This window comes from Bemisia tabaci, chromosome 1, assembly GCF_918797505.1.
Source record: "Bemisia tabaci chromosome 1, PGI_BMITA_v3".
Classification (NCBI taxonomy): Eukaryota; Metazoa; Arthropoda; class Insecta; order Hemiptera; family Aleyrodidae; genus Bemisia; species Bemisia tabaci.
The window spans coordinates 74,218,180-74,362,358 of NC_092793.1; the positions used below are offsets into that span (position 1 = coordinate 74,218,180).

Consider the following 144,179-nt stretch of genomic DNA (forward strand, 5'->3'; position numbering starts at 1 on the left):
GTGTTTCTGGCACCAAAATATACATTTAACACCCCTCTGCAATGGTACCGATCGCTCAATTTTGACGGGCTCAGTATTATTTTAACCCAAACTCTCTATGCACTGAACTGGTCATTCCGACAACAAAGCCAGAAAAATAAACTAAATGCCTCACGCTACTGTTACACCCAAACACAAAACGCAAAACGCACAAGCCAGCGATCTGCCCCTTCAGTGCCAGGCTCCACCGTTCCCACCCCCATCGCGATGCTGCCACACGTGTTGGAAACCAGCAAACATTATGTGTTAAAAACTCGACTTTATTTGTGAAAAATGGCAGCTTTGGCGATGCTTTCAGTAATAGCATGGCGCAACCCTCCCCCGCCGTCCAGCTACTGCTCAACCAGGAAGTGAGGGTACTCTTCCGGCTTTGATGCAATATTCGTGAAATCCCTTGTTGATAGGATGGAAGGGATTTATCAACCATTCTTCCCGAACTCATTTTTTAATCTAGATTTTAAAAATATAAGGGTGAATTTTAAAGCAATTTTTTTTTTTTTTTTTTTTTTTTGGTATGGCTTTTTTCATAGTATTGAGGATTAAGTTTTGGAACTTTTATGAGATTCTAATGATTAATCTAAGGCCAAACTTTCGAGAGCAGACCCAACTGGGCCGTTTCATGGATTTTTATTTAAGTGCTTGTTGAAGATTTTCAAGTAAAACGTTGGAAGAGTCGTGTTGATTAATTAAACTTGTGTTTTTAAGAGAGATTACTCACAATCAAGATCGAGATGAGCCATAAAAAGCACAACTTCTATGTACATAATTCATTTTAGCGCACGTTTAACTGCCGAGGATATGAATTGCAAGAGACCTAGAATCTCTTTATCAAAGACGATAGTTTTGTTGTGAGGTTTTGGACCTACTCAAATGTTGCCGAACAAATTTCTGCAAGGAAAGAGAACTTGATTAAGTATCACAGGCCAAATCTGCAAATATATTCATTTTTAAGAAGCACGGTCTCATCTTGGCAGCTTTCTAGAGAGATCAGACGCATGGTGGGGGGAGGGAGGGGGGCTCTTCCTCTGCACCATAAATTTAGACCGAGTCTAACTGCAGAAACGCACCAAGTCACATCAAGTTTAGCCATCAATTTGTCATCACCCAAGGCTAAAATTTCGGTTCCGAGAAACACACAGAGCTCAACATCACAGGGGCAGCTTTTCAGGGATTTCGTTCGGAGGAGCAACGGGAGGGTCAGAGAGTCGTAAGCTCTTATTCTAACTTTTACGGAGGAGGTATTAATCAAGACAACACGGAGCAACTGTCCACGTCATGAGACATTCATCAGGATGATTTCGACTGGACCACACGAGGCAATACAATAAGACACGGGATTAATGCGAAAGCCGGGAGGAGTGGCGTGGGGGGAGGGGGGAGGGGGCTAGAAACGCGGAGGACTCGAAAACGCATGGCTCAGGAACTCTCCTATAATCGCAGAATCGGCTTAAGTGTCCGAAGAAAATTAGTCGCAACTGACTCGAAAGTGGAGGGTCAACCAAAGATTAGGTGGGTAACCGTTGACCGCGGTTGGGTCTACTCCGCCGTGCTAAGAAAAAACGCCGCATGAACATTCGAGGGTTGCCAAATTTCCCTTGTTGAAACATGTATTTTTGACAACATTCATGTATATTTTTCCTTGAAATCCTCAGATATTTTAAATTAAATTGCATAAAAAATTGTCTGAAAAGTTTAAAAAATAATATCCGCAATTTTCCCAGGAAATTCGGTTTTTATCGCAGGAAACTTGGCAACGTCTGAAGGCCCATACGGCGATCTTCCTTAACACGGCAGCACTGTTTGCTGCACCGGGCCGGGTTGCTTTTTCAGCGCTTTGTTTAACGACTTGGAAAACGACTCATTACAGTTAAACTTTGGCAGAAGGTGGAGAGGGTACATTTTCTCTCAAAACTAAAAATTTGTTTCCTGAATCGTAGTTTTCCTGACGAAAGAGCATAACTACATTTCAATGTTGTCAATTGCCTCAGGGACGCGGCCCATGGCGGCAAATCTAGGGGGCGGCAAATTTTGCAATTTTTTTAAATGTAGGTATTAAAAAAAAATCGGATTTAGAAAAGAAAAATTACAAACGAGAAAAGGCTACAAAATCTCTCATTTCCTGAGAGGATACTAATTTCTAATTTTGTCGTCTTTCAGTGATACAAGAGACAGCACCTTCAATTAGTCGAGCTAAGAGAGAAACCAAACACACAATTTGGCCTGGAACGGCGCGACTCAGGGGGAAATGATGACGAGGACTTGAGATGAAGAGGAGAAGCCCTCGGCACGGCAATCGGCATGTAACACATATTAGCGCCTACAAGACTGCACGAATACTTCACGCATTGCATCAAACACAGTGCGTTCATTGTGGTCAGCGTGAAACGGATAGCGCCTACAAGAATGCGTGAATACTTCACGCATTGCGCCAAAAACAGTGCGGTCGGCGCGGCGGCGGCGGAAGTTAAAATCATTAAACCAAACTTTGTGTTTGTTCTTTCATAATTTTTTCGTTCATTTCTTATGAATGGAAGGCCTTGTCCATTAGAGATAGGTTGACGAAACTTGACTTTCGCGCAAAGTTCCGTGACCTTTTGCTAGTAGTGTTGACAGGGCTTTCCCAAAAAATATGTTCAACACGAGTAAACGCGTCTTAGGCATACCTCCTCCGCTGGCACGTTCACTTGATGGTTTTTATTGATGTTTCAAAACGAATGAGAAGGAGGCGGCAAAATTCAGACGGCCCATGGGCGGCAAGAAGGTAAATCCTGCCCTGTCAGGGATATTGCTTTTTTACCAGGATAATCTTCAAAATTTCTAGCTGTAAATCTTAATGATTTCTCTTCTGATCTTGTACAAAAATTAGGAAAATTTTTAATGGAAAGTGCGCAAGTTACACTTGTAAAGGATTGAATTGTTTAATTCAATTTTGCAACCTTGGGATGGAATTACGTTCCTTCGTCAGGGAAGCGACGAAATATGCTAAATATCCTTGTTTTCAATTACTTTATGAAATACTTCCTATCCTAAAATTTTACACTTCATGAATCAAACATGGTGCTTAATGAGTATTTCAATCAAGAATTAGAATTCCTCGCTGTCATTTTCTTGGTCTTAATGACTGTAATTATCAGTGATCGTTAAGTACTTAGCAACAACCGTCAGTGGTCTCTGCTTCTTGATCAACACATGGTGACGTTGACAGCCAGTAACCTCACCCGTGCCTTCATCAATCATTGTTTACTAAAAGATTAATTAATAATATCGACATAACTAATTAAAAATTTCGCTAGGACGTTGCCTCTTCAACTCTAGTGAGCAAAAAACATGTTCACGTCAAATGACCCAGTTTTGAGTGCAGTTTGAGTCTTCGCTCCTTGCCACGCTTGTTTGGTGAGTTGTTCCTGCTTTCTTTTTTGAGTAATTGTAAAATCTAAGAGTGATACCACTATTTACCCACCTTGGAGCTCGGATTGCCTACACTGGAAACTGAAGGCAAACCGACAGTGAGGTAATGTCACCGCTTCACGCCATGTTTTGTGAATTATTCCTTCTATTCTCTTCGAGTAACGAATGGAGAGCAAATAAATTAACAGGGTTGCCATGTTGTTTAGGAACTCCAAAACTGAAAACACAGTAACCATGCTAATGCATTTTCTTCTTATCTTTGCACGAAGAGTTTGGCTAGATATAGTGGTGGAATCTCAGTATTTCCGTCCATTCCGGCTTCAATTTTGAGAACTCTTTTTAAGCTTTGGAGTTCGCTTCAGAGAAAATTAGTGGCACCACCGTGTTTCTCGCAAAATTTTAGGCAAGGAAAAGTACTTACATTGCATATCCCTGACTCACGAAAGAACTTCGCTCCCTGATCTGCATTCCCTTCGTCATTTCAAAAATTCCTGCACCCTCTGTCAAGGGAAAACCTCTCCGACCCCCTCTTGTTTTTCCAAATTTTCTCCCGAAATTTTAAAACACAGGCTGCTACAGGCAACGGGGCCCGACGCGGTCAGGAAAATACTTTTTAACCCATGACTTGCAAGTTCGTAGGGAAGAGCGTCTACGCGTATTAGTAAAGTTTCGGTGCTAATAGAGCGTCCACTTCACGCGTGCAACTCTTCGAGGCCGACATCGATACACCCATCAAATTCGTGACGTCACACTTATACGGTCCATTACAGAAAAAAGCTCGTGAGGTCTTTGATTTATGGTGAAGCTGTGCTTGCATAATTCGTCAAACGCTCGGGATGTTTCTCTTTGTCTACACAGCCATCATCGATTGCAAGAGCCGACAGTCGCAGTCGGAGCAAACCTGCTCCTTTACGTAACAGCTACCGGTTGATGTTTTCAGGGCTGTCGGCCCGATCCTCAAAGCTATTTGTGAAAGTCCGCATCTTCAATCGATGCAATCTGCATGCTTTTCATACTTTGCGGCGATTTGTTGACCGAGTTAAAGAGGGTATAGATACGGGACATGATGTCAGATCAGCGACTCCGATGAAGAGTAAACATTTCAAACATCATGGGGTCTATCAGATATTACTAGGATTGTGAGGTTTGTACTTCTTAATTGTGAAAGAACTTGACTGTTTCTGCTCGTAAACTGCAATTTTTGTTGAAGTTTATTTTTACATTTTTGAATTTAAATCGTCCTTCTAATTGGCGCGCTTGAAGAATCCAGTGTGGATACCGATAGAGAGATTTACAAATTTGCTAAAATTCTTATGTAGTTAATTTATGTAATGAATGATTGATGCTTACTCGTTCAATTAGGAATTTGAGTGTCACGCCAGTGTTATTCGGGGGCACTGTTTCGGCTTTTCCAATCTTGTTGATCTCTTATTCCCGTCGTAAATCAGCGAAATATTTCCAAAAAAAAAAACCTGACTTAATTCAAGCTGTTTTCTTTCTCAGAGTATTCTTAATTTTTTTTTTTGAAATGAAGGGGGGGGGGGGTTTGGGCCAGCGTTTCCTCATTCAAAAGTGGGAGTCTAGAGCTGCGTTACGGGTGCGTTACAAGGTGGAGGGCGGGGGAGTGAAAAATCAGAAAACGTGCGTTACGTAATACTTGAACGGTGCCGTGGTGCATAGATACATTTTTCCTGATGGCATCCAATTAATCACTCGCAGAATAACCCGGATTCCCGAGGTGTCGAAAAGACACTTAAATTCCACCGATGCGATGGCCGCTCGTAAAAATAATCGCCCCGAATCAACAGTGTCAACACTCCAGACGCCGAATCAGCGAAAAACCTCGCCTCCTTTCGTCGTTTTAATAGGCCGGCGAGTTCCGAACGGCAACGGTCAACACTCGTGCGGTGCGATCGCGCAACCGGACGATCCCACATTCAAATTACCCGCGCCAATCGATGCTATCTCGCTCTTGCGCAATCGTAACGATGGTCACCAGATCGTGGCGGCGCTTATCGCTTTCGGGTTCGAGATTGGTGGATTTCGGCGGGAAATCGGCATCGTCGCCTGAGATTCCGGCGCGGAGACATTAACGAGCTTGACGTAATTTGGGATATGTTGCATTGTCCGACGTTCGGTGAGTCGTGGGTGACAGTGGCCGATCAAATCGATCCGGGTCTCGTAGCTGTGTCCGTTTGATCCGTCTTAATTTGGGGGATTAGTGAACCGAGGCTTTGTAGTTCAAGGCCTTCATCGAGCCTTCGGTAACTGTTATGGAGTTACCAAATGGACAACTTCGTGCACACTCATTCATTTTTATCAAAACCAGCGTTGAAGCGAGTAGAACCGGGAGGGCATGAAATCACATTTTCCGACTTCCAGATGCACTGGAAAAAAAAAAAAAAAACATATTGGATCTAGAGTCCAGACCCTTGAAAACATTGACAAGAAAAATGACTCTTGATTCAATCAGATTTTTGCTTGGATCAAAAGGAAATCCGCTCAAATTAAGAGGCTTGGTTCTTGATTTAAGTGTAAATCTGATTGAATCAAGAGTATTTTTTCTTGTCGATGTTTTTAAGAGTCTGGACCCTAGGTCCAATGTGTTTTTTTTCCAGTGTGAGAATTAGGAAATAAGTACGTGAGGATATCGATTAAAAAGAAGGACCACGAGGATCTTTCGCGATCACAACCGCAACAACCACAAGCTGATATAGTGGCAATCACTATTTCAGTTTTGTCTCATCCTCTCATCATAACTAATTAGAATTGTAAATTAATTTTAGGAATATATCTGTGAAAGAAAAATGTATCGAACTTTTCTTCACCATTATAGATCTCAACCGGTATTTACGCTCTCTTAATCTCGACTTTTCAATGGTGCGCTTTCAGAAAATGTTGTGAAGAGACACAATTGTTGCGGAAGAGGGCAGAGACTAGAATCGCATTATATGTCTATCAGTGAATCTGCTTTTCTCAACTTTAATCAACTTAGAAAGTACTATCTAGTGGTACTACTATCTCGCAGTATTGATGAAAATTGCGCGGTACCCTTCCACTTTTGATCGGACATGCCTCCACCATTCGTTCGGATGGGAAGTTTCAAAAGAGGCAAATGTTCACATAAAGTTGCTGAGACCGTGCAACTTTACCATTTTCTCACTCCTAGAAGAGTGGAGTTTACTCAGAAACCGAATGGAAAAAAGTCGGAACATTAACTCCGATTTCGTTGATTTACGATTTTGACGATTTCGGAGTCCGATTTTGCAGCGCAACTTAGATGATTTTTTCAGAACTACCGCGCTGAGGATTCACTTAAAGTCGAATCCATCCGTTGGATACTCAAGCTCTTTTTCTGGAAGCCCACGCTGGAAAAAGAACACATTGGATCTACGTAGAGTCCAGACTCTTAAAAACATCGACAAGAAAAAGTACTCTTGATTCAATCAGAATCTAGCTTAAATCAAGAACCAAGCCTCTTAATTTAAGCGGATTTCGTTTTGATTCAAGCAAAAATCCGATGGAATCAAGAGTATTTTTTCTTGTCAATGTTTTCAAGAGTCTGGACTCTAGATCCAATGTGGTTTTTTTTTTTTCAGTGCAAGTCGCTATGTAATGTACCGTTTCCTCAGTTTCATCTAAATATGATCCGCTCTATAACGGAGTTTTCACGACGGAATGAGGGGGATGTTGAGCCTGCTCTAATTACCACCCCTCCGCCCTCCGCGCATTGAAGCTCGGGGTATTTTATAATGAATGGCTTCCTCCGGCAGGTCGCGAGTCCTGACAATAGCGGGTCGTGCCTCCGGAGCGTATAGGAGGTGTTGCGGCTATGAGTCCGGAATGCACGCGCCGTTTGTGGTGGCCGCGGCCGGCAGGAGGCAGGACACCGCGCGGGTTCGTTAACACGACGCTTTTCCGAGCACTCCAGAGCAGCTCCGGAACTGGACGCGACCGGTGAAATACTAGAAATTCATCCGGCGCAAACCGACTAGGTGTGCGGCTCGACTCTGGAAAATGATGGATCAGGGTGTCTACCAGTCCGGAATTTCCGGAAATAGTACTGATTTTTTAGTCCGGAAGTACTGAAAAAGTGTGGAAATTCCGCAAAAAGTTCCGGAATTTTTAGTCATTTTTGTCGCAATTTCAAATTTTTGAAATTGTTCTAACTTCGTCAAATGGAGGTACTGAAAAAGTACGGAATTTTTCTGTCGGAGGAAGTAGTAAATTTCTTGAGAATGTACTGAAAAAGTACTGTAAAAAGTACTTATTCTTGACCAGCCTGTTTTAATAGACACCCTGTGGATGCAAGGTCATGAGATTCACGAAGGATGACCAGAACTCAAATTGCTTGACTCTAGAAAAAATGCGAGAAGAAAGGTACAAAAAAAACAGTAACTAAAATTTCTGCTCCGGCAAGTGTCGCAAAACAGTAGCGTGTTCTGAGAAATTAGTTTAAATATTTAAAGTTATGTCTCTCTCTCTCTCTCTCTTAGAGTGGTGTAAAGGGTTAGTTGTGCTGGCCGCAGAATCGTGTTTTGATGCTTGATGCTCGTAGATCAGCTATAAACAATAAAATCTATCGAAACAGCAACTTTCTACGTTTAATGTTAGCCGAAATATCGTCCTTTGAAAAGTCGAGTTTTTGACGTCGTTCACCGAGGTAATGATGTCCTTGGTTTCTTCCAACTTGCTTTCATCCGATTTTCATGTTGAACAACCAGTGCAAATGTTCGTCACACCGACTGATGAAACCAGGGGTGTCACTACCGCGATGGATGACGTCAATAACTCGACTTTCTGTGACCAGTGCGACTGACCCAATAGACAATCCTGTTTTGTCTTTCTATTTACCTCACTGGGGGGAAAAAAAACACATTGGATCTAGAGTCCAGACTCTTGAAAACACTGACAAGAAAAAATACTCTTGTTTCAATCAGATTTAAGTTTAAATCAAAAGGAAATCCGCTCAAATTAAGAGGATTGGCTCTTGCTTTAAGCTTAAATCTGATTGACGAATCAAGAGTATTTTTTCTTGTCGATGTTTTTAAGAGTCTGGACTCTAGATCCAAAGTGTTTTTTTTCCAGTCCTCAGGATCGTTTTTAGAGTTTTACACGGTGGCCTTCGAATCTCCCGCTTTCGGTTGCGATGCAATCTGGCAGCCGGGATGAAGAGGGCAAAAAATAGGTCGAAGCATGATTATCGAAGAATGGAGGATCGGTGATCAGGTGTTTTGTGTGTCAGCTCGAGGATCTTGACACGATCTGAGACGGAGAGCACACTTGGAGCATCACGGTGACGCTCGCGTCGCGTCGGCGTCGGGACGCCCGAGATGCGACGCGACGCGACGCGATGCCTGCCCCGAATCCACACCGTAAAGAAAAATGTAATAGACGACGCTTGCACTTTGCACACGGCAGTGGTGCCAAGCCAGGATACAGCAACCAGACCCGTCGCGGAGGGCGCTGTAAGAACACATCTGCCGTGATGGCGAAGAGAGCAATAAGTGCACGCTGGGATGAGCCTCGAAACACATAAAAGCATGTGCTAACCATGGCTCATACAGAAATGTACTTACTGCTCTCTTATTTGCTATCACGGCAGACATTCTCAAGGGGCGCGAACCGTGAGGTCACCAATCCTCGCATTTATTTTATTTATTTGGACGTATTTCTGCCAAACGGAACCATGTCTATTATAACGTGAGCCCTGTTATGCATATTTTCCTTTGGGTCTGTTTTAATGCACATAGTTCCGTTTGGCAGAAGTACGTACATTTAATACCTTGGAGATTCCCAGCTTCATTCTTTCCATCCCTATTCTTTCAGTGCTCCTCAATTTTTGCGCAGTGCTGATGGACGTTTGAATTAGAATGCATGCATAGCGAGAGTATGGACAGCTCGCTTCATGGAGCAGGGCTCATGGCACTTTTTGGAACCTGATTTATTTTCGGGGCTTCACACCGATTCTTGCTCTCGCTATACATAGAGTACCTATATTGAGAGAGTATGGCCACTGGGGTTACCATCTCTGATTGGCTCAGCCATCTTAGGCTGAATGGAGCCTTAGGACCCAAAAAATGGCGGACGCCATAAATTAATGTAATGCAAAATGACTCAAAATGTAGTTTTCTTTGCTTATCGTAACGAGAAATTTACTCAAATGCACTATTGCGACATCTTTACATATTTTTAAGGCTAATCGTGTGCAATTTTTGAGAAAAATTATCTTAGATGTAGTAAGGTTGGCAGCAAGTGCGGTTGGTGATAACCGTCAAAAAGTTGGCAATGACCCCCCTCCCATCCACAAAAACCAAAACAAAGCACCGCCATTTTTGGGTCCTAAGCCTCTCCATGGGGCCCAGTGGCCATACTCTCTCAATATAGGTACTCTAGCTATACAAGTATCCTAGTTTTAGACCTATGATAATAGATTTTAAAAAATTGTGAGTTTAAATTGTATTCGGCAACCCTGGGTTTTAAAGAGCTGCATCAAAGCCAAAGCATTGAAGCCCAACGCCACTCATTATTGTGGCCGGGATGGGACGGACGATGGCGGATGGCCGCTTTGATCGATTTCCATGGAGCTCCGTGATGAGCGGCCATCGGGAGTGGGCCATCCATGGTGACCAATGATCTGATCCGACAAAGCTCACGCGCCGAGCTATGTGCATCGTTGCCTGCCCCTCTCCAATTCATCCATGCAGCGAAAATGAATCTGTTGGGCACAGGTGAAATAAAAGCTATATGAAGCATAGTATATAGAAGCTGGTATTTTTCAGTAAATTCAGTTTTAGTAACTTTGCAATGCTGAATTAGGAACGGGTGTTGTCAAACCAGCTAAACACAAATGGTGTTTTACCATTAGGATTCATGGAGTTCAGTCACTTCCATGCAATGCTGAATCAGGAAGTTGACATCTCGCACATTTTTTTAGCACCTGGAAAATGCTGATTTGACAACGGCCGTTCCTACTTTGGTATTTCTTTTTTTTCCGTGTGGGGAGAAAATTGTGGACTGAATACAGGGTCTTTCGTGGGTTGCCGTTAGTTAGTCTATTCCCTTCCTCCTTTGTCCATTGCAACCACCCGCTCCACAAATAGGATCCCTCCACATCCCTTTTGTCATCTTTGTCTATGATTTGATATCAATTACAATCACGGCAATGTTAGCGCCTGCAAGACTACGTGAATACTTCACGCATTGCGCGTACTCCACGGTGCGCTGCGCACTGTTAGTGCCTACAAGACTGCATGGATACTTCACGCATTGCGCGTATGCCACTGCGCTACCGTTAAAACGAAGAATGCAGTAAGTGCAAATAGCTTTGTCTATCAATTTTTACAATCAGCCCGCTGACTCCCTCGTCAAAGTTTCAAAAACTTGGTCTTATATTACTCGTGAGAGTGTGCAGAACGAGAATTGTCAGTAATCCGAAAATCGAAAGTTTTCGTTTTTTTTTTCCTTACCCCTTTGATAAGAAAACATGTTACGTAGTGCTTCAATTAATTGAGTGGCTTGGAGGACACGGCGCACAAGTGCATTTTATTATTTCGAAAAAAACGAGTTAAAAGTTCTTGATTTTTCTGGGGCCTATATAGTGCTCCAAATACCTTCAAACTTTACGAGTATTTGTCTCACACCTTCATCGACGTCTCCTGAAATTTTAAGCTAAATTAAGCCAATTGAGGCCGTTGGGCTTAAAGTGACGGTAGGTCGCACTTATCCCGAGTTCCCTCTGAACGAAAAAGCACTTACCCTATTGGCTGCTTTTTCCGCGTCAAATGACTTCCTGACAAAATTGCTCGGCATTCTGATAGACCTTACCTTCAACTATCAAAAAACACGCACAACTCAATTTCGATCAAAGACATGCTTCTGAGCACACGATTTATTTTTATTTCATCCTTCCTTTTTCGACACGGAAAAAAAACGATGGTTCGGATTTCTGCTTCCCTTCGACTTTCCTCCCCGAGGGCCAGTCGTTTCCGTGTATCTCACCTTTTGATATACAAGCGCAACGAGCTTTGGCACAGCTGAAGCGGCTGGGCTCTAAACTCTAAAGGCCTAGATACACACGGCGATTAATTGCCGCCAGTGAAAGACGAAAGCCAATGGAGAGCCTGATTTCGATCCATTGACGTCGATATATCGAAATCAAGGCTCTCCATTGGCTTTCGTCTTTCACGTTCGGCGATTAATCGCCGTATGTATCTAAGCCTTAGTCTCGAATTTCTGGAGCTGCATTTATGCGCCTTGTCTCCCAAGCCCCTCAATCCTTGCTTTTTGTAGAGGTCTTTAAATATGCGCATGGAGTTGCGGCGTTTTCCCCAATGGACGGCAGCATGGCTAGTTTTATAATTCGGCAACATGGTGTTGAAAGTATTTGCAAAGGCTCCCGCGGTTGGGTGCTCATCCCTGAGCGTTGTCAACTCAATTGCGGGGACGCGTGCACCGACGCGCATACAAAGCGACCGCGGACGGAATTTCGTCTCAATCCCGATCGCTGCGCCACTCGCCATTATCTCGCCCGGCATTGTAAAACACGCTTATTTACTTATAATCCAGAGACTTGAACGCCGGGTCAAGAAGCTAGGCGCGTAACCGCTCTCGCCGCACAGTGCACCGAGCATTGCCCACAGGTCGGCAATGATATGGAATCTTTAAAAGCTGGAGTACCTATATAGTAAGAGTACGGAGCATAGAGCTTATAGCGCCCAAAGCAACCAAGCTATGAATTCAAAATACCCGGAGTGATTTATTATTACAATATTACGACCGTTGTTTGTAAAGCACGTATCCATGGCTAACGAACAATACCGCGTAACTGCAAACTGACAATTTTGCAGGACGAAGAGAAAATTTCGCCATTTTTGTAATTTTGAGGTTAGACGTGCAATTTTTTTATACATTACAGTGTCATTACGACGCTCCCCTGCAGAATCGGAAAAAACAAATAAATTTGCTTGCGTATTATGTATTATAGAATGTACCGAAGTTGCTGACTCATTTTCGTCAAAATTTCAGTTAGGCGATTATTGATCCTTACTCCGCGGCCCATGATATTTGACTTAGTTATTCCATGAATTTTTGCAGAAGGACGCTCGATTGGCAGTGACATTTACAGTGTTAGACGATTGGCTGCCCTTTTGAGCTCTGAGAGCTCCATAATTCGACGTACTCGTACTCTCCCTATGTAGGTACTCTTTTAAAAGCTAATTTGTAATTACAAAACGTAGAAGTTCGAAAGAGGCTTCATCGGTTTCCTCGTCAAATTTCCATCAAAAAGCACCCCCGACATTTACATTATGACGAAATTAACATCAAAATCAGTAGTTTTGGTCAAAAACTTCACGCTGTAACAAAAATTCTAGGCGTTTTACAGGTCCGTTGGTACCTTTACCATCTCACTTTTTTTTACCATTATTGGTATTTTTACCGAGACAGACTCTGAAGCTTACCTAAAAACCAATATTTTTTCTGTTTTTTCAGGTAAGAATACCACTTTTTTTGGTAATCAATTCCGGTAACTTTGCCATTTTATCTCGGTAATTCTACCACAGTCGATAAAAAATATTGGCGTTTTTACCAAGGTCTAGTAAAATTACGACAAAAGTTCAAATAGTTTTACCGAGATTCTCGGTAAAATTACCAATTCCATAAATGGTAATTTACCAAGAAAAAACGGGGGATCAATTAGAAACCTGAATTCCTAGTAATTGTACCCTTTTCTTAGTAGTAAATACACCGAGATTTTTTTTTCAGTGCATGTCCGACCTCCCTCAATGGCTCGTTGTACTGTGCGCCGCCGTGAGAGGGTAGGCAGGAGGGGGAGGGGCGAAGCTCCCGGGAGCAGTTTAAGACGACGCGACGCGCCGACTCAGAACACGAGGTCGATCGGAGTACAAATTATTGTACCAATTAAACAACTTATTCGCTATCCCTGCCCTCTTGATTCTCCCACGGCTTCCGCGCTTCTCGCCCTTTGCTGCCATTTAACGTCGAGGCGAGGTCTCGTTGGGAACATTTTTAAAAAGGTTCAGTGTACATGCAAAGTATCCGGCATTAAGTGCTCACAGAGCTGAGAGGCTCGGAAAAATAATCTAGCTGATCGACGACTTAAAGTCTCAATAACGTGAGGGTTTCCAGCGACCATCACTGGGAAAAGAAACGTTTGGATCTAGAGTCCAGACTCTTAAAAACATTGACCAAAAAAAAAATACTCTTGATTCAATCGGAATTTTGCTTAAATCAAAAGGAAAATCCGCCTAAATCAAGAGGCTCGGCTCTTCCATTCAAGACAAAATCGGATTGAATCAAGAGTATTTCTTTTGTCAATGTTTTAAGCGTCTGGACTCTCGATCCAAACAATTTTTTTCCAGTTTTATCCTGGAGCGTGCATGGAGTCCATGGTGGAAGTAGAAAGAAATTGACGATGAGGTCATTTGGGACCATCCCTGTGCCCTTCCAGGGTAGTCGAAGGGTTTGGAGAATCTCTCTTCATCGAGTCTTTATGTAAGGGTATTTTATAAATCATGACAACTTCGAAGGTCCCTTTTCCCACCTGCAGTAAAAGATCAGCAGTTACTTGAAATGGATACAGGGTGCCACTGTTGTGTGGAATAACAAGATTCATTAAGGAATCAATTGAAAATTTTAAATCGATTGGAATTCGTAGCTTACTTTCGTTAGGATTCCTAGAGCTTTCAGTTGGGCAACACAGCTGTGTTGGTGTGTGTGTCCGTGTGAATAATCAGGAGATTAACAGAGCCATAGGAGCGTCTGGTATTACGATGACGCAATCCAACCGTTTAACCTTTATTCGCTATCACTTCTCGTGTATCGTCGTCTGTATAAGAGCTCCACTTGAAGCGCCCCTCTGCCAAATCGTTTGAGGATTCCACCGGGATGACCCAAAACCGCGTACGATGGTGGGGTTTTTCATTGCGGTTGGGTGGTTCTCGTTTAGCCGAGGTAAAATTTTGCCCGATTTGGCGAGGCTGGTCGCGGTGGTTGCGCTAGGATGACTCGACGCTGCACCGGCGCCGTTGTTTTGTTTTCTGTTGCAAGTCGGGATCCACCAGCATCCCTGCCAACCGGACCGTGTACACCGGATGAGATCTCCAGTTCCGGTTTGGGTCGAACTTTGAGATTCAAGTTTTGAGCTATGTTGCTCTCCGGGCAAGTTGAATCACTGATGCAAATGAAGCTCATCAACACCACCGTGGTATGGACAGGAGCAGTAAGTCCAGAAATTATCTTCTGAGAAAATTGGACTTCTCATTTTTGTAGCCTTTTTTTCGTCATACACACCGAAAGAAAAGTTGAAGATGATTTAACATTCTGGATGTGAAAAAAGTATGCAAAAACTTATAAAATGCTGAATTTCCCGCCACACCAGTTATTTTTACATCTTGACATTGCTAAAATAAATGCCGTAACGGTTAATTCAGCATTTTATAAGTTCTCGCACATTTTTTTTACATCCAGGATGTTAAACCAAATTTACTCTTTTTTCGGTGCATAATCGCACCAGACTAATTTTTTGGTCATGATGTTGAAGACGATGCCATTCTCGAGATTTGAGTTGCCTGCACGAAAATTTAAAAAAATAAATGCTATTGTGCATTTCCGTTACACGGATCAATATTACGAAACGCTTAATTTGGTATATCATCCATAGCCTTAAAAAAGCACACAATGAGTAATTTTTGTTTTTATTCAAACTTTCCTTCCTGCACTCTATGAATTCAATGCACAATGGTCTTTCCTGGTCAAAAGCGGTTTGTCGAACCACAAACCACGCAAGCTTGCAGATCTTTACTCCGTCTATTCAAGAAGCTTTGGCATATCAAAACACTTAAAATCCTCTTAAAGCATTTTAGACCGAAACGAATCGAACACAAAAGCTCATAGTACCAAAATCTGAGATGAATCACCCCGTGCCTCCCCCGTACAAAGCGTATCAACTTTTCTCTCCGTCTCAGATCCGCCATTTATGGAAGAACGTCGTGTGAGCATTCACATGTTGCCAAATTTTTCCGGATAAAATATTTAATTTTGAGAAAAGTCATACATATGTTTCCTTAAAATTTTTAGAGACGCTAACTTCTCCTGAGGATGATCGACGATTTTATGCTGATTTCATCGATTTGACGAGTCCTTCATTTTAAGTGATTTTTAGATTTTGGATTTTTAATACTTATATATAGTTTCTTCTGCTCGTTATACTTGATGGCCTGACAAACAAGGCTATGCCCTAGTCGTTAGAAAAGAAGAAGCTAACTTCAATTGCGGATAACATTCTTTGAAATTTTTTAAGGGATAAACCAACAGGTCTCTCGGAAAAATCGTACTTCATCGGTGTAAATTTCGCAACGTTCGGATATTGACGTGACGTTTTTCGTTGGCACGGAAGAGATTCGTTCTTCCGATCCCTTCGGTCATGATACTTGGCGTGGTTTGCGGTTTTCTTGCCCCCAGCTCGAAGTTCGCATCCTTACCACTAGAGCACGCGCATTTCCTCCTGGGCTCCGGACACGCTCGTGCGACGCCGGCTCGCATTTCTTCGCTCCTCTGACGTAGGGGGTATCTCGATTTTCACATGATCCACAAAAAGCATGGGCTCATATTTAGAACAAGGCTCACGAGGAAATTGATATAAGCCCTTTCGCGACGATTTCGCCGTACTTAATCGCCGAGAGAGTGCGTTACCTGTTGCCGGATACGGGAACTCGTGGCTGGGGACGGGCGGGGAGGGGCTAGGGGTGGGTGCAGCGGATAACGGGCCACGCGGCGCGACGGGCATGCGCGTGGATGTTCGACGACGCATCGATGGCGACGCCGGAGTTGGGAGTTGCAGGTTGTCATTTGGTCGCCCATTGTCATGCAAGCCCGAGTGGTTAATTTCGGGTTAGACCGCGGATCGGATGTGTGCGAGCGCGCTGTTGTCAAATGGATCACACAGGAAAAAAATTTCCGTCTTAAGAACCGAACGTCCTATGCTCCATATCATCCAAACTATTCTGTTTGTCAAATCAAACTTTCGGTTTGTCGAATCGAACTTTTGGTTCGTATGCCCTAATTTCGGTGGTAAAGTGAACTGACGAACGAAGTTAGGTCATACCGACCGAAAGTTGATTCACATTTTTATAATCTGTTGCAAGAGTCTATTTCTAAAGATGAGGTGTAAAGTTCACCTCGAGGTTCGTTAATGGTGCTTTTATCATGATATTTTAATGTTCGCCTTAAACCTTTCCATGTAATTTCAAAGTAAACAATAGGGAGTCTTCTAAGGAGAGAAGTTGTTCATGGAACGACTGTTAATACAGCACAAGGAACTTCCTTTTTTTATCTCATCCGGCATTGTGAAACTCGCGTATTTACCTTTAGTCCAGAGACTTGAACGCCAGGTCAAGAAGGTAGACGCTGTAAACGCTCCAGCCACACATACATTGCTGCGAGCCTGTCGGAGAGGTCGGGTATGATAAAGAATCCTACTATTAATACTGCTACTACTACTACTACTACTACCACTACTACTACTACTATTACTACTACTACTACTACTACTACTACTACTACTACTACTACTACTACTACTACTACTAATACTACTACTTCTAACATCCGCTTGAATAGCGTTTCCGTGCGCTCTGCGACACCTAACCGCTTTATTCCATCAATCCACGATTTAGTAAGGCGATCTCCACGTTTTCTGCCAGAGGGTGGACCCATCCAGAACCGTCTTAGGCAACCTATCATCTGGCATCCTTCGCACATGCCCATACCAGACAAATTATCTCGTGAAAATGTCATGCCTTATGTTGTTTTCGACGCCCACAATATCACGTATCCTCTCATTCCGGACGTGATCCTTTCCTGACCCTCCGGCCGATCTACGCCAGATTTTGGTTGCCTTAAGAAATGAAAAATGTCCTGGGACGTTTTCTCTCAAGGTAACCTTAAAATTTAACTCATTCGTTGAAACAATACTTAGAAAAGAGGTCTAGTAGGCCTTAGATCTAATAAGGCCCAAACCGGTATAAATCTCTCAGCGTGACTCTAACTTAATATTCCAATGCAAACTGCCTGAGCTGAACACTCTCTCCCCTCAGTTTCGTACTGGTACGCATTAGAGTTCGACAATTAAATTTTGACTCTAATTTTAATTTTTGGAATTTCTTGGATTTGCTTCCCCGCGAAATGGTGTGGACCCAGCACCATTTCTCCACCTTGTTACATACAGTTCGGGCCACTTCTAAGTGTTTTTTTTTTTTTTTTTTTTTTTTTTTTTTTTTTTTTTTTTTTCACTTAGAGAAGAGGCTTCATTGGATTCCTGGTGAAATTTCAAATAAAGCGGAAGAAATGGCAGGGCAGCGCATGGGACATGGATCATGCCCCGCGCTCGACTCAATCATAGAGCGTGGACTCTCACTCGCTCTCCCTCCTATCTGGCCGGCCGCGACCTCCTCCCACTCGTTGCCCAACTTTTAATTTATATATACCCGGCTATTGTATCCCATTGACATTGTCATCGCGGCCAATTACGGACGCGGCTGTGCGTAGACGCGCAGACGCCGCCGCACCGTCCGCTCCGTCACGCAGCGCCCCGACTCGTCAACCTCTCCCACCTTCGTCACGCTTACACCAACGAAATCACAAAAGTTATATTTTACCGATTCACGGATTTCCGGAAACCACCGACAACGCGCAGTGGATCACTCTGCAAAAAGTCAATAGGGAGGGTAATGCACGAAAAAAATAGGGTAGTCGACACAAACCAGCGGCTAGCTAAAAATGCGCCAGCTACCGTGCGGTAGTTACGATAACTACCGCGGTGGAGGCCACATCTAACCAGGTAGTAATCTGCGGTCCGTAACTACCGCAGGGTAGCTGGCGCATTTTTAACTAGCCGCTGGTTGTGTCGACTACCCTATTCTTTTCCGTGGTGAAAAATATTCGAAAATCGAGTTTTCCTACTAAATTCCAACAATCTAATGTAATTCAACCCTACCTATCGCAACTTGAAACTTGGCAATTTCTTATCAGCTGTTCTTCCAAGTTCTATATAATTTTATCCAACCCCAAAAAAGATCAAAGAAAATAGTAGTGAAAACTACCAATAAAGCTATTTCAGTTTCAGTATGTGTTTCAGTTGAATCATTGTATGATATAAGCATTGTTGAGAGTACTTAACAAAATTGTGACCCCGACGTGATATTCCATTCGGCCATGGTCGTTAAGTACGTTTATAGTACTCAGTATCACTATAAGTTTCAACTGCGTAATCCACCCGGGAGTTCATGTTGCAAATACCCCTAAACAAACCCTCTTTGATTGTTGGTTCTTCCAAAAATGACAAAAAATAGTTTAGGAGAAAAGAGATTAGAGGATGCACGATTGTGCCCGCAATAGTGATAAATAAAATTCAAAAGAAAAAAAATGAGCGAAAAATCGGAACCAAGAAGATTTCTAAGGAGTCAAGACCTCTTTAATCTAAGTTTCTTACCATCAAGAAGTCATCTTATTTTAATGTTCCGCGCTATATTAATTGACCTTTGAACATTCCTCTTTAGAAAACTTGTACTCTTGCTTCCCTACTTTATTTTACTTAGAAAAGTCCTGGACAAACCACTTCAATAAATTGAACTGGCATAATTTTATTTCCAATGGTAATTACAACCAGACAGGCTGTAAATGAATCCTTAGAGATATAATGGCAATCCAACATTCAAATTATATTTTCCTCTTCCACTCTTTCTTTTCATTTTCTAGTGAAATGGGAGTAAGCAATAGTCAAAAATTTCTGTGAATCTTATATGTAGTATGATAAAATATTACATCATTTGGAGAGCAGGTTGCAGAAGATTCCTATGGTCTGAGAGGAGGTCTATGCGTGATAGCATCATTCCAAAATTGACTTTCAGAGGCCTCACCCCAAAATCATTTAAGTCAATATCATAAAGATACCAACCCAATTATATGATTATTTTTTCACAGCTTCATCGTGCCTATCTAAACACACCATTACTTATTTGTATTTTATTTGTAAAAGTGCAATTGTAAACACGCACTGAGCCTAGTGCTCTGACCAAAACTCCGAAGACGTTCTGCTCATAGTTGCCAAGTTTACCGCGAAAGGACGTAAGGAAAAAACACTTGTATTAATAGACTTCATTTGTTTCTTAGTTTGCTAATCCTATCAAAAAGTTTAAGTCTAAATGTATGCTCTCTTCCACTTTAGAGTATATCAGAGGGAGGGGGGGGGGGATAAATAAGACATTGATATTAGAGGTAGCAAAACGCTTGTTGAAAGAGCTCGAATCAAAACTTTCAGTAAAAATTGCTCCTTAAACGTAAAATGCGTGCTGCAATGGTTTCGACCTTCCAGTACCTCCAATTAAAAGAGTCTTTGAAATGATGAACTACAGTCACGGTCCGAGTGACTTTCAGGTGATACTTATTTTATTATAGGTACATTTCAGCAGTTTACAGCTGCAATTGGAGATAATTTTCTCTCCCACTCATTATTTACTGTCTCAAACGGAGCTGCTCCGGTTGAGCACCGAAATATCGCATAGTCACTCTCTTTAGTCATAGTTCTTCCGATAATTCCTATGATGAAATATTTAATTGCAGAATCAAATTGTTACATCCTACTCTGCCAATTTATCCTTCATTCCAACAGGAATGGGTAGAGCTCTTCTGATGATGATCATTCATATGCGTTTTCTATTTTCAAAAATAAATATGTAAATCAAAAATTTGAATATTCTGATATGCATAAAAACCTGACTTACCCGTAGAATCGGATTGTGTTTTATGACTTTAGTTGGATTGTATGATACATGTTAATTTTTTTAAAAAAAAAAAAAAAAAAAAAAAAAAAAAAAAAAAAAAAACAAGAAGTAATACGTACATAGATTGTAAATTTCCACATTGCAAACCGTGGACCTATTCGGCACCGCTGCCCGCTAGCCAAGGCGGGAAAAAACAAAAACAACATTAGTTGGGGTGTTAAAAGATTGTGTCAATAAAACACATTTGTATCAACAGCTGTTGCAGCCCACGAACCACACCTCATGAACAGGACAAGCCGAAAAAATGTTTTGGAGGTTCGCCGGGTCGAGGCATCGAGACCGCGATTACTCTCACATCGATTAACCGGAAAACTATCGAAATTCGACTCATTGCGATTTGTTCAAGTCGGCACGGACCACCTCGAAATACCATATCGAAGTGCGATAGAATCGTAACGGTATGAAATTGGCCGGGCCGCTTCGTGTCAGATCGGTGAATTTCAGCCGTGGGTTGACTCCCAAATTCATGACGCCTAATGGGCCGCTATTGTTCTTCGAAGTTTAGACGGCTGTAGCTGCGGGACGGCCGTTGCCCGTTGCGCCTTGCGCATGCGGTTAGTGCGATGCATTCTCCAGCGATGCACAATGCCGTGCTTAGAAGGAACACCGTATGAACCTTCAGGGGTTGCCATACTCCTTTTACAGAATGCGAATTTAATGGATAAGCTTTGAAAAATTGTCTTCCAATTTTATGCCCAATTTTGTCTACAACTTCGTCTGAAGTATCAGAAAATTTCAAAAAAAAATCAAGCATAACTTCCTGACTTAAAAAATCATTTTTTATCAGGGTACATTCGACAACATTCGATTTTTCTTACGGCGTTTTTCCTTACGGCAGCATAGGGCGAGAGTGTTGAAGAGGCCCGATCAACTGTTTTTAGACGTGCTGGAATCCCTTGTCAATTCGTCGTTTCTCTGACGTAAGGGCGTATATCTCTATTCCTACATGAGCCCTCACAAGCATTAACTTGTGCGGATGTCGGGGCTTATCTCAAAATGTATTTACGCCCTTACTAACCTTTTACAGGTCCAGTCAGGACTGGCGCACAATGGAACGAGCTATTAGAAGAGTTAAATTTTTGGCTATAACTGCAAATTTTGATGTTTAATTCGTCACATTATAAATTTTAAGGGGTGCTTTTAGTAGTAAATTTTTCGAAAAAACCAATGAAACCACTTTTAAAATCTCAAAGTTCTGTATAAACGGAGTTATAAGCTTTTAAGGTTTCCAAATTTTGTCCGACTTCTCTTATTGACTCAATCCACGGTGCGGCGCAACTTGCGAGGGGCATAAAAAGTATGCACTTGAGTGGGTAGTCAATTTTTAGGGGCGCCAACGGTGGAGGCGCCAAAATGTTCCACATTACGGTCATTAATTTCAGAAATGCGCAATTCCTCTTCCTCTAATTATTCTTTTTCTGTCTCCTCTATTTCCTCATTTCCACCCTCACATTTAACGCAAGCGGGTTCTTTTCGAATTGCGATTCTATTAATTTGAGTGTTTAAATATTGCATTACAATAGAACTGCAAGAAGGACGCATGATGGCCAAATAAAAGTAATAAGAAAGGCACGATACATCGAGGTTGATTCTGCTGATGGGTGCTCAAGGTCGTGCGTCGGTTCAATCGAAGTTTATGAAGCAATATAGTTTATTGTGTACTTACAATAATAGATAATTGTGAGGTTTTCGAATAGATGACTTTTTGCGCTTCCCGGTAAGTTTTTTTTGCCTATGTGGAGAAATTGAAGGCGAACCTCAAGTGAACGATATCTCTTAAATTCGCGCTTTCTGGTATGTTTGTTGCCTATGCAGCAAAACCGAAGGCAAACTTCAGGTGGACGATACAAACCATTAGGTTGATGATATCATCGTTCATTGGTTCAATCAAAGCTTATGAAGCCATGTATTTTTTCTTCTTCTTTTTTTCTTTTTTTTTCGAGGAGATGACTTGAGTATCCAATAGCGACTGGATAAAGAGGTGGACTTCCTTGTAGAATAATAAGGGAATTCGGGCTTTAAATAGGCTAAAACTTATGTGAACTCTCTTCGAAATTCGGCAACTGCGAGAGTGTGAATTGCCCCCAAATCTCAATCGAAACATAAAATTTTACGCCTCCCATTTTTACAAGCCGAACATGAATGAATTTTTTCTCAAACGAGAGTCGCCGGTCTGAGGGCCTATTTTTTGGCCGAAATTTTCATAACTAGTGGGTCGGCGTTTAATTTACACGTTGGCCGCACGCAGCCCCGCGATAAAGTCGGATCAAGAGCTGTAAAACGATGGGCGGAGAAATCCGTGTTCGATGGTTTCGTCTTGGAAGCGTCAAAATTGCAGCGGGACACCGTTACGCGGGGAGACATGATTGCGGCCGCGAGGAAACGAGTTTCGGGCCGGAATTCTGCCGTGCTTGGCAAAAACCACGTATGTACTAGGATTTTTTATTGAAGATAAGTGGTTTTCGCTTTGTGCGGCAGGATTGTAGGTTCCTTTTTTACTCACACCCGCAGTATCGTGACCCTTGTTCCGAGTTTCGACCCCGTTGTCTCTCAGTGTAAAGAATTAATTCGGTAGAAAATTTTCGATTTTGCTTGTCACTTTTATTCATTTATAAAAAAGAAAACAGCCAGAGGTGGCATTTGGAGCTCCTTCCTACTCGTCATTTCCCCTCTCCCTCCCAGTTCACATTTTAAAGTTTACGTTTTAAGTTTTTTGAAGTTCCTTCGTCAAACTAGTTCAGGTGTGAGGGCTGTTATGACGTAGATCTCCTTACGATATTTAAGATGGACTGAGTCAAATCAGTTCTCAATTCATACCATGCGGCTATCGTGCTTGTTTAAGTTTTATTCATTTTTAACCAATTATAGTGCAATTTTCGAGAGAAATGACATTCTTGTGGTCCCTCCTGATTTCAGACACACTGGAAAGACTTTCAAGAGAGGACCGATTCGAAGTAAATATTTAAGAACTGTTTGAAAACTTCTCCTCCTTTACGGAGAGCAAAGAAAATCCATTTTCACCAAGAACTCCTCCGTAAAATGACTACTTACTTCATATCAAGAGGTTGGAGGGTTGACCAACAATTTTTCTTGGTTCCCAGAAGAGAGGTATTTTCAAAAATCACAGGAAATAAATGTTTTAGAGGATATTTTCTGATCACATTGGGTTTAGAGTCCCCAAGTCCCCTCAGTTGATGGCCACATTTCGTCATTTCCCGAACGAAGGAACGTAACTCCATTTCAGGGTTGCAAAGATTGACTCAAACAATTCATTTTTTTGCATGAATGTACCTGTGCAATTTTCCCCCGAAATTATCCGATTTTGGCATGAGATCAGAAGAAAAATCGAGGAGATTTTCACCTAGAAAAACCTAAAATTTTACTGGAACAACTGTCATTTGCGAGGGGAAATTTGGCAACATTTAAATGTAGTTACGTTCTTTCGGGCGGGAAACGACCAATTCCGAATTCAATGCAATTCAGGACATGTACATTTTACTGACTAATCGGACCGCGTTAAACAGAAAGGAACCAAGCCACATCAGCTATTGCCAAATTTAATCGGGCAATTTAATTTTTACATGAAAACGGTTGAGCGGATTCTTGTGCAAATTTCCATGAATTTTCACCATAATACAAAGCAAATTCCTTAACATTTTCAAAGGAATCCGCACGAACGTTCTCTCGTAAAAAATCAAATTCCCCTGTTAAATTTGGTAATAGCTGATGTGGCTTGGTTCCTTCCTGTTGAACTCGGTCCAATTGGCAGCGTTGCAATGCACTAGGCGTCGCTCCAATGTCACGTGAAAACCGCCCAAAAGCAAAACTCAATTAGCGAGTCAACAATAGCCTCATCGCTCGCGAAGTCGGAAGGAAATGTAAATTAGAATTTCTGCAAGAGCGCATATCGCAGCGGAGGGCGGTCGTTTTAATGGTGGCGGCAGCATATTTTCAGCTAATGCATGCCGAAATCCAAATTCAAGTGCCCTCATTTTTTGATAGGACGGACTAGTGATAAGAGGTCACTGTGAACTGCAAAGACAACCGTCGCGTTGGTTCTGCGTTCTGTGATGGTAAGGTATCGGGGTTAACGGTACGGCGATAACTGACTATTTACTGTTTGAAGTGTAGCTCGGAATTTGTAAATTGGGGGCCAAGAGACCTCCACTGGTATCTCGGCAATGGTGGAAGCTCTTACTTTCGGGTCTCTAACATTCAGCTGTTGACCTACCTACTAGGTGGATGATTGACTACGTGTTGAAAATTTCGTTTCGCAATCAAACCGAAGTTTGGCTCATGACGACACCCGAAGCTCATCATCCACCTGGTGAGTGACATGAAAGCAGCTCCCATAATTAATTTTCCGAGAGGAAGTCTTGAATCCCCGAAAATAAAAGTTTCCACCAGTCGCTAATCGGACGTGCCAAGGAATAGAGCCGTATGAAAATTTGAGAGTTGCCGTTTTTTCTTCGATAAAATGTTTAATTTCGAAAAAACTTATGAGCATTTTTTCTTGATATTTTCCGTCACTTTAGATACAATTTCGAACAAAATCATCTGAAAAATTGGAGGAAATTCTCTTGCAAATTTTCCGGAAGTGCGTGGTTTACCAAGGGAAACTGGGCAACGCCTGAAGGCTCATACGGCGTTTTTCTTTAGCACGGCACACGAAGAAAAATACTTCGTGCGTGGGACCCGAAGTTGAGGTCGTATAATGGATTTCTGAAATTTTCGGATCGCGCATCCGAAAACTTGAGGTCCAGCTGCCAAAGTTCGGGTCAAACATCTGAAGCACTTCGGTTTATACCGAAGTACATAGACGTGCGAACCGAACCATTCGGTAAGTAGAAGTACTCAGATGTTTGACCCGAACTTCGGCAGCTGGACCTCAAGTTTTCGGATGCGCGATCCGAAAACTTCAGAGATCCGTACGACCTCAACTTCGGGTCTCAAGCACGAAGTTTTTTGCTCCGTGCGGAATAGGCCAGTGGAGGGTCTCTTGTCACTGTTTGTGAGGGAAGGGGGGGGGGGGGGGTCCGGCTAAAATTTCCTCGGGGGAGGAGGATTTCGAATGTTTAGAAAACCTTAAAATAACGTTGTTTAGGACGATTTTTCTCAGTCATGGTGGACAGACTCCCTTGACCCCCCCGTGCCTACGGCTCATCTCCGATGTTGCCAGCTGTTGCTCAGAAAGTATCTCGCGAGGGCATCGTTTGGACACGGGGAAAGAGCGGTCGTTTTTCACGTTCACCGTCGTCCATCAGTTTCGCTGATGCGTGTATACATACCCCCAGCCCGGGCATTCCAAGCCCGTCGGCCGCGCAATTGCGTCCGAGGACGCATTCCTCGTATAATTTTAATTCCTTCTTTCTTGTGTAAATCTTCGGGCTGATATTTTAAAAATGATAATTAAACGAGGAACAAAAGGACCCCGAGAGGAAAGCCCGACGGAATTACGAATTAGGAATTCAGGAATGGCCGAGCGAGGCCTTTTCAACTTTTCACGCCGCTGCAACTTGCGCTTCTTCGTATGTTTCTAATTGTTCCGTTTCGTCTGACCACAGGCTCGTTGAGTGAGCGGAGTGATGATTCGACATGAGTTATGATACCTGTCCCGAAATCGTCATAGGGACAATGGGGGTGTATTTATTCGCACCGGTGCACATATTTATTTCAATTCGTTTCTCTCGTCTTTTTTTCTGTCACTTATGGCCGGGATGGTATAGTTGTTTGTTAAAAAGCTCATTATCCCGAGGAGAACTTGAGTAGTTTTCATTGGGGCTGAGAGAGGTTTGGGAGAGTGTCTGGCATGGTATCCGAAGAAGAACAATTTTTCAAAACCAAAAGTAAAATTCAAGTATAAGGCTTTGAAAACAGATCCCTGCAATGAACTAAAATGGTTTGCCATCAGGCCATCACAAAAATTACATAGGAGCAGAGGAAAAAATATGAGAAATTTTCCAAAATATTAAGGTAAGTATATCCTGCCTTTTCTGAAAGTTTGTAAAAAGCATGGAATTTTGCCCTTCGAATTTTGTATTTTTTGCAGCTAGAGATCATTTCAACCTTCCTATGGAAAAAATCTATTCAAGGATAGACTATGAATACGGCTTTTTGTTGCTCATTGCGTTAATCTCCTTTGTATCTTGTGCGATGTAAAAAACTAAGAAGTAACACTTAGTACTTTTTGCATGAAATTTTCTTGTAAAGAGTTTCTGCAGCCTTAAACATTCGTATAAAAGTCGCGTTCGTTTCAGCACTTAAATATTTTTAAATCTATTTCGGTTAGGTTGCAATAATTGATCCAGTTATTTGGACCATATTTTCTATTTCATGTTTTCCATGTATTTTGCTCAATGCGATAATCTTCCAAAAAAAATAGTGACCTCTCAAAACGCCCTTTCTACCTTAGGATAAGACAATAAGGGCAAACGTTTTTACACAAATAAACATCAGTTTTCTTTGCGGTTGGTAGAACTAGAATTATCCTCTGAAGTCAATATTTTCGCCTCAGTTTGATTTATCGCTATTAGACGCGTGCTTCCATAAAATGTGGTTTCGCTTTTTTTCGATTTTGTTGAAATATACCTGAATTAGAGACAGGCAGACAGTCGAAAGCCCCGGAGTGACCCAGACAGCAAATGCGAAAGGGCAGAGGGTCGGACCGAAAATCGATCCGCAATTAATTAATGCCAATTAGACCCAATAAACGGGCGGTCACTCCCCTGTTTGTCTAGATTGCAGACCTACAGCACTACGAGGCCTATCTGTCAAGCTCGAAAACTGCAAAATCCATTTGTAAAAAAAGAGATGGGAGGGAGAAACACTAAAGTATCGTTTGCGGGAAAAGTGCAGTTAATGCGTTGAGAATCTCGAGAACGATAGAGAGGGATTAATATCGGGATATTAAGTGTAATAACCTGTTGGACAAACGCTCGTTTTCGGGATTCGGTGTTTGTGTTTTTTAAATCAATTTTTCTGCCCAGCTTCGTGTTTTTTTGAGAGTTTTTCGGAGCCGGTAATTTGAGGTGAGATTAAACGCCTTGCGCCCTGACCGACGTTGTCGGGTGTAAGGAATTTTTATCGAATTTCAAGACACCGAGCAGTGTTAAGTGTGAGCATTTATCGATGAATTTTGCAGAGCTGCTCGAATAGAGTGTAATTCAAAGTAACTCAATTGTTCGGTTTAAACGAGGTCTGTTGGCCGCAGGCAGCTAATTAGGCGCTACTTTTTTGATTCGTCTGAAACTGCCTATCCTACTTTGCTCCGATCGTCTTGGCTACGATCGATTGATCTTTTATAAAAATTTAAAGAACTGGATTTAGGTTTGCCGTGAATGCATCGTCGCGTCGGCCTCTACAGGCAATCAGGTTCAAAATTGTAATATCCTTTTCGTTTGCCTGTTACATCTCGTATGACAGGAAAGTTTACAAACCTTTAATGAAAAAATTAACATTTACTTAGTACGGAGATTACAACTTAAATTAGCAAAAGAAAAACGACAGTGCAGACAATTTATGAACAAATGAATAGCAATTTTGTATTAACTGAGGTATGTTGTGCAAAATGCCAGTGGCTAAGTGCATAAAGGGCGTGAGAATAGTTGTCATTGGATTGTTCACGATCTTAATTTTGACTTGTAGAACTTTTATGGCAAACTTTTGAACCAATGAATTATTTTATTCCTGACTTAACATTAAACTAATTAAGCCCTGATTAAAACGATCTCATATAGAAAACAATGAGAATTTGGTGATAACAATGCTGGTACAAGAGAAGAGGCAGAGGTCCGATTCAGAGATCTACAACCTTTTGAGGTTGAAATTGAAAGAGCCATGTCGTTTGAATAACTGAGTGGAGAAAAAATATGCGTAACTCTGATCCCTCGCCAGAAAGCTCAGTTTGGACGATTATCTACCAACAATTTCGACGGAATCACGGAGTGTTCGTAATACGACTACTATGTTTAATCTATAAATGACATTAATTGTGGAAAAACTTTCTTTTTTGGGGAGATTAGAGCTTATTCTCCTCGAGAAATCCAGTGATATTGAGTGGTCCTATTATAGTTACTATTTATCTTGACAAAAGGCGAGCAGCTTTCTTCAAGACCACCCTTGCTTTGCCAATGCGGTTGGCATTTGATCGGAGCAAGTTCAACGGTTGATTCAATGAGAAACATTTCCATAATCACGATCAGAATTCGAATGCCTCTTTACGTGATCGCCGTTTCAAGTGAAACGGACAATAAGTAAGCTGACCTCAAGCATTCCATCATCCGTCGTTAACGCACTTCCTCGAGCGCATTTTATTCATTTGAAAGGTAACTTTTGAAATTTCGTTGTTTATATTTTCGTTGTGAAAATTCTAAATTGATTTACCTGAACTCGATTGCGAGCAAGTGTTATTATCGAAATGTTTCGATTTAAGGCCAATCTGCTGAGGAGGCGCGCGGTACATGGTAGAACACTCCTCAGGAATATCAGCACTTTGATAATCTCGGCAACGGAGAATTTTTAGGTGTCTGGAATTTTGTGAATTTCGTGTTTAAGAGGAAACTACTGAACGCACTGAGCATAAAAATATCCTTGGTTTTAAAATGAACAACTGTTAGAAGACATACGACTGCCTTACCTAATTTGCTAAAGTAGACGGGTTTAAATGGGAAATACCGCTTGATGACTTCACAAGATGACAGATTTTTCTCTCTTTCAAATCTATTTTTCCAAAATTTCTCTTATCAGAAAATAATTATGGAAGATACTGCAAACGCAGCGCATCAGGCATTTTCGGATGCAGCAATAAATGGATGCAAATTCTTCACTGGACCCGAGATTTACAGTCCTGTATGCGGGCATGATTATCAAAATTGATAGACAAAGCTATAGAAAAAGAAGACATAGGGAGTACGGAGCGATCCCATTGGTTGCGATGGGTGGTCCTTATACACTAAGGGAGAAAATGATGGACTAACTATCGCTGAAAAAAAAAACCCATATTGGATCTAGAGTCCAGACTCTTGAAAACATTGACAAGAAAAAATACTCTTGATTCAATCAGATTTAAGCTTAAATCTAAAGGAAATCCGCTTAAATTAAGATGCTAGGTTCTTGATTTAAGCGAAAATCCGATTGAATCAAGAGTATTTTTTCTTGTCGATGTTTTTAAGAGTCTGGACTCTAGATCCAATGTGTTTTTTTTCCAGTGATATAGGGTCTCTCGTGGGTTACCGTTCGTTAGCTTATTACATACATCCTTTGTTCATTTGCAAGCGGGTGGCTTCCACCGATAGGATCCTTCCATATCCTTTTTTCTTCTTTGTATATGGCTGCGTCTATCAATTTCAAGAATCGGCCCGCTGGGTGCCAACATTCGGCAAATTGGGGCTCGAGCACCTAGCAGTCTTCGGAAAGAAACATATTTGCCCGCAAATAACTCCCACGCCATGAGAAACTTTTATCGGGAAGCGTTTGTATCTAGTTACAGCCAACTTTCAAAACGCATTTCTTTACTTGCGTGTGGTCTTTTCCGCAGTCGCTAGGCCGGCCACCGAACTTCCCAGCGCGGCGCCTCCCGGTTTGTGGGTCAGACTCGAACCGTCCGAATTGGCGTGCGACACCCGCGCGGTCAGCGGTTTAGCATGCGAGGAGCCGTGTTTTCGGATTCGAAAGCACACGCACTCGGCCACCCGCATGCTCGCAACGGTGCCCGGGTGAGATGGACTCCACTTCCGATTCGGGTCCATTGTCCGCGGAAACGGGAAACAGACTCCGGATCTAGTCGCGACTGGGAGCGGTCGAGAGCCCGCTGCCTACATTTCCAAATGAGCCGTGAATCCCGCAGTGGCCCGCCATCGTCGAGGCTCATTGCGATGGCTGTGATGGAGGTCTAGTGCTCGGGAAAGCCTGGGTGATGACAAGTGAGGTGACGAAGTGACGATGCTTTTCATGAACTCGGGTGCTGTCCTGTCATACGTGGCGGAGGCACAGTGATGTCAATTTTGGTGACTGAGCTCGATGGAGAAATCACAATGCAGCTATTCTGCCGTGCTTGGGAAAAACGCTGTTTTTGAACTTTCAAATGTTGCCAAGTACCTCACGATTAATTGTGTATATTTGAGGGTATAGTTGTAAAAATTGTCTCTTGAAATATTCAGATATTTTAGATAAAATTGAGACCAAAATTCTCGATAAAATCGAGAGAGAAATATTCTCAACTTCCCCTGAAACTCCGTGATTTGTCAAAAGAAATCTGGCAACGTTTGTAGGGTCATGCACCGTTGTGATTTTCAGTTATTGTGTTACTTAAAAAACAAATTATGACTGTGGAAGCTGTACTTATGGGCTATACACAGACATATCATTCATTACCGTCTCAAAAGTCAAAATTTCTGGGTGTTGTAGTTGTTGTGCCCATTGCTCGGGAGACTGAATCCGCAGCAGTCAAAGCTACAGCTCCAGCACCTGAATTTTTCGACCTCTGAGCCGTGAACTGACAGTATGTCATTATACCCGTAACTTTTTCTCAGTGTTTGCTCTTATTTTAATGCTCAAGGGCATATTCCGACTTTGGGCAGACTGCGATTATCTTGGGCCAATTCAAAACGGCCCGGGCCGATTTGAATTAGTCCAATAATTTGAGGGCGGATTGCAATATATACATAAAGTCCTTTGGCCTATTTATACTTTAAAAACATTTTCTCAATTTTTGACCCTCCTACTGCTGATACTTATTTGAATACGGACGGCGTAATGCTATATACTCATGGACAGAAAGTTGGCATTTTAACCAACGTGCGATGCAGCTCAGTAGAAAACTGAAAATCTCAATACAGAGGAGAGAGCTCATTCAAACACAACGTTTCCTACCGTTAAATTGCAAACTTTCTGTCTAAATGGCCCGTGCATCAAACTGCAATCACTTATAATATCTACTCATGAATTTGAAGGCGCTTTTTGCTCAGGCGTCAGGGAACACACACATCGACGACGTGAGTTCGCAATCACGTATCTCGTTTGCGGTGTCTAAAAATTTCCGCCTCTGTGTTATTTATTTTCAGGAGAACAAATTGACACCATTCCTAGAAGTTTTTGCAGAATTTTTTTCGCACAGAGAAGAAAAATAACGGCAGTTATAAAGAATTGCTGTTGAGTAGTTTTCCGTTTAAAAAGTAAAGTATGACAGGAAGTCTGCGACGTCGCAAATCGAGTTATGTGATTGCCGACTTACACCGACGAAATGCAGATTTTTGAAACAAACTTGTTTTTAGGTGTAGGTAGTAGGACAGGTGGCCATACTGCCCCTATATAGGTACACTCCATTCGACTACTTGAGCTTCTTATTCTATGGGGCGTTGACCGATGTTGCAACGTTGCGGATGACCGGAAGCAGGCCGGCAAGAAGGAACCACACTCGAGAGCCTCCGCTGTCCGCTCCATCGCCAAAACCATAGGCAATACTGCCGTGCTAAGGAAGAACGCCGTATGAACATTCGAGAGTTGCCAAATTTCCTTCGATAAAACATGTATTTTTGACAAAATTTATGCACATTTTTCTTTGAAATTTTCAGATATTTTAGAGTAAATTGCGTACAAAATTGTCTGAAAATGTTGGAAAAAAATAATCAAAAGTTTCCCAGTAAATTCGGTTTTTATCGAATGCAACTTGGCAACGCCTGAAGGCTCATACGGCGTTCTTCCTTAGCATGGCAGAATAATACACGTCGACGCCGACGCCACGCCACTCGCGGACAGAGCGCAGGGACAGGGGGCCAGACAGGACAGAAGCAGGACACAGGACAGGACACAGGACGGACACATGCCCCCTGCACTGCACTCAACCTCGCGTTCGCGTGGTGTGTTATGGCCACCGGCGCGGTGCGGCGTGTCAATTAGTTATTCTCAGAAGCAGGAACAACCTATCTACGTGGGGCTATACGCGGTTTGTACACGGCGGGACAGTAATTGCCGAGTCATTTCCTCCGATCGATTCTGGTGGGCTTCGAGGGGGTGTCACTCACGGCGCGGCGGCGCCCTCCGATTCAGATTTAATGCGTTTTTTCAGGCGACCCATCATAAAGCTGCCTGCACTTCATTATTTTCAGACGAGCCGGAGAGTGATTGGCAAATTATCAATTTTTTTCTTTCTCTCTCCGCGGGAGTATATAGTGCTTGTGAGGATAGTGAACTTCCGGCAGGAAGGACTAGTTGCGCTAATCACAAGTTAAGTCGTGATTTTAGGGTTGAGATCCACAAATTGACGAAGTATTTCAACCCTTTATATCCTGGCGTACAGCGGAGCGAGTCGATGGAAAATATCGGGATTATGTGGAAACTTTTACAGGTAAAATGGACAAAATTTTGAAGTTAACTTACAATCAGGCTCGGAGTGGCCATAAGGTCAATCTGTCATTGGTAGATACGCCAGACAGTGGTAAACAGAGGTCCAAGAACTTCTTTCTGAAAGGTAAACACATTTCTGTGAAATTTTCACCTTCTTCTTGACGCACAGGCGCTTTATCATCCCCCTCCTTCATTCGCTATGTGTAACTCCCTTAGCAGCGATGATCGGTTCAATTTTTAGACATACGCATCCTTTATAGACCTCTTAAGAGACCTTTGAACGTATTTCCTCCTTTTCAAATGACTATTGATTTGGACATAGCATAGCATAACTCGGGCAAACTTAACCTTAATTTATCTCGAAATTCAAAAATGAGAGACATCTAAAATATAAACGCGATACAACTATTCGCGCAAGTTGGATGTCCACATTGCATATGAAAAATGTAAGACGCGATGGTGTGAGTAGTGAACTCGCAACGCTCTGCTCTAGTTTGAAGCAACATTACAAATAAGATAAACGCAAACAAACATAATATGGAAATAAAGCGAGGGAAAGGATGCGCGTTAACGACGGCGCAGAGATACAACTATTCGTACTTGATGGACGTCCTTGCTGCTTCTGAAAAATTGAAGGCGCGATGACGCAAAGCAGGAGCTCTCAATGCTCTGCTTTATGCTGTCAATGAAGCGTCGCTCTGATTCGGGAGAAAAGTTTAAAAAAGGCCTGAAGACATCTCTCCTACCTTTGGTTGTATTACTCACGTTGTGCTTGAAGCACCATTACCAATAAGACAAACGGAAACAAACTTATTAAGGAAAAAGAGGGAGGGAAAGGATGCGTGTTTACGACGGCGCAGAGATACAACTATTCGTACTTGATGGACGTCCGTGCTGCATCTGAAAAATTGAAGGCGCGATGACGCGAAGCGTGAGCTCGCAACGCTGTGCTTCACGTTCAATTTTGCAATTTTTACTCGCGTGCGATCAATAAACTTTGAACCTGAAAATAGCGTAAACTTGTGCTGATTTGCCAAAATTTTCTGAACCCCTCTCCACGTAGGGAATGCCTCACCAGGAAATATCACATTACGCCCCTTTAACCAGCCAAGGGTCTACGCCCTCAGATGCGAGCCAGTCCGACTCTGCTTACATTTTTGAAGTTTGAAAACGGTTTCATTCCTTACGGAATTTCCTTTCCGAAACATCCTTGAATTTTTAAGCGTACAAAACGCTTAATTTAAATACATGGAGCTTTGCTCTAATCACTAGACGACATTGTCAACATGACGTAGCGTGCACACTTGGACTTCGCCTTCAATTTAAACGCATAGGCAATAAACATACCGGAAAGCGCGAATAGTTATCTAATCGAAAAACACATATTCATCTCGCTATATCAGCTTTGATTGAAACAATATAAGGACGTTGTAATCTCATTGGTAGATATAGTTCTTGTATCGCTCGTGTATCATATGCTTTTTATTCGTCGCTATGCGTCTTTCTTGAAATTCTAATCTAACAAGTAAAATTTCAACGAAACTAGCATAAGCGCTATCTGAAAATGAATGTTGCATGAATTAAACAGTTTCCTCCACGACTAAGAAAACGTAAGTTCTTTTTCTGAAGTTTCTGAAGGAGATATGAAGACCACTATAGAACGTTCTGAAAACAAGTTTCTTCTAGATTTTCGGTAAGCTATTCAATGTTGACTGAAATGATTCTGCGGGTAAAAATTAAAAGGTCTCATTGCAGTGTGTATTTCACTTGTGAATGGGACAATTATTATTGAGGAACACCTTGGCTTGTATACATCTTTGGTCCCCGCGTTTAATCGATACGGCCCTCGATGTGGGAGGGCAGCCTTCGTGGAAGTTGGAGTGGTTATCGATCACGATCATCGATCACAATCGAACGATCCGATCGGCGAGGACCCAACGCCAAAGAAGACGCTCGCTTTCCCGGTGACATTTGATTCACAAAGCGTTCTGCCCAAACAACGCACCACGTTGTCAAACATCCAACACCTTTACCCACAAACACGGGTTTGGGGGCGACTTTAGGTCAGATGTGCTTTAAACGCATATGTGTCGAAGGAAAATAGTCAAATCAGGCATTTTGTCAAATGCTTAGGCAAATAGTCAAAAATTTTTACTTAGATTGAAATTTCGATGGTTTACCCTAATTTTAGACAATATAATTTGTTACTCCTGTAAGAAAGATTTCTCTGTAAAAAACATATGCATTGTACAATAGTATTCGAAACGATTTTAAGATCCTGAAAGCACATTTATTTTCATTGGACATTTTCAGCACGTCATAAAACACAGGATTTTTAACATTTTAAATTCTAATTGTACTAAAGACATGTTAAAAGGAAGGAACAGGGAAAGATCGCGGATTTGAAGAGTTATTCTTCTCAAAATATTGAAAACCGGTGAACTCCTTGCCATGAAGTCAAAATTTGACTACCAGTCTAGGCATTTCATAAAATGCCTGATTTGACCAATTACCTCCGACATATGCATGTAAAAAATGATAGTTACAGAATAGCGTTTTTACTATAAATCAGCAAAAAGTAGGAAGATCCTTCCGCAGACATCAAGTTTGTACGACCGCCATTCACGATGACGTCGCTCCTCAAAAAGCACGATTTCAGACGTCATACACTGCGGTAGTGCATGCCATGGTTTTCCCACCTTGATTTAAGCAAAAGTTCTTTCACCAATTTAGGATGTGTTAAAAGTCTCTTTAATCCCTAATAATTGCAATTTAACCCGTAGGGTAATACCGGCCACGGACCGTGGTAACTCAGAGAATGCATTAAAGTCGAGAAAAATGGTCGCCAGTGTTTAATTTATATTGAACGAGAGTCTAAATTTCTGACTGGCATATCAGAAAATCACAATGAGAACATTTGGAATTGAATCAGTGAGAACGAAATTACACCAACTCGAAAAAACGAAAATAATTAAGACACAAAAAATTACACAGTAGGTGAAGAAGTTAGTTACAGAAAAATATTTTTGGTGCCGAAAGTCAAATACTCAAGGACGCACTTTTAACGTCCAAGTTGTAACAGATGCCCTAGCTTCAGTGACCTTCAGGAAAATTGACTATCTTCGTTTAAAATTGAGCATTTTTGGGTACCGAGTTGGTGTGTTTTCTTTCTCACTGATTCAATTTCTACCCTGTGCAAAATATTGGTGTATTTTAGTTACGTCCTTTCTGTTAAAAAGGAACTGGAACACGAACCAATCCAAATTTTGATGCTTGCGTTGAAATTAGCACAGAAAGCAATGAAGAAACCGGGAAGCTCCAGAATCAACTGGGGGTCCTGTTACTTTTTCTTCTTCCCTTGTTAACCGAACTTTAATTACACATATGTGTTTTTTTCTTCTCTCTCCTCTCTCCGTCAGTGTAAAAATATTCTTTTCCGCGTAAACATGGCAGCGCAGACTTACATGGAACAATGAAGTCGTCGCTGGAGGACACCAGCCCGTGTCTCTTGGGAGGCTTTACACCTAGCGCTGAGGCTGAATAGGTGTGAAATTGGTGCATCCCCTAGATCTTTATTACCGCCAACAAACAGCCCTTATTTTGCCGCGGATTCGTTCCAAAATCAAATCCATGTCCGACCTTTTGTTTCCTTTCTACCTTTCCTCCGCCATCCCCGTTCTTCCCATCGTGAAAGAATCTGGATCGCTATTAACGCCTTCCGCCAAACTTTTATTTAGCGTGATACACTTCTTCGTGTATCGCATATCGAACTTCAAGTAGAGATTCTTCAATAAAAGAAGAAACAAATCTAATGTTGACAGTCATATTTATAACAAAATGAAGAATGAAAGATCGGGTTTACAAATTGCTCGTAGTTTGCTAATTTTTTAATCTATTTCTTCAAAACATTTGCCACCAAAATCAAAATTTGCATGATTCGCAGGTCATCAATGAAACCCTATTCAAAATCTCGAATGAGGCACCAATTTCGCCCCTCTTTTTTTAAGAATTTGGTCTCAATGACTTTGAGATGTGCAGGATTTAAATTTGGACCGAGATCTAGGGGAAAGTTCGACCAATGTTGAAAAGGATTTACTCTAACGAATAGTTTGAGCTCAAGGCACAACAAGTATGGCATTTTCTCCTGTTAAAATGTTAAAATTGAGAGGAATTACTTTCCGCTTAACGATTTTTGCAACGTTTTACTTTTGAAGCAATTTCCGGGAGCAAACCTTGGAAAATGAGGGAAAATCAACTATTACACTGAAAAAAAAAATCTCGGTGTATTTACTAAGAGAAGGGTAAAATTACCAAGAATTCAAGGTTCTATTTGATCCCAGTTTTTTCTTGGTAAAATAACCATTTATGGAATTGGTTAAAATTATTTGTAAAATTATTGAACATTCTTGGTAATTTTATTGGACCTTGGTAAAAACGTCAATATTTTTAATTGACTATGTTAGAATTACCGAGATAAAATGGCAAAGTTACTGGGAATTGATTACCAATATTAGTGGTATTCTTACCTGAAAAAACAGTAAAAATACCGGTTTTTAGGTAAGTTTACCAGTCTGTCTTGGTAAAATTACCAATAATTGGTAAAAAAAGTGAGATGGTAAAGGTACAAACGTACCTTGGTAAAAACGCCGAGAATTTTTTTTCAGTGTAGGCATTGAGAAGGGACCGCGATGCGTTTGAATCGGCGGCGAATGATTTTTGTCGGCTATAAAACCGATCATCGATGACTTCCGAAACTAAGAAATACCCTGTCGGGCGCCTTTTTCTTTTCACGACAGAAAATCAAGACACTGGTTAGCAAACAGCGCCTTTGATCAAATGAACGGCACAGTAGGTGACTCTTGGTCAACCTCTGTGGTGCTTGTGCCTCTCGATTGGCCTTTACGGCCTTTCGAAGTTTTTACGTGGGGGGCTACTTTTCCCGGTAGCTCTCAACAGGAGCCGTTCCGAAGAAATGTTTACCATGAGACCACTAGGTTAAAGAGATTGCCCGGTCGGTTAGTGTCTGTCAACATATTTTCGATCATTAGCGGACCACCAACATTTTCAAAGCGGTGCTAACTGATTGTGGGAGTTGGTGTTCCCGAAAAGTTGTGATCAACGTTGATTTATTGGTTCTTGAAGGGGGTCAGGAGCGGTTACAAAAGTATACCGAGAAGTTAGGTTGGCAGAATCAGTGATTAAAGGCGGGTAAAAGAGCCGAAAAAGTCGGAGGTTTTCTTGATACATGCCGACCTGACACATTCACAACCAGCTTGCCGTTAAAATGGTGGCCTATATGCAGTCTTTATAGTTCTTTAAAGTAAATTTTGCCGCCCTTTCTATCCATCTATAATAATCTCAAAATTTTTGGATTTTTTTTTAACATTCATTCAATGAATTTTAATTCTGTGAAGACCTCAGAATCAGCCGGTGCAGCAGTCAAAAGTCGTCAAAAATATTCTAACTCGAGGTTTTGTTTCCTTATAAACATTTCTCTCCAGAATCCAGCTCCGAGAATCACTCCGAGATTAAATCAGCAATATTCTGAGTAGTCAAAAATTCTGGATGAATATTTGGAGGGAAGAAATTGGTCTACGGAGAAAATCTTCACACTCAAGAACCAAGACCCTGGAATTTTCAGCTCCTCAGCCAACGACCAAAGATGTTTCAAAACATTGTCAGGTAGTCATGGGCGCCCTGAAATGGAACAATGTTATGAGGAAAAACATTTAGTCCCATGCACCGTAAATGGTTTTGCACATCGGCCTTATAAGGCTCATGTAATTGCATGAGTTTTGGTTCTAGAAATTGTATCCTCGGTTGTTACAATCAAGCTTTAAGCTCAATCCAAACTAAAAAAAAAAAAAAACCGAGGAATCGATTCCTGGAACAAAGATTTCGGTTAGCTGAATCGAATGAAACGGCCAATAACACTGAACTTACGGTGCATATAGATAGCCAAAATGCAAAACCACGTATCTCTATTGCCATGTTTCAAAATTTCCGCTTGTATTTCATTTTTTCGAAGAAAAACAAGCCAACTGTACAGCTCGAAATTTTTAACGAATATTCTCCCAATCGAGAAGAAAAATTAGGGTAGTTTTCAAGAAGTTATGATGACTAATTTTTCCTGAGTATGACAGAAAGTCTGCAACGTTTCAAACGGAAATACGTCGTTTCGCACTTTGGCTATCGATACAACCAAACTTTTTTCTCTCGGTGTAGTATCTGGTTATAATTGGACGTATATATGCTAAATGGGACTATGTGCAAGTGAAAAAATGGGGTGTGCTCGTCAGTAGTCGGGCCATAAGAATAAGTGGGACTTTAAAAGCGCCAGTGACGTCAGCGGCAACGACCGAGACCGGGCGGGACGGGGAGATCGGTGGCGGGACTCTTGAACTCATGAGCCCTGTCCATAAGGCTCTTGTCACTTCACTGAAAAAAATCTTGGTGTATTTACTAAGAAAAGGGTAAAATTACCAAGAATTCAGGGTTCTATTTGATCCCAGTTTTTCCTTGGTAAAATCACCATTTATGGAATCGGTAATTTTACCGAGAAATCTGGGTAAAATTATTGAACTTTCTCGGTAACTTTACTGGACCTTGGTAAAAACGCCAATTTTTTTATCGACTGTGGTAGAATTACCGAGATAAAATGGCAAAGTTACCGGGAATTGATTACCGATAAAAGTGGTATTCTTGCCTGAAAAAAAACAGTAAAAATACCGGTTTTTAGGTAAGCTTACCAGTCTGTCTTCGTAAAATTACCAATAATTGGTAAAAAAAGTGAGATGGTAAAGGTACCAACTGTACTTCAGTGTTTGTCTGCGGCTCACGCGAGCTAGCGCTCAGTTCCTTTTGACTTAATTGAAAATCCCGCTTTTCAATTTTCTCAAAAGGAACTATCTCGAATTTTACATTGTTTCTCATCCAGCTTCCACGAGCCCATCCCATCTTTCCACTTCCACATAGTTCCTTTTAGCATAAATACGTTCAATTCCTCCATTGCTAGGTACTTTCCAATGAATTCCCCGGGTTAAAATTCTATATGAACTTGAGAATTTACTCGGAATCGACTTTTCGAGCCACGGCGGGCACTCTCATTTGAGGTCACATGGGCTGTTAAGGTGTGAAAAGTGGGCCTATAAGTGGGTGAGATACGCGTGACGTCTGTGACATTTCGTGAGGTATTCTCCATCGGCGCGGAGGGATCGTGATGTGAGGACGTAAATTTTGTCACTCCTCTGACATAAAGCCGTAACTCGTTTTCTACATGAGCCCTGCTCTCCGTATACCTCAAAGCTTTTCGAGGCTCATGTGGAAATGGAGTTACGCCGTTAAGCTAGCGACGATGTGTGATGATGCGCCTCGCCTCGTGACGCTGCATTCCGCCGCGCTTCTTCCGATCTGAATGATCGATTATCGACATTTCCCCATTTGAATCCGTGGTAAAGAATCGATTATAAGGTGTTCGTTGCGAACACCCTGTTAATCGATCCTTTTCCATAGGTTTAAATGGCATTACAATCGATATATCGCAAAGCACGCCGCGCCGCTGGATCCGGCCCGATTTACTTCTTCGCGCCTTTCAACTTAAAAGTCTCGATCTACCCAAAAGAGTAATGATTGAATAAAAAGGGGAATTGGTAATTAGGATGCGACATCCCTGACTCGCAATTACTCGCGAGGTTTCCCGCTGATAAACCTTAAGTGTTTTGATGCGATCGTGGTTCAAAAAAAAGGCAACAACCTCGGAGAGGGGAACGAAGGTTTTCAAGTAATTTTTCCTCTGGGCGTTTCGACACACTGATACGAGAGGAGTCTATCAGTCGAAGACCAATAGGACTGCATTTTGCAATTTGGAACTATAAAATCTGGCCCGGTTTAAAAACAACGTATGTGCCATTAGTTTCCGTATGCACATAGGTGCTTTTTCAGATGAGCCAGAATTTACAGTTCCAAATTGCAAAATCTAGTCCAATGGTAAAATCACCACTGCAGCGTTGTAGAGCAGAGAGACTCTTCAAGTCTTCATGCATGACATGCTTTAATTGCTTAAGGACTTTTTCAAAAGTTGATCTGCACTACAAGTTGAGGACTACTTAGGACTACTACTTAGGACTAGCTTCTATGAGGTATCGGTTCAAACAGTCGCATATTAGCCTGTTGTACAGAGAAGATACGAACAAATGAGAGGACTTTACAGCAGTAAAATCGTACGAAGATCACCTGCGCGTCACAAGAGTAAAAAATTGGCCTCCGGCCAATTTATGCGCGGCGCTTCGCGCCGCGTACCGGCGCTACGCGCCGGCATTTGGGGGGCTTCGCCCCCCCATCCGCTTAGCGGATTGGTGCGGGGACCGCACGGGACTTTCTCGCTCGAGCCGGCGCTTCGCGCCGGCATAGACACTTTTACTGGAATATTTAGAAAAATACTGCCAATTTTACAAAATCATAAAGTTTGATTGGAATTTTGATCACAGGATAATAGTTATGAAATTTTTATTCAAACCACTGAACTTTATTGTAAATGTCTTCGCGATATGTGATGAATTCATATATTCGGACTCGACTTGTTCATTTTATGAGGCATCTTCAATTAAATATGTAATTGATTAACAAAGTCTCCTGTCAAAGATGGCGATCCGTAAAAATCTTAGCTTTTCTACGATTCATTAGGATCCATTAGATTCATTGACATCATACTTCAGATACGATTTTATATTATAATCTCTCCTTAAGCACGGTCAAAAGCCATCAAATATCTACTTGAATGGGTAGAATGACTATTCGATGTTCAAATAGTCTTAAAACTAAACGGTTTTCGCTTAGCATCTCCCAAATTTTAAATTTGGCGGGCGAATCTACCTGCTGGAAGGTTCACCACACGCCCGCCAGGAGCGCCATCTCCTTACTGCGTATCCCTGTAATTCAGAGCGAAAACAATAGAGAGCGCTGAGAGCGCCATCTCCTCGCTGCTGTCAACAAACCTCGGTTTCTAACAATTTATAACCTCCTTTATTAAGTAACAAGCATTAAATCAGTCATATTTGTGCCGTATTATTATATTATATTTGTGCTTAGTACCTCGTAAAAAGGAACCGCGAAAGATGGAATCTGCCGGGATTCTAAATTCATTAACAACAAACATATTAGTTTTTAATAAAGATCTAAGTGTCAGTTCTTGGCGTTAGCTTGATGATTCATAGTACCTTTGATATATTGTGAGTACCTAATTAGTTGTCTAATTTTGCTTGGTGTATACCTACGGAGTAATTTTGGAAATAGTATATGATGCATTATATAATGCATTTGAATTCCTGGGTTTCACCTGACTCAAAGCGTTCGCTGCTGTTATCTAGAAGCGTTCCGACTCACTTATCAGAGAATTGAGCGTTTCCTATCGGTCCCTCTGCAATTATGAGATTAGTCCAAGAATCCTTTAGGAACTTAAATTAATGACTCAGATGGTGCTTTTGAGCCAACTTTCAAAGAATTAAAGGCATTTTTTCAAAATCTACAGTCCATGAGCTCTCCGTGTGACCGAAGTGCTCTCCTCGCTATATGACGCGTAACCCTTCAATTTTTAGTTTAGTCCAAAGACCTCATAGGAACTTACATTATTGAACCAGGTGGTGCTCTTATGCCAACTTTCGAAGAAATGAAAGGCATTTTTTTTCAAATTTACAGTCTTTGAAAATGAGTTGTTTGTGTGATGTCGCGGAGCAAAGTGCCCTACTTTTGGGCCTCGTAATCCCTTGAATTTTGAGTTTATTCCAAAGATCTTTTAGGAACTTAAATTAATGACCCAGGCAATGTGCTTGATGCCCACTTTTAAAGAATTAAAGGCATTTTTCAAAATTTACAGTCCCTCAAAATGAGCTTTCCGTGTGATTTTGCTGAAAATGGACCTTTAACCCAATTTGACCCTAGCCCCCCCCAAATTTTAGCGTACCTCAAAATCGTTGGACGTGCATAAGGAGACCATAGATATGGTGTCCTGTGCCAATTTTGAATGAAATCGAACAGATAGATTCTGAGATATCGCTGTACACAGATTTGGGGGACGCCACACGGACGGACACACATTTTTTCAAGTATGGTTATTTTTACTCCTGGGACCTTAAAACGTCTAGAAATGATGAAATTTCAACTTTTTTTTTTTTTTTTTTTTGGAGGATGACAATACTTCCTCTCTACCCTATGGGAGCGAGAAAGTAAAAATCCACTCCTGCGGCCGAATTTTGTCGACTCCTTCGCACGGAGATGCAATATCCATCGATGAGGGACCGACAAAATTCGGCCCCAGATCGCATAGTTGGCGAAAAACGCGTGATACGGACTGTACGAACAATACATTTCAGACTATTTCAACAATATCATCATGATTTTTATGAAATTTCACAAGCGTAAAAGTCTACTCATGTACCTATCTGCATGTCTTGTAAGCAATTAATTTATTGCTTCCGCATTTAATTCACGGGATAAAAAGTATTTTCATCCGAATGGTTCTGGGAAAAAAAAAACTCGAATACAATTCCGATTTTTTGGCGGCATTTTGGTTTGATTGTATTCCATCAGATTATCGCGAAAATCTGCCTCTCCAAAGACAAGTAGGTACTCACACTCTTGAATGAATGTTATTTGACGGAGTCAGAAGCTTAAACCTCTGCTCCGAAGAGTCGACAGGCTACGGGCTACACCCGACCCGTGTCAAAGGTAAATAACACCGTCATTAGATCAACAATTTGACAAAATGTCCCGTGTTCGCTCATAAATTAACCGATATTTATGTTATTTTAGGATAATGAAATGTTTTCCCGCGCGGATGCTCCGCTCCAATAAAATCACTTCAGCGTCGCTCCTCTTGGGGATCCCTGTTGATAAGTCGCACGAAAAACCTAACATATCCCGATCGAAATGTTCAACTCCTCGGTCTGATTCGTCAACTCTTCTTGCATTCCGAGATCGTGGGACGGACATGAACGGAAACACTCGTGGAACACGCACCCAAGTTCATCGGCGTTGACAAATTTCTCGAGAAAACGCGCATTTGCCACCCCCGCGCGGTACGAAATAGGATATGTTACGATTTGGCGGCGGCGCTCAACCTATTTTGAATTTAAACTATCTTGCCGATTACCTGGTATTCTAAAGAGCTGCTATCTAAATCAGGTCCGATATGATCGCAAGGAAGGGCTAACTGACTGAACCCACGTTCTGAGTGTTTTGATCCCTTGTTTTATTTTAAGGGTTCATTTCCGACTAAATCCATTCCAATCGATGGTTTTATCTGAGCTCGCCTGATTTTAATAAAAATTCAAATCCGGATGTTGTTGACGGGAGTAAAAAGAATCAGAGTTTGGAAATGAAACTGAATGCCCTTACGTCGAAAATATTGATGGAGGGATAGGAATTCAAAACTCGGTGTAAGCGCCATCTAGTGTTGCTGAGACTGTGCATGATGTTTGCATTTAGAGAGGTAGTCGTTTTTGCCGGTCAGTTTCCTGCTATCTACAAATATATGACTCATTAATTCAAACCACCCGTGATAATTCATATTTTTTGGCGCGTATACGTAGTATACCGCCTTTGCGATCGTTTCGAACCCTGCTCGATACAATAACCGAGTCCCTTAGTTCCTTACCGAAAAGTGACTACCGCGAACTTCTGAGATTTTCCAAAGCGTGTGAAAAGTTTATTTATCCATCAATAATTATGATTTAAAGTTGTTTCTCATTCTGGGGCTCATTAGTTTATGTGCAGTGAATACCAAGAGTCTACGTTACTTGGTTTTTTCAAAAAAAGCCTAAGAATGCGACGCGCTGATTTAAAATATGCATATATAAGCAGAATCAAGCGAATTGATTCGAGGATGGCTGAGCAGGTCGGCACTCTCGAAATGAGAATTTAACTCCTCCGTTTTGTTCAAAACGTTGCTTTGACAGATCTGTAACCTCGGTTATACTTTTCAAAAGTTGGTACCCGTGCTCTGATAGTGCTGTTCATCTGACAACAATGTCAGTGTCAGCTGATAATAATATTTTTATCATATGAGGTTAATAAAAAGTTTTCAGTCAGTCTTTGACATCCTGAATAATTGTCTTGGTATTTATTTACTAATTTTGCAGAATTATATTTTATTTCTTATTAAAACTAAGAAATACAGTGCAATCTGTGTAAGTGCAATCTGTGATGAGCCTCGAGACTCATTAGACCATTAGCTAAACGTGGCTCATACAGGAATCCACTTACCCCTCTCTTCCCCACGCTCCTGATCACTGCGTCGGCGTCTCGACGAACAATAGCTAATGACGGTCGCCAAGCGAGGCCGGGATCCTCAGCCCCTCGCCCAATTACTTACGCTTCATTAACCATTTCACCGTCACGCTAGGATTCGTCCAATTTTCAAAAAAAATTGTTTCGCGAGTTTTTAGCAATTTTTTCCTTCCTCTCCGTTAAAACACGAGTTAAAAGAGGTCTCGTTCATAAAAATCGGCCAAATAGAAGAGAAGTTACAGTATTCGAAATCCGAAGAAATCAACAAAACTTCTCCAAACAAAAAATAAAATGAAGGGGGGGGGGGAATGTATAAATTACAATTTAATATGATTGACCTCAGAATGTGACAAGCAATTCAATTATAAAAAGGAGAAAAAATTGAGTGAAATTACAAAAAATTAGCCTCTTGCAAGGGGCTTCCTTGTATGAGTTTTGACCTGAAGACAAGTAAATCCCGTTATATTATTAAAACGAAATTGACTCCATAGTTTAATGCCTTAGTTTCTTGAATACGATTATTTTAAGCTCTCGAAAATTTATACCAGCAATTTTACCCATGGGGTGATTTCCTGAGAGCTGATAATATCACGAATTTCTCATAGAGCCCTTCAAAAATGGCTTGCTTTTTGGGCAGCCGATTCGGCCATCAAACCGGGGTTTAAATGGAAGCTGATAATAACACAAAGCTCTGAGAAAAATTTTGAGATAAGTATAGGAACGGTTTGTAAATTACGAGGAGAGGCGGGCATTCTGTTCAGCATATCGATACATAAGTATTTTCACACGTAGAATTTAATTTTCACGTCAGGGAGTCGACATATTTTGATTTTTTCGATTTTATACGGAAAATGTATGGTTTTTCGGGATTGAAATTACTTACAATTGTTTCATGAAAAATGAATGCACCCAAAATGACTATAGCATTTTGACTTTCACATACGTGCACTCACTAAATCGATTGGTAAATTCAAAGAGTGGGTACATCGACCTGGTATATCAAGTTTCTGCAATTTTTTACGGCAAATCGGTAGATTTTCGGGATGTGGATTGCTTACTTTCAATTCATGAATGAATAAAGCATGGACATGGTTGAGCTTCTTTGCATGAAAAGACGTTTAAAATAACAAAATCAAGACATATTTAATACAATTGCATTTATATCGAGTCAATTTCTTTTCAATAATATAACGGGATTTATAATACCGGTGATTTGGGTATTTTAGCCCCAAAATACCTTTAAATCGACTTTATCTTCTAGGAATTCGACAGAATTTTTCCTTTCTTCGCTTAAATTTTTCCGTAGCACTTTTCTTCAAGAATCTGATAAGATTTTGCTTGAGGCGGATCAAAAAACTTAAATTTGTTCGAATAGCTTTCTAGATTCACAATACACGGTCTCGTCAAGGTGCGTCGTTGACCTTGCAGTGTTGGATCGTGAATTCTCTTGTTGTGCTGCTTGCCTTTTTTGAAATCTCTGTAAATGAAAACTAAAGGGGTTGATATGTGCGAGTTAATGACGCGCCTTATCAACACATTGTGTTGGAGTTCACTGCTTGTTTACTTAACCGTTCCTATTGATTTTCACCAAAAGACGCTCTCCAAAGTACATTCAATTTGCAATTCATTTTACAAAGAATTAGAAAATAGGACAATTGAAAGTTGTGTTTCGGTTTTATTTCGATCGTTTAGAGATATTACACTCACACGACCACATGCAGTGTAGTTGACAATAACAAAGCACTCCAATATGCGGAGGACACATTTTAAAGAAGGAGGGGACTTTTTCCTCTTTTAAAACCCGACTATTTTTTTAATTGGAGCTTATAACAGCAGAAAAGCTTTAAAATCATTCCCTTAAGCGTTAAATCATTTACTGATAGAGGAGATGTGTCCATTACTCTCGAAGGTGCACACGGCATAAAAATGTAGCATCAGATTGCAGCTGCTAAAAATCAAGACTTAATTAATTTCCTATCACCTCCCTTTTAGAGATCTTAGAAAAGAAGTAGATTAACCAAGCGATTATCCAGAACCAAAAAAGAAATCCCGCGCATTTCCTTGGATAAACACGAAACGCAGTGAACAATCGATGGCCACTTCGATAAATCGATATTTTTTTAGATATATGCTCTGTTTGGCATTCGCGAAGTATCGAACACGACTTATTGAGTTGCGATATATTGGGACGAGTGAAGCCTGAAGAATCCCGATAACGAGGTGCGTTAAGAGGTGCGTTTTGCACCCTCTCGCCTGGGGATCAGTTAAACCCACAACCCGCTGGGAACCTACCCATTCATCTTCCAAGGCACCCAGAATCCAAATTAAAGGCTCCAGCAGCACCACAGCCGCCAACCTTGGCCAACAATACTCGAATTCTGTTAAAAGATCGGCACTATCATGATAATTCACCAAACAATAAGTTTCATTCTAATATACTGGAAAAAGATGAAGATAATACACAAAGATAGCCCGAATAATTTAACCAGAAAAAACACAAAGCAGTGGGTAAACAGGGCTAAAAAATTAGCAAATTAAAATTTTAAATTAAATTAAATTAAAATTTTTAGCATTGTTTACCCATTTTTTTGTGTTATTTCTGGTATACTGAAAAAGTAATTCTGTTCACAGGGCTCCTGCACGTTTTTTGTTACAACTATAGAAGTTTCCGTTATGAAGGCAGAATACTCTGTGCTCACAACCGAAGTTCTGTTATCGCAACAAACAATTTACGTTAGTTTAACAAAAAAACTGCAGAAGCCCTGTGAACAGAGGGCTCTGTCATCAGCATCGACTATTCCTTACGTGTATTTTACAAAACACGACTTTTAGTATACAATTAAAGTATATTATTCAGCAATTTTAGGAAACGGTCGGTGCGTTCCCAGTTATGACTACCGGTTGCTGAAATGTAAAAATAAGAAAGAAAATATTGAAAAATTTCCACTACTATTGTAAATGAGGGATAGGAAGTTGCAAGCATAAAAGTGAGCAAAAACTAAATCTCATTTTTCACTCCAAATTTGAGTATAAAGCCCCATGTTGTCATTCACTTTTCCGTGTATTTTATACATTTACCTTAGCATTGTGGAAAATCAGAAACTGTCATAAAATGTTTCATTTACGTTGCCCATCATTCAATTTTTTCCTTCCCTCCACCAGAGAGGGGAAAACTCCCGTTTTCTTTTTCTTGAGTAAGTAGTCTTGGTAGTAATAATCTTACTTGAGTAAGTCACAACGCTAATTTATTAGAATTTTTTTTTCACAGCAGGTATAACTTTTCGACAAGAACAGAAAGAATCGTTTGTAGAAAAACGATGATACAACAAAACGAATAGGTTACATGCATTCATAGAGCTGCAAGGTTAAAACTTACTAAAATTGCCCCGACATACGTATGGAGGCAAAAGGTGACAGGCGGAGAGTGAGTATCAAATAATTGTCCTGCATAATGAAATCCGATGCAACAAAAACGTCGATCGAATTATGAAAATTAACTGCCATTATCTGTCCGAAAGGGATATCCAATTATAATAATTAGGGTACTAAAAATTCTCCCGGAGCTATTGAATTACGACTGAGATGAATTTAAAATACTTTTTTATTCATAAAAGGTACAGCAAGGTTGATAGACTGTGTAGAATTATGACAATGTGGCATCCCTGGTGTAATACCAGCCCCGAGAGGCGAAGACCCTTCCGTGACACCGGGCTACGATAAAAATTTAGGGGTTAGAATTATGTAGTTGCGATGTCGTAGCCAGATAGCGCGACCGCGCAGCAGGTGGACAGCGAAAAGTCTTAAACAAAGAGGGATGGTGTTAAGATGGATGTTAAAGTTGAAACGAGGTGGAGATAAACTGAGGAACACCTACTGACTCGTTCTTGTGGCGTACCGCGCCACGGTGAACCCTTGTTACCAAATTGAACACCTCCGAATTTTCATTTTGTTTCGTGAGTTGTTTGAAGTTTAGTGAAAATACCACCGAAATTGCGTCCCTTTTCCCGGGAAACAGAAAAATTCATCGAAATCTATTTCAAATGTAAAGTTTGATGAGTATGTAAGATTTGTTGATGCTGAACTGTAGTTTTGGCGACGCAGAGATGCCCAATTTCAATTAGTTTCATATTTAGGCACATTTTTTAGTACGAAAAATATATAACGTATAATGCTAAATCACCAAATCCAGCTTCGAGCTCGATAAAAGGTATAACGGAGTATTTTTACATGATACCCGTTAATTTTAGCTACATGTCGATGAAATCCCCATAGGCTGCCAAAAATATACAAAAATTTCCCACTGTAGGGAAGATATTTCGATAGAAACCGGAGAAAAGTATAAGTACACATTGAGGAGAAAAAATGTTTACAAGATTTTTAGCTATGAAAAAGATCCATTGCAATAAAAAGAGAAGAGGGGGAAAACTAATGCTCGTGGACTTGAAATGATGATGAATCGGTGACGCATTGCTTTTGCTAACTTAAGTGCGCATGAGCTATTATTCCCAAAAAACTTTCCGCATTTTGAGACGTTAATTACTTTGGAGAAAAAAACGTATCAAAATATTACAAAGAGAGGGAAAAGATGACCTCCATTACTGTTAATTATACCTACAGAGAAAAAGGTACTATAATATCGGTAAAAATTCCACACTGGGAACTTCTTTTTTTTCAGCATCCTATTTTTCTCATCTTCATTTTGTGCTGAAAAATGTATCCTCGTGTCTTTTCCTAAAGGTCTTTTCCTTTATTTTCTGACCAACATAACTTTCCTTTCAACGAAATCGTACCAAAGTTTTACCAAGGATTGAGTTCTGCTCATCATTCAAACTGCAACGGAAACACAATTGTACCCAAAGAGAATCAAATCGCTCGCAAAAGTGTCAAAACATAATGTAATCATTACAGGTAGGTAAAAAAAATAAGGCACCACTGTGCCTTGATCATCAATGCCCCGACCCAGCGTCCTCTCAGAACTTGAAACAATTACATCTGGGCTAAAATAAATCCAACCGCCCGCTTAATAAACAAGACAACTCTCGAGTTATTGTAATATTTAAGGAAAAAAGCGTCCAACTCTTATTCATAATCTAGTACCCGCGTCCCCCTCCCCTTTATGAGTCCCCTCCTCCACCCATCTTCCTCCCCGCCATCACCCCTTCCTTTGAGCTTTGAGTTTGCTCCAAACTTGAGTCGAAGCCCGCCTGGGCGCTGATTTATGCCTATTAAATATAGCCCTCCACCCCATGGGGGTTGCGACCCGTCAAAGGGAAGGGGGGAGGGGGCCGAAACTTTGAAACTAATAACCCCTGGACCTAAATCAACATTTCTCACCTCGCTACCACCTAGCGTGCGCCGAGCGGGTTTCGTTCGACGTGTTGCCTGTTTCAAGGGAAAAATTTAAAAATTTCCATGGAAAATTTGTGTTTTTTACGGTGATCTGGCAAAGGCAGGCGACCCCAACTGATTTTGAGTAGTTTACGTGGCTGAAAGTCATTACTGAAGCGCGCTCAGTTTTCCGAGTTTACTTTTTTGTGGTTCATGAATGTTACCAACCTGCTGTTACCTATTGACTGATCTATTGGAGGCTTTGTGGTGGACCACGCATGGTGTAACTTTGATCTTAGTGGGTTCAGGAAGTTATTGCCGAGGAAAAATTTCTTTCTTTTTTTGTGCGTTTAGTTACTGGTTTAACTTTCATATGATGTGTCACCTGATTGGCTTCCTTCAGATCAAAGTTGAAAATGCATACAGCAATAAGATGACATTTGTGTACAGTTAAAATATAATGTATTGAAGTGAAATGAATAATTTTTCTTATTAATCAATCAATATATTGCATCAAATTTTGTTTAAAAAAATCAAAAGCACTGCAATTCTGCTAGGACTATTTGATATCTAGAATTTTACCAGAGAAACCGGAAATTTTCAACTGTTTCGATCAATACACGAAGCAATTTATTATGAAAATCATCGAATAAGTTTCATACATTGGTGATTATTTTATCGTAAAACACGAACTTTTAAAATTCCTAGTAACTCTAAAAAAGAGGTGCCACTTCACACCCCCATCCAGGGCACGTTTCGATTCAACAAAAAATGAATAATAATCGACTTCTATCCTCCATCTCATCAGGCCTGTAGTAAAAATTTTCACCGGTTTTTTAGTGCTCTATATTAAAATTTTCAATCTTGCCGCTCATAAAACGCATACATATCGGAACGAGAGCAAACTAACGGGTCGAATAGAGTTGTACATCCACCCATGTGATTTCAATAAACCTCAATATTTCAATCACCCACTAATGACTCCATATTGTGCGGAGGTTTTACGACCTAGACAGAGTGACATTCCATATGCCGACTGTCAATCCTTTCTTCAAAGGTTTTATTGTCCGCCGGACCGAATGTAGACAAGGTTGTGCAATTCCGTCGCGATCTTTTATGACTCAAAATCCGCACTCGATTTCCGAGAATCGGCGATGATCGAACGGGAGGAAGAGAAAGGTCCCGCCATCCGTGTCAACTTCCATCGCGAAATTCCGCGTTTTTCCCTCAAATCGAGGCTGAGTGAGTGAGTGAGGCATCTCGACCGCATGAGTCACTCCGGTTGTGGATAACGAGGCGAGAGACGGGATGCCTTCGATTCTGGTTTTATAGCCTCTGTGCCAAGAGGATTCTCTAATATTTTCAATCGATAAAGGTTCAATTATTATTCTAAGACAAGCGGGAAAGCTCTAATACGTTGGTATTAGAGAAGCGCTCAGCATTGAGGGTCTGCCTGAAGTGAAGAAATATTCAACTTTTAAACCAATATATATTTACTTTATTTCAGAATTTTTATTAAAAACTAAATTACAGAAACTAAATTAAAGCTTTCTTAAATAGAATTTTTTTTTTTCTTAAAATTTGAAAATTCAAATCTATAAGTTTTCGCGCTTTTTTCGAAGAATGCCGTGGTTGGAGCTTCCTATAGTCATACTACTCGACATCAGCTGATAGCAAACAAAGGTTACCAAGGAAACCGTAAACGCGTAACAACTACCTACCGTCGCCAGAGCCAAAGACAAATAAGTCAAAGACACATAACCTAGATGTAAGCGAATTCTACTAAGGTCTCCGAATAAAGTTATCACCGGTGGAAAAGTTTTCGGAAATCAGAACGCGCATCTTGAACTTTCGAAAGTAATTATAGAATAACTATAAACCGCATAGCGAAGAGAGTTTTAGGAGTGTTATTTATTTCTCACGCTAATTTGCATTTAATCGTATTCACAGAGCTATTATGAGGTAATCAAAAAATAAATTTTCCTAAATGACGTTCCGTGCATCGATGAGTTGGTGCGCCATTTGACCGCTTGAGCGCCCTACTATACTAGAGCTCTAGTGGCAAATCGAAATCAAAAAGCGCCGCCTATCGGCTGAGCGCTTAAAATGGGAGAAGATCAGGCACATTGCCGTTTTTCGCATGCCACGGGAAAAGAAGTTCGGTGTATAATATCGTCGTCTTCCCGCTGAAGGATCATACATCCATTCCTAACTTGGACTTTAATCGGAATCCGCCTAAGTGCATTTTACTTTGCCTACTTGGAACACACACATTCTGTAATTAGGAACTACAATTTCAAGTTCATCCACAGAAGCACTTACTTGCATAGGGAGAGGTATGAGTGTAACACATAATATGCATGCTGTTTCTAAAATGACCCGGAAATTTTAGAAAATGAAGTTAAGCTGTCTCTCTTATTTTATTTTTTGAACAAAGTCAACTACCTAACATGCCTACAAATTTTTTTGTAAGTATGCCCTTAATTATCTCTACCATGACAGATTCCTGTGGAGAATAGGCGTCGCAGAGCGCCTTAGCGCGCCGTAAAAGCGGCTCATACATACATACATGCCCTTAATTATGAAGAATGTTCTGGAAAATCTCAAAAGTCAAAAAAAAAAAAAAAAAAAAAAAAAAAAAAAAAAAAAAAAAAATTGGCGACCATACTAAGACTCCTATCATTCACTGAAGACCTGAGTTTTGGCTCGGTTTTTAGGTTTCTATGACCAAAAACTTTAATGGAAATTCGGTCTCTTTACCCGCAGTTTTCTTCTCCGTATGTCTGGACATTTCAACAGCCATGCAGAGAGGCAATTTCTGGAGAAAAATAGCACAGCTTTCGCCCCGAAAGTGTAATGAATGGAATGTTATTTTCCACAACATTATTATCTTTCTCTCTTCATCTGTACAAATACGACGAGATGTTTCACCAAAGAGAACGAAGCATGAACCGAGAATGCAAAAAATATTCAGCAGAGTTTTTCGTACATTGCATTGTATGCTCAGTACTCGATTACATTCTGTTGAAAAATATTTAGGCAGATTTTGACCGAATTTTGTATTGAACTAACTGATTTTGTTGAAGTGAATCATCAAAGAAACAAGATGTATGTGTGAGGCAATCATGGAAAGGGAAGCAGTATTAAAAATAATTAATTATAAAACTTTGCATCATGTGGTTGCATACCAGATTGACATCTCATGTTTTTTGAGTACCCACGAAATACTTTATGTGCGGATTGAAAAAGAAAAAAAAAATGTTCTCATTGTCAGTTTATTTATCTGATGCAGAAATATGTGATGAATAATTTTTCTTTCTTTTTTTCTACCTCTACATTTTGACAAAACTTGGAATCTGACACCTGAAACAAAAATCAGGCGCACCGGTTGCCAAATCGACACATACTTTGAAATCTGCGTATCATAGAATGAAGAAACTTGTCACTTTAACGTAACTTACTTAAGTACCACTCTCTAATACACCAATATGAGGAGAGTAACATATCTACGCTGCTCTCTGATTTGTCCATCGCAGTTTATTGTAATATACCCACCTATGTGCCATGTTTCAGGCTTTTACGGGGCTCTTAAACGGAGCAATGTGAAAAAACCTGCTCGGGAGGGATTACTATTATCGTCACGAAAAATGTGTAATCCTCGCCAAAAAGCATCTGCCAAAGTTCGTTCAGAAATGTACAAGATCTGGAAAACCAGAAAATCCTTATCACTTCTACAACTCTGCTGCCATCTAGTTTTTTTACCTTGATCCAAAGTTAGGAGCAAGGGGCTTACCGGGAAAGCCTATAACGCGCCGACCAATCAGATTCTGTTGAAAAAGAATTGAGATGGCAATATTCTCCTTATATCGGCACTCTTGTGCAACTTTTACTAGTGCGGAGCCATGGCAACCCTGCCAAAAAGGCGCGGGAAACAGGCTAATTTGTACGGCGATGATGTCTCCCGTACTTGACAAGAAGCCCGTATCTACGTAGACTTTTCAGAGGACTTACGTGGTTCTTGTTCAGGAGGTAGAGGTTGGATCGAATTTAGCTGTGAGGCACTGGGAACCGGTCCATTATGCTCTGTAATAATCGATTCTGGACAGAATTTGTACGTTCCGATCACTTTTTTATCCGCGCATGACGAGTTCGAGTCGACGCTTCCACGAGGACCCATTAACAAGTCTCGTGCGGATGGTGATGTTATTCCCGTCGAAGTCGCTCCGGCATTTGAGTAACTCAAGGAAACGAAGATCGAAGACTGGAATCTCGATTTGTACACCTTGTTGAGGATTGTGCAGCTTTTGAGGTAATGGATCCAGTCCTGTTCCGAGGGTCACGAAAAGTACTCACTCGCGTATAGGGCGCCATCGCCGTCAGGGCACCAACATCGTCGTTTCGAAGGAACAAAGGACAAATCGAAGAAAAGTCAAAGAATCAACTCAGACAAAGGAACGTAAGGAACGTAACTTGATTCCAAGGTTGCAAAACTGACTCAAACAATCAATTTTTTACGAGAAAGTATCTGTGCAATTTTCCCTGAAATTTTTCTGATTATTGCATGAGATTAGAAAAAAAATCAGGAAAATTCTCATTTAGAGATGCCTAGAATTCTCCTAAGACTGAAATTTACTGGGGGAAATTTGGCGACATTGGAATGAAGTTATGTTCTTTCGTGAAGGAAACGACGAAATGTCTCACGTGTCTATTATTCATTCAATTTCTCAAAAACTCATGTTTTTATTCCTCTTCTTCTTCTTATTTTCTTCTTCTTCTTTTTCTTCCTCCTCTTCTTCTTCTTCATCCTCTTTAATCTCTTCTCTTCCTTTCCTTCTTTTTTCATCCCTCTTTTTTTCCTCATCTCCATCTTCTTTTCCTTCTTCTTCTTCTGCTTATTTTTCTTTTCTCTCCTCATATTATTCTCTATTTTTCTCTAAATTATAGTTGGAGTTTGGAAATGTTCAATGTGTTCAACGTTCACCGTTTGACATTGAGGGCGAAACATGAGCTATGCTGCTTACAATCTCACATCATCCAGGGATCTATAATACGGAAAATAATAGGATAGCCGTCACAGCCAGCGGCTATTTGTGACGACTATTCTATTTTTTCTGAAAATGTATGACTGTCTTTTTTCTCAGGAAATTCTCACCTTTAGTCAGGAGAGACACCAAATTAGATCGACGCGATCTAGAACCTCCGGTCGCAGCCTAAACATGAATGTCTCCAAACGAGACTTGGACCCACCAAAATCGCCCCCTTTTTTACGACGCGATTAAAATGAATTCGATTCGAATCCGGTTCGATTCAGAGGAATTAAAAACCTTTGATGGCTTGGAATCGATCGTTGAGGCAACATTCGAACCGATCGATGTTAAAAGCTAGCATGTCCATTTTTTCATGACCTCGAGGCCCATAAGAATACATTCATATCAGGGCTCAACAGGAAATGAACGTCGGGGGGTGATTCATTTGAATTCAAATCGATGAGACTGAGGTCTCGGAGTTTTGAGACTGTTATTGAGCAAGGACATTATGTCCGTATTTTATTTTTAATTTGGCTCATGTACGAGCGCTTGATCCATATTTGAATTCCTTTGTTTTTAGATGGGTGAGACAGATCTTCCGAAGCATTTAGTGGAAGGTCGTGATCATTTTACGCGGGCGAGACTGATTTTTTGAAATCGGGTCCTGTGATTTTTTCGAGGAATTCCATCGAAGGCCGTAGTTCATGCCTCTAAACATCATACGTTATTACCGCAATCATTAACACGTGGATCGAGGAATCCTTTTCCCCAGACCGAATCAAAATTTAGTTGATTGGTAGAGAGAATGAATAGCGAGTAAATCACTCCTTGAGAAGGTACCAGGCTGGGTTAATTTAGTGAGAATTTCACAAAAATGCCAAGTTACGGAAAAAAATTAAAGTAAGTAACTACAATTTCTCAGCAATTTCTCTCTTCAATACATTCACTTGACGAGAACAATTCAATTTTAACTAGATGACTTGTCGACGATAAAACTACCAGACCAAGTATCTCGGTTTGCGACGTTCTGGACTTCCTGTCATACTAATTTTTTGGATGGAAAACCACGCAACATCAATTCTACAAAACTTCAATCTCCGATCAGCGCTTGCAAGACTGCAGTAATACTTCATGCATTGCGCCAAACAAAGCGGTCGGCGTTAAACGCATGTTAGCGCCTACTAGACCGCATGAATACTTCTCGCATTGCACCAAAAGCAATGAGAGAGTTATTTGCGATAAAAGGGTAAATATCGACGGTGAAGACGACTACCAGACTACGTATCTTGGTTTGCGACGTTGCAAACTTCCTGTCATACTATAATTTTTAAATGGAAAACTACTCAACGTTACTTCTTGAAAACTTCCATGTTTTTCCCCTCTGTGCGAGGGAAACTCAGAGAAAATTTCAAGAAATGATATTGATTTGTTCTCCTTTAATAAAATAAAATGGGTGCGGAGATTTTTAAAGGCTGCAAACGAGATACGTGGTCTGGTGGTTTCACCGTCGATATGCACTGGGATGCTTAATTTTTCCCCTTGTAGTGGCGAATTTGCACGTTGGCAAAACTGTTTTTCTTCCATTAAAATCCATTAAAAATATCGATTTTAATTTTGTCTCAGCAAGAATCGATTGTTTTCCATACACTGAAGAAAAAAAGTTCCAGGCTATATAAACATATACCGTTCCGGATGCTGGAGCCGTAGCTTAGATTGCTTCGGGTGCTGCAGCCGGAGCTTTCGGCCTCTGAACCTGGAACGCGGACGATATGTCTATGTAGCCCGTAAGTACGGCTTCCACGGCCGGGGTTTTTTTTCAGTGTACATGTATAAGTGGAAAAACAGTGATGCCAAATTTCAAGAATCGCCTCTGCTGTTGATCCATCGCAACAGGTCGACAACACTGGGCGACTGTCTCCCGACCCCGAGTCCAGCAGGATTGACATTTGCGCCTCACTTGAGACCTGGGAATTAATACCACTCATTAGTCCTCCCCACCCCTCCACCCCTCTCGACCCAAGAATCTTCAGGAAAAGTGGATGTAACCTTGAATTGCTGTGCATTTTTCAAAACCAAAGGACTGCTTTTCTACGAAACTCACTGTTGCCAAAGGTCCGTAAAATGTAATTAATTTCCATTCCATCGCGTAAATAATTGTTTATTTTATTTTTAAATTACCTCATATACACGGCAAAAATTAAATTGCTGATTTCACAGTTCAAATGCTAACAAAAGTGACTGCAATGTTTCAATGTAGATTTTACAACAAAAAAATGCTACTTTAACCACCCCCGTGGTTATATTAGCTTACAGTAGTGGTTAAAGTAGCATTTTGAATTATTAAATGTAGTGAAATCTACTTTATATATTGCAGTCACTTTTTTTAGCTACTGAATTGTTAAATCAGTAATTGATTTTTTCCGTGTACGACTACGTTCTGTGATTTAGAACATTTGAACCGCGGAAGCTTCAGTTTGGCTTCCTATTTTTGAGAGTTTTTGTGCCGAAATATTTTTATGCAACCGTTTTCCGTGCAATGGTCTCATTACCTACATATTAAGGTCCCTTTCTCATGGAGAATCTCATTTTCTTTGGGGCAGTAAAATCTGACTCGTCAAAACGCAAATCGCCAGGAATTGAAATTAATATACAAAAAAATTTAAGACAATAAGTTGAAATTTTTTTAGCAAACGTGCGTTAAAAATCAGCATAAAACTGAAAATCTCAATACAGAGGGAAAATGTTCATAATTTTCCCTCAAAGAGATACACTGTTTGGCGCAACACTAGTAACAATTTTTTCCCTCTGTTTTGATATTTTCAGCTTTATGTTGATTATTAACGCACGTTGGATAAAAAATTCCAACTTACTGTCTTACGACCCGTGCGTCCACCGCAATCCAGCTTGTGAGAAAAATTTAACTAAGTTTGATTAGTGCCGATTGATAACTACTATGTCAATGTTGCCTAATGAGGTGATAATAGTGTACGGAATAAAATATCGATACGTATTATTTTCACTCGTGAGACTCCAATATGATTTCAATTTATTTCGATTCTTCCTTTTACTTCAGAGCGTTGAAGACAGAATTCAGAGTTCTTCAGGCAAGTTCTCTTCTACGAGAAACCAGCGGAGACCATCAACGGAGTCCGTGTGCACACCATGCTGAGACCGATAAATTAATTTCTAGTTAAAATCACCACGAGGATGCTCCGATCTTGGGCTACTGATTTCATTCGATAGTTTCCCCGCTGTGGATACCCCGGATCGATGTATCGAATAGAGGTCTCGATTTGAATTCTATTCGGCGAAATGAGGCTATTTATCACCCTTCGCGGGCCGCATGAAATATGAGTCCAAAAGTTAATATTCAAATCGTCCTCACGTTCGCGGTATTTTGAGAAGGGGTCCTCGGATTTTACATCTTTCCCCGCGGTTTTTTAATTTGTTTGACAAATTGGATTTTGGGCGCGGTGGACATCCGTCATAGTGATCGCCGAACAAACAAGCGGTAGGTTTATCTTCCTCGCGAGTTTTAGTCCAGGCGCCTGGTAAGTCTACCTGGAATTTTGGGTACACAGCGATTTTTTTGGCCTACTTTATGTTTTTTGGGTCGCTGAATCCGAATCCGAAGTTTCCGCACGCGTATCTGGTGAGCATTTTCCGCTATTTTGAAAAAATGGCCTAAAAAGGCCTCTTTTTGCGGTTTTTTTGATATAGCGGCTACGGATGAGGAAAAGCCCCGGATTTAGCTAATGTTTTGAATAGCTGACAAAATTTGGAAGAAAATGGTGTATACATATGTTAGGTTTGCTTAAAAATTGAGGAAGATACAGCATCGTGAACATCGCGCCTATTCACGTTTTCGCGGCGCACCCGTCAACGCGCGATCCGGCTCGCTGCGGTCAGCCAAGTTCCGAAGCGTTCTAAAGTTCCGAAATCCGAGGTTCCTCAATTTTTGAGCAAACCTAGCATATTCATATACCATTTTCTTCCAAATTTTGTCAGCTATTCAAAACATTAGCTAAATCCGGGACTTTTCCTCATCCGTAGCCGCTATATTAAAAAATCCGCAAAAAAAGGCCTTTTTAGGCCATTTTTTCAAAATAGCGGAAAATGCTCACCAGATACGCGTGCGGAAACTTCAGATTCGGATTCAGCGACCCAAAAAACATAAAGTAAGCCAAAAAAATCGCTGTGTACCCAAAATTCCAGGTAGCCTCATTTTTAGCTACCAGGCGCCTGGACTATTTTCCTGTTCTGAGACTGAGGACTGCCTGCGGGTCTTGTGCTTACCGCTTACCTCTCGCCACGACAAACTAACCTCTAACCGGTAGAAGCCGCGATGAAAAACTGTTTAAACTTTAGATGGGAATATTTTGACCCTTCTTTTCGGCTCTTCGTTTGTTTAACTAACTCTGAGTAGGCTCAGTAAGATGGTTAAGTTTTCTCCTAAGGAGCCGATTCCTGTAAAACCGAAAATATCCCTAAAATAATTTTCAAATATTTGAAGCTTGCTATTATGCTAAATTCGAAAGTATTTTTTTTTTTTTTCAATGTTTGGACATTGTTGAAACATTTAATATTTGTTAAGTAAGTTTTTATAATACTTGCATGAGTGCATTTTTTAAATACTCATTGTTGTCACTAGATAAGTTTGAAATATTATTTTGAAATATGTTTTTAATAACATTGAGATAAAAGTAATTTACGAATCACTTGATTTAAAAAAAAAAAAAAAAAAAAAAAAAATGAAGGTCATTTAATGTTTAACTCAACAATTCCAAATTTAAAGTTGATTAATGCAGTACAAAACAAGCAAGAATCCTCGAAGATTCAACGAATCTGATAACCCTTTGAATATAATATCGACTACCTGATTCTGTCCTCGGTCTCTGTTTTTTTTTTTTTTTTTTTTTTTTTTTTTTTTTTTTTTTTTTTTTTTTTTTTTGGGGGGGGCAAAGAAAGTAAGGATTTAGAAGATATCCCTAAAAAGATATTTTTCAGAAATATCTCGTTGAAGGAATCAAAGGCATCGGAATCATGCACTATGCGTGAATTAAGTTACGATTAATTGCACTAATTTTCCTCCAGAGAACAAAATGCGCTGAATCATGAGCTCAACGGACACTTTCCTCCTCAAAGCGAGGAAACCATTCGAAACGATTATTGTCACCTGAAAGAAAGGATCTCGCGACAACGAGCAGCGACGTTCTTAACCCTGTGCTCCGTAATTTCAAAAGCGTGAAATCTCATCGCGGAATCCGCCGGTGCCAAAATCATAAAGGAAAAGTTCTTTCTCGGTGTACATGTACAAGCGTAATTGAGCGACTTGGCAGGGCGGCAGCAGAGAGATCAGGCCAAAAGTCTCCATACGACGCTATTTACGCATGCCTGCAGGAGAGACGGGGTGACTGGAGGTGAAAAATGTCACGTTTCAGATTGCAGCGGGGAGAAGACCCAGAAAAACCTCCTGGGAAACTCGCGAGCAATGCGGGGCCGAGGTGTCGTCGCGCAAAAACCTACATTCGTAGAATTCGAATCTGACATTATGAAAGTGCCCCCCCCCCCCCCCCGCTTCGGCTGGAAAGCAAGCTTGGAGCCAAGGTAAGGAGGCCCTTGAAAAGCGGTGATATCGCAAGTCTGGGAGCCGTGCGCATATAATCGCAACGAGGTATCGAACATGTTTGGCTAAATTACATGTCGCACTTCAAACTTTGGGGAAAACGCCATTACGTTCAGAGGCACGCTTAAGCCGTTCCTTTTTAAAGAACTCATTTTGCAAACGTAAAACAAAAGTTTGAAGTATGCGAACACGAAATATTCGATTCGATGCAGTCAGGCTCGGACTGGCCATAAGGCCAATCTGCCATTGGCAGATACGTCGCCTTGGCAAGCCGAGAAGGCGCCCCTCTGACACATAGCAAAATAAGAAGAGAAAAAAAATTACGATCGAGAATATATGCGGAAAATTTCTCAAATGAACGGAAGAAGAGAGAGCTAGGAGTAGAGAAAGGTGTTTTTACGCATGACAGTGGTGGATAGTGGTGGACAGAGGTTCAATAACTACTTTCTGAAGCGTAAATACTTTTCTGTGAAATTTCCACCTTTTTGTTAACACACAGGCGCTTTATCATACCCCTCCCTCATTCGCTATGTGTAACTCCCTCAGAAGCGATGGTCGGTTCGAATTTTAGACGTACGCACCCTTTATAGACCTCTTGAGAGACCTTTTAACATATTTCTTCCTTTTCAAAATGACTATTGATTTGGACATACCATAGCATGTCTCGGGAAAACTTAACCTTTATTTATCTCGAAATTAAAAAAATAAGAGACATCTAAACTGTAAACGCGATACAACTATTCGCGCAAGATGGATGTCCACATTGCATAATTATGATAAATGTAAGACGCGATGGCGTGAGTCGTGAACTCGCAATGCTCTGCTCTATACTGCTAGTTTGAAGCACCATTACGAATAAGACAAACTTAAACGAACACAATATGGAAGTAAAGCGAGGGAAATGATGATCGTTAACGACGGCGCAGAGATACAACTATTCGTACTTGATGGATGTCCGTGCTGCATCTGAAAAATTGAAGGCGCGATGACGCGAAGCGTGAGCTCTTAATGCTCTGCTTGCTGTCAATGAGGAGTCAAGATTCGGTATAGGAAAGTTATAGAAGAGACCCGAACTCATCTCCTACCTTCGGCTGTGTTACTCACGTAGTGCTTGAAGCACAATTACGAATAAGACAAACGCAAACAAACACAATACGCGAAGTGTGAGCTCTCAATTGCGGTGTCGCTCAGATTCGGAAAAAAAGTTAAAAAAGAGGCCCAAGTACGTCTTTCCTATCTTCGGCTGTGTTGATACTGGTTCCCTCTTCTTTTTTCAGGTTCTTGTCTGATTCTTTTTTATGATGGATTTGCAGACCCTCGCCTTAGCTCTTGTAAACCGCAGCACCTACTCGGTTCTTTTGGAAATAATGGTGCTTGGATGCGTCTGGTGGCTTTAATTTTCATGTTTTCTATAATTTCAGAAGTCGGTCGGTTACTTCAATGCGTTCAATTTTGCGATTTTTACTCTGTACGCCTAATAAACTTTGAACCTGAAAATAGCGTAAACTTTTTGCTGCTTTGCCAAAATTTTCTGGACCCCTCTCCACGTAGGGGATGCCCTACCAGGAAATATCACATTACGCTCCTTTAACCAGCCAAGGATCTACGCCCTCAGATACGAGCCAGTCCGACCCTGTATGCAGTCTAATCGAACGGTAAATTTTCGCGTTCGCATACTTTCATCCTTGATCCAAGTTTTACTCGACGATATTTCTTTTAATGAAGAGCTGACACGTGCGTGCTATTTCTCGTGTTCCCATTGAGACAACCGCGGCCTGACACCTCCCCCTCCCCTCCAATTCGTAAACTTTTACCGCTCATATTTACAGAAAATGTTGGTTGCTTTTTCTTACTGTGTGACATTGTAAAAATATTCTCAGATCATAGAATTTTACAGAATTAGCACATGGAAAATCTTGTGAATATTCGATCTCCGGATGGCAACGACGGAGGACGGGGACTCGGAGATTTTCTCTGAGAATGCAGGGACTACGTGAGTCGGGGCTTTTCATTTACGCGAAGACAGAGCCTCGCGAGGCCGCGTCTACACTGTCTAGCTCCGCCGATAAATCTGCCAGTCGGCATGGCACGCCGCGGCGCGCGCTCTCACCGCTCCGCGCTTGTCCAGTGGGAACTTTCAGCTTTTCCCGTTTTCCCACCGCGATGCAACGCTGTCAGCAGTTGCAGCTGTCACCGGGCGGCTTCCATGCTTTAATACCGTTCTGGTCTCCTACGTAATTCTTCTAAGAGCTCTCATGCCGCATGTACGAGGTCTGTTAGATTAGAAACCGGATTTTGGTCATAACTAGCCCACAATGCGTCCGAATTAGGTTTTCTTGAGCTTTCCTGATAGCTGGAAATATACTTAAGAACGCTACGTTCACAGATTTTGTTTATTTTGATTAGTGTTTATTCTGTGTCATCTTGAATACGAGTAAGTCAGGTACGTTTTGCGATTTTCATCATGCGATCACTGATAGAGCAAAGATTCAACATTAAATTTTTTTTTAAACTCTGTATACCTTGTACCGAAACTTTTGGTATATACTGAGTAAAGTTTACCATGATCATTGTGCGAGATGTTCCCACTGTTTTGAATGGGTTAAACGATTCAAAACTGGTCAGGAGTTCGTCAAAGATGAGGAGCATGGGAATCGACTCTCAACGGCAACTGACATTTGTCACGTGAAAGAAGTTCGGGCAAAAAAGCTCGAAAATGGTCGTTTCGAGCTTGTTGAACAGAGTAATATTTCTGAAGGCTCTGTACATACAATTTTGATAGAATATGTGAACACGCATCGAGTTTCAGGTACATTTGCCCCTTGATTGTTGTCCGTTGAACGAAAATCCAACCAAATGTCAATTTCCCTTTAGCTGCTTGAACGTTCCAACAATGATCGTACATTTTTGGATAGGATAATTTCGGTGACAATACTTTAGTGTACGGCTACGATTGGAGACGAAACTCCAATCGTCCTTGTGGGTTGAAAAATGTAGTGCAAGACCGAAAAAAGAGAGACAAGTTGGGTGAAACATAAAAATCGCAAAACACCCTTGAGGTTGCCTTACTTCAAGCCACATACCAACGAAGCTGATTAGGATTTTTCAAATTTGTGAACGTAGCGTTCTTAAATATATTTTCAGCTATCAGAAAAGCTCAAGAAAACGTGATTTGGACGCATTGTGGGCTAGTTATGACCAAAATCCGGTTTCTAATCTAACAGACCTCGTACATTCGGGCCCGTCGAAAAGGGCGCAGAAAGTACGCATATGCGAGAGGCGCCAACTAGTCGGAGTGCCAAAATTTCCTCGATCGTTTTCCAGAGACAAGAGACCCTCCACTGGCCTCCTATAGAGTACCTATATCGAGAGAGTATGGCCACTCGGCCCCATGGAGAGGCTTAGGACCCAAAAATGGCGGTGCTTTGTTTTGGTTTTTGTGGATGGGAGGGGGGTCATTGCCAACTTTTGACGGTTATCACCAACCGCACTTGCTGCCAACCTTACCACATCTAAGATAATTTTTCTCAAAAATTGCACACGATTAGTCTTAAAAATATGTAAAGATGTCGCAATAGTGCATTTGAGTAAATTTCTCGTTACGATAAGCAAAGAAAACTACATTTTGAGTCATTTTGCATTACATTAATTTATGGCGTCCGCCATTTTTGGGTCCTAAGGGCTCCATTTAGCCTAAGATGGCTTAGCCAATCAGAGGTGGTAACCCCAGTGGCCATACTCTCTCAATATAGGTACTCTAGCCTCCTAGCGACAGGTGGAAGCTTTTACTTTCGGGGTTTCAACAATTCCTTATGGACAATTATTAGGTAGCAACAGTCATCACCCTAGTTTCGGCTGTTGACCTACCTACATGGTCGATGATGAGCTTCGGGTGACGTCACGAGCCAAACAGCGTTCCCAAACGGAGGCCATTTTCAGCTTGTTTGCAACACGAAACTGCTAACACGTTGTTAAACATCAACCATGTAGGTAGGTAAGTCAACAGTAGAATGCTGAAGTCCCGAGAGTAAAAGCTTCCACAATGGCCAAAATACTAGTGGAGGGTCTCTTGTCTCCGTCTTTTCCCCACATCTCTTGCATCTCTTTAACTACTTCGAGATTCCAATGTTTATTTCTCTATTTTATCCTCTTTGCAAATGCAAAAGATCCGGAAAATTTTGGGGAATTTCAAAAGCTCCGGGAAAAATTCAGGCACATCTCAAAAGCTCCGGAGTTCGGAACTGGTTCCCGGAAGTAGGAGCACTATGATTTGATTTTGTATGAAATTGAGCAACACTGTCGATAACGCGTAACGTCTGAGGACGCGAAAGCGGGCGCAACAGGTGTAGCGGGCGCGGGGCCTATCGGACGAAAATCAGTGTTGCGGGCATTTCTGAGCGATGCCGGGGTTGTCGCTCGCCGCGGGACGCGAGTCCCAGGAGTCGCTCCTCACCCAGAGTGGAATTATGAGAAATGTCCCTGCTCCCCGTAATCGAATCGATAGGCATCTCTGCTTTATGGCCGCAGCTCGTGCTTTCAGACTCCTTCGACCGACTCCCATGAAAAGTGGATTCGACACGAGTAGAAATCAGTAGAGTACCTTCATAGGGAGAGTATGGCCTCTGGGTCTCTCTGTAACTCTTTGGATGAAAAAAATGGCGGCGAGTATAGGTGAAGGAAGGTGGCGGAAAGTTGGGGAAGATAGAGGAAGGTGGGGGAAGGTTGGAGCAGGTTAGAAGGTGTTAATGACAACCTTTTTGTCACCTGATACCAACCAGTCACTGCCAATCTTCAGATTCCAATATCAAACCAAGATGGCCAAAAATGTTCGTAAATAAGCGTCCTTCCGCAAAAATGAGTAACTTTATGCAAAAACTGAGTCAAATACGTGCTTAAAAAACAAAGGGCCGTAACAATTATAATAAATAAAACAATCTGGATAATTTGAATTCATAGGTTGGTTGCCCTTTTGGGCCATAGAGTACATAGAGTCGTAATGTAAATGGGAGAGCTGGCGTCATGTTCTGCTCGACGAATTCCGAGCCCGGTGTGCGCCGAGTTCGGGTCGCTTTTTCGATACATTTTCGATCCAAAATGGCGGTGTGGAATACGTGGTAATTCCTATCTCCTTTGTTGTTGTTGTTGTTGTTGTCATCGGATGGCCGGGTACCCGCGTATCGCAAACAATCGATTATGTATCGAAAAAGTGACCCGGCGTCACACAGGAGTCTCGGAATTCGGGACATGGAAAATGCTTAAAAGTGGCGCCAGCTCTCCCAATTACATTACGACTCTATGTACTCTATGTTTTGGGCCCTAAATGCTGCATGACCTAACCTCAAAATTACAACCATGTCTGTGCACCTCCTACGTAAGTACTCTAGCTGAGAGGCTAGCTTCCCTTTGGACGGGCCTTAAGGCCTTTATGAAATGGCATGTCCACACTCCACTTAGCTGGGTACTCCAATCACATGGCAACCCCGAACGAAGCACTTTGGCTGCGATCAGACTAACTCCGCGTGAAATCGGTCAATTCCCAGCCGGGAGCGCCGCGAATCGGTAGCTGGAACTTGTCGCTCGCAAGTTGGACGGGACAAAAAACAAGATCAGTCTGAACCCCTGATTTATTCGCGGCAATAAAAGCCGCCACAGCTCGCGTGCTCCTAAGCAGAGCGGCTTAACAGGCTTAGAACCACCCCCTCCCCCGCCTCCCTCGCTCCCAGGATCCGCTCGTAAGAGCCTTTTTTAATTTCACTCCCCATTCGGTCGGCCATGCGATAAATATCATGCGATTTTTTCGAAATTAATAACGTGCGTCACAGCCCGGGATGAATTTCTCATCTTTTCCACGCTTTTAAAATTCCTCTGTGGTCACTGGGTGGCACTCAAGTTGAATCTAAGGTACCTTCAAAGAGAGCGTACAGACACCGGTCATGGAGACCCTTAAGAGCTAGAGAAATCGCGGCGACCCTGAATGAGAAGTTTTTGTCGCCAACTTTTGATAATTCTACGCAATGTAGAGTGTTTGCACGTACAAATTTACGCGTATTAAGTAGTCCCGGAGAGGAAATCACATAACCAAGCAAAATAGTACACAAAAAAAATTCAATTGCTGATTTAACAATTCAATTGCTAAAAAAAGTGACTGCAATGTTTCAACGTAGATTTTACAACAAAAAAATGCTACTTTAACCATTATTGTAAGCTAATTTAACCACGGGGTGGTTAAAGTTGCATTTTTGTATTGTGAAATCTACATTGGAACATTGCAGTCACTTTTTTTGGCAATTGAATTTTTAAACCAGTAATTTAATTTGTTCCGTGTAGTAATATTAATAGTAGAAAATTTGGAGTTACGAAGCGAAGCGTCTTCTCTGGACCGATAGTCAACTCAGTTTAGCTCAATAAAAGATCAATCTGGGAGAATCAATAAATAGAAGGTTTCTCTGCGGAAAAAATGCTATAGGCTATAATGTAGAATGTTTCTAATCGGAAATATTGTGCTCTTCATGAAACCCTAACATTTTTCGTGGGATTAATATTTTTTTCGATACAAGCTACGACCCGGTCACCGGTAGTCTATTTTTGCCCCCACCACTTATTTTCAAGATGGCAGATTTAGGTGACATCCAATTTTGGGAAACTTTTGATATGTTTCTCTGGTAGCCTATTGCTACTCTTTCCCGCGAGGAAACCCTCTATATATTGATTACTTAGACAAAAACTAGATTGAATGGACTACAAGGCGCAGTTATTCTTTGCTAAGGTGCACTCTGAGGTCCCTATGACTGGACTGCGCTCATGTATTTGACCTAAAAATACACATCACATCTCCGCAAGTCTCGGCCCTGGGTGGCTCTTTCTGGCCACAACGATGGCTATGGCAGACGCTATCGGCTATCGGTACTCAACAGCCAACAAAACATACTCAACAGCTAGCAAAAAAGGAGGAAAACTGTTACCGCCCTTCAAAAAATCAAAGATCCCCGATAGTAAATGCCTCTACCGTTGCCGGGACACTAGTTACGGTTCTCTACACGCCTCTAATACCCAATATAAGTAGGTATAGAGAATTCAGTCAGTCTTCAGTGCACCCTATAATCCCCCACTTGTCATATCTACGGCAGCAAGCGAAGCGAGGAGGGACGTCTCCTCAAGGAGATCTGGCTCCTGGAATTATGTCACGGGAGAGACAAATGCGGGCCCCCCAGCCCCCCTCCCCCGGGATCCGTGCATCCTCGCGCGGATGAGCCACCACGACCCCCCCCCCCCCCCTTCGAAAGAGGCATGTCGGTGAATGCGAAATCGTAAATTCGCTCGGGGACTCACGACACGGGAATTGCATAAGCGAGTTAGCGGGCATTATCTTTTAGTGCGGCTTTTGTAGCCCGGCAGCCGCTGAGGATACGATGGCTCCGCCGACGGAGAACATCGCAATTGCGATTAAAAGTGGCCGCGGGTACGTGGTTTTCGCGGAGATCCTCGTCCTGGTGTCTTAGTTACCTTTCGTCCCGGTCTTTTGGTGGCCTGGTCGTCCAGGTGGTGCGCTTAATCCCGTTGGACACCCGCGACTGTCGGGATTTTATTCGCGGCTTGCAGAAGTGGGGTCCATGGGTTGAGTGGAATCTTAAACGGAGCAGAGCTGGATGCCGTCGGAAATCGGCTATAAATCGAGAGGAGATATCGCACACGGGAGCTATGGCTTCTTCGAACCATACTTTACGCAACCGACATGTTTTGTGGGTTAATTTTCAAGGGATTCCGGATGATCTAGGAGGTGGCTCTTGGTTTTTTAAAACTCGCAATTTTACTTTTTTTTTGGTTTGGGTGGTCAAAGAGGGACAGTTGAGACTCCTTAATTATTTACCACGCTGCACTGTTAAGTCCAGTATTGAATTGAAAGAGCCCATCTGTAGACTTATTTTTTGCCTTACAGATAATATAGAACGATGCAGCTAATGCAGCTTGAGAGAGTAAATCAGTTTTGACCTCACAAATAATTAGATCGGACTCCGGACATGGCGACAATGGCAATCAGGTATTCGATCACTGTAACTCTTTCTCTGGAGCAGAGGACCAGGGGACCTCTCCGCAGGGCGCAAGTAGGGTTGAATGTTGGATTGATGGGAAGGACATTCAAAATAGCCGAAATGCGGACGGAGCTGGTGCAGTCTCTGCAAGTGCAAAATGCTATCAACTCAGATAGAGATATTTCGAGGTGATAAAGGGCGGCGCCTTTGTCATATTGGTCAAAATATTGACGATTTATCCAGGTAATATTCTTGTGAAGGGAATATTTTATCGGCTTAAGCTCCTCGGTCCTTTTTTCAGGAACCTAAAAGTGCGAAGAGCATTTCATATAATTTTTAGCCAAAGCTCGAAGCTGATTTTAGAGATGTAGCAATGAATTCTTACACATAAGAGGCTTATTGAATGCTAAACAAGATGAGCCTGCGTCATTGCTGTAACACCAAAACCAGATATGCACTCGAGCTAGAAATCCCACTAAAGTTAGTCTTAATCATCAGCTCCTTTTCATTGAATTCCCAGGCTCATAGAAAAGAGGCAAAAGAGCCCGAATTTTGGAAAATACTTTAATTACGCGGAAATTTTTCAGTCACAAGGGACCTAATGCAGCCCCATTTCCGCCTCTCGGGTATGCCACTGCCAATCAGTGATGAATCTCTCAGTCTGCCGTGTAAAAACAGAATTTACTGGAAAAATTGTGAATATTTTTATCCAAAATTATCAGACAATTTTATATGCAATGTAATCTAATTTATCTGAAAATTTCAAGGAAGAATATACCCGAATTTTACCAAAAATACATGCTTCTTTAAGGGAAATCTGGCAACCCTCGAATGTTCATAAGACGTTTTTCCTTAGCACAGTAGCAATGTGCTTGTCCACAATCTCACTTCAGGAATGTCCTTCGGCCGATTAGTCGAGCAAATCATACATTTTCTTTAATTTTGCACAACTAGGCATCGCCGCAGGAAGCCGCATTTCCACGGAAGAAGAGGAGGGGGGTTAGGGGTTGGCGGGGAGCCCGAAACCACCCAGATGCAGCCGGGCAGAAAACCCGGGGGACACAGGACACCGAGTTGTCATTTCGGCTTTGGCCGGGTTGCGGGCGGCGCGCGGTTTCGCGGCGTCCCGGCCGTGGCCGGTGTCTCGTTTGGGAAACGGAGTTTTGACGGATAACCCGGCCCACCATCAATCATAGAGTAATGACGGTGGACCCCGAATGCCACCGGTTCCACCGTCGCTCTCCGGGGTTTTTGAATATTTTTTTTCTGTTGAAACGCACGAGAAAGTCGGATCGTGGGACTCCAGCCGGGGCCGGGTGCCCGACGAACTAGGATTCGATTAGACTTGGAAAGTGGGTTCTCGAGTTTCGGATCGGATGTTTGTAGACGGCAAGGTGCTTGCTAGAAGTTGTCGTCCACCGTTATTATTATTAACCGGCTCTCCACTAGAGTAAATTTATAGAAAGAGTATGGCCACTGGATGATTCACTTCTGATTGGCTCGGCCATTTGAGGCTTAATGCTGGGACTCCTAGGACTAATGAAAATGCAGGACGAGTCACATTTTGCGAGAAATTTAACGAAAAAATGCATAATTCCACAGAAAAATCTATTTCAAGGAATGCATGGGCCTGCTAAATCTAAAATCTATGGGTTTATGAACCAATCAGTGGCTCATATGGAACTCATATGTCGTAATGATTCTGGGTCTGTGAACCATACTAAGGTATTTCGTACTATAAGGTATACCATCACTAAGGTATACGTACTATTATTATATGTATGTTGCTTTTACTACTATTAGCGGTGTTCCATATGAGCCTTTATTTGGTTTATAAGCCATAGCTTTTTCTCAGTGTGTTACAAACTTCAGCCAGAGAAAAAAAGAGGAGCCATCTCTTACATAGAAATTGGCTAAAACATCACGATGAGCGGAAGAGTCTGAAATGCAATCCTAACTCCACCATTTGCATAAGAAATATGCGTTTTTTTAAGCTTCACGCTTCAAAAAAGATACTACGGCACTGGTGAACATTTCGTTATAGAGGAGTCGTTCCATCCAACCCTTGCTCATACTGTGATGTTCTAATATATTCAACATGGTCGACTCCAACCTGTCAAAACACTCGTGACGAAACGGGATTTTATCAACAGGGGTTTTTGTTTTTAAATTTTCCTTGCGTTGATAAAGACCATTTCTTATGCAGATTGTGGAGTCAGAAGTGTATTTCAGACTTTTCTGGGTTTTTTTTCTGCGCAAATCGTGATTTTTCAATTATTTTCTGTTAGAGACAACTCTTCTTTTGGCTCAAGCTAAATTTTACTATCGGCCCATTAGGCAACGTTTGAAAGCTTATGAGACGTTTTTCCTTTGCTCCGGAATCTAGCTCATGCTGATAATAAGGGAGGAAGATAAAACTCGAACACAGGGATGCTATGCGTAGGCGTTGAAAGATAGACTAAAGACGCGCGGAAACACGTCTTTTGATCAGGAAATGGAGCCTGGAGGGGTGAAAAATATACGCAAGTGAAAATAAAGGCGTGGAACATTGAACATATACTGCGTCGAGGCGGGTAAATGTTTACACGTGAGGTTGAAAATCAAAGAAGAATAAGTTTGAAAAGCAAAGGAAGATGCTTGAATGTAGGCGCAAGAGCGTTGAGCAAGTTTTCCGAGACAAAACAGAAAATTCTGACAAAGTCAACACCAGCCCCGCGACATGCGAAGCGGGAAAGTGTTGCGATTGAATTGTAATTTACAGCTCACTAGGGCTCATGTAAAGATGTCAGCTGCTCCGTTGCCAATTTTATAAAGTGGTAACAACTTACACATGTGTGAAACTGTGACAATGTCACAATGAAAGAACGCTTTTTAGGCCGCTTCCTCTGAGGCAAACAGCAGTTTCCAAAATGAAGATTAAATTGGGGATAAACCGCCCAAAGTTTTAAATTTCTCAAAATAATGAGCTATATGTATAACTGAAGAAATTAAATTCACTTAAAGCTTTTTATTGAGAACTTTACAACGTTTCTCATTCAACATTGACTGTGACCTCAACCAAAAAAAAAATAAACATAAAATCTAAAGTTACACACTTTAAGTTTTAGAATTAAAATAGCATTAATCTAAATTTGGTTCATAATGGCGAATGGAAGTTTGTATCCAAAAGGCACAAATTCATTTGCCATTCATGTAAATTCACATAAAAGAATGGACTTAAGACTTCTGAAATTTCTAGACCGGATCACACTGGTCTTAAGCTGTTACAAAGCGCAAAATGATTTTATCGTGGAAAAACAAAGTTAAAGTTTTTTGTGGCTCTTTGAAATTTGGAAAAAGTGACTCTTCTGATATGCTTCTTGTGGGCCACGATCAATATGTTATTCGTGATAATACTATTGATAAATGTATTACGGACGTATTGGAACTGCGTTTTTCCAAGAAATGACATTTTTTACAAAATTTGTCAATGGACTATCTGCACATCGATAAATTAGATACGTCAATCGATAAATAAAAACAAATCAACTGAGAAATTTCTAAGTTTCATCAAAATTTCTAGTCTTCTAGTCTTCTTTACTGATACCTATCATTCTTTTCCCTCTTACTTCTTTTCTCCCTTTTTTCCTTTCTTTCTTCTTTCGTTCCCATCATCTCTCTTTAAAAGAAATAACAGACGGACCCAAGGGGGCGTAGGGGGTATACCCCCCCCCCCCTGTTCGCCCAAAAAAAGGATGGGGAAAAGGAGAAGAAAGAAAGAAATAAAGAAAGGAAAGAACGGAGGAAAAAAGAAGGAGGGACGCTTGAATTTGGTAATCATTTATGACGAAATTGACTCTAACGGCATATTGGATGCTTCAAAGGTACTCAAATTTTCGGAAGGCACCCTCTCCCCCGCTATGGTTGTTTGGATCTGCCTAAATGAAATTTTATTTTCCTTATCCATCCGGAATTTCGTTTTCTCCGTGTTTTTGTACGTACACTGGAAAAAAGCACATTGGATCTATAGTCCAGACTCTTGAAAACATTGACAAGAAAAAATACTCTAGATTCAATCAGATTTTTGCTTAAATCAAAAGGAAATCCGCTCAAATTAAGAGGCTTGGCTCTTGATTTAAGCAAAAATCCGATTGAATCAAGAGTATTTTTTCTTGTCGATGTTTTTAAGAGTCTGGACTCTAGATCCAATGTGTTTTTTTCCAGTGTAGATCCCTTGCACCGGACAGCGTCCATTTTAAGCTCGGCAAGGTTTCGGTCTTCGGGCGCGGGAAGAGGCAACATGGCCGGCTTATTATTTATGCACGACGTTGCGGAAACTGTGTTTACACTGTGTAATGGAGCCTCATATCTGGCCGATGATCTTATCCCGTCGGAGCCGGAGCCGGGCAGGGCGAATTTAGATGTAGGCTCGCGTGAATGCCTTGTCCGGACCTCGCGCCGCGCCATCCCGCTTTCCCGGATCCCCGGATTCCCGGTTCCCGCGACGCCCTGAAAAACGGAGACGTTTCAATTCCCGCTCGACTGGTTTTTGCGGGTTCGGGTCTGTTCTGTGCGCATGCGCACTCCTCGCTCGCGGTGACAACCTGGGAACGAGCCCTCCGAACGTCGCACAGAGGACCGAGTCGATAGGAGAGGTCGGACAAAATTTGGAAACTTTAAAAACTTTTAACTCCGTTCATACTAAAATTTGAAGGCCTTAAAGTGGCTCCATTGGTTTCCTCGTGAAATTTGCTTCCAGCAGCACACTTTAAAATTTTAAATCTGACGAAATAAACGTCAAAATTTGCAGCTTTAGTCACAAATTTCATGTCCAACTTCTCTGGTTGACTCGATCCACTGTGCGTCGGGTCTGCTTTCGGGTTGAGAACTCTGTACGTATGCGCGGGACTATGAACGGCCGGAAAAAACCCACGGAAATCTACTCGGCCCCTCCCAAGAAATGTGATAAATTTCACTAAAAATAAGCTTGTCAAACATCATTCACCTCTAAATTAATTGTAATTTGATCAATTTTTTGCTCGAAATTGCTCCTGAGATGACTCAATTTTTCAGTATTTAATTACGGCAGAGGCCTCCGCGGACCATCTTCATTGAACCTGGAGAAATCTCTTGAACCCTCTTTTCGCGCAGGGAGAGACCCATAGAGCTTCCTTGGTGGGGTGCACTGCCCCCCCCCCCCAGTCCCCCCTTGATAACGTGCCCTTCTACCCTCCCCACAAAAAGTTCCCACTTCTGCGTATTTCTACACATGTACTCAATAAGAAAATTTGACTAAACTTTTTTCTCAGTGAAATGTGTATATCTGCTTTCTACAGTCTGATCCCAAAAAATAACTAAAAAATATTTTATCAAATGGACCAGGAATGTCACCATCAATGCAATTTGGCAGCAGCACGGCTCGCAATCTTCGAGCCTAACTAGGAGTTAATAAAGAAACAAGTGCGCGCGGAGCCTCGAGTCGAAATAATTGACTGCGAACCGTTCAAAAGGTCCATCAAATATTAATAATCCAATTAAATAGGCTGAACTTTGAACCGGAGGGGGCCCGAAAAGGAGGAGTTTAATTGGGGTCGCCCCTCGCGCATCCCTCCGCGAAGCAAGTGGGGGCAGAGAGACGTGGACAGGGGCCTCCATTCAGGAAGGATCAAATTCGGAGGTGAGCGTATGTCGTTTCAGCCTTTTCAGCCTGCACCAGAATCAATTAAATTAAGCTCGGCTCCAATCTCAATCTGCTGCGTGTTAGACGTTGTCGGAGTGTCCGGTTCAGCGAGACGTTTCCTGGTCGAGGGGTGAGGGATTTGGTTTCTCTTGAGGTTAGATCTGGCAGGGGTGGAGCTTGCCCAAGCGCGAATATCTGCACAGGGGGTCCTTATATTTGAATTTATGCGAGCGGCCGTGATAAAAAACTCAAGTTCAACAATTGCCGCCCCCGATTGTCGTTGGGAGGGTTGCGTGCTGTGTTGCCACACCCCCATTCATTTTAACTCTTTATTTCATAAATTAATCACTGGCTTTAGAAAGATGAGTAGAAAAAAAATTGGGTTTTCATCTTAATTTTTCCTCCAAAGAATGCGTAGTTATATCCCTGCATAAACAATTAGACAAATGTCGTCAATTTAGAGTTGATAATTTGTTTTCAGTACCTTAAGGAGTAACTTAGAACTTTAGAGACTTTTCTGTTTGCAAAACTGTACAAGAAGACGGACGAAATCGTCCACTGAAGCTGAAACTAAAACTAAATGAAAAATCAACATTGAATGAAATGAAAATAAATTAACTTCTGCACATCAGATCCCTGACTAAACACACTGATCTGTCAATAAAATAATCATAATTATTAAATAATATTACTACAGATCATCTTGAGAATGCTTTAATTTCTGCACCTACATAAATTTTTAAATTTTCCAAGTTCAGATCGTTATATAATTTCCAACATTGTTTAACAAAATCGTTCTCATGTATTGGTAAAAAAGTATCCTTACCTCTAATGTTTAAGACTGTGTGAATTCGATGTATATATTCGTTTTTTAAAACATCGAGGGGGAAAATGAGGTAAAGAAATAAAATATCGACATTTAAACATCAAAGACTCAAGAAATATTAAAAGGCTAACAAAAATGTATGTGTAGGATTAAATAACTTAGTTCTACAATAAGATCATTATTTTCATCACAGCGTGGCAACGTTGATAGTATATTTCACACCACCTTAATGCGTCGTCGCGTTTGTTTGCAGGGGAGATTAAATTCGAATTCCACTTGCACGCTGCTGATTATTATAAATGCATGCTCAGCGATTAAAATCGTTCACATGTGGAAAATTTACGGCAGTGCAACGTATTGCGCCCTCCCCTTTTTTGGTCTTTATGGCAAATTTTGAAGGCTCAGTGACTTACGGGAGTGAAATGAAGAAGAGAATTGCCATATTCAGTTGCATTGAGGGATAAACTATCGATAACTTGAACACTTTACAGGAATGAAATTTGCGATTTGCACCTGTGTGACAAAATATACGACCATTAAGGTATTGAGAATGCGAGCAAGTTTGTATATACATGAAACAAACGAAACTGAAACATTTTAGTTCATTAAATATCAAAAGATAAAATCGAAAGATGCTTATTTCCCTCGCAGCATTTTAATATCTTTGTTTGTATCTTTTATTTTTAGAGGAAATCCACCCGAGACATTGTAGTAAGTGAGTGAAAGAAATTAAAAGAAAACTACAAAAACAAAACAGGAAGAAATTAAGGGTTGATAATCTCTTTATAAAAACTTAACTTGAGTGGAGACTTACAACACGTCACAAATGAAAATAGTATTTTCCTCGTTGATATGTGCTATACATCCATATATTTGACGCAGTTCAAGGGATTTTAAAGAGTTTGAAGAGAGGAGGGGCATTTAGGACGTATTTCTACGAAACAGAACTATGTGCGGGTGGTAAAGATGGGGTTTGCTCGAACCGAACGAAACTGTGTGCCAACTTTATGCGGGACTCATGAGCCGCGGGCATGCCAAAAGAGCGTTGTGGACATGGCTCATGAGTTAAAACTCGCGGGGAGCACGGTCGTCATAGCTCATGTCACTGGCGCTTCGTAGTTCCCATTCATTCTTACCGCCCGAGAACTAACGAGCACACCCCATATTTCCCACCCGCACGTAGTTCTGTTTGGTAGAAAAACGTCCAATTCCACGATCTCGGTCTCACGCCCAACGTCATAAACAATATCTAACCCGTCATCAACGGGTATCCTAATGACACGGGTGTCCCACTTGTCCAGTGACGTCCTCAAAAGCTGCCCTGAAGACTACCAACATTGTTTTTCTTTTGTTATCATACTGAACTTTAAGGAGCTTTCGATGATTGTGGAAATATACTATCATCCATGGAGATATGGACCGCAAGAGGGAGAGAATGAAAACATGGGTACACAAGGTTAAAACATTAAAAACACTGAAAGGCAGGACGTTTCTAGCTGTTACCAGCTCATTTTCAGCTGCAATAAAAACACACAAAAAACAAGTAGAAAATTGAGTTACAGTATTGTCACATTTAATCGGGCAATTTAATTTTTTCACATGAAAACGGATGTGCGGATTTATCTGCGAATTTCAGTGAATTTTCTGCACAGTACAAGGCAAATTCCTTAAAATTTCCAAAAATCCGCACAAATGTTCTCTTGTAAAAAATTGAATTCGGCAATAGCTGATGTGGTTTGGTTCCTTTCTGCTAAACGCGGTCCAAATATTGTCGCAGAGTCTGAGTCAGTGTTGCCCGTCGCTGCAAGAACACACCCGCAGTTTGATGAACTTTCCGGCAGCGTCCGTCTTCACAGCAACCAGGTCACTAGAAATCAACTAGAAATACGACAGTTCCATCCGATATTCTGAAATCGATTACCCTGATCGCTTCCCAGATCCGCGACCAACGGACGGACGCTCCAGATTTCGTGGCTGCGCGCCGTGGTAAAGGCACAGTTATCCACACATGCCCCCCCCCCCCCTCTCCGCGCTTCCCTATCCCGCCCGATTTCAATCCCGTGATGACGGGTGTGGGGAGGAGGAGGGGGTAATTTGCCTGAATTATGGAATTAATTCAATCGTATCGTAGTCGCGGTAAACCGTCAACGGTACACGGGACGCGGCTGTCGCGCGAGGCTGCACTCGCGAGCCAGCTTTGGGAAAACCGCGCATCTGCACGGAGATTTGCGGGTCGTGATACGCGGTTTTCGTCTCTGGGGGGCGGTTAAGTTCAGTGCGCCACGCTGGTTGGCCATCTAGCGCGATTTTCCCGGGACCAAGTCGAACGAACTGGGTCGCGGATCGAACCGACATGCGCGAATCAGATCTAGCTAATGTATCTATATGGAATGGCCAGAGAAAGGGGAAATGTGGAACGCAAAAATTTCAGGAAGCGTTATGGAGAAGACACAGGCTATATTTGGAAGTAAATAAATACAATAATTGAAGTACGTGGCAGGAAGAAAGTTAGGTTCATATTGAGCACCAAAGTTTTTCGGTTCAGCTAACCGAAATTCGCTCCTTATAATCGAAAACTTTGGTTCCGTACAGCTGAAAAACTTTTGTGGTCAATATGAATCGAAGGCCGGTCTCTGTGAGCTATATTTTTTCCCAGTGTGGATTATATAAATGACGGGTATCTGAGGATGGAAAAGTCTTTTACCGTTTTAGTGGCAATGTTCAGTTCTCAGTGCTGTTTCTTTTTCAAGAGTTCATTCCCGAATATGGTGGATTTAAAGGACTTAAGAATAAAGTAAATAACGAATATAATATAAAAGCTGAAGAATATGATCACAGATACGATGTCGAAGCAAAGGAGTTGAAAAAGATTTGCTTCAGCGGTTGCTGGTCTCAGATGCGATGCCCCGCCGTGCCGGGCTAAATGTTCGACCCAAAACACTGCTTTGTCCAAGGATTGAGAGGTGAGGTCGTGAGAAATGGCCGAATGTCTCTTCATGTTTATAGCATAACTGAAAAAATTTCAAAGAGCTGTTTTTCTTTTTCTTTTCAAAATTGGCCTAAATTTAATCCTGTTTGTCTGTTCGCTATTTTATATTTTTCAAGGTATATAGTCACCAAAAATGACGCAAAGTTGGTATCGAGGTGTGCGTTATGTACAGTTACAGGAATAGAAACTGAATTCGTCTCTAGCAGGTTCCAACTCGAATTTTTTTTTTTTTTTATTTGAGGTTTCTAGTCATAATAAGTAGTTTTTTTCATCTATATGCAAGTTGACACATTCTTAAAATAAACGGCTGGAATGGCATTCTGCTGAAACCAAGATACGTAGTATGAAACAATGCAAAAATTAAGCTTAAATCTTGATTTTAAGAATCGAAAGATGAACGAACAGCGCATATAATAAATATTTGTACATATGATCCTAGGCGTGACCCTCCGATGTTCTCTGAAAGTTGGGCCGCATTCTGTAGGGCGGCAATGAGGAAACCCCTAATATAATATTTCAATCGATTTGGATCGATATTTCGATTGCAATCATCCAACCATTTAATTCTCATTAGATCAATGTTTAGTTTCCTTCTCAGTTTATATCCATGCTTTATATCCACAACCATGAGAAGTTTTACCCTGGAACGTCTTAAAACCCACCCGAAAAAATGAGCCCCACCTTAAAATGTGCTAATACATTCCTTACCTTTCATCAAACATTACGGCCTCTAAGGTGGACTTGACTTTTTCGAACTTTGAAAGCTCCTCTGGCAGCAAGCGTAAACCGATCTTTGCATCAACCATTTTAGCAACTACCCCTCTTTGGTCTCCGTACCATGGTATTCCTACTGTCGGGACACCATAGTGAACTGCTTCTTGAAAACTCTGAAGACCTCCTTGCATTATGAAAATCTTTACTTTTGGATGCGCTGCAAAAATAATCGTTGGATTATAATCAACTAAATGAAATAATATCAGTGAGGGTGGATACAAAGTATAAATGGATTTGCACTGCTACAGAGAAAACGAACTCATGCTGTGTTTAGTGCTGATTTTATCATGCGCGTCAAAAGGTTTGAAAATATGCATTGAGTCGTTCATGTGGCGACCGTTTTAATAATTATCGGCCTTCATTATTATTACTGGATAAAAATTACCAAACTTTTTCTCCCGAAGCTTCAAAGTAAAATGGCAATGTGAGTTATTTCAAGAACCAAAGCGTTAACGCCTTGGTTTTGAAATGAGACGTAAGTATTTGAACCAGTAAACTCATGCGTGCATTTACGATACTTGCATGTGAAACGCCCAAAAGATTGCAGCACATTTTCATAAGTTTCAAAACAATATGCTCTGCACAAGCGTCTTGATTGAATAAATTAATGCAAATCAAAATAATGGATGAAATCAATGACACTTGGGTTAATGGATTTAAATTATTGAAATTGAAATTTATCAATCTTATCTTAAACTATATAATGAATGGCATTAAGGACCTAGAACGCTTTCTTGAGGCATCCATTTCTGAGTTAAAATATTCGGAGATTGTCCTGGGATTTTGCCATCCGCTTCCCATTTCCAAAGAACTCTGTATCCGGGAGACAACTCTTGGAAAAATTTCACAAAATTGTCTCTTGCACTCTCGGGTAGCGATTTGCTTTTTACGTTGCCCCCGAGACAAAAATAAATTACACCCTTCTCTGCGCCATCGAGCCATTCCTGTAGGTTCTGGAACATGAAAGTTCACAATTACATCTTGCATGCTAAAATTAAACTTTCAAGACAGAGAGACGAATCAATGAATTATGAGTGATATTTTAGGAGCGTCGAACTTGACACCCTCTTCAATTATTTCCTCATTGGAAAAGTGATGATTCCTGCCTGCTCGCGTATGGGGTATAAAGTATGGTCAGTTAGACACCATAAGTCTGCCAAAATGTGTGGGTAGAACAACTTAATGTGGGAAAATGTATTCAAATCGTAGTCTTGTAAGTGCCTCTGACAGTTTAGTATAAATATCATCAGGACTCTGATTAACTTTATATGAAATTTGGTTAGTTGTATAATTATTATCAAGTATTATCAACCTCCTTTGTTCTGGACTCTTCTTACTGTCACTATCAGGAATATTCATTGGTTACAGAGATACAAAGTTTTGTACAGCAGCCCGAGACAATGGTAACAGTAGGCTAACAAGACAGCAAACAGTAGACAGAAACGTCTCGGTTTTTTAATTGTGTATTTTTGCCTTGTTTTCCGTTTTCCCCCTTTGTTTGCCTATACTGTTTGATTGGGTACTTTATATCTAAATGTAGGAAGGGGGAGGGGGGCAACACTTACTTTTGGTAATGCTGGGGGTGACTTAAGGTGCAACGGTCCGACTTCGACGACGTTTGGTGCTAAAAGTCTTGGATAGAAATACAACGGGTTGGAGGTCACCAGAACCAAGCTAACATTACTCCAGCAACCTTCGACTAGGTTTTCAGCTTCCGCACCGTAGTTATCTTTGAAAAAGCGCCGAGCGGCACTTTCGAACACCCCTGAACTCATGGATAGAAAGTAAGAGTAGAAAATCCAGTTTTCGAGCTTTTCCCAAAAGCTCATTCTGTCGGTGTAGGGGCTGAGAATGGTCGGCACGAAAGAGAGATGCATCCTGCTTCCGATATGGTTCTCGTTGTGATCGACGGCTACTGTCGTCATTGATATAATCGGAGCGGCTTCGCTTAAAAGTCTCAGCATCCCGCACCCCCAAGGGATGCAAAGGGATTCAACGATGACCACATCAAATTTTAATTTTTCTGATTCGACTCGCCTGGAACAACAAAACATGATTAAAAATGAAATAACTGCCTCGATAGATCCCGGTTGTGCTGATACATTCCACAGAATTGGAGTGTGCGGTTTGCTGAGGCAGATTTCACTAACCTGTATCCCTGAAAATCCGCGAGCACGGAAATACATCTATCTCTTCAATGGTTTAAGAAAAAAATACCGATAATTTCAGTAGTGCAGTTGGTTGTGGAATTATGGATGGAAGAAAAAATATGCACACTCTTTTGATAGTCGTAAAAAGGTTCTGAGTATTTTTGTTATTCACGGGTGATGTAAAATCATCAAAATAACCATACTGCCATAAGAAGTTTCCGAGATATTACGAAATATTGCAGCACCACAAAATAGCATCGGAGCCCGACTCAAAAAACTATATTTTTCTTTGAGTTCTGGTACCGTTTTTTTTTTTTGCCACTATCACCTAGCTTCCTCGTGATATAGCTATTTTTAGTGAAATTAATAAAGACTTTTGAAATTTTTGACACTGATCTGTGGAAGATATCAAATTTACTATACGAAAAAACAGAAATTGAAACTCATCCTATTACGAAGTATGACTGTTGAAAACGTTTCCATTACATTTAATGGTATTCTTCAAATTTGAATAGTATTTTCCCTTCCTCTAAAAGTTTGATCATTTTATGATGAATGATATCACACGGCATGTAAATATTTGTCTGGTTTTAAGAAATACAAGTATGAGAATGAGAGTATTTTAGACCATACTTACTTTTTGAACTTTTTAAACGGCTCGCTTAAGAATTGTTTTCCAGGGATTTCTGCCATGGGGACCATAAAGTCTTTTATTCCCCACTTTGGAATCTCACGTTGAAAGTTCACGACGTCATCCGTCTTTACATCTGAGAAATATTCGTATGAGAATGAGACATCCACGTAGGTATAATTTTCATTGCCCTCCAAGCCCTGCGCATGAGAATACAAATTCAGTCAATGATATGTCACTAAGCCTTGAAATTACCAAGCGATAAATAGGGCTGAGCTAAATGTAGGGGACAGGTAAAAAATTTGATTTTATGATTCCTGTCAATACAAGAAAAGTGATCACGTTAGTCGGTTAGTTTCATGCAATGAATCTGATTTTATTAAAACGTGGGCTTTTCCTTTTATTTTTTATCCAACATTTTTTGTTGCTTGTTTACGTTTCTTGTGCCCTTAATGTATCTTTCGATGTATTGACTTACCAAAACGATATTGGGGCTGACTGCAAACACTTGATGACCCAACTGAACCAACTTTTCTGTTAGAGCCATTATCGGTCGCTGATGACTAAAACTAGGTGTTGGGTATAAAACCAAAATTTTAAAGGCTCCGGCGCCAGAGCCAAAAGCCACCATGAAAAAAATGAGCCGCTGTATCATTTTAGATTCAGGAGGAGACTTTTTGGCGAATTAAATTCGGGATTGTATTCCCATCGCTCAATGACAAACTTTGAAACCACACCGCCAAAAGGATATAAACGAACGCGAAAGAGATCCGGATCGGCCAAATGTACAAGATACTGTGAACAGTTTAAAAAAAAAAAAAAAAAAAAAAAAAAAGATTATTTGGTCGTACTTTTAGAGCAAGAAGGGATAAGTAATTTGACACATGCAATTAATAAAACGGACACTTTCACGGGAGACGTTTGATAATAACTATCCGACGTAGTGCATTGTGAGAGATGCATCTGAGGAAAATTGACATAAGGCCTTATCTTTGCTGATACCTCAATATGCAGTTTAATCGGGAGGCCACTTACATATCAATGCTGTAGTTAAGTATGAATTTAACGGTTCAATCCACCGAACAGCAGTAAACAATGAGTGATGATAAAGCTAATTTGAATCCGGATCGAATAAAGATCATTTCATAATTGTTTGCTTCCCTTTAAACCCCAACCTACTGGAAGCTTCTTGATTTTTAGGAATGTTTAAAACTTTTAAATCCCCGCCCTCCTCTAAATGAAAAATTAAGGCATCAATACACTCAAATTTCGCATGGATTTTCTTCATGGGTATCGCGCAGTGCCGTATAACGTTATCCACCGCGGCAAAAATGACAAAACTGCCAAATATTTATATCAGCAGTTATGAATTGATATGTATTGATAAGTGATAACGAAGGCCAAATTATCAAGCGAAGGTGTTGGGTAGTTGGTTTCGTAAGTCACAGGCGGAGGAAGAGATGTTTATCATTGACAATGAAAAAGTGACTATACGATAGCACAGTTACGGAGCTGGTGGGGTGAATCTCCACTAAAAGTGGTTACATCGGGCAGGGAGAGGGAGGGTGGAAGACTGAGAGGGTGGATGCCTGAAGGGGGATGCGTGCGCGTGAGAAACGGCTAAAGGGGCGGAAGCTGCAATTGGGCGATTTTGTCAACTTGCTGTAAATCTGACATCGAGTTTTCAGTTGATGCACAGGGATGCACCCGCGCCCGCCTGTGTAAAATGCGAAGGGGCCTTGAAAGTCGTGAATATTTCATCAACAGTGCTAATTTGACGAAACTGTCACTTGTCAGTTGCAGATGTCGATTTGAATGACACCCCGCTCCGTACCCTGTACCTGACTTTCAATTGGAAACGCCGCATGAGATTTGTGCGTTATGAAAGATTCAAATCGTTTGCATAAGGGCCCCGCAGGGCATGTGGCATAAGCTTTAGTTTTTGACATCAACTTTAGGGGTCTAAAATGAACTTAAACCGTGAGTTACTACCCGTCACTTTAATTTTTCAAAGAATTTATGTTTAAATGACCTGTAGCAGTATTGTGATAATCCCCAATATTCTTTGTTTTCTCAATAGATGGAGTAAAATCAGACCGAATACCAATACCTGCCAAAAGTCGTCGATTATTAAATGATTGAAATGGATGATCCTGGACGCCATTTGGTAAAATTGAACTACTATCATAGCAATGCTGCTAAGTTTACGCATCTTCTCTTACCTTACATGCAAAATCTTTAAATCTCGAAAATTTAGGAACTGTCCACATGTTTTGGCACCGAAAAATTTTTAAATAAATTATGAATTTTATTCGGGTATTTAATTCATTTATCAACTTGCAGTTAATTTACTTTAAACGAACACGGTCTCATCTATTGCATTTAGATGGCAAAAGCTCTATCCCACAAAATGCAGTTCCAGGGAAAAATGCGTCTTTCTGACTACGCAGTTAGAAAAAAGTATCTGATACCTTGTGTTAATGAGGAAGAGATTACAATGTAAACTAAACATTCTATTGATACCCTTTGATTCGTTTTTTTTTTGCGGTTAAACAGACCAAATATTTTTGTTGAAAAATCCAAAACCGTGAAAAGTCGACATACGGCTAGAATTCAATCCAAATCTTGCAGTAGACAATTCGATGCGCTGCTAGCCACGCGCAAGTGGCAACCATTGAACGGAAATGGGGAACTAGGTCAGTAGTAGCCTTTCTTATGAGATGTCTCGGAATAACCTGAGATCTGAAAAAAATGACCGAAACATTTCTCGATCAACCAAATTATTGTGGTTAATCTAATCGAAATAAAACCAAGCCAAAATGAACAAACTCAAGGCAATTTCCAACTGTGTATATTTCCTGTCGCAGCACGACCGTGGAACTCTAAGGAAGAAGGTGCTGCATGCGGTTCCCCATTTAAATAACCCTCTTAGCGGATCTTAGCAAAAAAAATCACGTCAATCCCTAAGAAAAACGTAAATATCATTAAACACATTTCCATTAAGGGAGACGCTGCAATATTCTGCCCTTCGTTGATTTATGCGCCCTCTCGTCCTGCTAAGAGCTGAAAGACGCCCGCTGTTGCTTCTCAAAGGATGCACGCAGGGGATTTTTTAAGAGAAACCTCATTTTTAAACCCACAACCCCAATCGCCTCTCCTCCTGAGTTGTCTGTTTGAAAAAGGTTTCTTTTTCTTTTATCTTTCTTTTTAAAACTTTACCCCACGTAGGCGAGCGGTACAGTCGATTTTGTTCCTAAAATTATCAACACTGTTTACATGTGTGTGTGAGTTATTGGCCGCGACTACAAATCGACGTCATCACATACAAAACGAACTCTGCAGATGCGTTAAACTTACGTTGCGAAGGATCTCGATTGCCAAAAAGTACTGAAAAATGGTCAGAAACATGTTTTTAAAGTAAGGATGGCGTTATTTGCTGGTGCCGTAGCGTCAAACAAAACTGTATTTGTCAGTGACATTACCCCACACTCCCATTCAAAAATTTTTATAGCATCGCAAAGATGAAATTACCGGGTATTGTTTTTTTCCTCGCTAATCGGAAAACTATCTACCGGTAAGGTGACTTTAATGTCTTCCTTTTTTTACCCCTAGTCGGAAAACTTCCTACCGATAGGGTGGAAGCACTGATTCATTGTGGAGTGAAAGAGTCACCAAATGCACTGACTTCATTTCGTACACTCCGTGACTCTTTCTGAGTTCATTCACATTGAATCTGAGTCGCGAACATTGTCAAAAATAATAATTTTCTGCTTTCATGTTGAATGCAACATTGGATCAACTTTGACTCTTCCTTTGAGTCAAATTTAATTCTGAAATGACCCCAGTTGATTGTAGCTTACTTTAATTAGTACTTTCAAGTGCATCTATATAGGATTTACGACTCTATCTACAAATCGATTGAATCGGCTTATCTTATATGGGAAAAAGTAGCATTACTTTTATCAGAGTAAGCAAAAAAAAAAAAGAACGCTATGCAAAACTGTTTACGCCGAACATGGCTAAATTTTACAACCCTGCGCGAGTGTGCACAGGAGGGATGGGCAGCGGCAAGCCGGAAGCACCCTGGCCCAGATAAGCAGAAATCCCTGCAGATGCGCCGGGCGTGGGCGCCCGAGGATTTTCTGACCTGCCCCAAGCCCCGACAGTCAAGAGACTTAATGGTTTCCTCCCTCTCCAGTTTTCGTATTAACAAATAACACATGTCTCAAGTTCATCAAAATACCCTTCTCGCCTCCACCTCCCCCCCCCGTCCCCCGCTGAGTCGTCTCAGGGACTGAAAATCTGGAACTTATTTTCAGGTCTGGTCCGCGGCGGCGATGTTGACGCGACAGAGCGAGGTGCGTTATGTCACCTGCTGGAGGGCTTCTCATTTTTATGAAAACAAAAATGGCGCGGCAGCTGTCAGCGTGCTACGCTCATTACATCCTGTTTCGCTTATCATTATGTCAGTCCGAAGCGAGGGGCGGTTTTTTCGGTCGCTTCATTTCTGGTCCTCTGCATGACAGGGCTCCATGCAGTCGTTTCCCAGGAACCCAGACGAAAGGACGTAACTGCATTGTAACGTTGCTGAATATACCCTTGCGATTGTATTTTTACCAGGAAATTGTTGGATTGATTCTGATTGAAAATTTCATTGTTCTGGTTTCTTGAGGATACTATCAGATTTTGAACGGAAATTGCACGGGCAATTTCTTGTAAAATATTGAATTAAATGTGTCAACTTTGCAACCTCGGGATGCTGTTACGCTCTTTCTTCTGTAAACGACGAAATGCAGTTCCCGGGTCTTCTTCCGCGCTGGCGTGAGATGTCTCAATGTTCCTCGATTATGAAGTGGATCGCATTGAATTTTTTCATTCTTCCTCTTTTCAAATTCTAGTTTTATGAGATGGGATAGAGCCAGGGCTGTCAAACACTAAATGCAAAGTGGTATGAATACATTTCTGCGAGACGCGTAGTTAAATGCCTTTCTCTCTTTTACTCTTCCTCCTTCTCATTTTCCTCCCTTTTCAGAGATTATACGGGGCCTGGATCCCTTGACTTCCAAACTTTCCTCCGAAAGGAATACTTTTCCAGGGCCGGATTAAGGGGGTGGCCACATGGGCCGCGGCCCATGGCGGCAAATCTATAGGGGGCGGCAAATTTTTCAATTTTTTTAAATAATAGGTATAAAAAAAATCGGATTTAGAAAAAAAAAACGAGATAGGGCGACAAAATCTCTAATTTTCTGAGAGTATAGTAATTTCTACGAGGGTCATCCAAAAAGTAAGTTTTCCTACCTTGTATCTTCCGAACGAAAAGAGATAAATCAAATCGGTAAAAAGGCACATATTAAGCATACTCTTAGCTTTAAAACAAGCTTAAGTTTTCGAAAATCGGTTAAGGGGTTCGCGAGTAAACTTAATTTTACTGAGACAACCTCCTGTAGACGTGCCCACCTCCGGGGTCAGGATGAGCGGAGAGTCAATTATAGAAGACTCGGGTTATCGCCTCTATACATCATATCAACAAGAAATGTTAAAGTTTTCATTGAGTAACTACCTTACAAGTAGTTAGTAGTAGTTACCTTACTTTTTGACGTAGTCTTCACATCTTCTTTGACATTTTTGGTATCATTACAGCAGCTTCTTGACGCCCTCGTCTTGGGAATCGTCGATGAAGATCTCGTCTTGGCTCCGAAACTAGTCATTGACAGCGATCTGCCCTCCCAAATCAGTTGCTTTGCGTAGGGAAATTTTCCCCCAATCCTTCAAACTTTCGTACTTTAGCTTCATGTGACTTTCATTTGTTCCCGAGCGGAAAAACCTCCACGATGGAAGCGATTTTCAACCGATTCAGAGGTACAGATCGCTGTCAATGACTGGTTTCAGAGTCAAGGCGAAAGCCTCTACGCGGAAGGCATCAAGAAGCTGCCACGATGATACCAGAAATATCAAAAAAGATGTGGAGACTATGTCAAAAAGTAAGGTAAGGTCTACTCAATAAAAACATTAAAATTCTTTGTTGATGTGATGTATAGAGGCGATAACCCGAGTATTATATAGTCGACTCTCCGCGCATCCTGACCCCGGAGGTGGGCACGCGGCAACAGGAGGTTGTCTCAGTAAAATTAAGTTTACTCGCGAACCCCTTAACCGATTTTCAAAAACTTGAGCTTATTTTAAAGCTTAAAGTATGACTAATAAGTGCCTTTTTACCGATTTGATTTATCTCTTTTCGTTCGGAAGGTACAAGGTAGGGAAACTTACTTTTTGGATGACCCTCGTACTTTTGTCGTCTTTCAGTGATACAAGAAACAGCACCTTTAATTAGTCGAGTTAAGAGAGAAACCAAACACGCAATTTGGCCTGGAACGGCGCGACTTACCTAGAGAGAACTGATGACGAGGACTCGCGGCGATCGGCATGTAATACATATATTAGCGCCTACAAGACTGCACGAATACTTCACGCATTGCATCAAACACAGTGCGGTCATTGCGGACAGCGTGAAACGGATAGCGCCTGCAAGAATGCACGAATACCTCACGCATTGCGGCAAACACAGTGCGATCAGCGTGAGACGCATAGCGCCTACAAGACTGCGTGAATACTTCACGCATTGCGTCAAACACAGTGCGGTCTGCGAGGCGCGGCGGCGGAAGTTAAAATCATTAATCCACTTTTATGTTTGTTCTTTCATAATTTTTCGTTCATTTCTTATGAATGGAAGGCCTTGTCCTTATGCCTTTTTCATACAGAAATAGGTTTACGAAACTTAACTTTCGCGCAAAGTTCCGTGAACTTTTGCTAGTAGTGTTGACAGGACTTTCCCAAAAAATCTGTGTTCAACACCAGTAAACGCGTCTTATGCACCCCTCCCCCGCTGGCACGTTCATTTGATGGTTTTCATTGATGTTTCAAGACGAATGAGAAGGGGGCGGCAAAATACAGCGGCCCATGTTGCGGCAAGTAGGTAAATCCGGCCCGGTACTTTTCTACAATTTTTGGGAAAGGGGTCCTTCCCAGGCCCCAAGACCGAAAGTTCCGCGTGTTGCAACCGCTGTTCCGGCCTCTGAACCCGGAGCGGTCGAAGTTACAGCTCCAGCTGCAGCACCCGGAATTTTCGGCCTCCGAGCCCGGAACGGACGGTATGTCTGTGTGCAGACCATAACTTTTTCAGTGTATAAGACACAAATCCTCTGCAACTATTCCTGCACCAAGGATGCTCTCTGGCCTAACTTAAAAATTAAAGGCGAGATTGGAGTGCGCATAACCCCAATGCTCCCCTCTTGACAATGGAGATGTTGCATGCGTGAGAAATTTGCGATTTGACTGTTGATTTCTTATGCAAAAGTTCGCGAAAAACACAATTGGTGCCACTGGTTTTCTCTGAAATCAACTCCCAAGTTCAAAAAAAGCTCTCAAGTTGAGGCCAAAATGGAGGGGATATCAATGAATTTGCTCCCTATCTTTGCATGGAGAGTTCGTCTTGATGTAGAAGTGGACTCTCAGGATAGCGTGGGATATCTCCTCCATTTTGGCCTCAACTTGAGAGCTTTTTGAGCTTGGGAGTTGATTTCAGATAAAACCAGTGGCACCATCGTGTTTCTCGCAAACTTTTAAATAAGAATCAACGGTCAAATCGCAAACTCCTCACACATGCAACATCTCCATTAAGCTAAAGCACCTCGAATTTAGAAAAACCTGCTGCTATACCACAGTAGATATATTTCTTCACGCAGAAAACCGAACCGCGATTTTTGCAAGAACCGCAAATATGGCAACGACGCATTTATGAGTCCCCACACGGGAGAACGCGAATGCAGACGGTCGCCAAATGAAGATTTGTACGGCTGTCAAAATTTTCGATGTCGACGGACGACCGATCGGAATGCTCAAGTTAGTCAAGTTCATGTCGTGGTCTAGCGTCCTAGGGCTCAGTCGGGGGCGGGGGGGGGGGGGGGGGGGCACTTGAACTTGTCGTGAATATCAAGTGCGGCCGGACCCGGGTCGCGTTGTACCGGTCAAGTGCAGTAGCCGCTTCCCAAGCCAAACATGGGACGATGAGTGAATTGATATGAGCCGTTCGACGGGACGTGGCCCCCCCCCCTCCCCCCGCAACCTTCTCTCTCCCCCTAATGCCCCCTTAGTTGCTCGTTCTGACCCACCCGCGCCCCTATTGTCCTCACGGTGTTATCTCTCCAGTGACGGTTTGGGTTCTTCATGCCAGGTGCTAAACCATGCGGTTTTGGTTGTTTGACACGTAGAACGAAACTTCGATCACAATGACCGAACTTCATTTCGTAAGGAACACCGAAGTTTTCGGACGAATAAATCAAAGTTTGGTTCACGTTACCGGAGTCTTTGGTGCAAAATACAAGATATTGAAGGGCCAACAAAAATGTTGGTGCATAAACTTATATTCGTTTCTATCGGAGTGGGCTGGTACCCTTTTTAGAGTGCGGGCCTGCTTAAAAGAGAACTGGAGGCTTTTCCTGATAAATGGAGGTGGGAAGGGTGAAAATAGGCCCTGAAAAGTTCTGCGAGACTTTTTGAAAATTGTCAACCTACGAAGTCTTCTTATAGCCAAAACCCAGAAGGCGATTTCCCTTCAGCGCCCTGGGAAATTTTGCCGTGGTTCCAATGACTGAAAAATTCGTTTCCGAGAAACTTTTTTGTTCGCTGTTATCATTTAAGCTGAATTAGTCAAACTATATCTAATTTCCTCTGGTTTCTTATTTTTTTAAGTGATATTCTAACTTGAAATTGTGTGAGCTTATTCTTGAAAACTGAAGGGAGATTTACAAGCAGTTTTAAGGGATCATGCCATTTAGATTTCTTTTATAAAATAAAACATGTTGAAGGCTAAGGAACAAAACCGCATGACTGACAATAATGGCGAAAATGAGTTGGCAACTTTGCCGCATTTTGCGGTATTAAATACGCAAGCTGGTGTTATTAGGTTTTTCCAATTCCACATGGGAGCGCTATGAAGACGCTGTAATGTATAAAAAAATTGCAAATCTAACCACAACATTTTAAAAAAAGCGAAGTTTCTCCTTTGTCCTGGAATATATTGCTCCTTAGCCATCATCGATGTGAAAAAATTAGGCAACGTGAAATGTGATTAGCCTGATTTTAGCTAAATTCATCCAACCCCCCCCCCAAAAAAAAAAAAAAAAAAAAAAAAATCCACATGGGAGCGCTATGAAGACGCAATGTATAAAAAATTGCAAATATAACCACAAATTTTTTTCAAAAAAAATGGTGAAATTTCTTCTTTGTCCTGGAATATATTGTTCCTTAGCCATCATCGATGTGAAATAATTAGGCAACGTGAAATGTGCGGTCAGTCTGATTTTGGTTAAATTCATCCAATCAACCAAAAAAAAGAAAGAAAGAAAAAAAAATCTATTGATATTTTGTTTGAAATGAAAAATTGCGACACTCCACCGTTATGATTCTCGTAACTTCACATCGGCTTTAGTTCCTGAGTGCACGGAACAGCCTCAGAGCTCGGCGAAAGAATTGTCCGCGCCATTTATTTGTATTGCACGTATGGCAATTAAGTTGGGGCGAGTGCTCTCTTTGTTGGCGTTGGAAGTGTGGCTAAATGCCCCCATCCGTTTGATTCCCGACCGGGGCTCCAATAAATATGCACCGATGGGTCGAGCCGGTCGTCGAGGTGCAAGTGGGGGCGGCGAACGTGACTTATCGTGAAAATCCAATCTTTCAGCAAATGTGACACCGAACAAAGAATTACGGGCTCGCTGCACCTCCATGCGCCCTTGCGCCCCCTTGCCCCCCACTCCCCCCCCCCCCCCCCGACGTCTCCTTGCGCCCCGCACCGGCCACAAACAAAACCTGACCGATCGACACCTCACCGATCTGATTGTAACCCGCTCCAGTGTTGCACCTCTTCCCGATCAGTGATCCAGCAGAGTCGCGAGATTCGCCAAGTATCCGTTTTTGCGGTGACGATCAGTTTATATCTGGTTCACTTGCTCCATTACAGCATCCGTAATCACCATCGCGATTCTCAGGTTCACTGTTGACGTTGGCAACCAATTTCAATGTACCAATTTCAATTTCAGTTCCAATTTTACCTCGTGAAAAGTCGAAGAAGTATAGAAATGAGAAGGACAAGAAAAAGTTGTTCTATTCCTCTATCTTTGCTGTATCCTCTTTTCCCGTTGTATGTTTCTTCCTTTACGTCTATACTCTCTCTCCTTCTTTTTCTCTTTTCATTCTTACAATTTCTCGAGATTTCTAATGTGCAAAATGTTAGAATTCTTAAGCTATTGCACGCAGAATCATGCTTTTTCCCCCTATTAAAACTCAATGTATATAACCCCATCCTACTTTCCATCCAGAAACAAGAAACCCTCCTTTGGGGTATCGGTGACAGGTGGAAGCTTTTACTTTCGGGCATTCAACACTTCCTTATGGACAATTATGTGGGAGCAACAGGCATCTTCCTTACTGGGTGAATGTTGAGCTTCGGGTGACGTAATGAGTTAAACAAGTTCTCCAAACTGCGGTTTGTTTGCAAAACGAAATTCTCAACACGTTGCTAACTATCCATTTAGTGGGCAGGAGAACAGTTGAATGTTGGAGTCCCAAAAGTATACCGTTGCCGAGACAGTGGAGGGTCGCTTGTGGCCGTTTCCATCGCGAAGGACGGTTTTCCTGACTTTGCAACAACGCCGCAAGAGATTCTACATTACACACTTCTGGTCCACAAAGGCACACACCCCCACAGGCTCATACCTCACGGTGCAGGATTTTTATTTATTTGAGGCGCACGCATGCCCCCCCCTCCCCCTCATCGGAGCAACCAGCCCATAAAACCGGCTTTATCTAATTTCCAGCGCTGGCTTTTTACAAACGCGTAAAATAGATTAATAGCCCTCCCTTTGTTTTTACCTGGCCAGGCATTTATGCCTCTCCGTAAACAATGTAGACAATGCGCCTTGTCGCTCGGCCGCATTGTTCGGTATCGGATGCACCGCGGACGGCCAGGGGGCCCCAGGGAGAGGGGGGGGGGGCTATCGAATCCTGAGGCTCATTATGAATATTTTGAGCGAAACACGACTCAGGGATGAGTTTATAGGTCCGAGTCGGTCGAATTCGAGCGGGTACGCCAATCGAAATGAAGTTACCCGTGTTTTCGGACTTAATCCTCGAGGGGTGTTTAACATGTACTGTTTATGGTGGGCCAATCGCTGCGGGGCCCACCAATGCCGTAACCGCGAGGAGCGGTGGGGTCAGGGGAGCCTAGAGCCCTCCTTGGCGAGTGGACTGATCATCGGAATGTATAGACACAGCGATAGACAAAGGAGACGAAGAGAAAATGGAGCAACCCTACTGGTGGAAGCAGACCATTGCAACGGACAAAGGAGGTAAGTAAATGACTTACTGACGACAACCCATAAGAGACCCTCTAGTTAGTCCATGATTTTCCCCTTCAGTCTATGACAACTATCCGTATCTTACTCTTTGTCTTATTTGTCTATCGCTTTGTCTATCAATTTCGACAATTAGCACGAAGGAATGAAACATTCTATTAAAGCGTCATTTTTCGTGATTTTCAGGTATTATTTTTATGTTTGGACCTATTTTTATCTTTTCATGAGAGTTCATGGTCAAAAATTACTCTTAAGAGTAAAAATTCTTAAGAATCACGAAAAATTCCGTTGTTGGAGGGCAAAATTGTCCAGTTACTCATCAGTACAGCCGAACTTCCTCTCTAGCTACTGCGGCGCTGTGAAAACGTCGCATACGTTCTTCCTCTCTGTGATAGGACCCATTGCAGCTATACGTTCTTTTTCGTCATTTTTGGAAAATTGCGCCCAATGGATATAAGCTTAGACCTTTTCTCCGTGGAACATTTCTAGTCACAGCTATGAGGCTATCCATTGATTTTTTCGAGCTCAATAGTTTTTCCCTCAGACTCCACGGCATCACCCACCTGATTCCCGATGCTCCGCTGATTTTCTACACGGCTTTCTAGTCTGAGGACAAGGACATCGAAGAACGATGGCATCGGGAGCGGTTTTCCGAAATGCAGAAACAAAGCCGCGAGAACCACCTGGCGGAGCGGCGCGGCGGCCAAACGTGTCCGCGACCTCCTCGCCGCGTTACCTCCGCCGATAATATCCCATCGCCGACCTCTCCTCATTTAAATCGGAGACCTCAGAACGCGCTACAATAATAAAAAGAAGTCGAGATCCATTTGCTCGGCCGATCCCTTTCCGTACCTTTGTGTGCGCTTCGTGCCATTCTGTGTGCCCAAAGTCTTAAGTCGACCCGTGATCTGGACCTTTTAATTCAGAGTCACGCTCTCGCCGCCACCCCCCGCCCCCCTTTCGGACCCTACCGCCCCCCCCTCCTCGAATAGCGTCTGGACGTTTTCACCTGTCGAGTGAACATCCAACAGCTTACGATCTGTTTTCGTGTTTGCCTACCTTATTAACTTCTTCTACCCGATTGGAAGGGGCGGCGAGAAAGTCCCTCGTTTTTCATAAGTCGTCGTCGGTTCCTCCCTCCGTCGTAATCCTATCATTTTTATATCCGGCGAGAGACTTTGTTGCGAGTGTGAAATATTCACCAGGCCTAATCCGCGATTAGCCATTTCGGTTTTTGGGGTGTTTTCGGATCGGCGCAATAAAGACGGATGATCGTGATAAGCTAATCATCGCGAGACGGTCCAATGGGATGTTGATTGAATGAGGCGATGGTAAGCACCGTCTTAAATCCGAAAATTCAATGCTGAATTGAAGCGTTTTGCTCTATGCTTATTTATTCATGCTTTCTTTTTTTTCACTTCCGTTTTGTACCAGTGACATTGTTTGTTTTGACCTATCGTCACGCAAAAAACCGTAATATATTGATGAGGGTGGACGAAGTACAACTGAGGTTACCTTCTGCAAAAGTGTACACGATGGTTTCTATTTACCTTACTATTCGATTTAACATCAGTACACGTGAAGCAATCAGAGCAAAGATGCTATACCGTCGGGCACTGTAGCACAGGAAATGACACCAATCATTCTGTTCTACGGAAGGTGGTATTTTCGACGATATCAAAGGCAGAAACAACGTTTTAACCATTAAATCTTGACTCCGTACAAACACTACTGATCGTAATTTGAACTTTATTCTGCTCCGTTGCAGTGTCTGAAAAATCATTTCGTGTGCAAAAACTACCGAGTTAGGCAGAGAGGAACGAAACCACATTCTCCCACATCAGCTATCTTCTAATTCAATTAGGAAATTTAATTTTTTGTTTAAAAACGGTTGTGCAATTTTTTTGTGCAAATTTTAGTAAATTTTCTGCATATTACGAAGCATAATTCTTAAAAATTTCAGAAAAATTCGCACAAAGGTTCTATGGTTAAAAATTATATGAATTCATCAGTTAAGTTTGGTGATAGCTGATATGGCTAGGTTCCTTTCTGCTGTAAACGCATACCAATTATGACTTCAAATTTTAAAGAACGAGAGTTTAGAATTGACAAATTTTGAATTTTAAGTAATAATACGAATGAAAGAGAATAAGTCGAAACTAATCATGAGGAATCCATGCAACGCACGCGGGGACTCTTCATGTTTCTCAGAAAATTGGAGAGTCTCATTTTTGCACATACTGCTCTCTTCGTTGGAATCAGTAATATTTACTTGCGCCTAGCAGTCTGGTTACGTTCTTTCTTACCGAACGTTCCCCGCACTTATTGACTTTCCATATATCCCTGGACAAACGAGGCTCTTTCTGGTCCCGAAACGAGTTCCGTTAACCCGAAATCCGCAACAAGCCACTCCACGCACGAATTGCGATTTATGCTCTGCCGCCCGGTTGTGGACGGGAAGTGACAAATATTGACACTCGGTGCTTCGCGGATGCCTCAACCCTTCAGCGGACACTCAAGACCCATTGTACCGTTCGGTGTGAATAACTAAACAAGCAAGGAAAGAGGAGATAGGAATGTCTCCACGCATTTCGCGATTTGGGCTTAAATTAGCGACTCGCACTCAAAGCGAGGAGAGCAGTGTGAAACTATTCTATCTGGCCAATTACCGTGGCCTGGTTTTCGCGACTCCAAACAACGGCACCTGCAGTCTCAAAATGAGCGGTTATTAAGTAAGTTTGAGGAGCTCGCAGGCCGATATGTTAGGCCCATTTGTGGCGCACTATCGGAAATCACCAGGTGTCTGATAAGAAGAGTGTAAATCGAGTAATTGTTTATTATTAAAATTTCAATCATACGATTTCGTTTCCGACGAAAAACAATAAAAAACGCAGCTGTTCCATGCAGAGGCGGAGGACTGGTTTAGAAGTCGGATTCTATAAAGTTCCTGCGCTAAAAGAATGGATTTTGTGTTGTGAGTTCGTGTATTCAAAGCGTGAAGGAATTTCTTGTATGATGCTAATAGTTGTAAAAATATACTGAACTGCCACAGGAGTCAAATTGGAGCATGACATAATCCTAGTCCACAGAAGAAAATAGGGCTGGAAAACTCACTTTTCTCTCTATAAATTCCATGCTAGTCTGGGGATATTAACTGCCAATAGCTAAAAAAAAATCATGACTATTAGCCCAGGAGGTCTATAAGGGGAAGCATGAATAAAGAAAATGTATACTGCAATGATGGGAAAATTTACTATTTCTTCACGTGTATACATACATAAGTCGCTTATACAGAGCGCCCGGGCTGTCTGCCACACCTAATCTTTTTATTACGTATATAATATTGAAAAACCTCGGTTGTGCTTCAAAAATATGAGGAGAATGGGCTGCTTTAGAGGTTTTTCATCAAAATCTGGATAAATCATAGAATTCGGTAACTAAGATCTCCAGAACGAATTAAGAGTAAAAATTAATTTTGGGAGGTAGAGAGCACAGCACAGGCGTATACATGAAGAAGCAGTTGAAGAAGCAATACATGAAGAAGCTAGTGGTTTTTTTTTTCTTACATGAAGAACTTAACTGGAATAATAATTGCATAAAATATTCAAGCAGTGAACTCATTTCCAAAACTCCTAATAGAATGATGAGACAACACTGAAATTCCAGAGAAAGCAGAACCTAGCCCAGAGGCTTTTTTCCTCTAATTCAATAAACAATCATTGTGTAACACATCTTCTTGCGCTCTAGTTTACTTGATCCACCTTTTTTTCTCGCAGTAGAGCCAATAGAAGTCCGTCTGAAATTGATGACACCTCGTCTCGTTTCACTGTCGAGACCGGAACATCATAGTATCACTAAAAGAGAGACTCAAATCGTGCTCTGTAACCGAGTTCTCCCTCCGCTCAGTGTTGAGTGTCATCTCCCGAGCACATGCGCACCGCAAAGTAGGACTGAATTTCTACGCTTCTGTACATTTACTCTGTGATCTTTCAAGGATCTGTAGACCATTTTCATGAAGAAAAAGTAGACTCTCATTTCTACAATCGGACTACCTCTTGAAGTAAGGAACCATTATTTCCAGCTCATGACGTAAGTGTCATAATATCTCAGTTTAGATAGATGCGTTTCGGGACGAACCAGAACCAGTGATCTCAAGTGGTTTGCAAAACAAGTGTATGGGGTGATGATTGTCAAAGGTTGGCAACACCTTTCCGTTACCGAAAGGTGCCGCCAGTTTTTCTGGATTTTGAGGGTCTTAATGGGAGCCCAGTGATGGTATTCTTCGTGGGCATGTGTAAAATGCTGATATGAATACTTTGAAAAAATCAGAAATTAGAATTAGAGTTATAAAACAAACTGTAATCGGTTTCAGCGCAGCCTAAGGGGAGAAAATGCTCAACTCAGGCAAGTACATTGAATTACTTATAGCTGAGGTTCCACAGAGAGATTTGCAATGGCTTGGCTCTTGTTTGAGCTTCTCAGCAGATCAAAATCAGTCAATAGGCCCAGCTTAGCATCCCCAAAAATCCTTAACAGCACTAAAACCCACCCCCACAATCCCACCTCACTTGCTGAAGGGACACCTCCTCGGTCTAGCACTGAAACAGATTAGAGTTCATGTTATACCTTTTTCTAATTTTGGGGTTTTTATGGCTTTGATGTTCCCCTAGAATAGTGTGGACTCAGGAGTATTCTACCAACGTTACTCTTTCTGTCTTCAAATTATGTAGGTGTATGCTAAGAGTGGAAAAACAAGGGGTAAAAACGGGAAACAAGGCTAAAATACACAATTAATAAAAACCGAGACGTTTCGACTCACGACTGAGTCATTTTCAGTCGGAAACACACTAAGAATTTAAAAAAAAACGATAAAAACCTGAGCCCTACAATCGTTTTTTTTTTAAAATTTTGATCGTATTTCCGATTGAAAATGACTCAGTTGTGAGTCGGAACGTCTCAGTTTTTATTAATTGTGTATTTTAGCCTTGTTTCCAGTTTTCCCCCTTGTTTTTCCACTGTTATCATTGTATCGGGTTGCTCTTAAAAATGTGTATCCATGTATGCTAAGAGGAACTATCTGAAAATGAATTGACTCAAAAGTAAGCATGAAACAAATCCTGCGCACATACGCCTGGTTCCTTTTCATTTAATTCACTTTCACATCGTTCATTTTAACGTAAACTCCTCCAAACATAGGAATTTGTCAGCGGCCCACTGCCCGGCGTCTGGACTGCGGGACTTAGCACTGGAGGGAGGAGGGAGGGAATTTTGGCGGCGGCGGGTGTCACGTAGGCAGGTCGGACAAGTGGACGGATTGGAGCCGCGCGCGACGCGATGCGATGCGGTGGACGACGTCGACGTTGGACGTCGGACGTCTCGGACGTTGTCGGTGATGACGGCCGACGCTCCATTAGCCGGGGTGCCCTGCTTACGTGATCCAATCACAAGCAGCGGGTCTCCGCTCCGCGCGGTAACTGTCCGGCCACGGCCGACTCCCCGGGTCACCAGCCGAACGTGGTGATATTCCCCATCCCGGTATCCACCCGTCATTTTTACATCCCTCCAGGCACCAGAACTGGGCTCGATTCACACAGAAGGGATCGGATTGGAGTACTTATATAGGGAGAGTATGGACAACTCGAATTGTGTAGCTCTTATAGGGCCCAAAAGGATGACAACGTGTGAAGCAAAAATCACTAGAAAAGAGCCGCTGCCAACCACCCATGCACTTGAAAGATTAATCAATATGGCCGACAGTACACCAGGGCCGAATTTAGGGGTGGCCACATGAGCGGCCATAGCGAAATTTAGGGGGTGGCCACATGAGCCGCGGCCCATGGCGGTAAATTTAGGGGGCGGCAAATTTTGCAATTTTTTTAAATGTAGCTATAAAGGAAAATCGTATTCAGAAAAAATTACGAACGAGAAAAGGTGACAAAATCTCTCATTTACTGAGAGTATATCTCTAATTTTGCCGTCTTTCTGTCGTGATACAATAGACAGCACCTTTAATGAGTCGAGTTAAGACTAAGAGAGAAACCGAACACGGAATTTGGCCTAGAACGGCGCGGCGCAGAGAGCAATGATGACTAGAACTTGAGATGGAAAGGAGAAACCCTCGGCGCGGCGCGGCGGTCGGCATGTAACACATATTAGCGCCTACAAAACTGCATTAATACTTCACGCATTGCGTCAAAGACAGTGCGGTCGTTGCGGTCAGCAGCAGTCGGCGTGAAATGCATAGCGCCTACAAGACTGCATGAATACTTCACGCATTACGTCAAACAGTGCGTGCAGCAGCGGTCGGCGTGAAACGCATAGCGCTTACAAGACTGTAGGAATACTTCATGCAGTGCGCTAAAACACAGTGTGGTCGGCGCGGCGCAGCGGCGATAGTTAAAATTTTATTAAACCACATTTATGTTTGTTCTTTCATAATATTTTTGTTCATTTCATATAAATGGAAGGCCTTGTCCACACAGAGATAGGTTTACGAAACTTAACTTTCGCGCCAAGTTCCGTGAACTTTTGCTAGTAGTGTTGACAAGGCTTTTCGCAAAAAATGTGTCCAACACGAGTAAACGCGTCTTATGCACCCCTCCCCCTCCAACACGTTCACTTGATGCTTTTCATTGATGTTTCAAAACGAATGAGAAGGGGCGGCAAGTATGTAAATCCGGCCCTGCAGTAGTCACTGTAAACAAGCGTCTTTAAGGATCAAGACTTTGAAACTGAGAAAATGTATGCGAAATCAAAGTTTTATACGTGCTTTTATAATTTTTGATCAGTGTACCCACTTTCGCAGTTCACTATTGTGAAAATTAGTACCACTGGATAATTCGAGTTCATAGGTTTGGTTGCCTTTTTGGGCCCCAAGAGCTACATGACCTGGTCAAACGGGGGACGTCATAAGGCAGGACGGTTCAACATGCCACCATGGTCTCATCATTGACAATAAAAAAAATACAAATTTGTACGTATAGATCACTAATTAACTATAAAGAAATATTAGTTCTTGGATCAAGATACTCTCCTTTTCCTCTGTTTGCCACCAGATTTTCGATTAGGCGAAAACAAAACACCAGTTAGGGCGACATCTACCAAAATTTTAGTTGGTTCCAAGCAGGATCAAGTTGGCAACGGAGGAAAATTAGTCGCAAACTGGTGAAAATTAAATCTCAGTTAATTTTTGAATCACGGTTCAGTAAATCTTGCGGTTTCCACCAAGAAGGCGCTCAAGGAACAGCGCCCGAATCGCGCTTGCTGGACGACTTGGGCGAAAATGAACTGTCGTCGACTTCACTGCACTCAACGAACTGTTGTAAAGTAATGATGAAAATAGACCTGCACTGCTTCTGCATAGAAATTGTATAAACCAGAATGAGTCACGACTATGCTTCATCGACCACAAATACCGCATTGGTGCATGAAATATAGTAAAATATCGCCGCATAGTCAAAATTTATTGTGATGGCAAAGTTGTGCTGAAGAAGTAGCAACAGATTGGTTCAACCGTTGGTTCCAATTGTTAAAATTCAGTTGAGAATGAAAAATTGGGAGATGATGACATGTTACGGTTCTCGAACTCATGCAACTGCTTGATACCACTATTCGTACTTTATGGATGCGCCTGAAGTATCATCAAAATTGAAGGCGAAATGAGACACTTGGTCTTGAAGCCGACTTCGTGCTGCACTTAAGGCCGTCTATTTCCTATCAAGACGAGACGACTTCTTCCCGACATTTGGGCAAATTTTATCCTGATTTTTCTTCATTTCACGACACTATCGAACCCAGATACTTGACTAAAGAATACCGTAACAGAAGTTTCATCATCGTTTTTCTTCATCACATAGTTTTCTTTCTCAAGTTCACGCTACTTTCAATCTCAAACACTGGCAAAGAGATGACAACATGATGGCTCTCGAACTCATGCGACACTTTGATACCACTATTCGTGCTATATGGATGCACCTGAAGTATCATCAAAATTGAAGGCGAAATGAGACACTTGATCTTGACTCCGACTTCGTGCTCCCTTTAAGGCCGTCTACTTCCTATCAAGAATTCAAGACGAGACGACTTCTTCCCGACATTTGAGCAAATTTTATCCTGACTTTTCATAATTTCACGACACTATCGAACCCAGACACGTAACAGAAGCTTCCAATCATAGGAGCCAATTTTGGTCAGTTTGGACAGAACCAAGTTCTGTCACGGATCAACTTCGGCGTTCTTTTTTCGATTTTTTTCCTCCACGAAATGTTGCAGCGAGCGTATTATTTGAAAAATAAACGAAAAATTATACATTGTTGGATTCAAAATATCACCTAACTCACGAAAATCACCCTCAGTCACCCATGATGAAACGTCTGAGCCTCCCGATCTTCAGACAGGAACTTCAGCTCAAGGCCGTTACGCAACGGCATCGGGAAGATGGCCTCAAATTTTCGACGATTTTTCTTGTCGACAGGAATTTCACGGGGGCTGATTGGAAACGGGCGCGTAAGAATGCTGCGATTCTGGCCGCGGGGCACTCTCACCCCCCTTCGCCCCGCAACCAAGGTAGACCCCTCCTGGAGAGGAAGACTGTGGGAGGGGGGGGGAGAGCATAGAGACACGTCCGAAAACGATTTATACAAGTTACGCTCGGCGCATTGGTGTTGGTGTCAATCGGACGAACGATGATGGTGATGATGATGACGACGACGGACTCCGATTGATTTCTCTTTTCTCACGGGGGCCTAAAGGGCGGAAGGGGGGCACACTTATCGGCCCGTGTTTTCCTGCTCCAGGAGTTCATTCAGAAATAACTCCGCGGATAATCGATAGGGTTGCAATCTTATTGATTTCCGGCTCATGACGGTGCTCCCGCACGGAGCTAGGATTTGCGATTCCGAATCCATCAGAATCAATCGATAATCCGCACAGGATCTCTGCCATGCTAAGGAAAAACGCCGTATGACATTCGAGAGTTGCCAAATGTATTTCGATATAATGTTCATTTTGGAGGAACGTTGTGAATATTTTTCCTTGAAATTTTTACACGATTTGAATCAAATTACGAACGAAATTCTCTGAAAAATCGGAAGAAAAATATTTTTAAATTTTCCCATAAATTCTTGATTTATCAAATGAAATTTGGCAACGCCTAAAGGCTCATACGGCGTTTTTCCTTAGCACGGCAGATCTAAGGCAGGTGCATGTTAGATAGCAATGGCCTTTAAATTACTCATTTGGTTATTTTGACCGTTTTGACTGGTTAAAGGACTCTTAAGCGTTTCGACCATGCATGGTTATTTTGACCGCTCTACGCAGTTTTTGACTGTTTCAACTTTTTTCTCATCAGGTATTTTGACCTACTAAACACATTCGAAATTGATTTTTTACAAAAAATTCTGGAGCAAGTAGAAGAATGGAGGTAACACTCAAACTTTAAGGACGGTTGTAGGCTTATAATTATACAATGGCTGAAGAAACGAAAACGTATTGCCATTTTTAGCCCAATACAGTTCAGTTTATCGTCATGTATCGAATCATGTCAATTTTCAAATTGACATACTTCTCAATTCGTTTGTCCATTTTCATTTGCCGTTTAAGCGCGAGGGCGCATCTAAAATTTTGGCTTGGGAGGCTGCAAAATCTGTGGAAAAATTGCAAAGATCATCATCTCACCATACTTTCTCCATGGCTTACGTTATACGTAGATCAAAATAATTGAATCTATATCCCATTTTTCTCGATAAAGTTTTTCAATGGCTTTTAACTCAAAATCTGACGAAAGTTCGGGTCATTATAAATTGTTGTTGAAAAGTTCAATCGGGTTAGGATTGGAAAAAGCGGCTGGAAAAAAAGAGGCTGAACGTGTCAATTTGGGCCCTCCTCTGGGCTAGTTCTCGCGAGGGCGGGAAAAGACAAAAAAGTAAGACAATGGAGGGAAGGGACGGAGTCGAAACTTGTGTTTTCGACCTAAAAGGAAAGTTGTGAAACTCATCACGCGTAAGTTTGTCAACACTTAACGCTTCCATTGTTCCAATCCACGACTGGTGCCAAGTTGAACCATCCTCCTCAAATTGTAAAAAATATTGGATTTGTGGTGTTGTTCTTCGAGTGAAAGTGTTTCTAAAACACAAGGTTATCTCGGAATTATAGCTCGGTAAACTAATATAAATTAACCAATGTTATTTAATATTTGACTTACTTGTTGGCATTTTTATTTCTTGCTTATTGATTGGTAATTGCCATTGTTTTAAATTTATTTCGTTCATTTTTATTGCCAAAATAATTAAAAAGCGATGCTTCTATATTCGTTTAATGCAGCCGTAGGTTATAACCTTCATGGTATACTTAAATGACGGAAATAAGCGATCAATTTTAAAATTCACTTCGGACCAGCTTATTTCACTTAAAATCTGTAAGTTGTCTTTCATTCCATTAAAAAAGGTATTAAGGCTGAAATTTTAAACTTGCATAAAAGGGTACGAAAAATTATTTTAGAACTTTCAAATAGATATTGACACATCATTTGACTGCTCTAGAAAATATTGGGTCGTTCTGCTTAACAAAGAAATCAGTTTTTTTTTTTTTTTTGCTTCTACTGTAAAATTTAATTTTGTCGGATTACTCACTCCTAGCGGAAACCAATCATTTGCAGCATGATTTACGACAGGATTTGCGAATGAATGTAATTTTTTTTAATATTTTAATATAGCTACGTGTGATTTGGCATCTTTTAGATTGGCTCCGAACTTCCAAGTTTTCTGGATAAAAGGAAAACTTGCTCGGTGGGGGTGAATGGATGATTCGTTCGGCTATAGAGGCTAAACCTGAACACAAAGTGCACTTAGCTCGGCACCTGCAAAAAAACCTTTCATCTCGGCCTAAGAGGCGCGTCCCTTTCTACGCAATATTCAAGGGGCATTATTTCATAGTCCGAACACAATTTTTCGACTTCTACTCGCATTTTCTACAATACATTTTATTTTCTCCTCGTCCTTGAAACGTATCAACACTTTTTCGTCCATTGATTTGAAATTCGGCTAAAATTATTCAAAAATAGAATTCTCAACTTGCAAGTTATGCTTTTAATCGGGAATACTCAACTTGCTTTCACTACTTTTACATTTCATTGATACCTACCGTTAAAAAAAATTTGTTTTGAGTGTGATCATTGCTAATGATTAGTTAATTACACTGCGAAGAAGAAGTTCGGTCGTCTGAACTGCGATGGGCCACAGCCTTCACGGCCGTACCAATCGGTTGCTAAAATGGCCACTCTTTTTTCTCGGTGTAAAGAGTATGAATGTACCTGAAAAAGAGGAACCATAAACAACCGAGAACCGTTAGAATCATATGAATATGAGTCAAAATTGGACCAATTCACCTGCTGCAGAGTTAAAATAAGTTACTAAAATTTAATTTAAATTGCCGTTTATGTCAAAATATTTTTTTTTATTAACGCTGTATTAAATAGCATTGCTCTGAAATAGGAGAAATAAGGTTGAGTCAGTATTACGGGGAAAAATTAAATGAGTTTATGGTTCACATTTGTTCCCTAATGTCAAAAGATAACGTTGCTGTCTGCTGTCTCATCATTTTGATGGACTCTGGGATTATTAGACCCAGGAATAAGCCCTAAAAATCGAAAACTTATTGAAAGTAGAAGTTGATTGGAAGTCAATAAAGGGAACCAATCGCGAGGACCTCGTAAGGGGTAATAAGGATATAGTCTAAACCTTCATTCCTTGTCAGATTTACGCATCATAATCTGGGGTGTTTCTACCACGATTGAAAATCGAAGAACGAAGTGCCTGGAGGGACACACGTATGATGAACACGGATGCCAAATGCGCACTTTAAAGTTAATTTACGTGCAAACTCGTGTGCTTCAATAAGTATTCATTTTTGCCGAGAAGACTAAATTGGACAACCATGTAGGGAAGAGATTATTTTGAGATTTTCAAATACGATGAAGGGAGTGTGCTTTAAAGAGGAATTTATCAAACACGCATGATGTTGCCAAGATCTGGTCCTGATGATTTTTTTTTTTATTTAATGAGAACATCGGTAAATGTGTATGTTATAATGCAACTATGCGAAAAATGTTCGATTTGCCCTCCTAAACACTAAAAATTCAACCGAAATTTTCTGGATCGAGCGTTTGTGTTTTCAGCTCTGCATGGTGTCAGACTTATAAATTTAACACAAGTATTCTTCTTTATCAAGCAATTTTTTCCCCCCTCCTAGTGTAAGGAATCATTGTGAAAAAATTGTCACGATCCGTCACATCGATTTTTTTGATCTGCCAGTATAAGATGCATGGTTTAATAAGTGTGTTGATTTTTTTAGAGTTATACTATTAGAATCTACTTGAAGAATCAGTGTTCGCTTATCTTACATACAAATTGATAAATATAGTATTGTGATGTTGGAACAGAAATCCACGTATTTGAAAAAATCTATTTTGCCCATTTATGAAAAATTCATTCATCAAACTTGCCTTCATCACCGACTTTTTTGCTCTCGTGGGTTATTTTGATGAGTTATATGCGTAATAGAAGTTTCCAAAATTTTGCAACACCGCTGAAGTGACGCACGTCGATTGAGGAGATATCAAAACCGTTGCAACGAAACCCCCGAACTTGAGTAAAATCTGGGTCCTGAGGGATGGGCTCCATAGTCCTAGTAGTATGTTATATTATAGTTCAAAATTCACGTTGCCAGCTCTGTATTAAAATAAATATTTTAAAATGTTGAACCCTGGGGAATCGATGATTTTTTAGCATCATTCCGCAACCGCATTTCATTATTGACACTGTCCTGCGGGCCGCGAGCTGTTGTCTGAAGGTATCGGCAAGTGATCGGCGCATGTTTACCTGGCCCGAAAGGATTAGCAACATCTGTTCGTTCATGTGTTCACAATGAGAGAAGCCCGCGATCCAGATTTTCGGTTCAGATTCCTCTCGATAATCCTTTAAACCCATTTTGTGGTTTCCTTAACTCTTTCTCCAGCCGTGTGCCCTTTATTTTCGTAAAGAAATCCAATTTTTCTTTCGCTTTGTTGCTCTCAATGCAACGGGAAAGATGTGGTAAACAGAGGCCACAACGTTGATTCCGTCCGACGGAAAATCCGGAGTGAGAATGAACACGGGAGTGCGGTTCAGCGCGTAGGTGCTGAGACGGGCTGCATGTGTAGTCAAAGCACTCCGCACCGGAGCTGCAGTACGGCCCGGAGTCACGCGCACCTTCTCTCCCTCGCACTAGCGCTATATACTGTCTCTTCTCCCCTTTAAGCCTACCACTCTCAGAATGAAAATGAAAAATTTAAAGAGAAAAAAATAGAAAAAATAATAGAATAGTGGAAATAATAGAATAGTCGAAATTATGGTATAACAGAGACAATAGAAAAGAAATAAAATAAAGTAAATCAAATATATGATAAAATGAAGTCAAAGACTAAATTGAAGTAAATAATTAGAGGGAGCAAGGAGATGAAGAAAAAAATAAAATAAGGGAAACAACTAAATGATGTTAAAGAATAGAATGAATTTTAAGAGTAAAGTGAAGTCCAAAAATTATGATGAAGTATTAAAAGAAATCACAGTAAATATAAAACAAAGTAAAGGAATGAGAAGTAAATAATTAAAGAAAAAAAAATGAAGTGCTTGAAAAAATAAAATAGAGTGAAGAAAAAATAGAGACAACAAGGAAATAAAACAAAGTAAAACGATAAAATATAGTTAAAAAATATAGTAAAGTAAACTAAATACACGGACAAATCCAGGTAGATTGAAAATATCTTAGCGGCCCGTTCAAATCGACGTTAAATACCGTTTTTGCGTCACTTTCATGCATCGTTCGCTATAGCTCAATCGGTAGGGTCGTCGGTTAGTGTTAGGTAGGTCCCGGGTTCAATTCCCAAGGTAGGTAGAAAATTTCTAACCTTCAAAATCGGTTAAATCACGTACCAATGGTTTCATTATTTTTATTTTTCATGGTTTCAAAAATTATTTCCACAATTAACCCCTTTCCACCATCCCCTAGCTGCGAACCCCTAAATTTGCGGCTCCCGCGAATCCGTCCGGCGTCGGAGTGATTTCTATGCGTACGGCACCCAAAATCCGTCCAGCCGATTCTCCGTCGGAGTGACTCCTCGGTCCGGCGAAGTGAGGGCCCGTTCTTATAAAGGAGCAGGAGTAACCAGGTGGAGGTGTCTGATGAACTCACGCTGGAATAGACTTGTTCGGATCAAAAAAATTTGCTCTCTAGATTTCTTGGGAGGAGGCAAAATGCAACACAGCAACACACAGCATATTTTTGTTTGTAGGCTTTTGTTTTGTTTAAGTTGTTTTACGGCCCAATCGTGCAACTTCGTTTGGTTTTTTACATTTAATCATCAAAAATTAAGATTTAAGATCTGTTTGAAATTTCCCAACAAAATTGAATCGTGTCGTGTGAAAACCGATAGTGTCCATTTTTCTAGTTTTGGCTGATTTAGGTTGATAACACTTTTCAGAGTTATACTGGAAAAAAAAACACATTGGATCTAGAGTCCAGACTCTTGAAAACATTGACAAGAAAAAATACTCTTGATTCAATCGGATTTTTTTATTCAATCATGAAAACGAAATCCGCTTAAATTAAGAGGCTTGGTTCTTGATTTAATCTAGATTCTAATTGAATCAAGAGTACTTTTTCTTCTCTTGTCGATGTTTTTAAAAGTCTGGAGTTCTGGACTCTAGATCTAATGTGTTTTTTTTTCCAGTGTAAATGCAAGCACAAAAGTGGTGTTAATATTTGTTTCGGGAATATTTTAATCCCAAATCCGGGCCTTTGCACCAGTTTCATGATCGTATCAACTCTTGAAAAGTATTACCAACACACACACAAAAAAAATGAAAGCTGGAAAAGTGGACATTAGCGGTTCTCCTCCAACGCGATTCAATTACCTAGTGTTTAAAATTTTTAGAGAAACATCGTAAATACAGATTTAGTCACTTCATCTTCTGTATCTTTTATTCTTCTTAGTGTTCGCTTTCGAGATTACACAATTCTAACAGAACTTTACATTGTAATTTTGTACCCAAGTGCCTCTGAAATGTTGAACATAAAAACGGTTTTATACCAGAGCCCTATTATTATCCGATCAAAGCTCTCTCGCAAAACGTCTCCACTTACGCCCCCTAGAGGGGCACTAAGCAGATTGTCAACAATAAGTTCAGAAAATTAATTACGCGCAGAACACCAAATAATACAATTCTACCAGCTTTTCCAGCTCCTCTCTACTCCCGCCCCCACTCACCACCCCACTTTGCTTGGATTTTTCAACCCCGGTTAAAAACATCTCTGTATCTTTTAGTCGGGTCGAGTCTTTGAAGGAGCTACAAAGTTGACTGAAGAACCCACGACGACAGGAGATTGCTTTCAATCCATTAATGAATAATTGTCTGAGATCCGGGCCGGAAAGTTTCGGGCGGGGCGGGGGTAGTTTGGATCCCTTGAAATTCAATCGCATTAAACTGAAGTGAGCGACGACCCCGGGTACTCGAAAGTCGGGTGCTCGGGGACACGGGAAGGCACTTAATTAAGGGACCACGCGCGCTCTTTTTCCGGCCGTTGACTTTGATTTCGTTATCTAGTCAAAGGTGGACTTCGCTTTGAACTTATACGTTCCTCAAAAATCAAGGAGTCTCGTTCGCTCGGCCGGAGATAAGAATGAAATCTTTCGGCCGCTGTTGTCGAATTCCCGGTCAGGAAACGTGTGGTTCTTTCTAGATTGCGAGCCTTCGTGAAGTATGATCTCTAGGTCCCGTGCTGTCGTGGCATAGGAAAAATGCCGTATGAGCCTCCATGCGTTGCAGCAATTTCTCCGATGAAAACAAATGAATAGGGCAATTTGGGAATATTTTTTTCACATTTTTTACAATTCAGTCTGAAATGTCTGAAAATTTCATGGAAAAATATGCATCACTTTCCTCAAAAATAAATATTTTATCGGGAGAGATTTTTATTAGGGTTCATACGGCGTTTTTCCTCATCACGGCAGTATGAAGTCCCTAAAGATCCAGGATTTACGTGGATACCATCATATTACCTGAAATTCCCCTTAATGTTTGCGATGTTTTAGGATTAATCATCTTTCAGCTCTTCCCCGTGAACATGCTTAGAAGGCTCGGACTGGCCATAAGGCCAGTCTGCCATTGGCAGATACACCCCCTTTGCGCGCCGAAAACGCGCCCCTTCTTGCAGATAGCAAAATAAGAATTAAAAAAAAATTACGACCGAGAATATGTGAGAAAAATTTCTTAAATGAACGGAAGAAGAGAGAATTAGGAGTAAATAAAGGTGCTTGAACGCATGATAGTGGTGAACAGAGGTCCAAGAAAGCGTAAACAATTTTCTGTGAAATTTTCACCTTCTTCTTGACGTACAGGCGCTTTATCACCCCCCCCCCCCTCCTTCATTCGCTATGTGTAACTCCCTTAGAAGCGATGGTCGGTTCGATTTGTAGACATACGCATCCTTTATAGACCTCTTAAGAGACCTTTAAACATATTTCCTCCCTTTCAAATGACTATTGATATGGACATACCATAGCATAACTCGGGCAAACTTAACCTTAATTTATCTGGAAATTCAAAAATAAGAGACATCTAAAATGCAAACGCTATACAACTATTCGCGCAAGATGGATGCATTGCATATGAAAAATGTAAGACGCGATGGCGTGAGTCGTGAACTCGCAACGCTCTGCTCTAGTTTGAAGCAACATTACAAATAAGACAAACGCAAACAAACACAATATGGAAATAAAGCGAGGGAACGGATGCGCGTTAACGACGGCGCAGAGATACAACTATTCGTACTTGATGGACGTCCATGCTGCATCTGAAAAATTGAAGGCGCGATGACGCGAAGCGTGAGCTCTCAATTCTCTGCTTGCTGTCAATGAGGTGTCGAGATTCGGTAGGAAAGTTAAAGAAGAGACCCGAACACATCTCTCCTACCTTCGGCTGTGTTACTCACGTAGTGCTTGAAGCACCATTACGAATAAGACAAACGGAAACAAACACAATATTGAAAAAGAGGGAGGGAAAGGATGCGTGTCCACAACGGCGCAGAGATACAACTATTCGTACTTGATGGACGTCCGTGCTGCATCTGAAAAATTGAAGGCGCGATGACGCGAAGCGTGAGCTCGCAATGCTGTGCTTCACGTTCAATTTTGCAATTTTTACTCGCGTGCGATCAATAAACTTTGAACCTGAAAATAGCGTAAACTTGTGCTGATTTGCCAAAATTTTCTGAACCCCTCTCCACGTAGGGAATGCCCTACCAAGAAATATCACATTACGCCCCTTTAACCATCCAAGGGTCTACGCCCTCAGATGCGAGCCAGTCCGACCCTGATGCTTAGGTAAAATGATGTGAACCGGACTCCCAGCTACGAATGAAACTTTGGTCCTGGTAGTTCTATTCTCAAAGTGAACTCCAACAAAATATTTCTGTCCAGATCGATTGATTACTAATAAGGTACATGTGTGTAGCTAGGGAAAGTCTGCCCCCCCCCCCCCCCCAAATTTCATGGCCCCTCGCAGAACAGTTGAGATCGTATATCGACGGTGAAACTACCAAACCACGTATCTCGTTTGCGGTGTTTAAAAATCTACGCTCGCATTTTATTTTTTTGAAGTAGACCAAATCAATATCATTCCTTGAAATTTTCACAGAATTTTCTCCGCACAAAGAGGAAAAATCACAGAAATTTTCAAGACTGGACGTTAAGTAGTTTTTCATTTAAAAAATAAAGTATGACAGGAAGTCTGCGACGTCGCAAACCGAGATACGTGGTTTGGTAGTTTCACCGTCGATATGCAGTCGCTTATCGTTCCCAGAGAACCCCGTGAGGGCTATAGATACCCCTCGCCATAAGTCTTGGCAGTACAGTGTCTTTATTGAAAGTGTTAAACTCTCCAAGTTTAAGACTTGGACATTTGATTGTGAGATTGACACGTCGAATCAGGATCCCCTGGAACCCTCGTTGAACTCTTACGTTTTGGTAGCCCAAGGGGCAGGAGCCACGAAAAAACCGATACCATGGGAAAGCCCACAGGCCCTCGATAAACGGTGCAGCCAGTAAATACTAGGTAACCGCTAAAAGTAGGAGACTAGATGAAAACCTAGCGCTAACTCGTAATTTTTATATTACACAACATTACCGGGGCCGAGAAAAAAGGTCTCGAAAATAGCCGGGTTGAAAAAAGTAATAACAGCATGGGACGAGGGAAGAAACCTCTGGAGCAGGAGGATTCCCTTCGACTACGAACAGGTAGACGGGGGTGTAGCAGGAGTGCATTCCCACAAACGTATACGTCTGTCCTTGTCGCGGTGGCTCTCTCTCCGGGCACGATATGGACGGACGATTCCCATTTCTCACTGTAGAGCGCCCCTCTCTCCACGCTCCACACTATCCGGTCTCGCGGCGAATGCCGGCATCAGCAGCACTCCAAGCGCCAGTTCGCCGCTTCAACTCGACGCCGAGAGACGTGTCCGTGCCCCCAGCGTTCGTGACTAACCTACACGTCGAATCGTAAACAAAATCGTTAGTTATCGTGACCGTTTTTACTGGTTTCCTTTTACGACTTCGAAATTTCGAGTAATCTCATATTTTGTGCTACTGGGTAGTTTACTCCGGATCCAGTTCGTTTCTCGCGTGTTTGCTGGTTGCTTAGCGACGCGTTGTTTACCTGTTTGTGACGATGGATTTCGTGGAGAATGCGAAGGATTTAGTGGTTCCCTGCGAAGGATAACTTTGGAGTGATCATGTGCGAACTGTCCTGAAGGACAGCGATTTTCTGTGTCAGTGAATCTTGCAATCTGCTGGGAGTTTGAAAAAATAAACCGTGACAATGTGGGTGAAAAGTGTTCTGTCTGTGCTTTCCCTGGTGCTCACTGCTGAAGCAGGTCGGATTGTTTTTCAGAACGGAGCTTACAATGGTTTAGTCTTCAAAATCGAGGAGTATGTGCCTTCTTCGTCGTGTAAGGATATCATTCGAAATTTAGAGGTAAGAGTTCGTTCGCCATTTTATCAAATCACCAAATCCGCCTAAAATACCGAAGGTAGTTGGTTGCAATGCCAAAAAATGTCGTCTGGAGCAATGACATAGAACGTAAATAATTTTTTGAACTGTGTTATTTCTAATTAATTTTGCTTCGCAATTTTAGTCGAAATTCTGCGATGGTGACACGAATTTTTAAAAATTAATTGTAAATATCTGAAAGTTAATACAAACTAATGGACGTCATTCTTAGAGTGAACATGAAGTAAACAAAAATAAGTATCTTCTCTTTTCTTCATTTATAGGGCAAATTATTTCTCATCAGAAAAGTTTCTCAACTCCCCTCATGTAAATGATGGCTAGGTATTTCGTAGCAATTTTTGACGGCCCAATCTGTCGGCGCAGAAATTGCATCAGTAAGCTGATCGCCATAAAATCAGTGAGAAAAAATAATCTTTAAAAATCTGACATATCACAGGAATTAAAAATTTTAATAGCATGTTCCGCATTCTCTTCGACAAGGTATTTTCACTTCTTCAAAATTCTTTATTATTAAACATCAATGATATTGGTTGCCTGCATGTTAAGTGTGACTCTGTGAAGAAAAAGCAATCAGAATTCTAGATTCGGGAATTTCAGTTCGGAATACCTAATGTGCAACAGAGAGAAGAGTCTTATTGCCTTTGCCCTCTCTCTGCAACGCCAAATAGCCAGACTATTGAACTTTCTTGAGAGAAATTAATTCGACTATTAATTTAGGGACTAATTTAGCAAGTAACTAAAACATTATTTTACACTGGTGCTTCTTTCTGTGCCTAGGTAATTCTATCAAATTATATACAAAGACAGAAACCTGTCATTAATCTCACGCGGGACATCAGTTGGATTTGATACAGCTTAATGTTTTTACCTAGAGGTTTAAATAATTTACTTATCAGTAGACTAACTGGTAAAAATGCACATTACGGGCCCCACGAACCCCTACCGGAAAATTGATGGAAACTTCACAGGGAGGTAAAGTAAGGTAAGTAAAATCGAAATTAAGTGGCGGAAACCATGAAAAACGCTGTTTAATGATCACAATGTAGTGAAATAACACCAAAATTAAAGGGCTCACGAAACACGATTTCCGCCATTTTTGTTGTTGTTGTGGGGATACTTATTGTGATGCCAACCTAAGAAATGAAAGAAACACTGATTCGGGAGTACGCAAAGGCGAAAATACACTTTTATTCAGAAAACAGGAAAGTACAAGGTAAAAATAATGCAAAAACAGTAACAATTTCATCGAATACTGGCGGTGGGTTTATAAAATTAGATTATAATTTAGACAAAATTTACAAATTTCTAAAAAAATCATCCCTAACCTAATCTAACCTAACCTAACCTAACCTAACCTAACCTAACCTAACCTCCGAGCATTGCCTTACGTATAGCCTAACCTAACGTAACTTACCTGACGTAACGTAACGTAACCTAACCTACAGGCCCGCAAGTTAGGTCGCTTCGCGACCTAACCTGTGGACCTGTAGGTTAGGTTACGTTACGTTACGTCAGGTAAGTTACGTTAGGTTAGGCTATACTCAGGATTGTGGACCCCTCCCGCCCTTACGGGATGAATGAACCCGCTCCGCACCATTCCGCGAACTCTTCATAGGGGTAGTAAAAATTGTGTTAGGTTGGCAGTATGATTCACTTCGCCACTAGTTCCCTGTTGCTCCGCATGGCAGCGTGTTATGACCCGTCCGCGTACCCGACGATATCGCGAATTTTAACCTACAAATTGTCGTTGAAAACCTCGTTTCATGTGTTTTCGTTCATGTGTTTTCGTTGAAAACCACATTTCATGTGTTTTGAGACGTTTCCGCCACCGTATTTTACCTCTCTGTGAAGTTAGAAACCAACTCCTGCCGACAGGAAGATCAGAAACTCGATATGCCCAGGGGCCGGTAATCTGCATAATAACCGACTAACTTATCGGTAAATTATTAATTTCCAACGTGAAAGTATTATTTCTGCTGCACTGTACTTACCTACAAATTTTCTCGGCAAAAATGTTGCTTGATCATTGGTTACAAAAAAAAAACTCAAGGGAGAAAAACATGTTCACCTCTCCAAAGAGATTGAAAAGAGGAAGTTGCATTTTCATCCTCAATCAGAGAAGCAATTCCTTCTTGAAAGTTCCAAGACTTGCATAGTGCAAAATATTTGAACTATGGCATAGTGAAGAATATTTGAACTCTGATAGAATTTTAAACCTAGTATTACCAAGTCGCCCGACTAGTCTCTCGTCAAACTAAATTCCAAGAAAAACACCAAAAATAATGCCTTTCGTTTTCCCTGAATAGTAATGAAGGGATTTTTAAATTTTCCCTGAATAATACATGAGTTGTCAAACGTCAAAGTGTGTCACTATCAGGTGTGCAACGCGTTTTGCAACCCTAAAATATCAGGCGCGCCTCGAATCCTGGCGCCAGCACCCCCCGTTTGAATCTCATCAGAACCAGTAGCGATAACTGGAGGGGCTCTATTCAATAGGGTCCTTTTTCTGCGCAACGTTGCTTCGACTGAGTTACATTTTATCAATTTTTGAGAGATCAAGTGACCGCCCAAAAATTAATTTCTCCCCCTTCATATTCTCGGAATTTTATTTCATAGTCATTCGACAAAAATGTTCATAGGTAAATTGATATTCTGAGAAAAAAAAAAAAAAAAAATTTGGTCCTACGAAATGAAATTCTGTGTTCCTCAGCGATGGAACTTTTCAGTCTCTGCAACCAGAACTCCCTTTTTCAGTTGGTTTGGATCTAAGAGTTCTATCACCGAAACCGAACATTCAGTCTGACAAATCGAGAAGTCTGTACTTAATAAAAACCGAATAGTTTTAGCTTATGTAAGTACCTACCATGAAGCTTCGGTTCATACATATTGTAATCGAAAGTTCTCAGGGCGGATCGAAATAAACGCGTACCAAGGTGCACAGTCATAGCAGCGTTGCACAAGGAAGATCCCCTGACTGAATAAAATTGACGGGAGGAATTTAATATCGTCCGCGTGGAGGGTCGGAAAAGTCCCGAAACCGGGGGACATTATTTCAATTGCGTTTTTCCGCCCTTTTTTCGAATAATTCACTTTTCCGGTCGGGGGCGGCGGCGACATAAGCCTCTTCACACTTCGCAACTGTATTGTGTTAAAGAGCCCCATCCGAGGGGAGATTAAATTAGCTTAGATTCGCAGGAGTGGAGTGGAGTGGAGAAGTCACAGATAATTCAGATTTGAGGGCCGTGGAGGGATACGCGGCATTGAACAGCGAGCGGATCGCTTTATTAGATCAGTAGCTCTAAGCTTGCATTTGACAGGGAATTTAATCAGATGGAGCTTTTCAGCTACGCGTTCTACGCTCCCGAGCTGTAATCCCGTGCAAAGGGGAGGCTCACAGCCGCGTGCCGCCTACGCAACCCTGCTCCCTGCCTAGATTTGTAAATGTCCTTCGCACTTCTCGCAGGAAAAAGTAGCTTTTTAGGCATAGGGTGTTTCGGAAATTCAAATTCTACACCGATTGTTCCATCCTCTCTCCTTCACCTCCGTCTTTCTGGTAGGGAGCTGTGAAAGATAATTATTTCTTTATTTGATACTTTAGTTAGTGAAATGTTTACTTTTATTTTATTTTTTTGTAAAAGAAATAAGTATTTTTTATTATTTTTTTCCCCCTACAGTAATTAATTTTTTGATTTTGAGAAACATGTGTTAAAAACGAATTGAAATGAGGTTCTGAGAAAAATTAGTGGTCTAAAAACTTGGATTACGTATTGTCGCTGAAAAATTATCTTTCGTGTTTTTTTATCGTTTTCATAAAGCATTCTTCGGGAGTACTTCTAATCGAAATGACTCATTATTATTTTGCACACTTTTCTCTACTTTTCATCATGTCCATCAGCATTTTTTTTTGTAAACGTAATTTAGTATCAGCCAACTATTTTGTAGTGAAACATGTTTTTTCTTCCTTCCTCTTTTTTGTAAATTTTTCTTTAGTCATGTCAAAATTAAAACGAAAATTGTTCGTCTCATGTTCTCAAAAATGCAGAACATAAACATCCCCCTTCGAGTTATTCAATCAGGTGGAGGAATAAATTTTTCTTTCCTTCTTTCGTTCTCTTCGCCAAAATTACCAACCGGGATCCTAGGTATATTAAAGGACAGAGGTACTTTCACTGACCGGCTAAGTTATAAAATCACCCCTTCGAATTTTAAGAACACCCTATATACCTACTTACCAGGCAAGCGCGAGCTTTCAGTTCAGTCAGTCGATACGAAATCGGTAAGAAGTGTTATAACTTTCAATAAAATGCTTTTAGGCCCTAATTTCACACCCCCGTAGGCCCGGTCCCGCCAGGATCCGCATTTCGGCAACGGTAATTGTAATCTGTCTTCTTAATGCTTCGTTTAGCTCCGCGCAAACAAATATTTACTCTCCCTTGTTTCGAGCTGATTCGATTTAGGCCCGCGATATTATGCTGCCACCGTCGAGACGTTATCATTCCGTCTGCGAGGGTGAGGGTGGAAAACTTGTTAATTCTGATGGAAAATTGGGATTTGAATCCGTAAACATCTTGTAATTAACTTTGCGACGCGGATTCGGGAAGATTTATTCGGGGGATGATAAATGAGCGACGAGGACGATTCGACCGTAAAAGGGAATCAAGGTTGTCTGGGGTTGACTTTCGTTTAAAGCTCGGGTGTTAAGTTTTAATTTCTTTAAAAGTTGGCGCACCCTCTATTGCTTTTCTTTTTTTTCTTTTTTTTTTCATTTTCTGTTACTTTTTAAATTGCTCAGTTGAGCTCCCATTAAATCGTCGAAGAATGGGTGAATTTGATTTAAGCAACACTTCTTTCCACTCTTTCCTGTGCTTGTAGATTTAGTCATTTCCACTACCTACGAAGTAGCAAACTTTGATTAATATTGGAAGTGTCCGGAGAGAATTTATGTCGATTAAGTAAAGGCATGCGAAAAAAACAAGTGATAGGGTAGTTAAGTTCTTATACTTTATTGGCCTCTAGGTTTCAAAGTTAAGGAGGTAATATTAAGCTAATATCTAAAAGTAGTGAATTTAATTGTTAATAGTAGACCATCGTAAATTTCCAGGAAATCAAGCTACTTAGCAATTACGTTTAAATATTACACCTACACTAACAAAGTTGAAATTTTAGCTTCATAGTCTCATTTTGAAGGCAGGCTACATGTCCTGGACTTATAACTGACGAGATTTTCGGTAGGCCTTCACTGCCGAGTTCAGTCGAATCTTGCCTCATGAACGACTCCGAGGACAAAATTAGATTTTATTTAATAATCGACTGAAACCCGATATCCACGTGGCATGTCGTGACCGCATAAAAAGATAATTTTCATAGAACGCCGATGTTCAATGCGAGAAAGTCGAGATTCATCGAGTCACCCGACGGGCCGACACTTAATCGATAAAGCCCATTTTTTATCACCTGGATTACAAAGAAATGTCAGGCTTTTCCGACTTTTGTCCCCGTTATCACCCGGTTCGTGATCCGAACTGGGTCACAAATCACAATGTTCAATTCGTCCATCACATTTCGGCTCCCCCGCGGGAGAATAGGCCGCGGCCGGCAGGTAAGAGGCCACGGAAAGACGAAGACACGCCGAAAGGGGTAGCCGGAAGTCGGCTTATAACTAGTAAGGAGGGGGATCGGAAAAGAATCGATAAAACCAGTTACGTCACTTTTTCGAGGCTTTGTTCTTGCTTCATTTACATCTCATACCTTGCACGCGTCCCCACGCTAACACGCACTACATAAATAAGGGTCCCGCGAAAAGGGATGTAAGGGCCGAAGGGAAACTTCACAAGGGTCCCGGGATAAAGGCACTCGTGCTGCCATTCAGGCTAATAATACTATTAACAATAATTATTTTAGGCCCAATGAGCTCGGTGAATTAGATGCGAGTTTTTTTTCTGAATGGAAGGCCCCATACCCGATGATCCATTGCATGTCTTTTGTCAGTTGCACTATTGCACTGTTTTTGTTAGGTGGAGGACCTTTTTTTGAAGGTCTCCTGCATTACTGTGAGGTTTGTACAGCGCGGTGATATATCATGGTATCGTTTGTTGTGAGTCATTGCTTGTTGTCATTAGCCTGGTATTCTCCGCCGCGTATTTTTGAGTAGGTTGCGCAGACTTCCAATCCCTTCTGTCCGTCGGCAACCCACTGGCTGTTTTTTCCGTGCCAAATTTGCCTCGCCCATTTTGACGTAACATCCGTCGCGTTCGGCAATTATTGCGTCCGGAAACCCACTGCTGTGGAAATAAGTTGGTCTATGTTAAACGTTAAAAGTGTAGGGTAACTCATGGAACATACGCTGTTTATAATGAAGCCAGGAATGGTAGCTCGCCTCATTGCAGAGTATAGTAATTTTTCCCGCATTTTTTTCGTCGTCGAATCAATTTTCCCGCGAATTGCTCATTTTTCAAAGCCTTCTTTGAAGATACCTATAGACGAAATAAGCCCTCTTTTCGTAAATTTTATTTTGTTTTTTACCTACAAATCTATTTCATTTTTTCTCAATTTCCAAATTTTATTTTGCCATTTACAGTATAACTTAATTCGGGTGCAGTAGTGCATCAGCATTACACCTAATCGCCCAATCGTGTTAAGCTTCCCTCAGGACGAGGTATAAAACTTGAGGATGCTCCATTCCGTGCGTGACTCGACTGTTTGCGCGCGAACCGAGCGAGGCAGCGCTAATGTGTTGTTTTAAAATTAGTCAGTCTGCACCGTTCATATACGTAGCCTTGTTACCTTGACTGAAAATTTCAAACACAACTGTTGATATTCCCCGCCGTCAAGTTTACTCGATCAACTGAAATCTCACTCTTTGCTGGTTCACTCGTTCTGCACAAGCTATAATACCAACTGCAGAAACTTTTTTCAAAGTCGAATTTTTCAAAACACCGGCTTAATCGCCTTCAAAATTCCCGCCGAGGTCGATTAATTGTTTCGACGTTCGCGAAAACATCTGTATCTCACTAATTGAACATAGATTTAACTGTTGACGCTTTTCCAAAGTCAAATTTTTCAAAGTACCGCGAGATCGCCTCCAAAATCCGCGCATAAGACGCTTTATTGTTTGAAAATTTAATTTCAGAAAGTTTTCCGACCCAAAGGTAAATGAATCGTAACAAGTCAATGCACCGCTTCCCAGACGACTTACTAAGTAACTTAATTTCACAGTTACACAATTTCCACTCCCAACAGCCTTTTTCTAGGAAACTTTTGGACAATACTGGGCAAATGACAATTAAACTTAATTTTTCTCTATTTGCACCCAAAATCAGCAACATTTCGGACAGAAATCGCTCATATTGGAATTTTCCGGAAAAAAGGGGTGTTGTGGAAAGTTCTGTTCGAGGAAAATGCATTCAAAGTTTCCATAATTATTTTCTGGCTACTGCTGGTGACCCGCATTGGAGCTTTGACTCCAATGTCCAATGTAAGTTGCCATCAATAGCCAGAAAGTAATAATGGAAACAACAAATTTGCGCTTTTCCCAAGTACGATTTTTTGATATGAACACTTTTTCCGGAAAGCTCCTCGAGTGTATTTAACAACAACAAGTTTTTTGGTTATGGAATTGAGTCTTTTCTTTTCTCTTCATCTGGGTAGAGTAAATAGAAAATCACCTTGTAACGTTACAGGACGGTATTTATACTTAAAACTTGCATTTTTCTATTTTGGTCATTCTGTCATAACTCCTATGGTAATTATTTTAGGAATGGAGGATATTCCCGTGCCCAATTCTGCAAATGAGTAAATATACTTATCTTAATAATGTTTGATGAGCCTCGATTCTTGAGCGTTCTTGCGGGGCTCAAAGCTCAAGGAATGAGTGGTTTCCTTGCGGCGATTGTCTCGGAGGCATGTTTTGCTGAGTTTACACGGCCGCTTTTTCAAGTTCAATCGGGGACGATTAAGGATTCGTGGAGTCACGTACGGGTTTGTTTACAATTGCCCGGGCCGATACTCATGGGTGGGTCGATGACCCAATGCACGACGACGCGACGGCCGCGAGAATATTTTGCAACGGTCGTTGTCGGATCGTCGTCCGAAGAGTTGCATTTCTGCGTGGTTTGGGGAATGATGATACGACTGAAATTCGTCGTTTCCAGGACGAAGAAACGTAATTTCATTCCATCGTTGCAAAATCATCACAATTTTTGTCTTAACCACCCACGCAATTTTTGTCCGATTTTGTCCAATTTTTGCATGAGATCTGTAGAATAATCAGTGACATTTTCAGCAAGATTCTGTAACCCAATTTTTGAAGTAATAAAATAGGCAATCTCCGAAATCAAGATTTCAATCAACTAGATACCCAATTCTTCCCAAACTCTTAACCCAATTCTTAAAATATCGAAAGGAGTCGCAACGTTTTTTTTTTTTTTTTTGGGGGTGGGGAGAAGGGGAACTAGAATAAAGGTCATCCCACTCGGTTCTGTTTTAATTCGATGAAACATTGGACTTTACTAAGAAAGAAATACATTTACGATCATTAATAAGTGCTGAATCTAAACGGTGGAGAGGATGTGGCAACCCATCAGCGCTGCGGTGGGGAAGTAAGCAACTAAGCGGTGTTGGCGCGTTAAAGAGAGCCAAGATATTTGTTTACTCTTAATCCTCGTCCACCACCCCCGCCCTCTCTTAATTTCTTCGCGGCCCGGTCTTTGCACGACAGTAAACCGATATTACCGTAAACCGTTGCGATGTCGTCGTCCCATTCGACAGGCTGCGTGGCTTCGCCGAGCGGTGCAATGACGCCCGGCGCACAACCAGCGCTGCCCTGCGGGCCGATCATTGAAATTACTAGACAAAGCGATAGATAAAGAGGACATAGGGAGTATGGAGCTATCCTATTGGTTGAAATGGGTAGTTCCTATAGACTAAGGGAGAAAATGATCGGCTAACTTATCGGGACCCTCGTGGGTTGCCGTTACCTAGTCTATTACCTACCTTCTTTGTCCATTGCAACGACCCGCTTCCACCAATAGGATCCCTCCATATCTCTTTTGCCTTCTTTGTCTATAGCTTTGTCTATCAAGTTCAATAATCGGCCTGCTGCTGAGGAAAAACCCCGTATGAGCATTCCGATTTTGACAAATTTCTTCTCATTTTTTTTTTTTTTTTTTTTTTTTTTGTTTAAACGGAAGTGAAAATCTGCTTTCTCCCGCACTGGATTGAGGGGGAACCGAAGTGCCCCCAGATTCGGCGAGCCCCGGGGGGGTTTTCCAGGCCCACTCCCAGGTATCAGATACCAATCGCGGCCCGGTCCGAGTGGAACGTCCCCGGGCATCGCTGTCCGGGGACCTCGGTCCGGGAGTGTGAATGGTTATGTGGGTTTGGCCTATGACGGTAGGCCCGCCAAACACTAACGACACTCCCCTTGAGATGCATCCGCACTACGCATCCCCTTTTGTCCGAGTTTAATTCCCACCCAACGGTCAGCCTACGGCCATTACCTCGTCAGGCGAGAGGGCCCCCCGCAGCAGTGTCCAGCCGGACCCCACCCTCATAGGAGCACCCCGTTGCCTCCGGAGTACCTAACCCCCGCCAGGAGGGATTTAAACCTCCCAGCAGCTCTGAGGATGGGAATCCGTACCCCGAGGGGTCCGTCGGCACTGGAGCCTCTGAAGCGGAAAGGTTACCTCCCGTGGATGTGTGGGGGATTCCAGGTGGCACCCGGCCAGGACTCCAAGGAGTCCTGTGTTACGCCGGCGCTCCGAGTCCTACCCACTGCACCCATGGGACTCAGACTTCGCAGCGCCCCTCCCTACGAGTAGCGAGCGACGCGGCCGGCCAACCCCATCCGAAGCACTAGTCAACTTTGACTTGCTCCTCCGGTCCGGCCCGCTTTCAGCCCCCGCCAACCACCAGGGCCGGATGCGCGGACTCAAGGTCCGCATTCCGGGATCCTGGGGGGCGCGGGAATCACGAAACCAGACACGTCAACGATCCCGCTTGATCTGCCGCCGCGTTGCCGCCGCGACAGGATGTGGGCTAACGACCGAGGACGCAGGCACAGTGGAGCGGCAACATCAGAGGATGCCTATCCCGCCAAAAGGCGGGAGGAGGAAACCCGAGAAAGTCACCGAGGTGGCAGTCTACGGGGTCGAAGGGTAGCCGACTATCTCTAGCAATTTGCCGGCTAACTCGGGTACGGGGGAGCGTCAAACCCCAGATCCACAGACAGATCCCCTGCGTTAACAGGGGGAAGGGAAGAGAGAGTCTCAACCCCTCCCCCGAGAGGCAACTTAAAATAAACAAACACTAAATTAGGCACTATTTATAACTATTCACATCACACAATAATCGGCCTGCTGCTGAGGAAAAACCCCGTATGAGCATTCCGATTTTGACAAATTTCTTCTCATAAAATCTTTGTTGTTGATGATAGTAATGTACCTATATATTTCCCTGAATATTTCAGATGTTTTCGGTTAAATTGCGCTCTGAAAAATCGTTAGGAAAATATTAAGAAATTTTCCCGAAAATTCCAGATTTTTATCGGGGGTAAACAACTTGTGACCAGTGGAGCTCCCGGTTTTGGAGTACCACGCCGACGTCACGAAGCGGTTGATTTCCGGCCAGCTTTCCATTCATCCTCCCGACCGTTGGGCTCATTCATGGGGACATTTCGGGACTCGGCCCGACAGGACGGAAGGAAAGCAGGCGCCGACTTCCTGGACCTCCGCCTCGTCGCGCCGCGCCGTCGTGTTCGATCGGTGACAAAAAACTCGAAAATGAAATCGACGGCGAAAAAATGCGTTATCTCCCGTCGCATCGGCAGCTCGGATTTATGGTGCCGACGCCGGATGCCATGCCGATTGTCTCGGAAATGGAACCAGAGGTGAGGAGAAACGAAACAGAACGTTTAATATAGGTCGTGACTATGTTTGGATACTTCTCCCTGAAAATCTCTCATCGAGCAATCCAGATATTGATCTTTAAAAGACGATAATGAGAGACAAAAGAGAAGTTGATTGTGGGGTTCAACTTCGACAAACCTTTTTATAGAAAACTGCAATAATGAACCGTATCACATCCCCTGAACGATAAACGAAAAAAATCAAGGCTCTAATAACAAGACCCTATAACCACGATGTTTGCCCCCTCAAAATTTCGATTTTTTTTGTCCCTGAAATAGCCATTATTGAAACAGTAACGGTCGAGTTTATCCCGACTCTATTTAAAGCAAAAGGAAGGAACCATGGCGAAAGGACATGATTAAGGATCACGCTTAAATCGCCTTTGCAAAAAAAGGCCGTCTTTTAGGGAAATCAGTGAGGGATCAATTCAATACGGCTCACGATATTTTTCAGTTTTAAATAGGTACACTGAAATACTCCATACTCCATGCACCACCGAGATAGATAAGAAGGAATCTGCCTGAAAGCTCTTTGACAGCCAATACTTTCAACCAGCTCCCGTCATTTCCGTGGTGAAGTGTCAAAATACCTTGCATTTTTCCAAATTCCGTGAGGGATTTTTCCTGCCGTATCAAATTCCACAGTTGCGAAGGACGAAGCAGGGCCCTTTTTCTTGTTAATGGTACAAAGTTAAGGTGTTGTTGAGCAAGCAGGAAAGAAATAAAAAGGGAGGCAGGAGGAAAGAAAGCAGATTGGAGGAAGGAAGGAAAAGATCGTGGATGAGGTTGGCCGCGGAAGTGCAGAATTAATTCGCAGGCGAAGCAGCCTCCAGGATTACGGTAATATTTCCCAGTCCGAGAAACAAGCGGCCGTAACCGTAATATTGGAATTGCACTAATTCTACACTCCACACTTTCTCCGCCAGGTGCAATATCGCCCTCCTCCTGGTTATCTTCTCCGAACCAGAGGTTCGCTCGTAACTCGGGATCCATCCATCTTTCGGCAGGAGAAACATTCTGCCGTGCCAAGGGAAAACGTTGTATGAACGTTGCCAAAGTCTTTCAAAAAAATTTGAATTTACAATAAAATTTGTGAATTTTTTAACTTAATAAGTTCAGGGTTTCTATCCGGCCTTAGTAGCATTGACTATTTAAAAAAAGCCAAAAAAAAGCTTGCGGACTTTATCAAGAAAAAGCTCTGTAAATAACCGAATTGGGAGAACTCGTTTCGTCCTTTTTTACGCGTATACTTAAATGGCATCTTACTTCTTCAAACATTTTGAGACAAAATCTTACGTACATTTCAACTGTATATACGTCGCCTCTTTTGCAGTTTACTTTGCGTCTCGCATGAATAAAAACAGTTGTACCTATAGTTTGAAAAGACATCTTGCTGCTTTTTTCACAACTTTTTTTAAACTTAAACTTCACACGGGTTTTACTTTAAGGAGAACGGAAAGGGTTTCCGAATGAATGTATTTCACCAGTTTATTTTGCAATGATAACAAATATGGTTTTAGTTGATATGAATATGGTAATCCCGAAGATACTCAATGGCACCTAGCAAATGCTGTAAGTATACCCGCACACTCGAACGTCCATACGTCGCTTTTCCCCCACAACGACAGCATTTCAGTGGTGGCTCGTGGAGAGTAACGCAGGAGACCCGGCGTCGGCGTCACCGGGAGCGAAAAGTGGCGGAGCGAAATGGAAAGGAGCCCTTGTTAGGGGCAATTTGGAGCCCAGCTGTAATCGGACGGCCACGGTTTTACTTTCTTTCGCCCGTCGTGGCGCCCGGGCCGCGATATAAGCCGCGGAAACGGCCGCAATCGCGCGGATAAACGAGAGTAGCTTGTCGCGCGAAAGAAAAACCGCGTATGTACGCCGCGCTCCCACCGGCGTTACGTGGTTTTCGCAGAGTGGCGTGCCTTGTAACGCGCCGGGAAACTTGCGAAATGCGGAGCGCGAGGCCTCTCGGCGTGCGTGGATTATTGGATTCGCATCGAGTGTGTCGTGTGGAGAAACCGAAAGTTTGTAATAACGCCGAGTGTTTATTGGGAGAAATGCGGGGCGTTATCGGGCCATATTGTTGGCGAGGAAATATTCTCGGCCGTTTGATAAGTTGCGGTAACCACCGTGGAATCGGTCGGCGTAAACTGCACGTTTCTGAATTCCGCATGTCTGCATGCGTCAGCTGCAGTTACGATATCCTGGTACATTCCCGGTGCAAGGAGAGAGTTGTAACATTCAGGATTTTGTGGCGACCGAAAAATCATGCAAAATTTGATGAGGAGGTAGAAGCGTAATTGATATTTTAAAAAAATGCTGGGAATTTCAAAGGTGCTTCGGTTGAAAAATTTAAGTGCAGCAGCTTAACGCGAATTCCTTTTCAATTCAAGTGCCAGCATAAGGAAAATTAATAAAGGATATCTGTATTACATTTTGCAATAAGAACCACTATCTCTTGCTCTTCCATAAATCCGACTCACTGCATAGGGGAACCAATGTCACTCATGCTGTTTCCTAAACGAGCCAGAAATAGTGGTTCCTTATTGCAAAATGTAGTCCACCTTACCGTGAAAATACTATGTACCCTGGTAAGAGTCCACGCCAAATTAGTGTACGCATGCACTTTTAGACTGCGACAGGAGATGCACCATCTCGACTCTTTCATTCATTGACTTCAGTGCTAAATTGACGTCACACGATCTTCTGTCGCAGTGTAAAAGTGCATAACTTAATTTTGCGTGGACTCTATATATTTCTCGTTGCTTTGGCCCTTAAATATAGATTTTTTTTAGTCCTTTGGTCATATCTATACAAAAAAATAAGAGCTCCACACGTGTTTTCTGTATTTTTTCCTTGTTGCTCCATGTTTCTTTTTGGTGATAAGCGTGAATCTTTCCTCTTCCGCAATCCGCGATCAGTAAATCCCTCACGGCTGACCTTTGCCTCGAAACGAAAGTTCTCGCCCACTCTTTGGTTAGGTTTGGAATTGGCGCCCGAGAGCAGTGGAAGTGGCAATCATTTCACCGATACTAATCAGAAGTCCGAGGCGGGTTGGGCGCGGGGACGCCGTCGGCGCTGACGCGTGGCGCTCCCAGTGGGCGTTTCGGTCATTTTTCTGATGCGCCGTAAACACAAGTCACTCGGTTTTATGGAAAGAGCACCGAAAGGGGCGGCCCCGACGACATATCCGATGACTTCACCGCGAGCTTTCACCCGAAAACTTGTCAGACTTGCACGCTGTTGTCAAGAATTAACTCACAGCGACAGTTTGTCTCTAGTGCCGTTAGGATTTCCGGATATAATCCTAGTTTAGGGAGAAACAAGGGTGCCACATTCAGGAAAAACCGGGAAATGTCAGGGAATTTTAAAAAGTCAGGGAAAATAACGAAAATGTCAGGGTTAAATTACCTTCATTGGCTTTCTCGAATGGGTTTGAAATATCGAACAACAAATTTTGCCTGAACACTATTTTCAATTATGCCTTCTTAACCATCCGTTACACCTTCAATCGACAGGAAATTCCACCAAAATGTGCCAGGGAAATCAGGGCATTTCATTTTCTAAATTCTGTGGCAACCCTGGAGGAAATGTATTATTTGGAGTCTCCCACGATCTTTAAAATGCGGACAACAGAAGCAACATTTAGTTTTAAAATCCCGATCTCATGATCAGATGTTCAAGGGGATTCAAAGCTTCGTCTATGTCCGAGTTAAGTGTGAACTTATCGTTTTAACTGAGGGATTATAGCGAACTTGCATCAAGGCTCAGCTGCAAAACATTACTTCTCCGGAACAGACCAGCGCTAATCATCGATTCGCCATAACTTCATATTCTTTTGAAATCTCGCCTCATTACAAAACAATAATCCCGCCCATCAAACCGATACCCAACCCGAAAGTAGAAAGAAAAGCTCGATGCAAGTATTAACCCACTCATAACAATCGCTCGTGAAACAGAGTTCCCACCCGGCTACAAAGCTGCCTCTGCTAGATTACAATGCGAAACTGGACTTCACTGCACGTCCAAAACGAGCTCTACCGCTTTGCTAAGGATGAACGTCATATGAGCACCCGGACGTTGGCAAATGGCTTCCGTTAAACCCTGAATTTTTTCGATTTTTTATACCCTCCCCCCATTATCCTTTGAATTTTCCCCTGAGTTTTTTCACCTTTAATCACAACATGCCTGAATGTTTTAAACTTAGTTTAACCAACTCTTGGTCTTTTAGACCCGTAATTTGCTTTTGGATGGACTTGAGGAATTGGATAGTAGGAAAATACATGGAGAGTTTTGGAAAAACACATGAGCAACAGTTTAGAACTCCTGACATATTTTAGGTAGGGCAGCATCAGGAATTGGGAGACAGAAAGGAAATAAAGGGAAAAAGAAGAGGAGGTCTTAGAAAAGCGGGGAAAATATGGTGGGTCAGAGGATGGAAGAGAAGGAAAAAGAAGAAGAAAAATAAATTATTCTACTCGTCCTTTTTCCTTTTCTTCCTCTTTTTAATGTTTCCCTCCCTATTACTCTGCATCTCCTTTTCTCCTCCTCTTTTTCACTTTGTTCCTCCCTCCATTTTTCTTCTTCTCCTTCATCCTATTTTCAATGCGTTCTCATCTACCGTAAGTTATGAGTCTCACAATCGGAGCCACTCCGATCTGACCTTAATCAAAGCAATATATCCGTAACGTCGATTCAAGGTTAAACTCCATGTTCCAGAAGAAATTTGGCAACCCCGAATTGCTCATACGGTGTTTTAGGTTAGGATGGCGAGGCGAAGCGCGCGAAGCCCGGCGGCTAATCCGCGAGGGCGCCGCTGTTTAGGAGTTGATTGCCCGTTCAGGGAATGATGAACACTCCCGTCCGTGATTAATTCCGGTAATGATCGCCCGGTGCATCCCAGGCGGGCGGCGGTGGAGTAGGGGGGGGGGGGCGAGGGTGGAAGACAATGCTGTCCGCGACCAGGTATGGTGCTGCAATTATGAGCCTAATGGCGCGGGATTACGCATCGGGAGCTGGCAGTTTTAAGGGCCGTTCCTCCTATTCCATCCATGCCCGTTGGAAATCACAATTTCCCCGATGACCGGTCGACGCTGGAGTGGTGGTCGGTGGACGTCGGTGCCCGCTCGTGCGTTCGAGATGCCGCCGCGTCTTCATCTTCGCCCGGGCCGCGATGCCGCTTCGACGAGGAATTTTGAATTATTCGCGAGATGGGAAGTCGGGAGAGAGCAATTAGCCGGGAAAATTGAGAAAAAGTGAGAGGGAATGACTCATAATTCAGGGAAAAATCCGGGCTTGCACCACCTGAAAGCCAAGAAAATCTCTGAAAATTTGTCGCTTGGCTGACATAAGGGCGTAACTACAATTTGAGATGAGCCCGAGAAAGCACTGAGTTTTATGGACAACAGGGTTCATCGTCGAGTGTAGTTACGCCCTCGTGTCAGGAAGGCGCCGAATCGTCCGAAGACTGGGACGAGTCAAGGAATGTAAATGAAGCATAATAAAGGGAAATGGCGCAGAATTAAACTAAAATGAATTGTAGAAGATCTTAAAATTATCTTATTTAGCCCGCGTTTTCTCCAAGAGTAGTTTCATCGACTTGCAGCCATGCGTTTTTCATTTCGCCTTCATGTATGTGTGATACCATGCGCCTACCGCAGAGCACGAATAGTGGTATCATCGAAATGCAAGCTGTTTCCATGACCCGCGGGCCGGTTTTTTACTATTGACAAGATTATTTCATCACGCGGGAGGTCGCTTTGCATACTCCAAGTAACAAAGGGGAATGCTGTCGATGACACCTGCAGAAAATGTTTCAACTATGTAAAAAGAGAAGGGAAAGAAATTCCGTCAACCTTTGAAATTTTTAATCGTTCGGTAGCATTTCATATCCACAAAAGTCGCTTCTTAAAGGCCGTAGTGGTCGTTTGATCTATGTTTTGATCTTTATCTTGATGTAGGTGTGGTTGGCGATCGATGATCGGGTGAGTTCGAATCGGCAGCGATGGCCCTTGTCGAAGATAATGACTCGGGACAAGGAACGCGGCGCACTGAACCGCGACAACGACCGGACCGATGGTTGATGGTTCAGCTTCAGCAGCCTCTACAATTCCTGCTCTTGCTCCAAATAACTCGAATGCTTTTAGTTAGGTCTGATTGCAGGGCTTCGGACTTCCTCAACGTCCGATGCTCAGAGTCGCCCATCGGAACCAAATCCTCGCTTATAGCTGATATCAGGGTGTAACTACACTGAAGAGATGAGCCCGGGAAAGCATTAATTTATACGGATAACACGGTTCATTTCGAAGTGTAGTTACGCCCTTATGTCAGGAGGGCGACGGAATGCATGCAACCGCTTGTTAAACTGTTACGGCCTCCCTTGTCCTCTCGAAACAGTTTAAAATTGATAAAAGAGAATGAAGAAAAGCAAGATAAATGTATTTCAGGGATGAACTCAATTAAGGCACTCTTCGTAGAAACGACGAATAAGTAGCTTATACGACTCGGTGAGTTGTGGCAGCTTGTCATGCGAGCATTGCCTCTTCTTACCCTAAAAACCCCCCTGGTCTGTCAAAATAATAAGTAATTATTGTTTCTTCGAGTAAAATAGATATCGCTTAAATCTAGGTACCGTTTCTGATTTTTCTTCTCTGAAACGGCATTCGCATTCTGAAGTCTCGATTTATTTTCTCATTACGTCACTATGGGCTTCGAGCAAATGTAAAATCTCACCCCTATGAAAGTTCAGTTCATCGCCGCCTGTCAGAAACACTTCTTCGGTGCGTCATCCTTTCCTCCTTCTCGTTTCCTCTTCCTCCCCCAGACTTCCCGCCGCCGTGCCACGCCGTCCAGGGGATCAACCGGAGACTGCTAAGTAGACAGATTTCGTTTGTTCGACGGAAGGAAGTGGATGCCAAACATTTGCCAAATCGCCCCCAAAACCGTCCCATATCTCACCACAGAACGAAAACAATCATAATATTAGGATTTTTTTCTTCTCAAATAAAATTGTTTCTTCGTAATTTGAATCCTACGGTGGCCATGATGCATTGGCTTCAAGGTGGTTGGAGCAATGGGTTGTAGCCTCTTATGACGTCACAAGCTTCAGGCAAAATGGAGTACTGAATTACTTAATACGAAAATTTCAACCTCTCTTAAAATCGCGGAAGTCGTATCTTAAATTGACTTCAAAATGACTACAGTGATTTTACTTCGGTAAACCTCGTTGCAAGGCAATGCCCAAATCATGCAACGCCCTATCGTCTTATTCAAGCGAAATGGCAACGCAGCTATTAATAGCGGTCGAAGCTCTGCTACGTTTGCGTTGCGCGTCTTAAAGCTCCGAAGGCGAGGCACCTGTAAAAATTAGCGTAATTATGCGTGTTAGCAGTTCCCGGTTCTGGGTGCCAAGTTTGCTCCCCGGAATTGCAGCTTTAAGTGTGTTGACTGTTGAGCGATGAACGTTCGATAACAATCAACGATTGCCACGTATCAAACTGGAGTGTTAGCTCCCGTTAATGTGCATCGATTGCACTAGAAACACAGGTGATTTTCCGATCCGGTCGTGCAAGCTGAATGTTGACCAGCTATACTAAGAACGCCGTATGAGCCTTCAGACGTTGCCAAATTTCCTTCGATAAAAGCAGAATTTATCGGGAAAATTGTGAATATTTCTTTCCAAAATTTTCACAAAAGATTGTACGTAAATAAATCTTAAATATCTGAAAGTTTCAAGGAAAAATATGCATGAATTTCGTCGGAAATACATGCTTTATCACGGAAAATTTGGCAACTCTCGAATGCTCATACGACGTTCTTCCTTAGCACGGCACCATATTCGCCCGTTTCCCTTCCAGGTGGATTCATTACATTTGTTTTGTATTTCGCAATTTCCTCCGTGTCATTTATCGCCACGTCTTCGCGAAAACGCACGTGTTTTCCACCTTTTCGAATTCCTCACGGTCACGTTTCGCCTATTGCTTTGTGCGTCATGGCGATCGACCGCCTTTGCTTTTATTTCTTCTCAGAATTTCCTCGTGACACCTCCACAGTTTTGCTCGACGCTTGCAAAAATGTAATATCGAAGCCTGGTCTATCGCTGAGACGAAGTATGTGTACTCTTTCCTTTCAGACGAGTGTCCTTTTACCGTAAAAACTCGCTTTGAAAGAGTCGTTCCTCCTGAGAATTCATATTTCCGAAGCTTGATCCAAATTATCATGGCGTCTCCTGCACGAAGAGAGAGGATGGGATTTAAAATCAAAATTTCCCTGCGATTAAAGCTTTTTAAGCATACTTGAAGTCAGCCTCCGTCCATGAATTACGATCAACACTTTTTCAGATTTTTAATCTCATCCCCTCCTTTCCTCTACTTTTCGCACGCAAGGCAGTCCTATCACCCCCTTCACCTAGACTCGTGACTCAATATGTGCAAGGCCCTCTCTTTTATGGTTTAAGTAATTTTGTCGCAATTAATTCCCTTCGCTTTTTATTCAATTTGAAATTTTATGAAAATTCCAAGAAAATACATTTTTTGGACAAATTCAGGAAATAATAAAACATCCAAGGCCCAAAGTTCAAGTCTTTTTGAAGTACTTGTTTCGTGCGGTTCCTACCACTCCTTTCGATATAAATGAAATTCCTTCAAATCGTGAAAAATGTCTCATCTGGAATAAGAATGAAAGAAAATCACACAGAATGCAGGGTGTGTCATTCTGTCAGTGTGATGCCGTTGGAGTTTTTCACTCCAATGGAAACACGATTTAAAAGCTTCGCCCGCGGTACGAGTATGAACCAAGTTCGCATCCCCACAAATACACAGCAAACGCTCAGCTGGTCCCCACAATGGCGCGTGAAAACACCCGGACGAAGGAAAACGGAGGCACACCGACGGCGGCGTCGCGGTAGTCCAGAAATAATGTCCTGGTTGACTGATCTATTATGTAAGCGTTATTACTGCCCCCACCCTCTGGTGCCACCCGGGGGGCTGGGTTGCATTCAATAGAGCGCCAAGTCGGAAAGAAGTTACATTTTCATCTTCTTGATTGAAATATAAGTCCGTGTCTTTTTCGAATCGACGGCACTGTTGCCGTTCATTAATCCATCTCATTGTCTTCCGTCGACGCGACGCGAGGAAACGGCTTCGTCGAAGTTGACGCGGCAACTTCGATCGGGTGTAGCAAATCGCCGGGTTTTTCGGTTTAGTCGCTCAGGTGAGTCAAGGGAGCGGATTTGGTGAGCTGTCTCAAGAAGTAAGTTTCACTTCTATCGGAATAAATATTTTCCGCTTTTTCTTCTTCGTTTTTTCCATGTTCAGTCTGCATTCTGGTTCCGGTAATAAACTTACCTATATATGGATCCTTGAACTTTAAAGCAATAAGGTCCATCACCCGGAATATCAATTCGATTTGCAGAGAAAGAGGCAAAAGCAACAGCACTATTATAATTTCTGATATGCTTTATGAAATTTGGAGAATATAAAAATAATGATTTCAAATCGGTATTTGTCCGAATACTCGGTAAAGAAATTAAGCCATTTTGGCAGCAGTTATTAAAATGACCATTGGACATTTCACCCTGAAAATGGCGAGCATCACAATGATGACAAATTATATTCATTGAACCGACTGAAAATTTGGTAACAAAATTTTCATCAAAGTTCTGATCATCAATTTTATACTTCCGAAATGAAGAAATGAAACTTTGATTTTCAATACTAATAACAGAGTTAAGTTCTTGCTTCACTAAACGAACATGCAAAGAATTCTGGAAAACGCGACCACGTTTTGGAGGACGACCGCCTCGGTCATTGAAAATTTCACTCATAACAACTGTTAAATTTAAAATTAAAATTAGTAAAAATTATTATTATTTTAACAAAATCATAACTGAAAAGTTCAATTTTTAAATTAAAAAAAATAAATCAGAAGAAAAAGGATGAAATGAAAATGGAAATTAATAATAAACATATTTATACACATTGAAAAGAAACAGCGTGAAAAGTTCTGATCGGAAATGAGAAAAAAAACTTGGAGGTTATTGACTTAATGAGGAAAAATTGGCAATAGGAAAAAGATGGAACCAATCATGAAAAACCGTAAAAAAAAAAAAAAAAAAAAAAAAAAAAAAAAAAACGCGGGAAAAGAAAAATGTAAGTTGATGGCAGTTGAGTGTTGGAAGTAACCTCACTTAATGATGATTGTTGAATGAAAACAGCTGATAAAAAGACAGCAAACGGTAAAGTAAGATGCGTAGCAACAAAACTTTTCCGAAAAACAAATAATATCAGAAGTCCAGGATAAAGGTCATAATAGATGCAAGTGCTCCGTATTCTAGTCCAGGGATGGATGCATTTCGTTTTATGCCTTGTTTCGATTGAAAATTTCAGAAATTTCTGACAAAATATCTGTTTTTTTTTGTTTTTTTTTATTTTTCTTAGCCTTGTTTTCCCGGATTTCAAATTACTCTTGATATTCCTGTCTCTAATTTGTATTTCATATTTTGTGTGTTGCAGGTCAGTATACGTTTTGGTGTCCATATTTACAGGCGGTGCTTGTGAGTCTTAATGTGTAAGTGATATCACCTTCCTTCTCTACGAAGAATTCAATTTCTTTTTTGCTCTCAAGATTCACGCCGAACTTCGTTCTTTTATCCGCAATTTGCTCTTGTAAGATCCAAAAATCCCCCGCACGTATCACATAATTTCTTGGTACCCGGTAAATATCAGGTGCCTCCTAAATGATTATACACTCGAGCATCCGTAACTGAAAGGAAAAAAATAAAATCCGCACAAAGCGGGCGTACCTGTCCGGCATTTCTTCGAAGAACTTGTTCTTTCGAAAAACCGTCATAAAAGATAAGTGGATTGAGTCCAGAGCAAGGAGGGACCAACCTTTTGGTTTATTTCAGAAATGACGTATTTTTCATTCATTTCCTCACAAGAGTAGGTGCTTTTATGGCCGTTTCCAAGCATTTGGCCTGATTGTAAGTGTCTTAATCGGGAGGGGGGGGGGGGGTGTAATAAACTCGTCAAAAATCCATCCATAGCCAGACTCCCCGTCCGCAAAATCAGACACGGTCCGAAATTCAATGCCACGGGTCTCTCTTGGCGAGCTGCGGTCAAAATCGGTCACCAAAGTCGGCGAAAAATTTGGCCTGACGTCATGAGGGCGGAATGCCGTTGAGCGTTCATTACCATGACAATGGCAAAGTATCTGGAACGCAGGTTGCGGAGGATGCAAATTCACGGCTAGAAGGGTTATATAACACGTGTTCGATGTTTATGATGAGTTGTGGACGTGCCGCAGTGCCAGCAAACAGCATCCCGGCCCAGCTAGCGAAACGATCCCTCCATTTCGCAATCCCAAGCAGACTCGATTGTCGAAGGATGCGTTCGCCTGTAGGGACGAGAGCCAACTCCGAGTGCCAAGACAACGATTTCCAATAGATCATTTGCAAGGTTGTGGGTCTAGGGAGTGAGCAAAAGTAGGTTAAAAATTGCCGGAGGAATAATGAATCTAATGTATCAATAATCTTTCGAACATAATTCTATCGTAGCCCTTGTGATAGGGAATAAATTGTGCGTTCCAGCAGTTGAGGGGTTGATTTTCAAAGAAAGTACTCAGCTTCTTAGGAGCAACTTACAAACAGAGACCTCCCATCGATTTTTTGGTGACATATCTCAACTGTTTTTTTTTTTTTTTTTCACTCAACCCTTGAACTGACCTCGTCCATTAAGTGACTTGTTGAGCATTTCATCTCATTAAAAAGGTTTTTTGTATGTTAATAATCGTCGTAAGCTTTCCTCAACACCAAGTTTAACAATTAAGCCGAAAGTATTACGAGTGCTGTTCCTCGCAAGAAAATGTTGAGTCCCGGCCAGGTGAACATTTCCAGAAAGGTGCTAAGTAATAGAAAATATCTATTCATGGAGGGAAGACATTTTGTAATATTAAACTTTTGGATGGAAAATAGATCGAAGTAGGGCTCCGCGAACGATGTCCTCTTTTGCGATACGGGCCTTTTTATATTGAGTTGGGTAGGCTCTGTCCAATTTATGATTGCGTATTTACATAGCAGTCTTTTCTCATCGTGTTGCCATTCATTGGCTAGTCGGGGGAGGGAGAGGGGTTAAAATTGAGTCCCAGTCTGGGAATCGTCTAAAGAATTGCGCACAAGTCTGACTCTTTCTTTTGCTCGTTCTCAGGATTAGTGAAATAAAACACCCGCAAACCGTTGAACCATTCCCGTAATGAACACTCGCGCAGACTTGCTCATTAATTTGGCGTAAAACACGGTCGCGAATAGTGCGGAAAACGCGAATTTGCACGGTTCTTTCTCATTTCGCAGGCGTTTGGCATACATTAGTAAAGAGGAGCTTTAAATAAATGGAGCTCTGCATTCGGATTAAACGCTCGCATTCATTTCAGAAAAGCCGAGACTAGGTTCCCTCCCCTGGCGTTAATCTCCTTAAAAGTCGACGCCTTAACAAATACCTTAATATTTTACACTACGGAGAGTGTTCCGCAGGCTTTTGCAACCGCTTTATTCCGTAGCATCGTGGTTTATTTCCCTCGGTTTAGGCCTACTCGTTAAGTGTTCATTGCAGGATTGCGTTTGTATCCCCCAAAAGAATTCTATACCCGTCTCAGAACATCTATATTTACTCTTGTTCAGCGTTTGCATACTGAGGAAGATTAGTAGGTAAAATGAACAGATTTAATGATCGGTAATTTTGCAAACTTTTTTTTTAGCGAGCCAGATATTTAAATATCCCATGAAAATGGTGAAGTTGGTAGAATCAGCCGGAATTTTTCGTTGATTATATAAAAGCTCAGAGCCGGATTTTCCTACTTGCCGCCCATGGGCCGCCTGTATTTTGCCGCCCCCTTCTCATTCGTTTTGAAACTCAATGAAAAAAATCAAGTGAGCCTGCCAGCGGGGTCGAGTGGTGCATAAGACGCATTTACTTATGTTGAACACATTTTTTGGGAGAGCTCTATCAACACTACTAGCAATAATTCATGGAATTTTCCGCGAAAGTTATGTTTCGTAAACCTATCTCTGTGTGGATAAGGCCTTCCATTCATAAGAAATGAACGAAACAATTATGAAAGAACGAACATAAGTATGGTTTAATGATTTTAACTTCCGCCGCCGCGCCGCGCAGACCGCACCGTATTTGCCGCAACGCGTGAGGTATTCACGCAATCTTGTAGGCGCTATGCGTTTCACGCTGACCGCACTGTATTTGATGCAATGCGTGAAGTATTCGTGCAGTCTTGTAGGCGCTAACATGTGTTACATGCCGATCGCCGCGCCGAGAGCTTATCCTTTTCATCTCAAGTCCTCGTCATCATTTCTCTCTAAGTCGCCAGGCCAAATTGCGTGTTTGGTTTCTCTCTTAACTTGAGTAAGTTTAGGTGCTGTCTCTTGTATTACTAGGAGACGACAAAACTAGAAATTACTATATTCTCAGGAAATAAGAGATTTTGTCGCCTTTTCTCGTTTGAAATTTTTTTTTTCTAAATCCGATTTTTTATATACCTACACTTAAATAAATTGCAAATTTTTGCCGCCCCCTAGATTTGCCGCCATGGGCCGCGGTCCATGTGGCCACCCCCTCAATCCGGCCCTGTAAAAGCTGTCACTTTTATCGGCTCTTCTTCTCAATGCTAGAAATCTTATTTAAGATGATACGCACGAAATGACAGGTGAATATTATATTCCCTTGCAATATTTCATCGATCCTGATTTATTATTCCCGGCAGGTAGTTTTGAAGTAACTCGAACCATTTTAATCGCTGCTGCTTCCTTTCCCATCCCATCCCGTTGTTTCTCCGTCACACCAAACACCCAGAACCCCACGTGATACACTGAGCAAAGTACCGAACAGGACATAATCCCAGCTTAGATTCCTAACCCACTCCCGCTATTGTTTCAAAAGGTTACAGGTGTTGGGCATATAAATACCTCGATAAGGACCGGGCCCCCTCATCTTCGCGAAGGTGGAGGGACGGGAGGGAGCCATTGGCGTACTCGAGTAAAACAAACAGACGAAATCAAAACTAAGATCTGAGTTGGCTTTGAGGTTAGGTGATTAATTATTCGGATTTGTGTCCCCGGGGCGAAAAGGCCGGCGCGGGTGGCGGAGGGGGAGAGGGGGATTCCAGCATGGAGAGGCGCATGACTGCGGAGAAAGTCCGGGCCCATCTCTGAGCGCCGCGCCGCAGCGTCTTGTTAGCTCATCAGAAAGTATGTCGGTCGTCTATCTTCGGGCCGTGGCCGTATCCATGGCCTCGGCGGCCGTATCCATGGCCTACAACGCGTTGAAGTTTTGTAATTTATTCCATAATTCTCCCCGCGCGACTGCGAGACACTTAGCGCCTCTCAGGTCGTCTTTTTACCGTCCTCGATTGCAGCCGGCTAACGGCGAGCGGCCCGAGCTTCGGTTGGCACCAGTGAAAGGTGACCAGAGGAAGGGGGGCGTCGGGTCAAATAGTCGCGATTTGACCCCACCGCTGCAGTCCCGCTATCGGCCAGATCTTCACCGGCAGATTTCCATCCTCGCGCGGAGCTTGACTGCATTCATTTTCTGCCGTTTGAATTCCGCGCCTCGCCGCAATTGAGTTTCGGCGCTTTTCCGTTTGGAGCGCTGCATGACTCGCAATAGCCTATTTTTTTTTGCTGATCTTACTAATTGCATTCCATCTTGAAAGACGTAGCCCAGAGAGCCTCCGTGACCAGCAACTTTCCTTTAAAAGAAATAAGTAAATAAATAATTAAATTATTGCTAAGTACTTGTCGTACTCACGTCTCATTCACCATGATGTAACTTAATTTTTTTTTTTTTTTTTTTTTTTTTTTTTTTTTTTTTTTTTTTGTTAAAGAGGTATTTGATAGTTATGAACAATGAACATGAATGGTGCGTTCCTGAAATCAGGAGAGGGGCTGTACCTATGTCTAATTCAACCCGTATTCTTATTCCAAAAAACTGAGATCGAATTTGAACCGAAAAAAGTATGCGAGATGCAAGCCGCAATAATACATAGACATTAGCAGGGAGGAAGCGGGTAATTTGTCCACAAGCATTCACCATTTGTAGCTCTAATCGTCGGGACATTAAGTTGTAGGATCCGAACATGTAACCACTCGAAAAGAATGAATGGATGCTCAAGTGAATGAAAAGTCGAAAATGACTCAATAGTACGTGCAGTCATCCAGATCTTGAAAGAGAAAGGTACCGAACAACCAACGTAACACCAGCCCCAGTGATTCGGGCAGATGGAACCAGAGATAAAAAACGACTTCCCGGGAGCGCAGGGCTTTAATTACTCCGACCCAAAATAAATGATGCCCACACATAAATTCCCCTCAGAAGTGGCAGCGACTCCCTGGGCACGTCGCGCGCCGCCCAGTTTTCCTCGTAGGAGGGAAATATTAACCCCCGACCCGGCATCCCTGCCCCGACCCGTTTATTACAGATTCGACGGGGGAGTGAAAAAAAAAACGGGAGGAATCGAACCCGAAATTTTCAGACGGGAGTAAATGACAGAGGGCGGCAAGAACGCTTTGGAAATTACAGTGTATGATTCGGGGCTAAAAGGCGAGCATTAGCCGGACGAAGAGCGCGATCTATAATTAACGTGGGCATGAGACCATCGGGTGCCATCAGGTGCGTCGCGTCCTAAAGTGGGAGCGGCGATGCCGAAACGGCTCGGGATGCTGTTCCGCCGCGGGGTCCCGCGCGCCAGAACTGGCAACCGCGTAAGGAGTCAAGTGGTGAGCAGGAAGCGGCCAAACAGGTAGGTCCGGTAATTAGAATCAATGTCTGGCGCATATTAGTCCGCTAATGACAATCCTTTCCGCCTCCACGCTCCGACGGTCACCGGTCCCCAGAGCCGAAAGCTCGGTCCAGGCACCCGGAAGGGTCGTGGGTCTGGAATTCGACGACGGATGGGTGCCTAGGGAGGGCGATTTATGAGAAGGTGTGCATAATTTTCGGGGTGGTCGCGCGGTTGGGTCAAGGCGGAAGTGGAGGGCACGTGCTTTAAATCGGGATCGTGCCCTGGAAGGATCCTTATTTTAGTTTTGATTTGGGCTCACGAGACCTTAATAATCGTTCTTACAGCAGAGGATGCATTTCGCATATTATAAAATCTGACCTCGATCCTAGAATTGTTAGCATCCTGTAAAAATGGTGTGTGCAATCGTTCAATAGGTAATTTCAACATTTAGATAGCCCTGACTCTTTGTACCTTTTAAAATTTCAGTGGAATTCTCCATGAATAACGCACGAAGAGCACCCTTAAAAAATAAGCCGAACAAACTGTGAGATGAATCACCGGTTTGATGTATGTTGGCGTTACCGTCACTCAAGTAGACCAGCAATTCTGTATGTCCCGTATGTCGTCTATTTGGGAAAATTGCGTAGTCCGTGAACTGGGCAACCAGCTCGCAGACTGGCCGGTCTAAAGTCTGAAAATTACTCCCACGGGCCGAGCACTCTGTTATTCAGGTGCTACAACTAACGACAACTCCCGTGTATTTCTGAAGAGGTGAGATTAGCGAAAGTGCCTTCAATTTTGAGCATGCAACACGCATATCCGTTGAACACGAATAGTTGCATCACGGCGCCTGAGGCGCTAACGGAGTGTACCATACTCGCACAATTTCAAGGGTTTTCTTGCTGGAGTGAATGTAGATATGCTGAATCCGTCCAATTGGTGTCCTTTAACTCCTCATCTTTCCTTCCATCACATGTTGAAACCTTGTTACCAATTTTCAACGCCGGAAGTTATACGCAATTTAAAAACATTCGAAGCAATTCTCTCCTGGATCACGCACCAATAATCGGATCCGGATACGAATCCTCTCTCTCCATTCATCGCGCGCTCGATTGAAAGCTACGGCTTGAGTTCGACGAGAGTGTGCGAGCACATGCCTCTCTATGAGCATGCCCAATCGATTCGCAAATCGGAATAGATGGGAATTCCGCGGCCGGTATTCAAAATCCCCGCCTCCCCCGGTCGCGGCCGTCCTGCGCACGCGCGGCGGAGAAACCGCGGAAACAGCGGCCGCGCACCCGCTCGAAGAATTCGGGAAAAGTGTGTCCACTGGGCGCTCCGAGCCGAGTGCCCAATACCCGGAAAATGGAAAATTATCAGCCCGGGTTGCATGGCTGGTCGAATAAGTCGAACATTTTCCCGGGGTGCTCCCAACAAAGATATTATCATCCAGATGGCGACGTTTTTTAAGCACGTATTTGACTTAGTTTTGCATAGATTTACCCATTTTTGCAGAAGCACGCTCCTGTATGCACATTTTTAGTAATCCTTGTTTGATATTGGGATCTGAAGATTGGCAGAGGCATATTTTTATAATGTTTTTCGTGGTAGAAGATTGGCTGCCCTCTTGGGCTATCAGAGCTCCGTATTTCGATGTGTCCGTGCTCTACCCATTAGGGTGGCAAAATTTCATGAAAAATAAAATCTTAAAATTTCACGTGAAATATTTCCTGAAATTAAAGAAACGTATTGAAAAATACCGGTTCCTTTTCATGTTTATCAAAAAGAAAAAATTGTGACTTTCTTCTATTTTTGGGTGTTGGAGTGCGGGTTGCATACTCTAGCCCCTGAAAAATGTGAAATATTTCACAGCCTCGTGAAGTTTCATGAACTATTCATTGAAATTTCCAATCTTTCTTTTCTTTCTTACGTTTCATGCCACCGTGCTCCCCATGTAGATGTGTATGTATAAGCCGCTCTTACGGCGCGCCAGGGCGCTCTGCGACGCCTACCCGCCACAGAAATCTGTCTGGTAGAGATCTTCCAGAAGCTGGCATCTCTCCATCTCTTCACGGATGCCCTCTGTAGGTACTCTCTACAAAACACCCTCGCGGTGCGTCCTGGTCGGTTAAGATTTGGCATCGCGGGGCAGAGACAAGGCCCGGCTCATAATGGCGAGTAAAAGTAGTCGGCGAGCACGGAAGAAGCGGTGCTACGTGCGGCGTCGCGACGCTTGCCGCGGAGGCTGTGGCATACCAGCGCGACCGGGCGCATCGTCGTCACTATCGATGATTCGAAATCGAAGCGGCTCCCGCGAGCCGCGGCCGGCGTCCCGCCTCGAAAAAACGGGAAATTATCGACCGGGCATTGTTCACATGCCCGGAGAAAGTGGCTCCTTCTGCGCCCGTCCCCGGTGTGTTCATCGTCGCTCCTCTCATGAGGGCGTATATTTATTTCCACATGAGCCCTGGAATGCATGAAGTCATACGGAGCTCAGGGCTCAAGTGAAAATCAAGATACTCTATTACGTCAGAGTAGCGACATGTGCTACGTCACGTTTGCGCCCGTCGTTTCCATTCGTGTGCAGAAACTGATCGCCCTCGGAGATCCAAGGGGTGCCCCTCGGAGCGAGGATCGCGAGAGAAAAGAACTCGCATTGAGAGGAAAACTTCGGTCAAACCGAATTTCGGTTAGTTGAACCTAGTTTCGGTTAGTTGAACCGAAGTTCGGTTTCTGGGACCAAAAAGTGTGGTTTTCAAACCTAAGAACTTTGGTTTTTAATATGAACTGGCGTGTATTATGATCGTCTGAATTTTAGTTCAAAAGCGCCCATTCCCTCTATCGGAGGCTTAGGGACTGGAAAAAAGTTGCTTGAGGCCGAGCAATATTTCCAAAAATGTCCACAAATGCTGTCATGTTCATCAAAAGTCACCAAAATCGGCACAAATAAGAACCATAGAAGTATCAATAGTCAGTCCAAGTTTTGCAGTTAATTATTCAGGGTTGAAAATTTAATTTAGAAACTTGGAACCAAACTGTAAATATCGAAATAAAATGTGGATGAAAAATCTCCGCCATTTTTAGGGTTTTGTCACGTGCTTTACTTAAGAAGCCCGCTGCTTTCTTTTAAAGCCCTCGTCATGTTTGATACTCATTTTTTACGTCCTCCAGCTGTTGATGTTCCGAATATGTACTTGAAAACCATATATTTCCGCTGATGAAACCTAGTTTTAAGATTGATTTTCTTTCATATAGTTTTATTTTGTGCTCGGAAAACGTCTTCGAGGAAAGCTCATGAGACGCAACGCACCTCCTCCGACTTGAGACTCGACCGCAAGCTACGTGTCGTTAATGCGTATGCAACGCCGTAGGACTTTTCTGGCTTCCGCAACCCCACGCGATCAATACGTGCGGAGAGATTACCGCCCCCGACGCTTGTAAGTCGAGGATCCTCGGAATTAGAATCAGGGTAACGAAAAAGTTTCAAGTTCACTTTCGGTTGAGCCCACGCATATAAATATTTTAACGGCCCCCAGGGGTCACCAGAAAACGAGCGTGCTGCGTTTCGGCTTTAATTTGACGAGGTCAGGGACCTCGGAATGCACCGGGCACTCCCCTCCCCTTCTTCACTTATTTGTATCTCCTTCAACCCTTTCGGCCCTGAATTTTACTCTCCTCGTTATTTACCCGCGTCTTTTGATTTTCATCCTCGTTAATGACCCCCCGATCGACCAGGATCGACGCATGGGAAATGATAAAATCAAGCTGGATTAGTTTGTCTGCGGCGAGGAGGCGTTTCGTGGGTCCTAGGTTCCTGACACTCGTTAAGAGGCAGAAAATCGCCTTAGTACTCAGCCCGAAAAAGGTTCCGTAAAGCGGTCCGAGTTTTAGAATCATACCCGATCGTTCAAAGTCCTCTATGATTACTATTAGAAGATGAGAATTTCAAAATATCCTAGACGAAACGCTATCTTGATTATATCGATAAGATTGTTGAATTATTTTATTAAACGGGAAAACTACCAGCACAGTCCTGTGCCGTGCTAAGGAAAAACGCCGTAAGAATATTTGGTCGATGCTCCGTTAAAACATGTTTTTGGAGTATATTTATAAGTATGTTTCCTCAAAAATTTTGGAATACCTAGACTAAGGTACGGAGAAAATTCTTTGAAAATTGTGTGAAAGAAGTATTCATTTCTGTAGGATATCGGTATTTGATTAGAGGATATTTGGCTTGCTGGTTCATACGGCGTTTTACTTTAGCACGACAGAGTTGGCAACGGTCGCACAGTATAAGTTCCGAGAAGCCGGCCCTCGAGTCGTCCATCGGTTGTTCATAGAGGCCACTCACTTTGTGTCATCTCGACTCCCCGCCAACAAAGAAGCGCCTCTTCATTTTGACGTGGACCCTGGAAAGCAGAGAGTTATACGGCCCATAGGATCCATCTGAAAGAGTAGTTGTGTCTCTCTGTCAGCGGGGTGACGATCTATCGGCCGGCCCGAGTGCGTGGGCAGGCGAGTGGCTCTTGTGCGGGCATCCATTGAGCTACCGGTCGCGGACTCCGGAACGGAGCTCATGTTCAACACGTGTTCGAGCGTGGGTGGAGTCGGTGAGTTTGTCACTGGGAAGATTAAGGAGCCGGAAGATAAATTAGAAGATTTTACCGCCCGATCGCCGAAGAACAGAAGGGAAAGTGGACAATACCGTTGCGTTGGGTGGCTGCGACCAGATGCCAAAATTTGAGCGGATCGGATTACGGCGCTGGCAGGCGTGCCGGCCACGGAGGGGAAAGTTGTTATTGATGCCTCAAAGTCGAAGGTTTGACGAGTGGGCATCGCCAAAAAATGTTGGATCATAATGCGCTCGGAGAGAAAAGTACAAAAAAGTGTTGTGTCGTAACCTAACGAATTGTGAAGTGGGAGTCAAATGCCTCTGAGTCACCGTGATTCCCAATACTGAGAGCTATTGTCGATGGACGATGTTCTGAAGGGGAGTGGTGAATGGA

General features: G+C 42.0%; 2 protein-coding genes across 3 annotated transcripts in view; one reads left to right on the forward strand and one right to left on the reverse strand.

Annotated features, from left to right (window-relative positions):
* Positions 1 to 9,891: 9,891 nt before the first annotated feature.
* LOC109033094 (UDP-glycosyltransferase UGT5) lies at positions 9,892 to 82,761 on the reverse strand. 2 transcript variants are annotated; one of them, XM_072306153.1, is made up of 6 exons: positions 82,452 to 82,761; positions 81,980 to 82,173; positions 80,758 to 81,229; positions 79,914 to 80,145; positions 79,127 to 79,349; positions 9,892 to 10,165 (listed from the first exon to the last, which is right to left on the reverse strand). In XM_072306153.1, the coding sequence occupies exons 1-6, from the start codon at positions 82,626 to 82,628 to the stop codon at positions 9,940 to 9,942; spliced, it is 1,524 nt and encodes a 507-aa protein (XP_072162254.1). In that variant the 5' UTR covers positions 82,629 to 82,761; the 3' UTR covers positions 9,892 to 9,939. The 2 variants fall into 2 exon arrangements, with proteins under 2 accessions (XP_072162254.1, XP_018901073.2); XM_019045528.2 differs by lacking the exon at positions 9,892 to 10,165 and adding an exon at positions 77,916 to 78,440.
* Positions 82,762 to 111,837: 29,076 nt separating this feature from the next.
* Positions 111,838 to 144,179, forward strand: part of LOC109033190 (calcium-activated chloride channel regulator 3A-1) — a 158,878-nt gene continuing 126,536 nt past the window's right edge. Inside the window, exon 1 of the mRNA XM_019045690.2 lies at positions 111,838 to 112,445. Within this exon, the coding sequence (XP_018901235.1) occupies positions 112,290 to 112,445 (156 nt within the window). The 5' untranslated portion in view covers positions 111,838 to 112,289. The remainder of the gene's footprint in view (positions 112,446 to 144,179) is intronic.

What these genes read in the sequence shown, in the direction of transcription:
- LOC109033094 (XM_019045528.2), bottom strand. Translation starts at nt 82,628, where the DNA reads ATGATACAGCGGCTCATTTTTTTCATGGTGGCTTTTGGCTCTGGCGCC. An exon ending in CACCCCCAGCATTACCAAAA is followed by an intron (nt 80,146 to 80,757) that starts GTAAGTGTTGCC and finishes TTCATGTTCCAG; the next exon opens with AACCTACAGGAATGGCTCGA. An exon ending in GCCTCAAGAAAGCGTTCTAG is followed by an intron (nt 79,350 to 79,913) that starts GTCCTTAATGCC and finishes TTATTTTTGCAG; the next exon opens with CGCATCCAAAAGTAAAGATT.